Here is a 116,087-nt window from a genome sequence, read left to right on the forward strand (position 1 = left end):
ATAGAATGTGTGATGTCTTTAAACAAAAAGTTGTTAACGATATAAGCAATGCATCAAAATGTATATTATATAAACATGTTGTTGATCTTTTTTGTTTACAAGTTTACCTAAAGAAACCAATTTATGTAAAATATCGTAAATTAATTACACGCCTACGGTTGTCCTCACATGACTTAAAGGTTGAAACAGGGAGGTATGATAATTTAACACGTGATTGTCGAAAATGCATGTGAATCTTGCAACTTAAATGTAATTGAAGATGAGTTCCATGTTTTACTTTTTTGTCCATCACTTCGTAGTTTAAGAGATAAGTATATCAAAAAATACTACTCCCGAAAACCAAGTGTCTATAAAGTTATACAGTTATTATCTACCTCTAATACTAAAGAACTGTGTAATTTAGGTAAATATTTATATTATGCAAACAAGCAACGAACTCTTCATGTGAATTAACCAAATTGATTATGTACACTTTGTTTTTCTTACTGTTTATTTAATATGTAGATGTTCATATGTATAACCTATGAGACATTTGTCTCTCGAAATAAATAACTTGAACTTGAACTTGAAAACAACAAAATATAAGGAGGAACGCTGGAAGCACAGCAAAACGATCCTGTTAACTAGGAGACCGCGGAAGACGATCTCAAAGTGTAAATGACTGGTTTTCGCTTTAGGCAAAATTTTAATTGCACTGTTCAAATTACACACGGGGATTGCACTTATCTTATCAAATCAATTTTCTCTCGCGTTCTTTATCCTCTCTCATTTATCTTTTTGCACAGTCGTAAGTACATCCGCAATGTTTGCACATATCCAAATATATTACTTGAATTTTTTTCAATATTTATTAACTTAAGTATTATAGCGTAAACTAAATAAAAGAAAACATTTCTCGTTTGAAGCATGATTTTATTTTAAATGTCACCATTTACAAGCTGTGTCGCTTGTTCTAACTCTTTACGTTTTCAAGAAATAAAATGTACACGTTTTGGAAGGCGCTTTTAACCATTAAACTACAATGAAGACAGTAGTCTAAGAATTAAGGATTCAATCAATAATAAATAGAGCAGGTATGTGGTGATTCATTACAAATTACATGTCTGCGACAATCTGACTTTAGCTAGAAACGATACATACATAACTGTGTAAAAACATCACCATCATGAAAACCCTGATTGTTAAGATTGATGTCATCAACGATAACAGTATAACATAAAAGTATTGTCAACGAAAACTATGCTTAAAGTATACACTATCAGTACTGCTGTTGTTGGTTCTTAAACTTTGGGTCCGATTTGAGTTCCCAGCTGATGCCTAATCAGCGAGCATTAAATTGATCGGTATACTATCTGGTTTTTCTGAAATAGTATTTTGCAGGAACCAGACATCGGTTTTTGCTGTGTGGAATTCTGTCGCTTTGATTATGGATTTTATGACTACTCTTGTTCAATAAGGGCTTGTGAGATTCCCGAAGGATTACTCGATTCATGTTTATCAAGTGTTCATTTTGCACGAAGGAAACATACCAAAGCAAGTGTAATGTTGTCATATTGCTAAAAAAAATACTGAATGTTTATATCATGATAAAATATATTTGCAGATGATATTCGTAAATATATTAAAGATAAATTTTTTCAAAAAAGGTAGATTCAAGTTTTGAAACTGTTTATAGTATGCGTCTTAAAAATCGGTCAAAAACCGGTCGCAAATTTGTTCTTCTTACTTTAGTTTTTAAAAAATATTCTAAACAAAAATACATGTATATTGTTATATACTGTGTCAATCTTTTCTGTGAGTATGTCCAAAAAGTAGAATCAGAAATAAAGTGTCACGTGGAAGAAACTGGCCAAAACGAGACTGATTAGGGGAATAACAAAGCGAAAAGCATTAAAGATCATTCCAATCAGCTAATGACGGTATTCTACATGACTGCAAAGACGATGGGTCTTACTACTTGAAACTGTTGAATCAGGAGAATGATCACAAAAAATCGGCTCAATTGTGGTTTTATAACGAATTGTTTTTAATTGAAGCCTACTTATATTAATCAAATAATTATTTAGAAATGTGTCAAATGTTTAAAGTTTGCATGTTCTTTAAATATATCATACGAAAACACACCCTTTTAAAATTTTAAAATAAAAATACATCATCTTTCTTATAATCAGAAAATTCACAACCTTGAGGCCCATGAAATGTCAATTTTGTTTATCGAAATTGAAAGTAGGTTTTTAATTATTTTTACAACTATTACTTATCAAGTAAATTTAAATCATAGCTTACAGACATTATAATACATGTGTTGAAATACCAAAGGTTTAAGCAGTTACTCTGGTGCAGGCATTTTTTTATATAATTTATTGGCAGAATGTCTTAATTTATAAAATGCAGATGTACTAGATGAGTACACTAGTGATGCATTTAAGATCTTTGCAATATGTGATCTCTACTCCTTTTAAATACATAGAGGTACAGTATGGTTTCTTACGTGCAAACAAAAAGTCAACATTCAACTTTTATTTAATCTTTGAATTTTTTCTTAAAATAATGCATCATACCCCACTCCATACACATTTAAGGTTTTTGTCACATTGATCAGGGCATGTAAAGTCTAAACTACTATTTTATTATTCAGCAGCAGACTTTGCATAAAAAGTCACACACTTGCATTGAAATTAAAGATGTTTTCTGAAAACAGACAGGAGGAACTTTAGTATAATCTATATTTCACATAATGCCACTGTTCTGATGGAGTTTTTTTTGTAATTTTTATGGACTTATTATTGACATTGTTGCAAATATTATAAGTTTATCTTATTCAGATTATACCCCATTCATATCTATGAATGCATCTTGTTGTACATTAAACGTTTTTCCTGATCGTCTTCATGTAATTTCCTATGAATATCTGTACATTCGCATGAGACCTCATTTAGGATCTAAGTTAATACGAAATTTAAATGTGAACAATAATGGAACGTATTCTTATATTAATTAATTACAATTATAGTTCCGAGATAAAAAAAAAACTGAGACTAAATTTTCCTTCACTTTACATAAGAAATGTTAATACAATACAATTTTTTATAGCATTGTAGAAAAAGTAAAGAAAATATATCAAACTTTCTTATCTTGAGCGCAATGTTTGATACATGTATCAAAAATTGAAAAGTTTACATGCATATTAAATTTAAACTAAATGTATAGTATATGAAGAAGAGCTACATGTAGCATTGTAGAAAAAGTAAAGAAAATATATCAAACTTTCTTATCTTGAGCACCATGTTTGATATCAAAATTTGAAAAGTTTACATGCATATTAAATTTAAACTAAATGTATAGTGTATTGCAATTTTCAAAAACTGCATGGTTTGTATAATCCATCTATCGATATCCTTCCACACAAAACATCTCTATTTTTGAAAGGGTTTTGTGAGTGCTGTGCCATACTAAAAAAATTAGGTAATCAAAGATTACAGAGCACGTCGAGACGAGGCAATCATCCTAATGAGGCCAGCATAAACATATTAAACCAAGAACAAAGTTAATGATCTACATGTATATTATAGTATTGTATTCTATGACCATGATACAATCTCATATGTCAAATCACAATATTATATTATATTTTATCTATCATACAGTATAATATATGATTTATTCATATATCATTTTATACAATAGACTATTGTAAATGTGATGTGCTACAATGTTGTATTTTTAATGTTACAATATTGTTTACAATATAAGTATATATTTGATGAAACTGGTTGCTGTCCTTTAAAAGAAGGACTGCAATACGTGGACCATATACATATGTTTCCAACAAAAACGTGAAAGCCTTTCCAGATTTTCAAAGATTCCAACGACTCTAACACTACTTTGATAACTATGCAGTGACAGTTTCGTGTAAATCAATTCCATATTTTGATGCATTTTTCCTGAGATTTAAACTTTTAAACAGTCATCAGTGAAATAATTATTCAGTCATCTATTATATACAGTCACATAATTATTGAATCATACTTAAATGCTTAAAATGTTTTAATAGGGAAGTATTTTAGCCTCGCCTACTATAAAAGTAAAGTAAAAGAGGTTCGCTCCTTAGGTTTCGTGTAACCATTTTGGGTCACCTCTAGTCTGAAAATTCTGCATCACATATAAATTCTAGTATTATATCTATAGTTTACAATGCCAAAACAACTATATTGAATAAAATTGTTTTTAAAAAATTACATTTTTACAGAGTTTAGTAAGGGACTATATTTTGTGGTGTAAGGTTTTCAAGAAAGAAATGAACAATTTTCAAAACTCACTAGTTTTAGAGAACTGTTACTTTAGCTTTCTAATTTTCAGCGCAGACCAAACTTCTAGATAGTTTGTGTATTACGATATATTCATGATGATATAAAAAAAAATATTTGAACAATATTTTGATATTTCTATCGATATATTTTGGCATTTTGAGCTTATATTTCATATACATTGTAAGTTAAGAAAAAATTAACCCTGACTACTGTATAGGCATAGTACATGCACAACGCAACACTATTGTTATTATTATGCCGACTGTTGAATATACTGACGTGCTTTGCTATAGGTAGCTGTGAGTGTTGAGTTTGAGCGTTGACTAGTCCCTAAAAATAATCACCGGAAAAGCAAGCCATTTTTGGGTTGTTTTTTTTTCAAATTAATCAGTTGATTTGATTGTTTGTTTAATCAACAAGTTGTTGCACAATAAAAAATCAACAAAGGTATATGTTCTTTTCAAGAAATGAGAGACGTTTGACCTTACCGAAAAAACTCGAAATGTTTAGAAAACGAAATCTCATTGATTTTTTTCTTGTACATTCTTTATCACGCGTCATTTAACAAAGCGTTTTTGTGATTCTCATGTAGAATTTCTTTGAAAAATGATCAAGCAACTTGTTCAAAAGTTTATCATAAACTTTAACTTTAAAATTACCGTGAATAATGAAGTGTTTTTGGGAAGATTAATAATTTTAATTGCTTGATGGTAGTCGTATACATTTACGTTTTATATATAACGCTGGAATGATTTTAGCGTAGTGAGTTCGTTACCCGCTATCAAGAATTTCGTTGATAACATTTGCCGTGCTCTATTTCGACATAGTATGCTTACGATATATACATGTAAATAATCTGTATACTATGCGAAAATAGATGAATATTGAATATATAGCGACAAAATGACAGGAGACATAAATATACAATATGATTCTGTTCTGTCAGGACAATATTTTCTACATTCAAATATGCTTTAACCTTTCACAAAACATTTACATCTGTCCCAGCATATGGATAGGTCAAGCTATGTATCAGAGACTCATCTATCTTATACCACAATAATCAAATTAACCAGGTATGGTTATGAATAGGATTTATTCCATCATGCAACCATCCCCAAGACCCCAAATACAATTTAAATTGTTATAAGATCTTAAACCTTTATATGCATGCGGTAGCGGGCCATTAATGTTTTGTTCATTCATAAGCCACGTGAAATATAAAAAAACGAAAGCATTATATTGTTGGTATTTACACCTTTCTTTTTACAAATTATTTAATTGATCGTAAAAAGTAAAAGTATCAAAATCATTGTAAATGTACGTTCGATTTAATACCAAATCGACTTATATGGGAAATTGAGTCTGACATCATCATGATTATTTCGTTCAGTCCGTGATTTTTGTTAGGTTGTGTATGTTTAGACCAAACAATAAGAATTGGATCATGTTGATTTCATTTCTCTCAGTTTCTTAGAGCTGTGAATTACAATCACTTTCGTACCAAATGGGGGGAATAATACTTGATGTATGCAAGTATATAATAATCATTACAATAATTTATTATGTAACATTTCGAAATAAACACTCTTTTTAAAAAATTAAAAAAATATAATTAAACGGAAATTGAACTTTAATCTATAGGTAAGTCGACAGTTTAAACATACGTTGGATCTCTGTGAATATATGAATGTAATAATTTAACAGTTGGATAAGTGTCCCTTTTATGGAACTATTCAAGCATGTCGTAGATAACTCTATTTAACAGTGAGAAGGGTCTAAAATGTCACAAAAGGCTTACGTTTCAAAAAATTGTCGTACCTTTTAGGCAACCTTCAATATGCACAACGAAAAACTTCAACCGAGACCATACATGTTGTCTTTATCGATATTAAATATACTGTGGACAAATGGACTGAAATATGAAGATGATCAGTTTGATGAAATTGCTATGTGCTTTATAAAAAAAACCTGTCTGTTTTGCAAGTTGTATGTTACATTTTTCTCTTTAATTTCTTTTTATTTATTGAAGGTAGAGATATATATGCACAAGCGTAGTTTTATACATATAGTATATAAACCATAATATAAGAAAGATTTATTTAAAATTATAAGTATCTAGAGTTGCCGCTGAATCCAACAACCAGCAAAAAGACTGAAAAAGGAAAAAAATCACGGAAAAAGAAGAAGGCCAAAGCACGTCGGGAATCAACAGAAAAGGTGGACCAATTCCGCTCCTGTCAGAGGATGAGTGGCCAGAAACAAGCGATGGAGACAGCGTTGCAGAGGACGAAAAGTGCTGTATTTGTCATGACTGGCAGCCAAAGGAGCTTCATAACTATACAAGTGTTGTGTTTGTGAAGTGGGGCAAATGTGACTTCTGTGACCATTGGACTCACCTTCAGTATTGTACTCCTGTTCGACTGTTGAGGCGGGGAGACAATTTTAAATGTCCCCATTGTGAAAATAATTGAAAAAAAAAACAACTGAATAAAAATTCAGTCATGTTTATCACTTTCAGCAGCTGTTCAGTAGTTTTTATCTATAGTTTTCATTTTAAAAACATTATTTTAATTAAAATACCATAAACATCCTTTAAATTTAAGTCAAGTTAAACTACTTTTATATTATCCCCACTATGTGACACTACTAGGCCACCGTAGATCACGCCAATCCGGATACCGCGATACCATATAACTCTCTCGCATGAAGAGGGTAAACAGTTGTGCAACATTTCAGGCGGTTTAAATAGATAAACAAATGTATAAAAATATTAAATAATGTAGAAAGCAATGAAGATATGTAATAAGAGAATCTCAAATTTAAAATTTAATTTGAATTTACAAGTTTAATTTTCGTATCCAGTATTCATACACAATATATCAAACTTGAATCTACGTAGAAACAATTTCATCCACACCATAATCAACAATAACAAGTTAATAATACTTCAAAATATGGTTTATTTCAAGCGGTACAGCAATGTTCACAAAAATTATCCTCCAGGAAGGTAACGCTCTAGACAACCTCGATCGTCACAGCAGAAAATTTCCCCGAATTTGGTGGCCATTAACGCCATTAATTGGCAATCTGAACTCTAAAACATGAAATTACATGTCCTAGAGGTACTAAGTATCTTTTTTTACAAAACTTTAACTTACAAATAAAAATATTTTAAGGTGACTCACTCTGCTTTAGGATAGTTCTCTTATCAGTGAAATAAAACAAATTGATGCATGATAAGTATATCAGAAAAACTGGACAAATACCCACATGATTTCATGAAATTTAATTCAGTTAACATAAACAAAAGTCTCAGGCAGATTTAAACTCGCGATATGCGGTTCACAATTCCAATACTGTGCAATCATTAGATTTCGTGGTGGCTCAATTTTCGTGGAATTCGTGGGTACCTCTCATCCACGAATTAACATCCTCCACGAATTAATAAATTGGGTAATGAAGTCATATTTTATCTTTGTAGGTTTAAGAGAATACACGAAATTACGTCCCAACGAACTTGTAAAAATTAAGCAATCCACGAAAATTGGTCCCCGCGAAATTTAATGATTCCACAGTACTTGAATCATTATGCTATGATGATATTCAATTGACGGATACAAACAATTCCATAAAAACTTATGAATCGTCATCTTTGACGTAGTGTTATAAAAGCTCAAAGCCTTATAAAGTTAGCTGCCTTAATCTAGATTCAGCTGATGCTTCATAGCTTTGATCCGATGAATTTCGTTCATTGTTTGATCTTGTTCACTATAATAGTTTGTTTTACTAAAGTTTTTGTAACGTGATAAAAAAAACCAAAGTAAATGCAAGTATTTGCCGATAAGATTATTAATTTTATAGTTTTGTGATGTTCGGTTAATTACGACCAGCGTTTAAGGACGACGGACACACTTTACTTTAACAATAGTGATTTTCATGAAAAAAAATTCATGATTTAAAGTAACATAAGATACAACAAAATCAATTTAAAAAAATAACATAAACATTGAATAAGATTTTTAGTAGGGACCATTTCAAAAAATGTTCGTATAACTTTCAGTTGAACATAACGGGGAAAAACGTTCTTGGGGGAGAAAAAATAATTTTAAAACAATTCGGCAATAGACTCTTTATCCAACTTAAAATATGATACTTATATAATGATTTTGGGTAAATAGCATTTCAAAAATAACCATGTCATTGACTTTGTTTTTACGAGGGCACATGTGTGGTGTGTTATTATACTTCTTTAACTTTTCACGAGAAGCATGCACAAAATCTAAAAAAAAAAAAAAAAGGTTAAGTTTATCATTTCGAGGTTATGATACAAAACAACTATCTAAATATGTTAAAGATTTTTTTAAATGATAAAATACTTCAAACAGGGACGGTTTTAATCTAAATTCAATACGAGAAATAAAGCGGATCGGGATGTAAATGATGTGTTCACTAGCTCAAACTCTGATAACTAATCTATGCAGATTGATATAAATAACTTGATCATATACTGTAGAATTATTTCAATTCGTAGGGACCAATTTTCGTGGATTGTATGTTTTTTGCTTATTCATTGGGATGTAATTTCGTGGATACCTCAGTTTTCAGTTTCATTAAAAAGATTAACTCATTCTGAATTTCTTTTCGTTGAGGATGTAAATTCATGGGAGAGGGCTACCCAAGAAAACCACGAAAATTGAGCCACCACGAATATTGAAGACTTCACGGTATAAAACTTCACAGTAAAAAAGAAATTTGTGCATATTTTAAAATACTATCTACATTTTGCGTCATAAGCAATTTTTCTTTGAGTTTTAATGATTGTGACGTAATATTGAGAATGTGATGTTCGTAACAATCACTCTTTTTATGTGCAGAATGTATCTGCGCAAAGTAAATTAGTCAATCGTCCTTAAACTGTGTTAAATCCTAAAAACAGCGGAAATCCAACTACATGTTATATGGTTACTTTAGTTATTGGATAAGGAAACTGTTATACCCAAAGCCATTTAGTTTGGCATCAGGGCTATTGCTCATGCTGCCCCTCCCACATACACCACTATCACAAACAAGGATATACCTTAACAGTAGTAGCAAGATGAGTAAATAAACAAGTTAACAGAGATAATTACCATAATACAATGGACTGAGAACTTAAACCCTTGTTTAAATACACCTCTCACCATACACGTCTCACTGTCGGAGCAAGTCTGATTCCATACACAATTCAGATCTGTGTCACAGAATGGACAAGGTTTACCTGATGTAACAAACCGATAAAAGAGACATTCATTAGAAAATACATGTCTTTATAGCTTAAACTCTAAATTGCAAAGATACCGTTATTACACTTCAATTATGGGATGAAAAATATATATTTGTGTTAAAAGAAACAAGCTCAAGTCAGAAGCACTTTGATTCTTCAATTTGTCAACTTTAATTTACCAGACGTTTGGTAAGTTGTTGTTGTTGTAGTTGTCTTTGTTGTTAATACTGCTGTTGTTGTTGCTACAAGCACAAAACAAAGTTCTTTTAATTTGCTACAATAACAAAATAGTCTTCCTTATCTAGAGCTCAACCTTCGATCCAGTCGGAGGTTTGATTCAGGAACTTTGGAACCCACCTCCTAGCTGTGAGCGACCAGCCCACTACGAACTCAGCCTTAATGGCAAAACAAAACTCTTGCTTTCGGTTTCGATGGAACATAGCGCGCCGATATATCACGAAGCAAAACGACTATGTCATGCGCGGCCTGCACGCAAGGCTCTGCTTGTGCGATAGGTTCCGTTTATCATCGGAAGAAAGATTTTTTTGTAGGCGCACTGGACGCTTATTGCTAAGAGAGTTAGTTCCGAAAGTCGTGAGGTTATGACCCCGGCTGGGGCGGAAGTGGAACCCCAATAAAAAGAATTTCTCTGTACTTTAATCACACATTTTATATATATTTATACCAAAGATTTGAAAAGAAAATTCTGTATCCTAGCCACAACAAACATTTCTAAAAGAATTATCTTTTAAGACTTTCCTTGAGTTATTTGCCATATACCTTATGCAAATCTTGTGAATGCAGTCATGTCAGAGCCACACTTCTGAAACTTACATACCCCGCAAAATTTGTATTTGGATTAATGTGTTTCTTTTCCTCAAAACTTATCAATGTTCCATCTAGATTAAGTAAATCACCAACAAAAAACGAAAACCCACTCTGTGGGTGAAGTATGAGTCAGATTTAACTAAGGGAGCGAATACGTTAATATTTTCCTTAAAAAAAATCTGCTGTATTTTAACTATGTCTCTAAAGACAATGTAAGATCAGACAGTGTGTCTAGATTCCCTTCGCTATAAATAGCGAGCTGACAAAAAAAAATCATATAAATAAGGTTGGTTTTGGTGTAAAATTAAAATATGATCGATACTTTAAACCTCAACGTGGGTTATAGTTTGTTGGATTTCCATCCGATTTGAAAACATCCAATCGACAAAGTTATGGCACAAATTTAAGGTATTATGTGTACATCGAAATAGAATTTTCGAATAAGTTTGCCATTCAATGAAAACGTAAACGTTCTTTGAGATGAGATTGTCATGTGGTTATACCACTCAATTTCAAATTGTCTGAAAGACTGATATACAGCAGCGATTAAGTTGTATTTGACTATATACATGAAATGTTATATTCAAAATGTACAAAGAAATAATGATTGATAAATAATGCATTACCAATCGCCTTTCCACTTACACAGGAATAGCTGCGGTCGAAAATGTAAAAATTACATTTTTTCACTAATCCCAGGGGACAAAAACAATGACTGTCATCCGTGCAAACAATAAAATAAAACATAACCGTGCGCATTTTTTCATACTTAATATTTAAACTAAATAATATTTGAAAAAAAAATCAAAGAATAACAAAATTAAAATTTAATAATTGTATAATGTGAAATATGAATGTTAAAAGTTGTAATACTAGTTATCAGCTTCGTTTTACATAATAAATCTAATTAATCGAATGTGTTAGGAATATGTAAAAAAAGAAGTAGCACTTAAAGGGATAATAAGCTACAACGTTTTATCACCAAAGACACAACAACACAACCCAAAGAAACAATAACAGTTCCCCCAACAACAGCATAGCATGAGACTACCACAACACAACAAACAACGCTGGCATTAGGTAAGTAGTGGACATTGCAGAACAATACCTCCATACTCACATTTTTTTTAAATTTCATCTTTCAAATTCCTTCAACATTTTAATCGTAATAAATTTATGTTATAAAGTCTTATTTTTATACAAAAGTACGAAACAACAACAATAAATCTTGATTATCTGACACTGAATCAAATAAAAAATAATGGTTGTGTCTTTGGTGATAAAACATTGTAGCTTATTATCCCTTTAAGTGTTACTTCTTTTTTACATATTCCAAACACATTCAATTATTAGATTTAATTGTTAATTATTATGATAAACTAGGTTAAGGAAATACAATTATTTAACAGTAATAGTATAAGTAATGTGATATAATTAATCAAATGATTAATATAATCTTGATCTTTTTATTTAAAACAAAATTTATCTTTAGTTATTTTGTGATCTACTTATTTTAGACAGATAAATTTAACAGTAATAGTATAGGTAATGTGATATAATTAATCAAATGATTAATATAATCTTGATCTTTTTATTTAAAACAAAATTTATCTTTAGTTATTTTGTGATCTACTTATTTTAGACAGATAAATAAGCTTATCATTATATATATATATATATATATATATATATATATATATATATATATATATATATATATATATATATATATATATATATATATATATATATATTTGATTTCGAAATATAAATGCTTAGTTTTTAATGTCGTTATATTGATTTCATGTTGTCTTTCATATACATCACAGACATGCAAGTATAAATAATTTTTTAAAAATAAATGAGTTTTCCTGATTTACCTCGCGCTAATCCACAGACACAGGAATAGCTGCGGTCGAAATAGTTAAAATGACATTTTCCTACTAGTCCCGCAGGACAAAAGCAGTGACTGTTATCCGTACAATCTACAAATTATGCATAAATCAAATATGTCTATCAAAGTTAAGGCTTCTTTGCATTTAAATTATACGATAGTTGGAAGAGTACACTTGTTCTCAATAATAACTTTATCAATTAAAGGGGAACAGGACACTGATCACATGACTATCATTGCAACGATGCTTTGATGATCTTTGCACGTAGTTGGCAGTTCTAAAGTAGTCAAATATAAAAGCATATATAAAGATACAAATGATATTGTAGCATATGATTTGACATTGTATCAAGATATTATATTGTTTCATATGATACGATACAGTATTGTATTGTGTTATACATTATTGTATTTGATCATATACTACAATATTATAATATATACATGATACAATATAGCGTCAAATGACACAATATCATATTACTTAATACATCACAACATTGTAACATGATATAATACTTTATCACATAATATGATCTTATTTTATTAGTTACGATATTATATCATATGATATTGTACTGTATGATATTTTATCATATACATTACATAATATACTATTGTATCATCTGATACATTATATTTTGATATAACTATATTTAATCAAAAAATACAATATAATGTGATACAATGATAGAATATGTGATATAATATCATTATAAACAATATCATATGATACGATATTATAAAATATAATATCATATGATACGATTGTATATTATTATCATTAAATACAATATGTTGGCCTATGTCTATGTCCATTGCTGACCAAATTGACAAACTTTTTATCTTTAGTTCAAAGAAATGTTATCTATTGTTACAGTATCATATTGGAAACACGATTTTGTTGTTCAAAGAAAAATATGTTTGTTATTTAACACGATTTTCCTTCTTTGGAGGGGGGGGGGGTATTTTAATGGAAAAAATAAATTATACATTATACGAAAAACGTTAATTAAACTGTGATATTCAGCGAATTTTTGTATTTATCATCAAATTTTTCTGTAAAAAAATGTACAACCAATCATCATGAAATCTTTACCTTTGCAGGCTAGTGATTGCTTGGAATTAGCAATTCTGATGGACTTAAAGTGTTTTATTGCCCGGTTTTTGTTTTCATTATTAAATTAAAATATAATATGATCGCGACAAAACCGGAAACTTCCGCGTATTAACCTGCTACATTTGCAATATGACTCTAAAAGTTTGTTTGTTGTACACTGCATAGGTTACAACTACCATATTTAAACCAATGTCAGAACAATACTTTTTTAAAATCAAACTCGCTACGAACAAACAAAATTACATATTATTTACGTTTTGAAGGTTTGAAAAAAACCAAAATTTCTCTTTGATCACAGACAGGAGTCGGCGAAAAAAACACACGAGAAGAATGCAAGAATTTTTGTTTATTTCGAATATTTTGCATGATATTTAAGCTGATTGGTCATTACAGTGTCAAATAATTATATGTACTAACCAATTGTTTTAGAAAGTTAAAGACTTTTATCTATTTTCAGCAGCATAATCGGTCTCCTTTCAAAGATATAAATATACACAGTAAATAAAAACTATTTCAGCATGGGATACACAAAATGTGCATATTGGTGTGTTTAGAAAACGCAACCGTTTGGTTTCGTCCCCCCAATTGATTTGGTTTATTCAACTCGCCTATCATGCAGCGATTGTAAACAAAACTAACTTCGGAAAGATGAAGTGGAAAAATTTACACAAGTTTATTTTGATTTGCTATAACATTTGCGAAATCCTTTATCTTTTATCAATAGCGAATGTCAAAGTCGTAACACTGTCATGTTTGCTTCGACGTCGGGGAAGAATCTTTATAAGGGGTGAAATAATGCAGTACCCTTGTATATAAAGTTTGTTTGTCAACAAATTTTGTGTATCATTTTACATTGAAATATGGCTTTTAGAATATGTATAGAAAAGAAAAACAATTTATAGGCATTCTATTAAAACTCACATAAAAAGTAATCCCGATACCTATATCCAAATTATTGTACATTTTTTTTTAAAAAAATTCAAGCGCTTGTTAAATGCCATTGGTTTTTTAAGAGACTGTAGACATTTCAGATATATTTTATTACTAAAAAATGAACAAAACACTTGAGTTTTATGTTTCTTATTCCCTTCAGATTTCGAAAAGAATAGCAGTTTATATAGTGATTATCCATTGTGTTTAAAAAAAATTACCCCTTTATAGACCCTATTAAACAAAGATATTGTTGTGAAGCATATTGAAAGAATTTATATCTTGAGTTTCCTTAATCTGTAATTGGTAGTCACCAGGGATGGGGTAATGGTAATTTGTAATGGTAATTGAGCGTAATTTATTGAAAATTTTGATGTAATTGTAAGTAATGTGTAATTGACAAAATTTTCAATTACATTTAATGGTAATTTAATTAATTACTTTTAAAAAAGGCATGTTATTCCAATTACTTTTCAATTACTTTCAATTACACACTGATGTTCATATAAATATCCTACTGTTCACTACCCATTGTTCCCCACACTATCGATGGTACAAGGTCAAGTTAGGAAGAGAAGTAAATATCATTGAACTATCATCATATTCATAATACTAAATATTTTTCAAAATGAATTTTTTCAGTGATTCAATATCTAATTATAAGTTTTCCCAAATTTAATTAAGCACATGTATTTGATGATTTGCTTGATCTATTTTCTTAAAAAGAAAACTTATTTTCATTCTTATTGGAATAATTAGCGTGTCAATTGTCATAATGATTGAATAAGTCAAACAAAAATAACTGTTTAATTTACAAACAAAATCAGTTTTATCTAAATTATATAAACTATCAAGTCATGCTTTGTAATTGATAGCCTAAAATACATAGAGCTAAAATGTATGGCTTCAAATGGGTTTTAAGTTTTAGATGCCAAACATGTCCACAGAGTGTGTTCCCTTTAATTAGGTATAAAACAACAGGTTTGAATTGTGTTTTGATAACAAATATAATCTGCCCTCTACCTGATATTAACCTGTAATTATAAAGAAAAATAGTGGATATAAATGCAAAGAAGAAATTTTTTGATAACAGTTTTGCATGCAGGAAATACTTTAGTTGGCATGATGGGTGTAGGGTAGGGGATATTACTTTTAAATGTTTATTGAATATCAAGGTGGTACATGTATGGGACACCTCCATATTGTGTTTACCTGCATTTTGAAATAAACATTAAAACCACAATTATATTTTTTTCTTTCCAAAAATCGTTACCTATCAAAGAAGTTAGCAAATTCTAAAAGAGGGAAAGTATTTTGATTATGACAAAATTTTATTCAAATTATAGACATACCTCCTTCAAAGTTTATATGTTGTAGCTACCAGTACAACATGGTTTTAGTAAATTTTGATGAAAATGTAATTTGTAATTTAATTAATTACATCTGCAAAGAAATTGTAATTTAATTAATTACATTTGAAAACTCTTGTAACGGTAATGGTTATTTAATTGAAGGATTTAAGCAAGTAATTGTAATTTAATTAATTACTTTCTATTGTAATTGACCCCATCCCTGGTAGTCACCTCCTTTACTCTATCTTGACCTTAAACGGATGATATTTACTCTAAATTATTTAAAACTACAATGTGTTTATTCCTATTTATTGTTCTTGGTTCTTGTTTAAAATCAGAAAGTTTATGATAAAGTTTTGTGTATATTCGGTCCAAAAATTTTCTCGTTTATTTCCGACAAAAATGAGATCTATCGAAATTTTTTAAATGGTGGAGAAATAAGAGAATAAAGTCCAGGCAAGAAAAGCTTATGATTTACCAGGTGTTGTTAGTAGATTTGTTGGTTTAGTTGTATGTAGTGTTGTTGTTGGTGGTGATGATGCTGGTGTTGTCACTGCTGTGTTTTTAAATGAGGTGGTAGTTGCTGCTTCTGTTGAAGTTGTTGCTACAAAGTAAAATAAAACAACCATTTTAAAAGTTTGCATATTTTGTTAAATATGAACAAAACAGAAAAACAGCTACTTCTTTATTCACGAGACAACCATAACTAAAATCATTGTGTGCTTTGAACCTATTTTATTCATAGCCTAGCAGTGTAGTATAAGGATATTTTTAAACAACATACTAAAAATGTATAGTGTGGATTTCTCAGGAATCTGATTCGAGTTACATCCGTCCGATGTACAACAGAAGTGACAGTTGAAGGGATCTTCTACAGGGACGTTGCCATAGTTAGTACAGAATTCAAGGTCAGATGTTTGGACGAGCCACTTGTTCTGGCACTCTTTCTCCGTCACACATCTGAATAAGATAATTCATCACTCCTCTAGATTAGTTTTTACAGATACAAATTTAAATATTATTTTACAATGGCGTATATAGTGTCTATTCATTTTTGTTAGTTTTACCGTTTGAATATAGTAGGAAACGGCTGTCCATTGTGTATCAAGTCCGTCATACAGAAATCTTCACCTGGACCACACTGTTGAAGATTGCCGGTGTAAATGGATCGTGTGTCGCACGGTATACCGTTGTCATTGTCTCCACAGATGTGGCAACTCCTAATGCCTGTCGTTATGAGTTCATTTTAAAGTGGTTGTGTGAAGAATGCGCAATTCATATAACTAACATATTAAATGTAGATATTTTAACTATTTTGTATTGTAGGTGCCTATTGTTTTGCAGGAGACATAGAAGAGTGATATACCATGTATAAAATATAAAGTCTCTTTTTATCATAATTACCAAGTATGAGCACACCTAAAAGTATTTCATTATTTTTTATTTGATTCGGTGTCAGATAATCAAGATTTATTGTTGTTTCGTACTTTGTGTATAAAATTTAGACTTTATAACATAATTCATTATGATTAAACTGTAGAAGGAATTTAAAAGATGAAATTAAACAAATGTGTGTGTGGAGGGGGTTGATCTGCAATGTACACTACGTACCTAATGCCAGCGTTGTTTGTTGTGTTGTGGAAGCCCCATGCTGTGCTGTTGTTTGGGAAACTGTTGTTGTTTCTTTGGGTTGTGTTGTTGTGTTTTGGTAATAAAACATTGTAGCTTATTATCCCTTTAAGTGCTACTTCTTTTTTTTACATATTCCTAACACATTCGATTAATTAGATTTATTGTGTAAAACAAAGCTAATAACTAGTATCACAACTTTTATTAACTTTCATATTTCACACTATACAATTATTTAACAGTACATGTAATAGTATAGGTAATGTGATATAATTCATCTAATGATTATTTTAATCTTGATCTTTATATTTAAAACAAATGTATCTTTAGATATTTTGTGATCTACTTATTTTAGAAAGATAAATAAGTTTAATCGTATATATATGGTTGATTTCGAAAAATAAATGCTTAGTTTTTAATCTCGTTAAATTGTATTGATTTCATGTTGTCTTTCACAAACATGCAAGTATAAATAATTAAATAAATGAGTTTTCTTGATTTACCTGGTGCTAATCCACAGACACAGGAATAGCTGCGGTCGAAATAGTTAAAATGACATTTTCCTGCTAGTCCCGCAGGACAAAAGCAGTGACTGTTATCTGTACAAACTACAAAGTATGCATAAAACAGATAAGTGTATCAAAGTTAAGGCATTCTGTTTCCTAGCATTTAAATTATACGATAGTTGGAAGAGTATAGTTGTTCTCAATAATAACTTAATCAATTAAAGGGGAACAGGACACTGATCACATGACTATCATTGCAACGATGCTTTGATGATCTTTTTCACGTAGTTAACAGTTCTAAAGTAGTCATCATTACAACATGGGTTGGGGATTTAACATTTTTTTTATTTTAAGAAAAGTAAATGTACAAAATCATAAGCGGTAAATAAAATCAGATATAATATATTTTGGTAATGATCCGTTCATGTAAATTGATAAATATATAGAATGCATTACTAGTTTGATGGTTTAAACAGAATTTGTCACAAAAGGCCGTTTTTCCATGATAAGGGGTCGGGGTGATTCCTACTGTAGTATCTGTCTTGAATGCATAGAAAGTTGCCATGCAAATCTTATAAGTTATAAAGCACATGTTAAGGTTGATATCAGAATTTTTTTTAATTCATTGACGATTTCTTTTAAGTTTTGTCACATTTTGTTCAAACTTAGAATCAAAAACTTCAAAATTTGATGTGCTGATTTCACAATTATTTTGATAAAATTATGCTATTGCTATGTAAAAAGGCCAATGTTGTAAATAGTTTTGAAATTTGTTTCCGTACTTAAAATTAATAAATATAATTTGCAAATAGATTCCATTATGTGGAATAATTATTGTAGTAAATTAAAATTGTTAAAAGAAATCATAATGCCAGAAAAGTGGGATACTTCCTTTCAAAATATTTTCCTTGCAAGGTATGAAAGTAGTCATGCAAAATGATATATGTTCTAGTGGACATCCTAATTTTAATATGTTCAAAAAACTTGACAAATCATTTTACACTACAACGTCCTGTTCCCATTTTTAAAAAAAAGATGTAATGCTACATCAATTGTATTTTCATTTGCAAAAGCACACCTAAGAATTCAACATACAGTAGTTGGCCATGAATGAGTTCGCAGAATGGCGGCGGCGTAAACAAATATTGTCCGCTTGGAAAGTTGAGAGTAAAACTTTACCGTAAATCATGAACGTATCGAGTTCAATTTTATCCGAATTAATAGTTTTATAATTTTTGGATTGTTTTGTTTTATTTTCTGGATTATTCCCCTTTGGTAAACAATTTATCGTCTGCATAGAAACAATGGCTCGCCACGGGAAAGAATTGACAGAAGAACAAAAAGAAATCATTTTATCTTTATCAAATAACGGTTTTTCAAGCTATAAAATTCAGGAATTTACTAATATAAACAGCAGAACAGTTCAGAAATTTTTGAAAAGGGTGAACGAGAGAGGAACTACAGAAAACAAGCGGCGAAGTGGGGGTAAGAAAAAAACAACACCTCGAGATGAGCGAGTTTTATTTAGACGTGTGAAAGGCAACAGACGACAAACATTAAAAGATCTTACAAGTAGGTTTAATAACATAACGGGTTGTAATATATCTGAAAGAACTGTAAGAAGAAGACTATGTGACGATGGATATAGGAGGCGTGTGGTTTCAAAGCGAATTACTATCTCGCACGTAAATCGAGAGCGACGGAAACGCTTTTGTAGACAGAAATTAACATGGACTGTCCGTGAAAAATGGTCTCGAGTCATCTTTAGTGATGAGACGAAAATTATGTTGGGTAACAACAATAAAATATACGTCTGGAAGAAGCCTGACGAGCGTCTACGACCCGAGTGCTTGGGTGAATTTGGAGACAGGGAGCGCACCTGCAAGGCATCTGTTATGTTTTGGGGGTGCATATCATACCATGGCGTAGGAACCCTTTCACCAGTTGACGGCAACATGAACACTGATAAATATATTTCTATCCTTGATGATTATTTATGGCCTGTGGTCGCACAACATTTCCCGAACCGACCCTGGATCTTCCAGGAAGACAACGCCCCTTGTCATGTGTCTGCTAGGGCCAATACTTGGAAAATCACCAACAATATAAGCACATTACCATGGCCAGCCCAAAGTCCAGATCTGAACATAATTGAAAATGTCTGGAAAACCTTGAAAACTCGCATACAGCGACGAACATCTGAAATTAAAAACGCCGAAGACTTGAAACGCATAACGCTGGAAACGTGGACTGCATTGCCTCTTCACTACATTCGCAGCTTGTATGACAGCATTCCACGCAGAATTAGAAGTGTAATACGCACAAAAGGGCAGATAACTAAATACTAAACAAGAAGGTAAATGATTTATAATTTTAAGATCAAATATCGGAGTTTGATTTTTGCAGACGAAGTTTGTTTACATCGACGACGCCGCCATTTTGCGAACTCATTCATGGCCAACTACTGTAGTTGTTACTATATACACGGGGAAATATTTGCCCCGTTCGCCGTCGTCGTCGTTAGTGAGCGAAATTAGGACTGTGCTAATTCCAATATCTCAAATTATCACTTTTAAGAAGCCATGTCCTGGCAAGTTCAAAACAGTGTGATTCCGTTTGAAAGTGAGGGAAATGCAGGTCGGATATAACCAAGATACCGTAATTTGTACTAACCATCATTGTGAAACAAGATAGTTCATGAAGAATTTTAAGAAATAAAAAAAATGTGTTTTTAAAAGCAGATAGGTAGGGTATATTCCATTAGACTTTATTTCGTAACCCTGACAGAAATATATATCTTACCAGTACACTGGCAATCCGTTGAACGCTGACCAAAGCTACAGTATGGGTGTTTACCAGCCGGACAAACATGACTACTACACTCGGTGTGAGTCGTACATTTTATTAGAAGTGGATCTACTGTTGTAGGATCTACAAAATAAAAAAAAACAGGCTCAATTGAACTTCTAGAGAGTAAACTTTTTGGCGTACAGAAAATTCTTTAGAGAAAAAATATTAACAATAAACAAAATCAAACTGAAAACAATCTTAATATAAAGTATATAATCATATTCAACGATCACCTACGTCTTTGCCTTATGACATGGACTTTTGCGGCATTATGTGTTACATCGAATGTTAACCTTTACGAGACCATGCATGCCAGATTTGTGATATCTAACCTTGTTTGGTCTTTGAGGCTATGTAATTTTACCTAATTCTTATTTTTAACTAGATTATCGGCATAAAAGAAATAAATAACTCTCTACCTGACCTGTCATGATTGTGAAAGTTACAGTACAGGTCACGAGTATCCCGACACCCACCGTGTAAAAAACACGGTGGAAAACGGTCTGTGTCGCACCGTGTACACGGTGTGACACCGTGTATGTGTATTGGAAAATTCAAGAAAAGGCACCGTGTCGCACTGTGATCGCCCGTGTAACTCCGTGGCCACTGTGTTACTCCGTGGATATTGTTACCTGAGACGTTGATAGAAATAGCGTATATTAGAAATAAATAAATTATGGCTAACCAAGAGTTGAAACATATATATCCGTTTCATATTTAAAAAAAAAGAATGTCGACTTAAGTTGCACGGGCCCAGAAAATTGTCGGGGCTGTCAACGTGAAGTTAATTTTTTTGTGATCTGAAAACTCGACGTAATGGTACCTTTTAATTCATTTGTTCTTAAATAAATTGAAATAAATTCACCAAATATATTTAATAATCAATTGATTTTTTGTATATGTATTTTATATATATGTATACAATAAAATATGTTCAAATCAAATCAAATCAATTGATATATAATCAAAATTCAAATCAATTTAATTCACGATCCGATTAAAATGTCGGGAGCTTAAACGTCTTATTTTCTGTTATCTGAAAACACTTTCTGATTTATTAATTAATTTACAGCCTTACTTTAAACCAAAATGACAAATGAAAACATTTCAGATCATGTTTTTTTTTTAAAAAACATTTTGATGTGCTGTAGTAAATAACAATCCCATATTACCGGTGACTCGAATAATTTGGACCTCATCTATTTATCTAGCAATAAATAAACAAAAAAATCACTTATTTATTATAGATTATAGATAAATACATGTACAAACTCTTGTTGAATTATATTCAAGCATTGTACATGTACTAAAAATATACCCGCATTTCATAAAATAACTTTCAACTTTATTTCCGTATAGCTGGCAATGGCCTCGTGATTTTAATGAAAAAAGCACTCGCGCGATGTACAGAAGCTGATCAGATAAACAACATTGTCTTTCATCTTTGGTTCTATACACAACAGGTGTTAGTGTCTGTCTTGTTAGGTGTCACTGTAATTTACAACTAACTGTGTGTATATTTGGACGTCTGAACAGGTGTACTCGAGATGCCGTTATTCACACCTTTCCACGGACACCTGCAGGCATGTTCACGAAACTTTCCTAAGATATGACCTAAGTGTGTTCCTAAGATATGACTTAGGAAAAAAGTTAGGAACATCCTAAGATCAACTTAGGACACGTCTTAAGATGTAGCTCGACGGTTACTTAGAAACATCTTAAGTTAGGATATCCTAACCTTCTACAACCATTCTTATTTTTTCACAATTATTCATTGAGATCGAATTTGAGAGATTTGTGTAGGGATGAATCATCAAACATTTTGCCAGAGAAAATTGTACGTCTTGGTAGTTAACACAAAAGGCCTAAAACCAGTAATTTTAATGTATGCATTTTAATAATTTTACATTTACCTAAATATATATCAGTTACCAATGACAATTTAGTTTGTTTTTCTTTAAATGACCCCCCCCCCCTCCCCAAATAAAAATTAAAATAAAAAATATTACAAGCCCCCAAAAATTCAAATAACTGTTCTTTTTTTTTAAAAGAAAATATTTATCAGGACATAATTGGCTTACAAGTAGATAATTATGTAAACAAGACGTGTGTATTGTCATTTCATAATTACCATTTGAGAATCTTGTCATTCAAGTATATGTAATACATAAACACGCGATTTTCATAGAATTTGAAACGTTACATGAGGAAATACATGTACTTGTACAAACACAACCAATTTCCCTTTAATCTGCAATATATTGAATACACAAACATGTTAAATAAGAAATAAGTTGTAATATATTTCGAAAATATATAAATACAGTTCATTCAACATTACAAATGTTTTAAAGATTATTTTTTTCAGACTTAAGTGATAAAATTTAGGAATGATCATGCATGGTATATGTAACCCGATGTAAATTTACTTTTTATAGCAAAGGACATTTAAATAATTGTTATAAAAATTATTATAATCAAAACAATGAATGTAACTCATTTAGTGTACAATGTAGATAAAAAAAAATTAGTGAATAACTTTCATTCGTCAAACAGAGATAGAATTTGCAAAAAAAAAATCTGAATTTGTCAGCTCCAAGGCAGGCATGTAGCAACGGGGAAGTGGTGAGATTTTGGGGCCCCCTTGCACATCATTTTGTTAAAATGAACATACATGATAGAATAATTGAGTATGCCCCCCCCCCTCCCGGATTAGGAATTTGGCGTTTGTCGAAAATGCTGGAACTGTGGAAAATATTGCCTTATTCTACCGGTCTTAAGAAAAGGCTTCACAACATCCCGATATACACTGTACCTAAAAACGTGATTTTATAGCTTTAGGATGGTCTTAGGACAAGGTAGGTGATGTCTTAAAGTTAGGACAAAGTTATGGCGGTTCCTAAATTTAGGAGAACTTCGAGAAACAGACTTAAGAAAAAGACGTATCCTAAGATGTACTTAGGACGAACCATAGTCCTAAGATAGCTTCGTGAACATGCCTGCTGTTTGGTAACTTATCACAACCCGTCGTGTGTAGGGTCTGAATATATCTTACTTACTTCTACTTTGTTAGTTGCATGATTTTTCCTAATCTCTAACAAACAAAAAAATTGTCTGTATAGATATGTACACAAACAACTGCACGTAAGACTATCGGTGCGTGGATCCGGAGAACAATTCAGCAACTCTATAAATTTCACAAATTATTAACTTGCGATAAGAAATTATTTACCAGGTACACATACATGTATGTACAAAAAAAAACCTGATTGATGAAAAAGATGAATGAGAAAATACCGGTAACTTTTTGCAAGCATTTGGAACAAACGCAACTTTATTTACTTTATAACCAATCTAATATGTGTGATGTGAAATAGCGTCGAAATTTTAACGATAAATCGTGTACATTACAAACCTTTAGTCATTGTGTTGAAGTCGTTATTTAAGCCATGAATCAAAAAAAGATTTTACAACGCAATATTCCAACCCTCATACATGCAGCATAAGAATGAAGAAACTAAACATTTCAAACACTAAATACTTCATTGTTAAACATTTTTCTATTTTGCGGACTTAAAAAAACAATAGAACATTTTTTCCTTATCATGGAAGGAGAACGTGGTCTATCTCGCGGGCTGATTTGATTGACAGGGATAGCACGTGGACTCTGACTGCATAGATTCTATCGCAATTTTAAGGGAAAAGGGTTCAATATAATGGAAACTATAAATCTAACTTATTACACTGAATTAAAAGTAAAATGTACTTAAAGTAAACTAATACTGGTACACTCTCTCTCTCTCTCTCTCTCTCTCTCTCTCTCTCTCTCTTTCTCTCATATGACGATCATTAAACAATCAGACAGTAATCATTGCAATACTGAATAGTTTCTTGGAACACAAATAATTTCTAAACTCAAGTTGCTTATTATAAAAGATGAAATAAAAAATTATCAAGTACCGATCCACGGATTCTAAGCGAAATGAATATGTACCGTGTGGTACTACATGGACAAGTGCATCACACATATGTATAAAAGAAAGAAAATTTGAAAATATATTAAATATAAAGCTGTATAATTACATGTACAGTAAAACACGCTTATAACGAAGTCCCAGGGACGGGCAATTTAACTTCGTTATAAGCGTAATTCGTTATATCCGTCAAGTTTACAACTTGAAATAGAGTCTTGGGGAATGAAATTCACTTCGCTGTAAGCGTCAATTCATTATAAGCGTGTTCGCTATAACCGTATTTTACTGTATATTATTGAGAGAAAGTACATTTGTTTTCAACACCCGTTAGATTTGTTATCGTTGAATAGAGTATAAGTGAGAAAAGATCACAGTTATGATTCTATGCACTATTGAAACTGCCAAACTACAGTAACTACGATTACTACTAAGTTAAAAAAAAACCGTACTGAAACAAAAACTTATGGAACGTGTATTTGAATTTTAAAAAGAAAAAGAAAGTGTTAGTGTTTTAATTAATCAAACCTTTATGTGGGCGATTTCGATTTTTTTTTGTTCTTAATATCAACAAAAATCAACCGTTAAAATTGCATACGTCTGAAAATTGCGTGCCTAAAAATTTTATTTATTTATTTTTATTTCTATATCTTTTTCTTTAATTATCTTACCTACATCAATTAATATTTTATTCTTTATAAATTATATTCCTTAATTCTCTTTTTTTTTCACAAGTAAATACCGCGTGTTACACCATGTAACTGTCCGTGTTCCATCGCGTTGCACCGTGTCGCACAGTGTTTTTTCTCGTTTCGAGGCCGTAACAGAGAACAATAGATCAAAGGTACCGACACTTCCACGCTCAGCGTGGACTTTCAAACACGGTGGTCGGTGATTTTGTCGGGATACTCGTGAGCTGTAATGTAAAACGATGGTCGGTATTACAATCCCAATTCTTTCTTTCTTTTTCGTGTTTAACTTTGGCGAATAGGAAATACATCTAGTTTAACAAAACTTGAATGAATAATAATTGCATTAATTTGAAATTGTCATGTTTAATATAATTATGATCATAAATAATCGAGTTATTGAATTCCGAAACTAGAAGCTTTGTCTATTAAAATAGCTATGTTAAATTTACCTACCAGGGGTAGTTGTTGGTGCTTCAGTTGTTGTTGTTGTCGGTGTCGATGTTGTTGTTGTTGTTTCTGTCAATAAAAAGTAAAATCTACATTGAATTATCTTCTTATCGAATAAACAAATTAGCAAGACATTAAAATTGTCTCCAAAAAAAATGATTTAGATACCGGAATATTGATTTTAGAGCAAAAATTATAATCACTGCACTAGATCGGTGCTATTTTTTCTTTTTCATTCAGAGTTTATTTAAGTCTATTTAAATCTAGGAAGTAATAAACAATGCAAAAGTGATACATTACGAAAATATTGCTTAAGGTATCTAACTCCTTAAGATTTTTTAAGAAGAATATCAATGAAATCTATAGATTAATTACTATAAAATACAAAAAGGGGAGTGGGTAATAGTTCATCCGTCTAAGTAAAGGCGCATTTAATTTGACCTATTTGCACTAAAAATTTAGTTTTCGCTGTATTTACATTTGAAGCAAATTTTTGTAGCAAAGCAGATTAATTACATCTGCTGTTGTTTTAAATTATCTCAATGATCAAGTTGGATATGGTGATTAAAATAAAATTACATAAAGCCGCATATTTTTTTCATAACCCTTTTTCACTTTAATTGGCTTATATTTCAAGAGTTATAATTTGAATTGAAATTTAAAAAATATGAATGTTAAACTCCCTGTTTGTCTAGATATGTCCTCGTTATGTAAATGACATGACAACACATGGAGAAAGGGTCGTAATATAGTTCTTTTTAAAAGAGAGCCTCCAATGTAAATTTCATGCAGAATTTGGCTTAAAAAATAGATGTTTTTATATTGGTATAGTTTTACGGTAAATGTAAATCAAATTCTTTATTTTAGATTCCTACATTTAAATCAAGACCAACATAATATATTTTAAACATATCACTAGTTGAAAGTTTACGAAAATGAAAAATATACAATGAAATGTTTGGTGTTATTAAATTTTCTCAAAGTCTTTTGAACCAAAGATAGTTTTCGGCAAAACTAACCCGTTTATTAATCTAGAAATATTTTCTTTATAATCATTGCTTGATAAGAAGAGAAGTATATTTCTGTCCAAAATGAATAAATATATTTTACTTACTTTCAAAACTGAGATCATATGAGCAGTAAACTAAAAACGCGACGACTGAGATACCTTAAACCAATGGAAATACTCTGAATCAGAGGGTTTTATAGCCAACATCTTTCTCAGGATTAAATTAACTTTGTTAATAACATTTGTTTCTTAGTATGAACTTTATGTACGAATTTAAAATACTAGAAGTGTGTTGATTAAAACTACTTCGGCTATGATTGATACTTAGCCATGTACTTAATAGTAGAATTTGAAAATTATATATTTATTCTATTAATAAATTCAATTCAACATGATAACTGTAGTGGCCAAGAAATATATATTTCTGACTTCCAAATAAAACATATGGTCAAAGGGGCATTTTTATAGATGTTAATAATCACATGTTAACTAATGTTCAGATTTATATTTACAGTGCAATTGTCGTTGTTCATGAAACAAGTTACATGTACTTCCTATTGTATGTAGTAGTGTGATTTAGCAAAGAAATTCGAGGACCCAAATTCAACATGCAAATGGCTATATTTTTCTTTTTAAAAGTCCTGTGAATAAACCTGTACATAAGAAGAATTAGAAAACTTGTTTCGAATTTTATAAATTCGCGGCCAAAAGTAAAATTAGTCGTCTAATCTGTATTATCGAGGGTTATTTGACTTCTACTATATTTGTTGACATTCTTTGTTATTAAAAATAAGATCAAAACAAGTCTTATCTGTTTTAAGGTATAAAAAGGTATAAACCTGTACATAAGAAGAATTAGAAAACTTGTTTCGAATTTTATAAATTCGCGGCCAAAAGTAAAATTAGTCGTCTAATCTGTATTATCGAGGGTTATTTGACTTCTACTATATTTGTTGACATTCTTTGTTATTAAAAATAAGATCAAAACAAGTCTTATCTGTTTTAAGGTATAAAAAGATAATTAGATATCCTCTAGTAAAACATATCATTTATAAACTACGAGATTAATATTTATTATCTTTACAACAGTTAACCTCTCTAATCATGACGCTATAATTATAAGTAGTCATAGATCCTAAAACATGTGTTTTCAAAACCTAAAGTTATTCATGCATGCATTTAGATGCATGTGTTAAACGTCACCTATACAGCTGCATCTTCCATTGAAACACATAGATTTTTCGCTGGCTCTGCAATGATGATTACAATCCGAAATTTGGTGACACACGATATCTGTTGAAAAAGACAAATTCGTTTAAAGAAAACAGACCTAATTCTCTGTAGGCAGATATATCGCGCACCTAAAAGGGGTGATTGTTACGAACATTTAATTCTCAACAATACGTCATAATCACTAAAGCGCAATGAAAAGCTGTTCTACGTCATCAATGCACAGTGCATAAAAAACAATTAGTGGCTGAACCTGGTATAATTAATTAAGTATGGAATCATTATTTTTTAAAGATGTAGTCTCATAACCGTAACTGCAGCGGTGTGTGCATACAAATTGAGTATCGCGCGTTAGTGCGTCATAAAATGTTGCATGCACACGCCGCTGAAGTTATAAGACAATATCTCTCAAAAATAATTTAAAGCTATTTTTTACATTTCTGCTCACCTGAGCTGATTTCAACTAAACTGTACAAAGCATCGTTGGGTAAAGGGGATTCAGATTTATTTAAATGAATAGTCATGCCTTCTTTCAAGAGAAAATATTCAAATATCCTTGAAAATAGGTTCGTATTTTTCAAAACTCTTCACAAAAACCATTTGACCGGAAAAGTAGATTCAAGTTAAATTAAATTATGATCTCCATGGGTAGGGTGGGACAACAATGGGGGTCGAATTTTTACATAGGAATATATCTTTAAATCTTTAAAATCTTGTTTTCAGAAATCGATCGCCCAGAAAACTTGTGTGGAACCATCCTCAGGTAATGTAGATTCAAGATTGTCAAACTATGACTCTAGGGGTAGGATGGGACCACAATGGGGGGGTCTAATTTTTTACATAGGAATATAAAAAAAATTTAAACTTCCAAACAGTCAGAAAAGCTTAAACTTGTGTGGAAGCATCTTCAGGGAGGTTACGTTCAAGTTTTTAAAGCTCATGATCCCCGGGGAAGGGTGGGGCCACAACGGGGGTCGAATTTTAACATACGAATACCGGTCCATTAAAAAAATCTCACCTAGTGTAAATTCAAAGTTGTGAAACTCATGGTCCCCTGGTGAAGAGGGGGGGGGGCACAATGGGAGTCTACTTTTCAAATTGGAATACATAGAGAAAAATCTTTGAAAATCTTTTTTCTGAGAAACCGATCAACCAGAAAAGCTGACACTTGTGTGGAAGTATTCTCAGGTTAAGTATTCAATTTTTTTTCTTCAAATTATTATCTCCAGAGGTACGGTGGGCTACAAAGGAATATAAACGGAAGAATCTTTGAAAATCTTCTAAAAATAAAATTTAACTATAAAAGCTGTAACTTTAATGAAAGCCACCTCAGATAGTGTAAATTCAAATTTATCAAAAACATAATCTTCAGGGTTAGCCGTAGGGTGGGGCCACATCGGAGGGTCCAACATTACAAAGGCATATAAAGATAAAAAAAATCTTTGAAAATCATCTAAAAAAAACATTTTCCTAGAAAAGCTGTAACTTTAGTAAAAGCAACGTCAGAAAGTGTAAATGCTTGTCAAAATCATAGCTATCAGGGGCAGCCGTAGGGTTAGGCCACATAAGCGGTCTAATTTTACAAGGTAAATTAATTTAAACTACTCTCATACACTCAAATTTTATAATATATGGAATTATTATATGCAAGTATTTGACATACATGTATTGTTTATTCTTTAAAGATGCTTAGATTTGGCACCCGGATAATTTTTGGGCCCAACACGGGGACCAAAGGTTGATGTAGGTTTACATCCCACATATAAACAGTTGTTTGGAATCTTATTGGGAACTGCAATGCTAAGTGACCAATGAATCATCCAATTTCTAAAGGGATTCAATGATAAACATAAGAATATCTGGGAAAAAAACCTGAAAATATTTTTATACAGGATCTGTTCTACTACATTGTTTTGATATTTTGTATATGACTCCATAAAGTTAAACTGCGCTATGCAACATTTTTTAACATGCACAAACTTCTTTAAGGGATGTCACAGTACTGAAGTGATTAACCCAAGTTATCTATTACCATCTACCTAGATAAGTTAATGTACAAAAATTGAGCCAGTGTACAAATTTTTATTCGGATCAGCTTCAATATTCCTATCGAAAAATTAATAGAGTAAAACTGTCTATATGCTTACGTTTTAGGGTATTTTATCTGCAAAAACATTACATTTTCACAACTAGTTGTTTTGTTACATAACTTACCCTCAAGATGATGTACATGACCTTTATTCATAGACTTTACGCGTTTTTTAGTGAAAATTTGAATAAAGTAACGACACAACGCCATTTAGCATATGCTTTCAAAAGAAAACTAAATTTAAATTTAAAAAAATCTATCGCACGATATAACAATAATTAAAACTATCTCTCTGTATCTCCCTCTAATCATATTATATTATATTCGTTACTATGGTATTCTTCACAGCCAATATTTTTTTTTTACCAAAAATAATAATTCTGTGTTTATCATTTACTTGTTTGCAGGTTATATATATATATATATATATATATATATATATATATATATATATATATATATATATATATATATATATATATATATATATAATTTAGGGATGTCAAATCGGTCAATTTGTAGGACTCGGTTACTCGGACGATTTTCCGATCGAGTACCCGGGTACTCGGTTAAGTGTAAATAAATATGAACAAGTACATTGATAACTGTAAAACCTTGGTTACTTTTGTAGAAATAAAACCACATGATATAATGGGAGGTTTCCCCGTAAGTGTATTGCATAATAGTTTGTGATAAAGTAATCTCACTATGCGGTACTAATGTCTTGTTTTTTCTCTGTTTTCACATAGTTTAGATGAATTCAAGACGAACAAAAACCGTAAGTAGAAGTGAAAATGTCACAGGGCGAAAATAACCATGTATCAAGTATATATATACTAGTGGCAAAACAGGTAAACTGAAACCGATAAATCTTGCAATGATCGTAAAATGTTGCAAGATTACATGAGACACGTTGAGCAACAGTCACATGGTCGCACAACATTCGCATAAACAGCTGCAATTTATCTTACGATCTTTAAAGTCGTGCATCGCTCTTGTGAGTACATAAAACGTTATAATACGTTTGTAATAATTATTGTGTGTTGCATTGCAGAAATTTAGATCGCATTCGGTCGCGTCTGAATAGTCTGCATGTTCAGTTTTTTGGGGAGACTTGATGCAACGACAAAAAAGCATACAACGAATATGAGAGCTCGTGCAAAATGTACGATAGCTCGCGGGAAACCAAAAAATTCCGATTGCAAAGTGTTGTGCGCCAAATGTGAAAGAGGCTTTACATACCTCCACAATGGCAGCTTCCAAGTGAACAATAAAAGGGTTGATAGGCATTACAATGTTGAGAACACTCCGTATGGTTAAGACACTCTAAACAAAAAGAAAGAAAATCTGTCAAACAATGGAAATAGGGATGATATTAGATGAGCTGAACATTTTTAGTACCACTGCACAGGATTTTTAAAGAAATAAATTGATTAACCACAACTGACTTTTTGATTTAATTGATTGTTCCTAGAGTACCTTACATCATGCAAAAAAATATAAATTAGATATTACACAACACTCTAAAATGCACTTTGCAACATTTTTTAACAAGCACAAACTTCTTTAAGGGGTGCTACAGTACTGAAGTGTTTAACCCAAGTTATCTATAACCATCTACCTAGATAAGTTTATGTACAAAAATTGAGCCAGTAAACAAAGCATTTTTATTCCGATCAGCTTCAATATTCGTATCGAAAATTTAATAGAGTAAAACTGTCTATATGCTTACGTTTTAAATCATTTTATCTTTAAAAAAAAAATACATATACACTAATAGTTGTTTTGTTACTTAAATTACCCTCGAGATGATGCAAATGCCCTTTATTCATAGTATTTACGCAGTACTTTTAGTGAAAAATTGAAGAAAAGTAACGACACACCACAATTAAGCATATGATTCCAAAAGAAAACTGAATTTAAATTTAAAAAAATTTATCGCACAATATAACAATGATTAAAACTATCTCTCTGTATCTCCCTCTGATTATATACGTGACTATGGTATTCTACACAGCCAATATTTTTTGACCAAGCATATTAATTCTGTGTTTATCATTTTCTTGTTTGCAGATTATATACCCTTTCAAAAAAAAATTCATTACAAAGAAAATAAAAATTGTTTAAAAACGCTGACCAAACTATTATCTAAAAATCTCATATTAGCCAACAGCTCAACGTCTAACACATTTGTCCCTATATTCATAAAACACGTTGCATAATCGTTTGTGGTATAGTTATCTCACTATACTGTACTATGACATATTTTTACTACCCATGAACGGTTCATGAGTTCATAATACAAAACATTATATCCTTTACACATGCCCTTGAGTTGTGAGCCATAGAAAGCTTCCATTGGTCCCGATGAAGAGTCAATATAAATTTTTGGAACCTCTCTAAGTCACAATTTATAGGATTTTCCGTGTTAATTGTTTTAATATAAATTTTCTATATCTAATTTATCATATATATATATATATATATATATATATATATATATATATATATATATATATATACACCGTTAGCGCGGTGGCCGCTCACTGCTAGGAGAATGGGTTCCAGAGGTCGTGAGTTCAAGCCCCGGCCGGGGCGGAGGTGGAGCTCCAAAAAGGTGAATATCTCTGTGCTTTATGTATATCTTTATCATTCACTATGGGCAGGTATATGTCAATTTGAGAGTTATTGCAATGTTTGTGCTTATTATATGTATATATCTATGCAATGTGTATCGTCCCGATCCTCTCAAATTGTCGTTTAACTGCATTCCACCTGTATCTCAAACGACCGTGTAGTGAGCGACCAGCGCGCTAGTTTCCCTTCGTCATCGAAAGCAAGATTTTTGTCTTGCCTAGATGGCCCAGTGGTTAGCGCGGTGGCCGCTCACTGCTAGGAGAATGGGTTCCAGAGGTCGTGAGTTCAAGCCCCGGCCGGGGCGGAGGTGGAGCTCCAAAAAGGTGATTATCTCTGTGCTTTATATATATATATATATATATATATATATATATATATATATATATATATTTATATATATATATATATAATTTCTAATCCTCGTTAAAGTGTTTGGCTTATTTTAATATCAATGATTAAATTGTGATATTTTTAATATAGGTACTTCGGTAACTAAACAAATTGAATAAATCCATCAAGTAGAACACCGTATACTTTAAGCATTTAACATAAAATGTGGAAGAAGGGGTTCGAGATAGAATATGGTAAAACCCTTTTAATCCAACAAAATTAATTAAATTGATTAATAGTAAATTGGATTTGATACATGTACCTGAAAAAGCTGCCGACTTCAAAACAACTTGCTTACTTAACTTAGTTTGTCAAGCACTTCACGTTTGTGTGAGTTTTATAAATAAAATTAAATATTAGTCAATGACAATGACAAAAACCTTTATTCTCGATAAACTGTATTTATAGTGTAGAGAAAATATATACAAATTACATTGTGAAGAAGGATTAGTACATCAACCAAGAGAGCTAACTCTCTCGATAATTGTAAATATAAATTTACAAATCTTGACAAGTTGTTTCATTAAAATGATTCATCCATACTAAATCATATCATTAGGAATAATGCAGAAGACATTCAGAAATGGATCCAGGAAGATGAAATTTTAATCGTAGACCAAGGGTTAAGAGATGCGATTCCTCTTCTTCAAGATCTTGGTATCCAAGCAGAATTACCAAAGTTAATGATAAAAGGTCAAAATCAATCTTCCACGGAAGATGCGAACTCGAGTAGACTAGTGACCAAAGTAAGCAACTCTCTCTTCAATTTATTTAATTTCTGAACTAGATATGCGTTATGCATGAAATACTATTCTACTGGAATTTATATCAAAAGTTAACACATGTTGTATTAATGTATGTGCATGTATACTAGCATATACACTTTACAGGTTGATTAGTCTAAATGAAGATAATTGCTTTAATTTAAAGTTCGATGGGTAGTGGAATCAGCTAACGCTCGCATCAAGAGTTGGAAATACCTGGAAAAAGTGCTTCATTCGAACCAGATCCCTTATATTGGAGATTATGTTAGGATAATTTGTGCCATCTCCAATAGGTTTCTGCCTCCTCTATCCTCAGGTATATTACCTGGTTTTAAATATTAAGGTTTGCATAACGTAAAAGTAAATTACTGGTAATGTCACGTACACATAATTATGTGTACATGTATAAATAATATAAAAGGGACAGTTACTGTTTGTTTTTATTGTGTCTGTCTGATGGTTTTAGCTCAAGAGGATCACTCTGCAGTTGCTGCGAGAATGTTGCAGCCCAGTCACCAGGTCAACAGTCTGAGGGAGCGTTTTGAGGTAGAAGAGTTGGATGGTAGGAAATCTTCTGTGTGGATCGATGCATCAACATTACACGACTTTCCAAAGCTCACAAAACAACAACTCCGTGAAATGACATGTGATTCGTTCCAACTCAAACTTTCGAGGTGCTACATTAAGGAATATATTGAAGGAAATCATGACATTCTCATACACAGAGAGGATCATCACCTTTTTGAAAGTAAAAATAAGTAGGCATGTATCATCCAAAGCACACATCTTGTGGATCTCCATCAATGAGACAGAGGTAAATGCATGAACAGTTACTGGTAGTTAAAATTATTGATTGCTAATGTTACAGTTCATTGTTGCAAGCTGTTTAATCGTAACATCTAATTCCTGTCGTGCTTATTCAATTTCGGATAGTTCTAAAACAGGTGCACGAGTTGTTGGGGTGTGCGCACACATTGCTACAGTACTTTGGTACCTCGGATATGCAAGGCACATCCAGGACTCCAAGAACATTGGTGTAAGAAACTGGGCAGAATATGTTGAGGATGCAGCCAATGTGAAAAACACTCCATAATTATTGTAATTAATATACTTAGATCATATTTAGCTTATCGATCATGATTTTGAGTAGATAAATGCCAATAAACACCCAGTCACGTCTTGTAATTTGATACATATTTCATGACGTTACATTATAATTAATGACGTTATTTTTACAAATTTATATTAAGATACAATCTGCAAACTCTGTTATTGGAAATGTATCCGTGAAATTGAAAAAAAGAATAACAGTTCATTGAAGTCTATACTATCTATGATTTAAATTAAATCAATTTTGGAGATGAGGTCATTTTTGATAGTTAATGGCCCTAGTCCTTTGGTTGAAATTGGCCTAATGGTTTTAGTGAAGAAGTTCAAAATGTAAAAAGTTTACGGAAAGTGGAAAAATGTATTCATTTAGTTTAGTTTATTTTTATTTGCTAAAACATTTGCGAAATCTCATTTCCTTTATCTATTCGAATGCCAAACTCATAACACAATCATGTCGGCAAATTAATTCAGTACCCTTGTATATATAGTTTGTTTGTAAACAAATTTTATCATTTTTCATTGAAGTCTGGCTTATATAATATTTATAGAAAATAAAACAATTTATAGGCATTCTTTATTAAATCACATGAAAAGGAATCCCCAAACCTATATTTAAATTGACATTATTTTTAAAGAATTCAAGCGCTTGTTAATGTCATTGGTTTTTTAAAGAGACTGTAGACATTCCAGATATATTTTATTACTAAAAAATAAACAAAACTCTTGAGTTTTTTGTTCCTTATTTCCTTCATTTTGTAAAGAATAGCAGTTTATAGAATGAATATCCATTGTGTTTTAAAAAATTAACCCCTTTATAGACCCCATCAAACAAAGATATCTATACTACTATATTAAAATAATAGCCTCGAATTTTGGGTCTTTAATACCGAGAAATCGGAAGAATACTGTCTTTTGTTTTATATATTTTAAACATAATTGGTACTTGAAGATTACCATTTTTTTTTTCTCAGTTAAGCTTCGCTTATTAATAATCAACGTAAATTCCTCAAAAAATCCCGGAAATCACCTGGATTTTTTGGATTTTACAATCTTGCACTTGCGCAATACATTCACGCTAACGGGATCTTTAGTTTATGTTTTCACAATATCACATCTGCATGAATAAACTCAGAAATGATAATACAAATACGGGTGAATTTTCAGTGGACTTTTGCTTTATGTTCTGTTCATAAATATTAATGATTTCTTATGAGAGAAGGTATAAAATAACAAATATACATTCAACTAAGTACTTACTTTTTTTCTTCGTGATGGCAAAAAATATTTGATTACATGCGAAAAAGTTACATTATATTTGTTAGGAGAGTGAAGATAGAATATGTTTAATGGTAAAATGAATAATGTCCTACTGACCCAGTTTTACAAAGAAAATACGTGTACGTTGGTGAAAAAGTGTTGAATTCTTCCATTCTATGGAATAAAAATTTTAGTTGAAAGGTATTTACAGTCTCAAAATGGTTTGTTGTGATGAACTTGACTGTGATTTTCAAGGCAATTTCATTAACTCTCTCCAAAATCGTTCCGGAGCGATTCTGCAATTTTCTGCTACATTACGGGTATAAGGGAGGCATTCTAACTGTGGTGAGGGCCTTTCCCGAGACACAGTTAGATTATTCAAACTAAGGAAAGTGTAGTAAAACTAATAGCATTATTGCAGGCTTATAGCTTTGTTATGTAAATGTCAATAATAAGGAGTGTCGATTTACCTATTTCGTAAATGTCCGATATATAAGCAATGTCAACCCATGCACGCACGGGTCAAAGTCTAGTTGTTATAAAGCATATGGAAAGAATTTATATCTCGAGTTTCCTTAATTGGGAGTTGATTTTAATCAACTCTTCTATGCAGTCATTCTGGCAAACCGAAACTGAAGCAGTGTTTGGGCCTAAGCATAAATCATCACCGCTGACAAGATTTTGTTCTTGAAAATAATCGATAAATTCGATGTAATGTATCTTGAAGCATTGGTTTTTAAGAGACTTATCTATGAATACCTTGAAAATAGTCAGATTTCAAATAGTATGAACAATTTAGATATTATTTGAAGTCGTATGTATTCATACGCCAGAGTTCAGTAAAGTATCGTTCAACCATCGGCTGTCTCCGTAAATCTCCAACAAGCAAATAGTCATTCTATATTTAGAAGTTGTGTCATCAAGCTTTCACGTGATCTGATGTACACATTCTCTTGCTTGTTGGAGATTAACGGAGACAGCCGAGCATCTGGTTGAATGAGACTAGAGTTCATTACTGCTTGGATCCATACAATTTTTGGAATATTTCGATTACTTATACATAGTTTGATAGACTCAATTCCATTTCTAATCATTACACAACACGATTCATACGGAGTTTTTCTCGAAATTCTTGTCGGAAAAGTCCGAGAATTTATATTATAAAAATGTGCATAATTCAAACACAAATTATAAACTACTTGCCAAGCAAAGTAACATATCGTTGGTTTTAAAATGAATAATAATCGATAAAATCAACTCCCGTCAGTACTTCAGTTCTTTCATCTGTAATTGTAGGCACCTCTTATTTATTCGATCTTGACCTTAAACGGATGATATTTCCTCTAGATTCTTTAAAACTACAATGTGTGTATTCCTACTTATTGTTCTTTATAATGGTTCTTGTTTGAAATAACAGGAGTTATAATAAAGTTTTGTGTATATTCGGTCAAAAACTTTTCGCGTTTATTCGCGACAAAAATGAGATCTATGGAAATTATTTAAATGTTGTCGAAATAAGAGAACTGTGAACGTCCAGGCAAGACAAGCTTATGATTTACCAGGTGTTGTTAGTAGATTTGTTGTTTTCCTTGTATGTTGTGTTGTTGTTATTGGTGATGTTGCTGGTGTTGTCATTGTGGTGTTTTTAAATGATGTGGTAGTTGCTGCTTCTGTTGAAGTTGTTGCTACAAAGAAAGATTAAATGTAGAACCACCATTTAAAAAGTTTGCATATTTTCTATAATATGAACAAAACAGAAAAACAGCTACTTTTTTATTCATAAGACAACCATGACCATAATCATTTTGTGCTTTGAACCTATTTTATTTATAGCCAAGCAATGTAGTACAAGAATATTTTCAAACAACATACTAGTTATTGTCATTTTGATGAAAAATTTGAGGACATGTTTTTATATTAACAATATAGCTAAACCACGCTGCAATGTGAGCTGTTATTTAAATCAAATCGAAATTTTTCCCCGTAGAAATTTAACTGTATCTGTAAAATGGAGAACTCTTTTCAAACTTTTATTCAGCTTTTCTCTAGACAGTAGGTTATAATTCAAAAGGGTTGAGATACACGGTTATTATCGCTTTCAAAAATGGTCTGTCACATAACTTACTTTATTTTAATTTATGTTTTTGTAAAATTCGCTTTGATTAACTGATCGATATCGGCTTTTATAAAAAGTTTGTGTAAGGAATGTGTCTAGTTTAATGCGTCTTAACAATGCGAGGATGACACTTCAATGACAATACTTTTTGCACCCGCTTTTTATGATAATGAATCTTAAAGGGTGACTATTTATGGAATGTTTTCTTACATAGGAGCTGAGATACTTTTGGAACGAAACTTTGAAAATACTAAAATTCAATACCTTTTCCAAAAGATCTGTTGGGAGAAAGAATTATAGTTTCCAAGTTAAAATAAACATCGACAATACATTTACACTTCAAGGTTTGACAACAATAGTAAGGGTTATGAATAGTGCAAAGTAACTGGAACTTTATCACATTTTAAAGATAAATATTTGTTACAAATGACCTTATAAATACATTGTATAATTGGAAATTGCATTTCAATATACAATTATTTTCGTTGATGAACCAAGTAATCATACGAATTTAACAAATATTTTGCTTTATTAAAATTTTACTTCAAAAAGATGTTTTCATGATTGTGAAATTTGTAGTATTTTGTTTCATTAAGAACATATCTTTACATAAGCAGCTGCCATAAATACAATGCACAATTTCGTCGATTTGACAGTGATGACTGTGGCAGTCTGATTTTGAATGGCAAATACAGTCTGCAACTAATGTTTTTATTTGGAGAACAATTTGATATTTTCATGATCTCCAGACATAAGCATTTTTTATTTCAGTCATTGAAAGATTAACATTGCTCACTTGTTGTATTCGTACTTTTATTTATTTAGAACTTCATTTTGGTATAGTAGAGGATTTGTAAGATAACCAAACGAAATCCATATGGATTTGAAGAAGTGGGTTGATGCACTTAGAAGAAGTATGAATCTGTCGACAAAGACTAAAGTATACATTAATACATATATACATTTTTATTGTTTTCAGAGTTTGCATTTGCAAACATTCAAATACAAGCACATCATGTTACATCAAAGGCAAATTGTAGTTGTTAGTGGGATTCGTTAATGTTTTTGGTATTTTAAAGTTTGAAAGGGGTTTCATTGGTGTTTAGTAAATAAAAATGACGTCAGATATATTGGACAATTTCTTTATTTGTTTAGAGAAAATTAAAGAAACTGAAAAAAAACATTATCTGCTGTAGGCAGCATACAAGTACCTTAGAAGTTTATCCTTAAATTTCAAAAATGTTATTTTATTATATTTTTTTCAGGAAACATTGAAGCTTGATCATTGTTTATTTCGAGCTTGAGAGTAGCATTGGTGTAATAATCAATGTGGTTTGTTTGTTTTATGTTTGATACTTTTATACTCTGTAGACTAATTTGCAATATAAATTCCATTCTGGACGGGCCACATAGTTATAGCTATAATCAGTAGACCAGTTACTATGTAAGAAGATGTAGGAATGCTATACATGTATGTACTGAAGAGCACGTTTTCTTGTACCGATGACGATGACTCATTGATGTCGATGGTGGACATACATTAAATGTTCAGTCGCGATGAATTAATCTAAATTACATAATTTGAATTGATGATAAAGTTGGTAGTTTTACGTTTATGAATCTAACTTGCTTTATGTTTACTAGATTTTTTTCGAATAGTATATGATAAATGTTATCATATACATTAACTTAAGCATACTATTAATACGCTTGTTTCTCATATTTTTGTTTAATGTTAATGCATTTGATTAAGCCTTGGGGATTTAACCGGTGTGATTTATAACTAGTATAACTTTATTTATTCACCGGTCATTTGTGTTAGCACTTATGCGTTTTTGATAGCTATTTGTGGACAACTTTTATCATAATATATCCACTAAATTTTAAAAGATTCCTACATTACTATTTTTACCAGTCATGGTGATGGGACATTTTTATGATGACTGTGGTAGCAATTTACCTAAGAGCGTGATTGCTTTACGCTATGCCGAGGCTGGAGGATGACGTAAGGTGCATACTTTGCTAAGTCACTTCTAACGCAAGATCTGATTGGTGAAAAAGTCGGCTGTAAATTTTGGTACAACCTACTGAAGCTGGGTATAAATAAAATGTGACATTGCAGGCCGAAGGGTGTATAGAATACAACCCGAGACAAATCTCCGTACACCCTTGATTGAACCTGGATAACTTATATTATTCCATGTACACCCCTGCGAATGTGTTCGGAATGTTTTCTTTATCATTGCTTAATATGTAATAAAGCCAAAGGTGCTCAAGTGAAAGTGCACAAGACTTCTCCGAGATTTGCTCAGTTTTCACAAATTTCTAGCAGGAATATAAGCGTTTGAATAATATTCTCAAAATACGTAAGTACTGGTCGTTTTTCATATCAACTACTACTTTGATTTATGTTAAAGCATAAAAATCTATGAAGATATATGTCCTATTTCATCATCTAGTGGTTATTTAAACTAAACGATGGTATGCAAAACAGATTTATCGTTCGTGTTCAACCACTAAACGCGGTTGAAAATATAAACATTCGGTTGCTTAATAAAATAATAATCTATGTTTGATGCTTTTAGTTTTTGCAATTCCGTGCTTTTTAAAAAAATAAATGTTGTCTGTTTTGTATTTAAACTTCGTATATTGAGCCATTTTCAAGAAACATTCTGCAAAAAAAAGTAAACTATAGTCTGTTTCTCTATTGATGCTATTACTAGGTCAGACACGGATGGAAAATTAATCCTCAGGGGGGATCGCTACTAAGCATGTTAACTGTTGCAACAGCAAAAATAAATATATTTTCAATTTTTCACATTTATTTCTAGATTTCATTTTATCCAACAATTAATGAAGATAAAGTTTAAAATCAATAAACGTCTAGATTTTATATTTGACTACAAGTACTTAGTTTCTAGGAAATAAACTATAAACACGAAGCAGGATTTTTACTGCGAAACTGAAAGTGTCAAATAACCTCGTGATCCTAATTAAAATGACAATAACATTTGGAGGGGTGATGAAGACGCTTTTGGATCCCGATGTCCAAACGTTTGACAGTTTCAGAACTGTTCAATGATCATGGTATCATGAGCATGTATTTTTCAAAATGTTACTATATGTAAAGGAAAAAAGTTCTTTACAGCGCTCATATGTAACTTCTTAAAGACCAATTATTATTTGCTTTTGTTTAGAATCAATTTAGAACGTTGACTCACCATACGCTGCAGTAGCCTTTGTTGTTGTAGATATAAGTTCTACTAGTATAGTGAAAGAAAAAAACCGTTGAGTCTATACAATTTAGTCATATCCTTTTTTCCCTTTAATTTTTCCAAATAGCTATCATCAATGGCATTGTTAATGATAAGTTCCAAAGTGATTTGTGCATGTAGCTTGGTAAACACTGAAGTATATGATAAGATGAAGTACAATAACAAAATAATAACATGAATTGATTTTTAACTGTCAAATATTTATGCAACTGCCAAGATGGACTTTTTCTAAAGGGACATTTACAAACTGGAGGATTTTTTATTATCCTGTATGAATTTTAAAAAAAAGATGTTGGAATTTCTTATAAACCTTTATGAATTTTATTTCCTAAAGTAATTGGAGTTTTTCCAGGAAGTCAGTTTTAATAATTGATTTGTGTTACGAGAATCCAGTTTTCCTTCAAGAATTGATATTTCTGATAATTATTTAAGTAAATATTATATGTAATGAATTGTTCTAATATTTAGCGAAAAAAGCTCTAAAGAATGATTGAATGCTCATCATTTCAAAAAAAGAATTGCTCCCTATTGTATGAGACATACACTCACTTTGCAATAAACACTTTTTAAAAAAAATTACAATAGTTAAAATGAATATTTGTGAAACTTTGCTTTAGTCGGATGCAAAATGCCACCTATTCACTTGCTTATTTATCCGAAACAGTCTTTTGGATGCAGCTTATTAGAACATGTCAGATTAGTAATAAAAACATGTTCTGAGAATTAAAGGACATATCGCATGTTTTTCAATTTTCGGAATTTTTTAAATACAATCATTCTATACTCATTAAAAATCAAGTTTATTAACGTTTTCATAAAATATTCTGCCTAATTCGTGAGTTTGAAAGCGATGAAATACAAATGTCGCGATATGCATATTTTCTCTCTCGATCTACCCGCCATGATGTGTGACGTCATATGCGACCTCGAGCGGGAAGGTGCTGTTAGCCATCTTTGTAATTGGATTAGATTTAAACGACAATTAAACTAATTATCACATATTTAATTGCCGATAACGGGACATGATGGTGTTCTGTGCCTCCTGTGGGTGATTTAGCCACCGAAAATGGGGATTTGGACTGTTGTTTTTTTAAGTTTCCCTTACGAAAGTATGTTGAAATCTTGTGACAAATAGGGGTCTATCTGTCGACGAGAGAATTTATGAATAAACATTTAATTCATATATTATCAATTATATGGTACATTTTTGTAATTATAGTTTCATAAAAAAATCGTATTCATTTCTCAAAAAGAAAAAATAGAAGTTTATGCACAGGGGCCTGTGTACAAAACGCAAGTTCATCGGAGAAAAACAACGAGAGGGGACGCCATTTTGGATACCGCCTCGCTTCATTAGCTGCTTTCTTTTTTTTATTGTTAAACTATACGTTCATGTATGCATCGGTTTTGCATACATGATTTCTTCATTCATACATGTAGCTCACCTCTTCAGAAATCATAATTTTAGTACGGTAGGTGAGATTTCTGTGAGTTTTATGTTTTGTGTGAGAAGTCATGGATCGAGTTGTTGATATTGATTGTTTACGCGAGAAATAGACAAAGTTTGTTGATATACATTTATACGTAAATGGATAAAAAAAATATGGAGAAGGGATCTTACAGAAATAAACAATAATTAAGGAAAACATTCTTGCCTGCTTTTATAATCCAGTGTAATATAGAGTAAACAACCTTAGAAAGTTGTGATCAGTTACTGCCGAAGAAACAAACTTCTTGTGCACCATAGTTTTACAATAATGAACATTCTGAGTAGTTAGGAACGCCAAAAGCCAAGACTGTTGTAGATTTTAATAAATAAACACCTTTAACAGATTTATTTGAGCTACAATCCTTATAGAGTTGTGTTTACAATGTTTACACGTCGATCAATTTGATCGTCATTGGTGACTTCATCGTCGCTTTTTCGACAATATCGTCGTTTTTTATCCGTACTAGTGGCTCAAACATGTACGACTGAATGATAAGATTCTTTTAATTTAGTCAGCATGTAAAAAAAACAACTAACATGGTGAATGAAAGTCAAAATTTAAAGAAGATAGTGCTAATCCTAAAATTTGTTTACAATCAGCTGTTCGAAGAAGGTCGCATGTGACGTCACTGTACCACGTGACACGCTATCTAATTAACGAGTTTTTAAACGATCGGGGCTATAATTTAAATTGATATTATGGCTAATTACCGCTTTTATACCGTTAACAAACTGTTAGGAGTAATTATTAGATACACAAGGAAGCCAAAAAATGTAAAATGTCGTATACTTTAGAAACATGCGATATGTCCTTTAAGTATGACTCTGACTCTAAGCTAAATCTGATAATTATCATTATTAAAAAATAACACTCGCAATCATTTTAAAATTTGTGCATTTGAACGAGAGTTTCTGAGATCAACATCATATTTTTGATTGGAGTTTAACGCTGGATCGAATATTAACTAAACGTTAGGTGTAATAAACGATGGCAGAGATCGATAGCAGATATAAATGATAAACACTATGCGCCCAGGGAATACGCATGGCAAGGAATAAAAATATCTATAAAAGAATAGTGCCAGCTTAACTACTCTGATATATGCATTTTGGAAAAGGCTAAACCCTTTTAGTTTACAATTAATCGACTTTGATAAGTGTATGAAAGAAAAATATACCTTCACAGAAGCAGCTACCAAAAACACAGCGGGGTGTTTTACTAGCTTCACAACGATGATACTGACAATCTGAATTGGTTTGGCACACAATGTCTGTAACAATAAAGTGTGAATAGCTGTAGTAAGTGTGTTGAACACATGTATCTGTTTTTCGTTCATGTTTTAATTTTCTTTTTCGTCTCTTCATGTTATTTCGTCGAAGATAAGATACATTCATCAATTGAAAATCGTACGTTCCATTTATTTAGGGTGAAGATTTTTAAAATACTTTCATTGAACAGTAAAATATAGGTTAAGATTAATCGTTGAAGACTACATTTATACCTTCTGTGTCCAATTTTCAATAAACAATTGTTTGTATGACATATTAATATTTACTCGAGATAGATTTGATTTTCCGTAACATCCCATATAAACTAATACACAATTTCATATTAGAAAAACAATATAATAATTTACTTTTGTAAATAATAAATTTTAATCGTTTGTCCTTTTTAAAATCTGCAAACAAATTGCTTTAAATCTCCTATTTGGCATATATATTAATTCAAAACGAAGTAAAACAACGTCCAATGAAAACTATAAGATTTATTTAGCTAGCTGTAAATTACTTGTTATCAAGTAATAGAACATAAATGTTAAGAAAGAGTTAAATTGTGCTCATAAGTACCTATACTTTAAACATATCTTTCAAGAAACGTCACGAAGATTGATTTGTATATCTTTGTAAAACAGTTCATTGTGAGGGTGGTAAAATTATTAAAACAAATTATTAAAATCATTCTCTGGCCGATCAACCGCATCAATCAAACGTTGCTTGAATTACTTATTACAAATTTATATTTGTGATGTTCTCTCATAGGACAGTTCACTGACTGATATCAGTCGAAAAACATTGAGACGCCATGACTCATGTTTCCTATTAAAAACAAAATAATAATGAAAAAATGACAATAACAAACCGTCAACCATCTCAAAAATCCATAAAACGAAATTCAAATTCAAAGCAGAGCAACACGGACCTCACATGCCCTTGTGTATCGCATTTACTGAAAGATAAACACACCATATAAAGGTGATGAAGGTATATTGCTACATAAGTAAAGACAGTTGACTATTGAAAAATTGAAGTCATCGTGTTTATCATTAAGTTTTGTTGTTAGGTTACCATCAATGTCCATTTCCAGTAAAATATCCAAATATGAAACAGATGACGCAGACTGTGTGATATCTTTTATTTCCAGTTCACTGGGATATATCGAGTCGACGTAAGAATGGAAATAACAATTGTTTATAATAAGTATTGTAATAATACGATTTATTCTATTTATAAAAATAAATCGAATTATTATAGCGATGTTTCCGGTATTGCTGTTGTATGATCCGCACCTTTTTTTTGCGCGCGTAATGGCATACCATAGATGACGTTTTTTCTTATAGCTCTGACGTCATTACGTTCCAAGCAGTATTGATTGCGAGGTGGGTGAACTTTGTTTTGTAGATCAAAAAGCAAATATTTTGAGAATATATGGCATTTTTATACTAGTATTTGAAGCATTTTTTGTTTAGTTTGTTTATATTGTAAAAGAAAAATTAATCTGCTGTAATATTACTATTAATTTAAAAACAAAACAAAAAACAGAAAACACTGTAAATCTGTTTTCGGTTTTTAACATATGTTTTATAATTTTGAGAATGCAACCACGCAAGAAATCCCATTCCGTTAACGAAGGGACACGGGAGTCAGGAGTAAAGCGTCGATCTGTTTATTCGGGAAAGGCCAGATTACCAGGCAAAAAGAAACCCCGGACTTTAAATGCCGAAAAATCCGGAGGACCACTTCGACCACAACAACCAATGGCTACAATCACCTTTGATACGGATGGAGCCGCCACAGATCTGGAACAAGGAGTGTCATCGGTGGCAGAGCGGATGTTGCCGGAAATAAATAAAAAGATAGAAACGATTATTTCTCAGCGGCTGGACAAATCCATAGATGAGGGTACCAAAATTCCGTCTAATCCAGATTTATCTGTTTCGAACGCAGTTGTTTGTTGCGATACAATTGAACCACCTTCATGTTTATCCGGTTCACCGAGTATAATTAGTGTCTACGATGATCTAGCTTTGCACGTTCCACATTTAATTAAGCAAAAAATCATGAAAGGTGAATTCGTTGAGCTTCATACACTCCTGAATAAGCAGGCAAATTTTGACACACAAGAAAGTAGAGTTCTATTCATGAATGGGCAACTTACTTTAAAACCTACAAATGCAACCAAAATTACAAGTTAGATGCATTTTTATATATATGAGTATTTATCTGTCATCACATGTCGATCAAACCCTCAGTCTCATCAAATATATGGCCAATGTCAAATTCGGTGCTAGTCGAGTTTCTGGGGGTCTAGGCTGGAGAGAATATGACCGACAATGTCGCTTAAAAAGAGCGAAAGACAACAGTATTCCATAAGGGAAAATTGATCAAGTGTTATGGTTCCTTTATATTACCCCCAATAGCAATATTCAGTCTGTATATAAAAATACTCAGAGCAACCCAAAATTCTGTGATGAATACAACAACAAAGGTTTCTGCCGTGTTCAAAATTGTCAATATTAGCATCAATGTCTCAAGTGTCAAAACAAACATCCTGCTATTCATTGTTCTGATAAGCAAGTTGTACATCAGTTTCCAATATCCAGAGCTTTTCAAGCGCCCCAGCCAATCTCGTCAACTTTTCGTCAGTCAGGCAACAAATATCAAACAAGCTCCTTTCGTAAGAACAGGTTCAACTCCAGTTAAAGTGGACATAATGTGTCCATATTTATCAGTATATCCAAACAAATCTATAGCTGATGAATTAAAGAACGGGTTTAGATATGGGTTTTTACCTTCATTATGAGGGTACTAGAATTTCTACGACCTGCACAAATTTAGTTTTTGTTAAAGATCCCCCAAAAGTGGTTAAAGAAAAAATTTATAAGGAAATTGCTTTAGGTCGTATAGCTGGCCCTTTTAATTATGAGTCATAAGGTAATTTTTGATTATCACCTATCGGTGTTGTTGCAAAGAAGGATGGAGGATGGCGTCTGATCCATCACCTATATTATCCTTTTGATTATAGTGTTAATGATTTTATAGATACTTATAGATACAGAAGCTTGCTCTGTGCATTATACTTCTTTGACGAGGTTTTAGATATGATAGCCAAACTTGGAACAGGAGCCTTTTTATAGAAAATGGATGTTAAATCAGCATTTATGCTACCTCTCGTAACCCATCAGACCACCGGTTACTTGGTTTCAAATTTAATAATGATTAATATTACGATATGTGTCTACCAATGGGCTGTTCTATTAGTTGTGCCTTGTGGGAAAAGTTTGTACATTTTATACAGTGGGTAGCTAAAGAAAAAACTGGAATTCACACTTTGAACCATTATTTAGATGACTTTATATTCGCTGGAAGTACATTTGAAATTTAGATTTGTTGATGTATTCCTTTAAGAATACGTGCGATGAATTTTGCATCACACTAGCAGAAAAAAAACAGAAGGCTCTAAAACATTTACATTTTTGGGTATTGTAATCGATACAGATAAAATGGTTATCAGAATACCAAACGAAAAAATAATTGTTTTGGAGAATTAACTACAAGTTATTTTACGGAAAACAAAAACTACGCTTAGAGAATTACAATCATTGGTAGGCACTCTAAATTTTTGTGCAAAAGCTATTCCATCAGCAAGGGTCTTTATCAGAAGATTTTGTGATGCCATGTGTGGAATAAAACATCCTGGTCATTTTATAAGATTAACGCTGGGAATAAAATCACATTTCCGAGTGTGGTTAGATTTTTTTATACAATTTTAATGGTAGTTTAAATTTTATGGATGTCAGTTTATTATGAAATGATCAATTGCACCTCTACACTGATAGTACAGGCAATCATTAGTTGGGTTGCAGTGTATACTTTCATGGTCGATGGGGGTATTTTGGTTGGCCTCAAAGTTGGATAGAGTCAAATATTATGTTAGATATAACATTTTTAGAGTTGTTGCCGATTGTCCTTGCCTTTTTCTTATTTAAAATTCAATTTCTCGACAAAAAGATAATATTTCACACTAATAAGAAGGCTTTGGTTTCTATTTTGAATAAGAAATCATCTTAATCACTCAGAGTTATGGAATTTGTTCGACCTTTAGAATTACATTCCATAGTGAACAATATTTATTTTAAAGCTTGTCACATTGCTGGTTATAACAATGCTATTGCTGATTCAATTTCTCGCAAGCAGTGCCCCAGAATCCAATCTTCATCCGATTCCTATTCCAGAAGATTTTATAAGAATGATCTCACAGCTGAAACTAAACGCCTGACGCTCAAATCAATTGCTTTGAATACAAGAAACACTTATTCAACTAGCATTAAAGGTTTTGAGCAATTTAGATCGTCATGTGAACGGAAATTTTGGCCTCCCCCTGTTTCACACATATCAATGTTTATTGTTCGTCTGTCGCTAAAAGGATTAGCGCACGCTACAATTTCATCATATATTTCAGGAATTGGTTCCAAATGCAAGTTAATGGGGGTATCTGACAACATACAAAATTTTTTGATAAGAAAATTATTAGAGGGAATCAAAAGGTCAAATCATTCAAAGATTGCAGCCTCCCTATTACAAAACACATTCTTGAGAAACTTGTAAAAACAAAATCTTTAGTATGTTCGTCGAATTTTGAGGCTATTCTTTTTTCAACGGCATTTCAGTCGCTTATCATGCTTTTTGAAAGTTGGGGAATTTACTTAAAGTCCAAACCAAACCAATCAAGTTATTGCCTTCGGTCATTTAAAATTTGTAACAAATCGAAACTCCACGGTAGATTACATAGAGCTTATAATTCCTTTTTTCTAAAACGGATCAAACTGGAAAAGGGGAATCTGTTATTTTGGAACCAACAAAAAATTATGTATGTCCTGTATTGTGGTTGAAAAAAATATACACTGTAGCTATGAGACCAAAGATAGGTGGTCTGTTATTTGTGCAATTAGATGGCAATCCTCTCACAAGGTTCCAGTTTTGTTCAGTATTAAACAAGTCGCTTGAAGTTGCTGGTTTTCCAAAATTTCTTTACAAATCTCATTCCTTCTATATTTGGGCGGCGTCAGACAGTTTTTCGTACGGTCGTTCAGAATTGGAAATTAAAAAGCAAGGTAGATGAAGTTCCATTGCCTTTAAAAGCTACATTAGGATTAAGTAACTTTTGTTTTATATATAGATCTATTAATATAAAATTTTTATTTATATAGGTAGTGAAAAGGTTGTTTGGATTGTTGGTTCCTCGCTAATTAAATGGGCGTTCTACTTCGCAAAGAACTCCATAGATGGTGTTAATTTGGGATTAAGACGAAGAAATTACAGGGTTTTTTGGCAAAGAAAAGGAGGCATGAAATGGTTTGACCTTATTCCAAAAATTTGGCTTTTTGTCAAGGTATGAATCCCTACCTGATATTTTGATTATCCATTGCAATGATGCAGGGAAAATTCCGTTATTGCAGCTACGGTCCTATATGCAATCAACCCTTGAAAGGTTAAAGCAAATGCTCCCTAAAACTACTATTGGTTGGTCAAATATGTTGCCAAGAATGTCATGGCGTTTTAGTTCAGATTCAAAATCCCAGAACATATCTGCAGTCAGACTCAATAACTTTATAACTTTATGAATCACTTAGTGACAGTCAATGGTGGGTTCTTTCTAAAATACCCAGAGATTACTTGGTCCTCTAAAGAAATGTTTTGTAGTGATGGAGTTCATCTGTCGATTCTAGGCAATTGTGTATTTCTTTTCAATTTACAGAGGGCATTACCAAGAGTGTGCTTTTATGAAAAATGGTCATTTTAGCTCGAGTTTCAAGGTGTGGCCACGAGACGCCTGTTATTAGATATATATTTTGTGTATTATGTAGGTCGTGGCCACAATCGCCAAATCGCAAAATAAAAATATTAAATGAATTATTCTGTTTGTCTTCATTGTCTATATTAATAAACAATGCGTTACCTCGACAAAAAGATCGATTTACACTTTTTTAAAAGAAATTATGTGTTACGTTTTTTGTTTTTGTTTTTTTTGTTTTGTTTTGTTTGTTTTTTGTTTTCTGTTTTTTGGGGGTTTTTTTCAGTTTCTGTTTTTGTTTTTGTTTTTTTTGTTTTTTGGTTTTTTTTTTGGTTTTTTTTTGTTTTTTGTTTTTTTTTTTTTTTTGTTTTTTTTTGTTGATAGGAAATATGTGTTGCTCATTGTTATTGACAAACAAACCTTTGCAGTGGCAGATTCCAAGTGAACAAACGGGTGTCTCCACACTACTACAGGAATGATACCGACAGTCTGAATCGGAGTTACATTCAACATCTGTAGGAAAGACGTGGTATAAAACACTTAACCTAAACAATTGTGAAGACATTTTATAATACTAGTACCAAAACTACATCAAAGAAAAAAGTCAGTTCAAAAATACAAATACGTTTAATAACACATATAGTCATAACAAAATCATCCTTTTATTGCATTTAAACCTAATATTCTGTTTGGAAATGGAACAAATTAATTTAATCCATAAACAAAGAAATCAAGAGCTAAACTTGAAAACAAAATTTACGTTACTTTGCTTATCCAGTAATTACTTGATTTCCTTGAGAATACCGATACATTTCGTTCCAATAATTTCATCTTTATCTCTATGCGTCCATTATTAATGAAGACAAGGATTATGAAGATACACTAAAGCAATATATAGTTTATGATATTTCATGTAATTTTAATGTAACAACCGCTTATTACCTTCATTAAATGTAAAATCAATATCTAAACTGTCGCATGGCTAAATATTATATGTCTTACTTGGATTTATTTTTTAAAATTAGATTATGATTTATTCGTGAAAAGATTTTTAATTTTTGATAAATCAAGAATATGAAGATTTGTCTGTTGTTGTTTCGTCTGGGCGCTTTTTAATGTTTTTGATAGCTTAACTGTTTTTCTGGTAGTACCTATTAATCAAGTCAAACCGTACACCTGAAGTGATTTTCCAAGTTAGAGAATAAACAACAATCATTCTCTTTTGAAATTTGTCGTATATAATACTCAAATGATATCGATGACCACCAAGGCAAAGTTAACTAATTTTTTAATGTCAAGATCTAGTAAACGATTCCAGAGTGTCTTTTTGGTGCTAGAACCATCATGACGTCATAATTGATCTGAAGAATTTTTTTCCCGTAATTTAGGGCTTTGAAAAAATTATGTAGAAAATTAAACAATTTCTTGACATTCTATGTTAAATCATGGGAAAAGTAATCCCGGTACCTATATTCAATTTGAAATTGTTTTAAAGAGAAGGTCAAGAGCTTGTTTAATTCCGTTTTATGGGAGACTGTAGGCATTCTAGTAATATTTTATTTGTCCAAAATGGACAAAACTCCTAGATTTATTCTTATATTCCTTCATATTTCATTGAAAATGACAGTTTAAAACATGATTTTTCATTATGTTTACCAAAAACTTTAGCCCCGGTACACCCTGTCAAACAAAGCTTTTGTTATGAAGCATCATCGTAAGAAGGACTGCGAACGATAGCATTGTCTAGCCTCCTAACTAAAAGTCATTTTTTAATAATTGTCTAATTAAATTTATTTTTTTTATCATAATGTAAACATTAATGTATATTTTCATTAAATATAAATGATCTGTTGAAACAAAGAGAGATAACTATGTATTTTGGGTTAAAATGGCTCATTTCATAATGGAAATTAACGGAAAACGGATTTCGTTAAAAAATCTCTCCCCCCACCCCCGTGAAACGAAAATTCCTTTTGAGGGGTTTTATATATTGTTTTTTAGCATATTTGTACCAAAGGGTTTGTTGTTTCACAAAGGGGAACATATGTCCACAGACCAAAATACATTAAAAAAAATTTACTATGTAACGTTTCAAAATATAAATAACAAATATAAATTAAATGAAAATTTACTTTAATATCAAACGTGGTTATTAAATTTTTGTGCACATATAGGCCGCTAAATAATATTTTCCTCACTCATAGAGACCGATTTCAATGAATTTTTTTTAAGACCCCGTGTAAGCAAAACTTTTGTTTAAAAATTAATAATTTGATTACAAATTTTATTTTGATATAAATTGATTAGAATCTGATTATACTTTCTAGAAGAAAACTTAGTTTTTGAATATCTTACAGAAATTCCGAAATATCTGGATGTAAAATGTAGGCGGGAAACGGGCGTTAGCGTTAGCAGTTCTTTATATCTTAAATTTTATAAAGCTGTAGGCACTTTTCATTTACTATATCTTGGCCTTAACGTTTAACGATTTTTAATTTATTGTTGTCAGTATACAATAAGCATCCAAAAATTGTTGTGCTCGTACGTAAACTATATATGTTTTGAAAAATACTTATCGAAAATATCAAAAATTCGACTGATCTAGATCACTAGTTATTTCTCTTTTGGCATTCCTGTATATACTTGGCAATACACAACAGCAGAGGGGACAAGAAAGAATTAAAAAAAACATTCCGGAAAGACTGAGTTTTAAGTAAATAGAAATATCATGAACTTGTTGAATTATTGCAGTTTTCAAAAATCTTAGATCGTCATGTAAAATTAATCATTTTTTTTTAAATTAACATTAACTTAAATATAAAATAAATGTCTAAACTGTTATATGGCAAAATGTTTTGTATATAACTTGGAATTTTCAATCGATTTATTAAAAAATAGCTTTTGATTAAGTCGCTAAAAATGATCAATTTTAATAAATTATACTGTTTCAAAAAAAAATGAACTGTTGTTTTTCTGGGCGGTATTGTAAGGCTGTGATAGCTCTACAATGTTTTATCCTTTACACTATGATAGTGTTAATCTAAAATCTGTCTGTATATTTTATTACGTATAGATATACAGATTTAGTTATGAATTCAATAAACGACATTTGCTCTTATGAAGCTAACATAGTTTACGACCTATGTGTGACATTTGTTTTCACAAACAAAAAGTGTAGATTAAACCTTTTTGGTTTATCTCTCATGATAAGGAGAACAATTATAGTTTTTCCACTATTGAGTACTGCAATGTTATGAAAACAACGGAATGCACAACCATTCATAATTTATAGTATAGCCGCCATAATAATAAAGGTGCATTCAAATTATTTAGCAGGAAAACAATGAGTAGTAGTCCAAAACGGGGATAATTATATTTTTGGGGTAACTCAAGATATGGGGAAAACCTTTTCGTCGATTTTGAGTGTGAATGCTTGGTAAAGATTCATTTTGAAAATTACTATAAAATTCATATTTGGTCAATGTTTGCAGTTCCATGAAATAGGTGAAAAGTTAAAGTTAGAGTCACATGGATAAAACATGAGTCATAAATGTTGGAAAGACAAGAATAAGGATGAAATATTCAAATAATCTTTTTAATTAACATAGGTGCATGTTTCACACTTCGAACAATGGATAATTGTCGATACAAAATGATTTGGTACACACCATTGATTGGTAATTAACCATTGCCACATCTTAGGTTATTACCAATCATTGCAAATTTTAACCGACATAATTAGGGTCTTCCGTTTTCAACGGAAGACCCTCTTGTTTTTCTTCGGATTCTTTTTAGGGTCTTCCGTCTTCAGCGGAAGACCCTTCTATTATTCTATTGTTTCTTTTTCACTTTTCTTATTATTAGGGTCTTCCGTTTCCAACGGAAGACCCTCTTGTTTTTCTTCGGTTTCTTTTTATTATTTTTTTATTTTTTATTTTTTTTCTGACTCCTTCTCGGCTTTATATCTCAAAAAGTTTTCATCCGATTTCAATGAAATTTTCAGAGCTTTTGTAAAGTTACCGTGCCTCAAAGATGTTAAAGTTTCAGCATTTAAGTCACTTCCGTTCAAATTTGGCGGCCATTTTTAAATTTAAAAAAAGTGATTTTGTCCGGAAGAAATCTCCCTTAACTTTAAAGATATCGCTTTGAAATTTTTACTGATGATAGATGTATCAATTCTATAATGTACTGGGGGGTTTAAAATTTTGTTCATCAATTTTGCTCAAAACTGGAAGCAGTTCCAATTTTTGGAAATTTTCATTTTTTGGAACAAAATAAGTCAATACTATAGTCTTTTAGAACTTGCCATGGTGAATTCAAATCTGAAATCCGTTTGAAAATCAAACAATGCATTACAGAGATATCAGGGTTTGAAAATTGATTTTTCCGGAAATTTTGATTCCGCGTCCTTGGTTTAAAAAATAGCGTAATGTTAAAAGTAAAATAAATTCGTACCAAAAATAATTGTTAAGTCGTGCTTAAAAACATTCGGATTTTTTTGTTAAGTCGTTCTTGAAATCAAAAATGTTTTTGTTAAATCGTACTTAATATCATTCGGGTTTGTTAAGTCGTACCAGGAATAATTCGATTTTTTTTTTCATCTTTTTATTTTAGTTACTCTTGTTGTTGGTTTAAGAGCTCTGCTTTTTACAGGAACTTCCAGCTTTACTTCCGACATTAACGGAAGACCCACTCGTTGCTTTGCAACGAGCTTTGCTCTAGTTCTTATTCTTTTTTTTTCTTCTTACCGATTTTGTGCAGGCGATTTCTCGGAGATGGCTTGCTCGATTTCAGTCAAATTTTCAGGGATGGTGCTTTGTCAACTGAAGTTTGCACCGCCAGAACAGTTTTTTAAAATTTACTTCCGGTCGGAAGTTATCGTCATTAAACGATTTTTTAAAAGTCAAATTTGTCTGCGATGTTTCTCAAAAACGACTGAAAATATAGAGCGGAAATTTTTAGAGATGATAGATTTACCGTTTTTCTGGTGCACTATTGTCTATCAAATGTCCGCCGTCACTTCCGGTCTTCTCTGGAAGGAATTTTAAAAAATTGAATTTTTCGACTTTTTTATTTTCTAATATTTTTTTTTGAAATTTTTACACCTTATAGAGACCCTCTTACTGTTTTAGAATATGTAATTTGTTTTAAAATCGATCAAGGCATTCTTTAGAAATTAAGCGTCAAAGTACTGAAGCGAGAGTCCGAGTAGCTCAGTCGATATTGTCGTGGACATGGCCCAGGCGACCCGGGTTCAAGCCCCGAGTGCCGCAAATTTTGTTTCTCTTTTTTTCGCTTAGATCTACGATTTTATGTTTGAATTGATAATTTTAATCTAATCTATTCAAAAATCGTACGGAAGACCCACTCGTTGCTCGCAACGAGATCGAATCTAGTTCATTATTATTATTCTTCCTCTGACTTTTTTGGTGGCTTATATCTCATAAACTATTCAACTGATTTCCACGAAATTTCCAGGACTTATAGAACATTACCGGAGCTACATATCATTAAATTTTTAATTGATGACGTCACTTCCGGTTTCAGATATTGACAATTTTATAAATTTTTAAGGGTCATTTTGTCCACGCATCTCCTCCGAAACTAATCAAGACAGAAGCTTGAAATTTTCAGGGATTGTAGATGAATGTCTGTAGATGTACCCTAATGCTTCCATTAATGAAAATTGCTCAAGGCATTGAAGCTCGCCCGAACCTGAAAATTAGAACCAAAATTTTCCACAAAATTTTAGAACATTTTCTGGAATAACTTTTGATGTACACATATTTTGTTAAAACATGTAATGCAAAAGATGATCATATTTGCAAGACCTATAACGTGATATCAAGAAAAAGGGGCTGGCCCCTCATATAAGGGACCAAAAGGGCTCTAAAGTCTTTTTGCAATAACTCTTTACTGAAAAATAATGTGTTATCAATTATAGAACCAAAAATGTTCAATGTACATCTGTTTATCTAACCAGTACCATGCCGAAGTCATATGTTACGTAATTAGGGTTTTCAAGGGGCCAGAAGTTCAAAACTTTGATCTCTAGTATATAGAAAGGGAGAAATATTTTGATAAGCATTATAGAACAAAATATGCTTAGAATAATGTTCCTAAAAATATGCTACCTTAATAATTTTTGTTGGTGGCCCCAGTAAGGATTTTAAGGGTTGGCCCCTAAAACACATTTGTTTAGATATCTTTAGAACGGTCAACAATTTCTGAACACTTGTTGGCAAAATGTGTTTAAATTTACAAGACCTTTTATTTGATATCAAGGAATAAGGGCTGGCCCCCCAAATAAGGGGCCAAGAGGGCTCTAAAGTCTTTCTATAATAACCCTTTACTGAAAAAAAAATTGTTATCAATTATAGAACCTAAAATGTTCATTGTACATCTGTTTATCTATACCGTACAATACCTAAGTCATATGATACGTAATTAGGGGTTTCAAGGGACCAGATGTCTAAAAATTTGGTCATTAATATCTAGAAAAGGAGAAATATTTTAAAAAGCCTTGTAGGAGAAAAGTTGTTCAAAATAATGTTATTAACGATATGGGATCTAAAAATATTTTTTGGTGGCCCTGGTAGGGAGTTTAAGGGTCGGCCCCTAAAACACAGTTGTTCGGGTATCTCTAGAACAGTTAACAATTCGTGAATACTTGTTGAACAAAATATGAATATATTTACAAGACCTTTCGTTTGATATCAAGAAAAAGGGGCTGACCCCTCAAATTAGGGGCCAAAATGGCTACAAAGTCTTTTCATTATAACCTATTTTTTAGCGATAATTTGTTATTAATCATTAAAGCAGAAATTAAGAGCTTAGTATTTTTAATTCAAAACTGAAATCCGTTAAAAAATCGGATGATGCAATACAGAGAAATAGGGGTTTAAAAATAGATTTTTCCGGAAATTTTGATTCCACATTCTTGGTTATGATAATAGTTTTATGTTCAGAGTTTAATTAACTTTAGCCTAAAATTATTCGATAATTGTTAAGTACTTTTGCATATTCGGATTTGTATTTGCTTAGTCGTTCTTGAAATCGATAAGGTTTGTTAATTCGTTCTTGAAATCATTCGGATTTTGTTAAGTCGTACCAAGAAATATACGATTTTTTATCTTTTACTTTTATTCACTCTTTAGTTCGTCTTAGAACTCTGCTTCCTACAGGAACTTCTAGCTTTACTCTCGACATTTACGGAAGACCCACTCGTTGCTTTGCAACGAGCTTTGCTCTAGTTATGGTTATTATGCTTTTGATACTTATAACTATAGAGGAAATACCCTAGTGAGTAACCAGGCTAAGACTTTAACATCTGTCTTAAATAATAAGCTATTAGATTGGTACTCTGCTAATGATGTTATATTAACGCACAATTTGGATATAAACCAGGGTTTGGTACTGTAGATGCCATATTCGCACTACACGGAATGATTTCACATAACATTAATAAGGGTAAAAAGTTATATTGTTGCTTTATAGCTTATAAAAAAGCTTTTGACAGTGTCGACAGAAACAAAATGTTTTAAAAACTTGCTACAAGCGGAGTCACGGGAAAATTTCTTTCTGTTATTCGTAAACTCTAAAGTGATGTTAAATCAGGTGTGAAGTTCAAATCAAATTTCTATGAGTTCTTCCACAAGGGGAGTAATGCAGGGTGAGATACTTTCTCTATTCTTATTTTCCTTATACATTAACGACATCGAATCTGATCTCCTTAATAGTGTATGTGAACCAACTCAGTTTTAAGAATCTCATTGTTTCTTTTGATGTACGCAGACGACACTGTTTTACTGTCTGAGTCTAAGGAGGGTCTTCAAAATACCTTAGATAATTTGCATGTTTACAGTGAAAGTTGGAATATTGATGTAAATGTGACTAAAACAAAAGTTGTTGTATTCCGAAAAGGATCAAAACTACCTAACAGTTAAAGAATAAAACATGCTGAAAATATTTACAGGTTGATGTTCACTACCAGGTTCAAATTTAATGACTTATACAAGATTGCTGTTGCACTTGTACTTCTCAAAGTAAGGTTGGTCCCGTAACATTTACACGCTAATGGCGGGGTTGACAATCTCTGTTATTTATGTCTCTGATTTTCGGAGTATGATTCTTAATGAAAGGAACGGTTGTATCGTAACTCGTGTAGGTGATGCACGGGTTTACACAAAAAAGTAGTAAGTGGCGAACGGATTTATTTTTACCTATTATTTTTGCACGAATCGCAAATGAAGAAAATCGTGTCAGATAAGTTGGTCTTAAAAATCAAAATGGCGACCGTGTCAAATCTTTTTATTGTCAAAGTTCTTGGAATCTTATTGTAAAAAAATATTTCTAACGTAAGGTGCCTGTGTTTGTTATCGGTATAGAAATGTTCACTTTGTTACTTCAGCAGTTTTAGAGTTTTCTGGGTTTTCATAAAACTTTTATTACGGATAGCGTCCGACTTGTGGATTTTCCCTTGGATGACAAAATCGAATAAGTCTTATTTAAAATTATCTACTTTAATATAGTTGTTTTATTTTCCCGGTTAGTGATAATTTTTAAAAATTTTCCTTGGGGTCTTATTTTACATAATAAACCGTTGTGTTAATTTTCTACAATTATGAAGGCCGGGATTGAGTAAAATTTAGACAAAGTATCAGACAATTGCGAAAAAGCCGAATTAACATAGATTGTAACAACTAATTCAAACTCATTAATTTTGGACGCATATTCGAGGATATCCAGGACAATTACGAATTAAAACTTTCAAGACCCCATCTTTTTGTACTCTCAGTACTTTGATTTAATCATGACCTTGAGTGTTAATGGTAAATTTAATCTAACACAGAAGATACTGGCTCAACAAGGTAGCAAATGTATATATATTCGGTGTACTTGAAACATGTAAAGAAAACTTTTTGAATATTGAATCCAAACTAAAAGTGTTTGATACATATGTCGCCAGTGTTCTTAATTACGGTGCCGAGGTGTGGAGTTTTCATACAGGAAAGGACGTTGAACGCGTCCATACCCGATTTTGTAAACTAATACTAAGAGTGTTCAGTTCCACGCCCAATTTTATGATATATACGGAACTGGGTCGTTTGCCCCTAATTATTTTTAGAAAGTTAAAAATACTGAAATAGTGGATGAAAATTTTAAATACGCAAAATTGTATATTTAAAACCATATATGTATTCCACCCAATATGAAAATTCTTGGATTTTTATGGTAAAAGATTTAGTGTGCTCTGCTGGTTTTAGCACTGATTAGTATGCACACAATGTTCCAAATCAAAGAAAACTGTTTTTATATATTAAGCAATGACCATGTGATGTCTTTTTTCAGGAAGGAGACGCTTTCTTTGTGTGTTCCTCTAAATGTTACGTATACAAATATTTGTACGACCCTTTTGGTCTCCAGTATTATCTTAAAAAATGTATAACGGAAAATTTTCACTATTTGACAAAATATAGATTGTCTGCACATAGACTAGCAATAGAACAAAGTCGGTATAATCAACTGTACGCTCGCGTCGCATTTGTAGATTTTGTACTCTTGATACGATTGAAGATGAATATCACTTCATTCTAGAATGTCCAAGGTACAATCATTTACGGTGTACATGTATTAATATCAAAAATCATTACTGGTCAAAACCTTCTTGCTTCAAGCTTGTTCAAATGATGAGTTCGAAAAAGAGAAAGCCACAGAGTATAGAAATATTTGCTTTAGTTAATATGCATATTATCGTCCTAATGTGATAATTTAAGATCAATTCTATGTAAGAATCAAAATTCGGTGGCCACGCATAGTCACGGATTTTCATTATACTTTACAATTCAATAGACTTTGATGAGTAAAACAGGAGTAAAAAGTTGCTATGTGGTCCCGTTGCCATGGTAACAAAGGGTTAAGATGTAAAAATGGTATTTTAATGCTTATTTGAGAACACATTGTAAGTAATGTGCACAACTTTGGGCCTCTAAAGTAGAATATATTACTAAACAAAATTGTTATTTTTCAAGAAAAAGAAAAATATTTATGGAGAAACACAAATAATTAACGTGTTTCCATGGTTACTAAAGAGAAATTTTAAAATATAATTTATTCATTTAATTTGAACTAATAATGCAAATCTTGAACTTTTTGGTATATGCTATTATGGTAGTGTAATTAAGAATTTATAAACAAAAACTAAGAACCGTTGCTATGGTAACAGGCTAAAATATAAGGTATATTCTAATACTTAGAGGCATATTTGAATGCTTATTATTCGTATAAAAAGTATAGATAACTTATATCAATGGGTGAGAAAATATCAAGTATGTCCTGAACTAGAAAGCAGCTTGAAAAATTTCTGGCATTTGCTAAAAAATTTTGCTGTTGCTATGGATTTTCAAAAAGTAAGACTTTCTGTGTGACTTTCTACGCAGCTTAAATTTCCTAGGAACAACACTTCTGTGTTAAGTTACAAAGATTTTTGTGGTATACAATAACAATTTAGGCATAATTCTACAAGTTCCAAAAAAAAATTGCTAAAAATTTATTAAATCAGGAATTACTGCATATCAAAATCATCTTCAATTTTTCATTTTTTTGATATTGATATTGATATTGCATGGACATTGATAAGGATATAAAAAATAAATAATTTACCATTTCAGCTTTTAAATAAATACAAGAGTCCAATTTCAAAAATTTCTAACGGTTCCCATGGTACTATTTCAAAAGTATTGATTTCTCAATCAGTTTTCTTCTATGAAATAAGAAATGACAATAGAACAAAATTGTAACCAATGCAACGGTTACTCCCAGCACCCAACTGTTAGTGTCATTTTGCGTTTCACACCTAGGTGTGTCCATGTATGAAATATAAAGAAAATCAGTTACTATGCGTGACCTTTCATAAGTCATTGATTCTTACATAGAATTGATCTTTAGTATTTTAAAATACATATATGTACATTTTTATTTTATATTTTTTATGTAATTATTACATTGTACATTTGTGGTAAAATCTCATTATGACAGATGTGTCTGTGTACTGCAAAAAATTTGTTCACAATGATTATGTATTTAGATGTATTTATACAATGCCTATAAACCATGTGGTTTTGAGCTAATAAAATATAAACTATACTTATAGTATAATCACTTAGCAATGAAACTGGTATTGGTGTGTACCAAATTATTTGGTATCGGCAATAATCCATTGTTCGAGGAGTGAAATATGTACTTATGTTGATGTTAAAGGGGCATGGTCACGATTTTTGTCAAAAATTATTTTTCCGATTCTATTGTTTACAGTGCTTCAATGAGGCATTTTTAACATGCAAACAAAAACAGGGCACGAGCCTTGTTTACAAAGTAAAGAATTGTGAGCTCAGTATCTTGCTTATAACTCAACGATTGAATCTCCGATTCCATTTGATCATTTGAAATGCATTTCTAAAGCATTATAAATAATAAAAACAGAAAAATAGAATTTGACCAAAATCGTGACCATGCCCCTTTAAAATTTATTTTGATGTTACATCCTTGTTGAACAAAACAAAAGCTACATTTATATGAAATGAAATATTGAAATATAGTAAGCAAACAAATAGAAAAGCATGGAAACGATGCTTCTGATTAAAATAAGATATTAATGAATTATAAGCTTTGCAATATATATTTGAGTATAGATTAATAAAAAAACAATAACTGGACATTGAACAGAAAATAACAAAGCATCTGCCTCTAAGAACGACAATTCATAACTTATTACACATACATTGATTGATATGTACTTCGAATCTTCGCTCAAGACAAATGAACAATGAAATTTTTATTTTTAAAAAATCAGAACTTTCTTTCCTGAATTCTTAATAATTATGAGACACAGAAGCTTACTCCCAACTTTTTGTGAAACAACATTGAAAAATATTGAACGATTGTTTCATTTGCTTATCCAAACGATATGTTAACTTGAAAATGACCAAATCTTATAAATGTTTTCAGCTTAAAATTGGGATTTGAATACTTTTCCTTTCAGTCAACTGTTTTTGATAAATGTAAAATTGTTGGAGATAATTATTCATTTTACAATCACTATTACCAGAATAAGCTACTGAGACAATTGTCCTTTTTAGATTAAAAAAATGTAATCCTGAACTAATGATAGCTTACGCAACAGAATTGTAGAAATACATATAGATTCACAAAGAGTTTCATCATCGTGTGATACATGTACTACATTGTACGTATATGTTGTAAACCTTTCTTCCTCGCCATTGGATTAGCAAACTAATAACTGTGCAGACCGTAAATAAAAAAAATATCCGTCAAATTATAGCAAGTGGAAAAATGAGCCTCTGATATTTACTTTACATGAAGTAGAAAATTAAATTTTAAACTTTTACCTAACCTTACATTTTTTATTATCATATAATTTATATCCATTTCATTTTTTAACTCGCCTTGCAGTTAATTGGTGGTTTCGAACAAAGTAGTTCACAATTTATAACCAAATTTAAAAAAGTTTTTTCAGACACTCTCTATCTAAATGGTTTTTGCAGAGCTTTTACTAATATAAAACCATGAAATTGGTAAAATCTAAAGTCTACAGTGCTAGCGGAAGCGGAAAATAGAAACCCTTGCAGTATCATTCTTTACATGTCATTTTGAGAGAAAAAACAGACCTCTACAATTGCATCCTCCATTATTACAATAAGGCGCTTGTCCGGTACCACAAGAACGAGAATGGCAATCATTTTCAGAGTGGCATACTGAATCTGTCAAACATGAAGTTGTTGTCAGCCATTTATGTTGGCCACATGAAAACAGTTTATATGTATAGTCATTACAGGGTTAAACATTATTCAGTATTCATGATTTTAAAAGCTATAATTAATTTCTTTTTGGCAATATAATTTGCCTTAAATTTTACCAAAAAAACGTAAAATATGTCATCGTTTCAAAGTAGTTTAAAATTAACTGAAACTTTTTACATGCCATATCATTGAAATATACCTCTACAATAACAGATTCCATGAGAACACTGAGGCGTTTGTCCGTTACCACAGGGATGAGACAGACAGTCTAAATCAGAGTGGCATCCTAAATCTGTCAAACAATAATTTTGATGTGGCTTTTACGTGTGCCACGTGAAAACAGTTTACATGTATAGTAATTACACAATTTAACATTATCAAGCATTCTAGATTAATTTCTCTATTACAATATCAGTTGCCCTTCATTTTACAAACAAAAAACCGTAAAAGATGTCATCGTTTCAGAGTAGTTCAAAAATGAAACTTTTTTTACATGTCATAATATTGAAATATACCTCTACAATAACAGATTCCAAGAGCACAGTGAGGCGTTTCTCCGATACCACAGCGATGATGACCACAATCATGATTAGAGCTGCATCCTAAAACTGTTTAAAAGAAGTTAATAGAAATATTGTTGACAAGTTTTATGTTTTAGAATGTGTGAAGAACCTGCATGTCAATTGATATTTTGAATCTTCACCATTTCTTTGATTAAGTATACCCGGTTACCATATTTTTTTAGTTTTTAATGGCGGAATTGTAAAACTACAACATTTTTTTTTTCAGTAAAGCATTATATGCGATTATAAATAGTTGTTATAAAAACTTTAAGGCACAATGAACATTATAGAAAATCAAGATTCGGAGATTTGATAATCAAAATTAAATATCTTCATTAAACAATCAAATCACATTCTTGCCATCATTCTCAGAAATTAACATCGAGTTCTGTTAGTGATTATCGTTGTACATTGCGTGCATACCATATAAACTAAAAGCTGTAGTCTTGACATTATTTTTCAAAAATGTAAAATGATATTGCACATATATGTATGTGGTTATAAACAAAATGAAAAAGATTTTTTTAAATCTATAAGAAATGTTGACATTAGATTATTAATTGCAATCCGTACTTCGTTCAGCAAACTTCTAATGCGGAATTAATTTTAAGTCAATGGCTTAAAAGACGCAGATCAGATTGCTCCACCCAATGAATTGTTAAAATTATTGTGTGTTTTTGTGTCAAATATATCTTTTAAAAGTGCGAATAATAATATTAACTAATTAGTAATTGAAAAGACCAAAATTAAAGCTTTCTTTTTTAGAACAATCAAAGGGCAAGGTCTTTTATGATTGTTCTATTGTTGCCAATTTAAAAGTGCGAATAATAATATTAACTAATTAGTAATTGAAAAGACCAAAATTAGAGCTTGCTTCTTTAGAACAATCAAAGGGCAACGTTTTTTATGATTAAAGTTGAGTTACTTTCCTTATTAAGTTTTAATCTTTGTCATACAACTCAAAAAGTGGTCCTTTTTTGAGTCTATGTATTTGACATGAAATTACAAGTCTATCGTATATAATATTTATATAGAGATGCTTTACTGATACACTACATTTTCATTAATTTATTTATTAAACTCATTTGGTCATTTAATTGTGCACTACAAATATCCGTCATCTGTGTACTACTATGCCATCCCATTGACTGTGTTACTTGTTCCTTTTTGTTTACTTATTGTTTTGAAGCTGCATGTTTGATTGTTTCCGATGACACTATGTAAAGTGACGACAATACAACAACTTTTTTGGATGATGGTAGCAGAACCTTTATTAGGAGTAATTTGTGTTATTTTTGGTTTTGTCCCCTTCTAAAAGTTTTGTTGGCACTCATTTAAGGATTATTCCCTAATGATAAAAGTCTTACCCTCCTATATATCCATGCCCTTGACAACAAAAATATTATGTAAGACTGTACATAAATACATGCATGCATCCACCCATCCATCCATATATACATAAATACATTCATCATCCATCCATACATACATACATGTTCCAAAACTTAAATTTTCGTAATTATTTTGATTATTTTAAATGATAATTTGTGTGGTCGCTGAGCTTTTTAAATTTAAAGAGGACAAAAACAATTTTCTTCTAAGACTTTGATCCTCCGCCAGACTGACCTCTCCATCCTGGTCCTTCCAAAATGAGAATACACATTCCTATAATAATAGTCAGAAAAGAAAATTGTTTGATTAGGGTGTAACAGGAATGCTATATGATTTTCAATTTTTTAATTAAAAGATATACACATCTTTTAACAAGCAAGACACCCGATGGCGAAGCGGTCACCTGAGTTTAGTACAGTGTTAAAGATGATAAATAAAATGATTCATCGAAATGTGTTTAAAAAATTATTATGTATTGCCATGTCTTTAACCGGTCAAACTACCGTGATAACAAAATAGTTGTAATATTGCCAGGTACAGTGCAGAAACCGCACTATCTGACGAATATATCACAAATCGCAAAACCTGTATCCTTTGAGTTATGTATATCACTATCGTAGAAAAGACATATATGCTATTTATATTATCCCCCTGCCTCCAAACATAGGACTTCTTCTTAGTACTTATCTTAAATGCTACAAAAGAAATGTTTTCATTACGAGAGTTGTTCGGAAATATTGAGATATCTACTCTTTCTCCTTTGGGAAAAATATAAACAAAAATAGAATACGGAACTATGGGTAATGGCTGCAACGTAATCAAAGCTTGTGGGGGTAATAAAGAAAAACTAAGGGACGATCGCTGGCAGTCGTGACTTATTACTGTATAATGAAAATGACCCCGGACTGGTACTTCTAACAATGTAAAAGTATTTATTAATGTGACAATATTTAAATTGTCATGGTCACGATTTTCTTTCAAAAACTATTTTTCCGCATTTAATGTTTTATAATGCTTCAAAAAGGCATTCTTAATAGGCAACCAAAATTTGACGGTCTTTCGTTGAGTTATATGCAAGTTACAGAGTTTACAATTTAGTGTTATGTAAACAAAGTTTTTGTTTACATTTTGAACTTTGAAGTGAAAATTTCTGTTTTATACCTATAATGAATGTGTTATACGTTAAGATCTGTTTATTTATGCATATGCTTAAAATAAATAAGAAGATAGACAAATCAGCTTGATAAAGATTTTTTACTGGTATATTGAACCTATGTAAACAAAGACTGGGCACGACCCTTGTTACATGACAAAGAATTGTGAGCTCTGTATCGTACTACTAGCTCTATGACGGACTGTCAAATTTCATATGTATAATAAAACAGAAAATAGAATTGGACCAAAATCGTAATCATGCCCCTTTAAATACCAAATGCACAATCCACAAGTCAAATGTTACGTCACTGGATTCATATTGATACCCAGGCAAACTTCTAAGACAGGAAAACATTCATAAAGAATTAAAAAAAGAATAAGGGCATTATAATTTTACAATAATATGACCCTGATATGTTGAACCCCTTTCCTATTTTCAATTCAGATTGAGGAAGGTGTTCAATATCTTGCGGCCATGATATTTGAACCCCCTCAGGCCGGCCTCTACAATGAGAATTGGAAATAAGAGATTGGTTCAGTATTTCGACGACATATAATTTAAACCCTCTCTTCAATTGAAAATGCAAATAGGAGGGGGGATCAATATATCGCGCAATATTATTTTAAACCCCTATAGAAATAGGAGGGGGTTCCGTATATTGCTTTCATTATACTTTGAAACCTCATTTCTCACTGGAATTGGAAATAAAAAGGGGTATCAATATATTGCATCCATAATATTTTGAACCCCGTCTCCAATAGCAATCAAAATCATGGAGGAGGTGGGCAATTTTTTCCAGCATTGATATTTTGAACCCCCTCTCAAATGGAAATGAATATCAGAGGGGGGTCAATATTTAGCCATCACAATATTTACTTAAATTAGAGAAATTGTGGCCATCATTTTTGAACCCCCGTTTCAAAAACAGGTGAGTTTAATACTTCGCGGCCATAATATTTCTAATCCCCTCTCCTATAGCAATATTTATTAGGAGAGGGGTTCAATATATCGTGGTCATAATTTTTAGAACCCCCTCTCCAATAGCAATGAAAATCAGAAAAAGGTTCAACATTTCGAGCCCAAAATATTTAAAAGGCCCAATTGGAATTGGAAATAGGATGAGGTAAGTTATATCGAGGCCAGAATATCTTAACTCACTCTCCTTAAACAGAAAAAACGAAGTGGGTTTAATATATCGTGGCCATCATATTTTGAACCCCCTATCCCCTGAAATGGAAAATCAAAAGCTGGTCAATATACCGCGGCAACAAAAATGTTCACCGTCTTTCCAAAGTGAATTGATTATAAGAGGGGTTTAATAGTTTGCGGTCATGATATGTTGAATCCCCTTCTTATAGCAATGAAAATCAGGGGAGTTAGGTGGTACCGCGGTCATAATATTTTTAGAACCCTCTTTTTTTTATTAAGAATGGGAAATCACAAGGGGTGAGGTTCAATATTTCGCTGCAATAATATTTAAACTCATGTTCAATATTTTAAAGAGTGTTGATATTTTGCAGCAAAATGTTAAATTCGGGTTTAGAATATCGCATTCCGGAATAGATGGCGTGACGTCAAAATAATTGATGTTTTTGGTTTTCAATACGAAAGAGTTTTAAATTATGTAAGACTATATATATATATATATATATATATATATATATATATCTATATATATATACATACATATATATATATATATATATATATATATATATATATATATATATATATATATATATATATATATATATATATATATATATATATATATATATATATATATATATATATATATATATATATATATATATATATAGATATAGATATAGATAAAAATTAAATAAGAAAACACGAAAAACGTTCAATATAGCTTAAGCGCTTTCATTTTAAAATCTTCAGAAGCTATATATATATAGTTTATCTTCACAACGGTATATAACCAAGTGTAATCATTTAATCCACTTCACTAGTTTAATCACCCCACTTCCACCTTTTTTGTAGCCTTCGTATAAATTTATCGATTTTTTTTAAATTAAGGAATAAAAGTGTTATTTGGATGTCAAAAAAGTATCTTTGAAATCGATGAAAGAGAATATCAGAGCGAAATAATTATTCAATGATACGCTTTCTCTTTTTATCCGGAGAAAATGACAGGAATTAAATAATTATTACGGAGATTTACTGTTGGAAATTATCTTTTTAATGATATTAACCACTTCCTTTTAAGGCCGTTTTTGTGATGCAAAATTACTGTATATACTTAATTTTAGCATTCAACCTTACAAGATAGGATGTTGCGAAAGAGAAATCTTTAGAACTTCTTTCGAAATTTTTTTTTTAAATCTTAAGTATTGATAAAAATCAAACAATTTAGAATTTATGGTGCATATTTGACTTTGGACACAAGACAGAACACATACTCATTTGTGGAATGAAGTGTAGTTTTGAACAGATGTTTAAGTGCTCTATTTCGGCAACTTAAACCAAACTTCAATTGAAATATTAATGAGACTGTTTGTACATAAAGTTAAAGCAAATCGACGACCCAATATTGTAATGGATTGCACTGTGATATTTTTAGAAATATAAAATAAAAATATGAAAATTTCTACATGCAGACTTTGGCATGCTTGCAATTTTTACAATAATTGACAAACCACTTGGATGCTCTAACTATTATTCGAAAAATAAGAGTGTCATTTGAGTAAGCTATTCTGAATCTTAATAACTTACGTTTGCAAGAAAGGATGCAATAACTTATATCTACCTGCTATGGAAACCAGGGAAAATACTGAATTTCTCATTGTCTTTAACTCCAAACTTATCTCGTTAAATCTGACGACAAATATGATTGTATGCATGGTTATATAAGATCCACTGATAAGATATTAAATGTCTGCATATATTGTCTGATCTTGTTGTAATAGTTTTACCAAAATCTTGACGAAGAATTGCCATGTTTCTTTATTTGTTTTAAAACATTCATATACGGAAATCACCATTCCATAAAAATGAGTCCTTCAATATGAACATGTACTGCTAAAACGGCCTGCGAGTTTAGGTTCGGCTACGAAAGCAAATTTGTTCCAATGTATAGACCAATGTCCTTTTACAGATTACTTCCTATATATATTATTATACTGATTGTATACCTTTATACCATCAGAAAATGTGGGTTACATTTAAATAATCCTTCGGTTTTATATTGATATTCTCATTGAATTATAAAAGTTGAACATTGAAATATTTTCTATTTTACTATGTTTTGGCAAATCAAAAACAAACCTGTGTACATTCTGTTAACTGATTATTCTATATTTATATTAACTGATAAGTTTACTTTCTTTACGATCGATGTTATGCGGGTTGCATAAACAAACCATCATTCGGTTGACGAAACCAAACGGTTCTTTTTTCCAGATCAATTGTACATATATTAGAGGTGTGCATATTGCTAGGATTTTGATTTCTGATTATTTATGAAATAATACCAGCTTTTGTGGTAGGCCTATTCGCGGCGCTTCCCGATTTTATGTATACAAATAAAATCCAAGCTATCTACACTAATCAGGATGTGTCATATTTATTCACTCTTGTTTTATAAATATAAAAAGCATGGTAGATTTTCTATAATTCATTGTTTAAAAATGGTCCGCTTTCACATGAAATTAATGGTTTAAGAGCTCCGTAATTCTTTTAGTCGTTTATCGCATATTTTACACAGAAGTTGCAGATTGAGGAATGATTTCTATTACGAACAGGTGTTAAGCGCCGTTCTAAATTTGGCTGAATCGATTATAAGCTTAGATGTTGAAGAACCGATCGGGAGACGGAGAGGGTTACAAACCAATATAACCGATGTGTTTCAAACAAAACTTTCTGTTGATGTGACAGTTTTAAATAAATCTAAGATGGCGGAGATGTGTACCATGTATACTATAGGTATAAGGTAGAGTGTGTATATATATATATATATATATATATATATATATATATATATATATATATATATATATATATATATATATATATATATATATATATATTTATATTATGAGAAAATAAATATATCGTTGGGTGCTTCTTCAAAATCTCTAAATTTAAACTGCATTTGTTATTTATATGTATCAGAGAGTATTTTCACAATGAATTTGACAGCACGATTAAAAATTTTTTTTAAATTATTAAAGTTGTTTATATTCATATGTTAAAAGCAAAAATAAAGGGTAAATTGCTAAAATATCGCATGTTACAAATAGAAAAATGGACTTTAACTTTATTATTTTTGAGTGCGAGATTTTAATGCGGTTAATATGTATGAAAGTAAATGATATTCAATTTATTATTACCGTTTTAGACTCATAAAATTGTACAATATTTGAGCCTAAATAACATCATCTTAATAATTTTGTTAAACATTTAAAATGGTAAGCATATAAAGTATGCCACAATATTTAGATCTAGTAAATGATTTCTGAATGGTTTTCTGTGCTATATTTATCGTCATTTTTATGAAGCCTTTCTCCGCAGTTGCATTTTTTATCCAGGTAGCCATGTTCAATTTATTCTAATTTAAAAATAAACAAACAAAAAAACGAGAGAGGTCTAAAGCATTATTAATGCCGTTTTAGGGAGTTTTCATAGATTTGCAACAATTACATGCATATCTATTACTGATTTTGTTTTATAGTCCATCAAAAATGGCTGTTCAAAATTACATTTGCTTTATTTGCCTATACAACAAATCTTGATTCATGTTGTTTTACTAAGTTGTTTTGTTAATTATCATTTTTAAAACTTATAAACACGGAGACTCATTCAATTTATAATACCGTGACCTATTTAAGCGAATGCAGAAAGTAAATCGGTGAATCGTTATTAAGATATTGAATATGACATACTTACTTACTGCCCGTGACCCCTTTGGCGTATAATGGCAGTAACGAGGGTTCTCTGTGCCAGTATGTCACTGAAAAGATCTTGGAGTGTGTCCCAATATTGAATTTTAAATGTTCCTATCTTTGTTTAAGTTTATTATTTTATCTACAACATACATTTCGCACAAATAGGCAAGTCTTTACATTATTATTAATTTGCTTAAAAAGGCTTCATGAAAGGGCCAAATTGAAATTAAAAAATCTTTTGTGATGAATAGCCCTGTCCAAAAATGTAGTGCAATGTACCTTAATTTAAAATATTTCGAAATTTTCTTTACAAAACTGAAATTTATAATCAGAAATAATATTTTTGATTTTCAAGGAAGAAATTTCAAGGTTAATCTTTAAGTATACGTTTAAGTATATTTGCTAAATATATAGAATATATAGTAACTAAATCACATCTGGAAACCATAGATTTTATGGGGATTTTCAAAACGTTTTCCATCATAAAATGTAATACTGTGAATATTTTGTGACATTTATGCATGTCCACATGTAACGATAGCAGATAACCTTGCAGTTGTTAGGACGTTTAAAAATAGATTTATGGAATGAGTATCATGCTAACTTAGATAAGACAAATACTAAATTTCACTTGTCTTAGAATGAGTTTACTAGATTATTGCCATTCATATTCATATCCATGTGTATTTATAAAACGATGTTTAACTATTTTAAAGTTACATACAATAATTGCGAAAAAGATAGATCAAACAAACACTTTTCCCATTCTTTTGAAGTGTAGCTGATGTATATATCTACACGACATTTCAATTTTTTTTTGTTCTTTACAGATAAAATTGATATGGCGGCGTTCCGCCAACTTTTAACACCTGTATATGACCAAGACACTAATATTATCAATTGAACAATTTTGGTTAAAAATAAACTTTTTATTTTTGTTAAAAATCACATTAGTGACGAAATTCGTCTCACCGAAAATAAGACTATTTTATTCGTTTCATGATATTAAAAAAGTTTATATCACACTCCATATAAAGTAAGGCTCAGGATTTAATGTATAGTGTGGATTTTTCAGGAATCTGATTCGAGTTACATCCGTCCGATGTACAACAGAAGTGACAGCTGTAGTGACCTTCTACAAGGACGTTGCCATAGTTAGTGCAGTGTTCAAGGTCAGATGTTTGGTGGAGCCACTTGTTCCGGCACTCTTCCTCCCTTACACACCTGAATTGAATAATTAATCCCTCCTCTAGTTTAGTTTTTACAGAAACAAGTTTAATTATTATTGAACAATGGCTTATATAGTGTCAATTCATTTTTGTTGCTTTTACCGTTTGAATATTGTAGGAAACGGCTGCCCATTGTGTATCAAGTCCGTCATACAGAAATCTTCACCTGGACCACACTGTTGAAGATTGCCGGTGTAAATGGATTGTGTGTCGCACGGTATACCGTTGTCATTGTCTCCACAGATGTGACAACTCCTAATGCCTGTCGTTATGGTCTCGTTTTAGTGAGGTTGTGTGGCGAAAAGAGCACTTTACATAACTAACACACTTAATATATTAAAGTTTATTTTAAAAAATTTGTATTGTGAACGCCTGTTATCTTGCAGGAGACATAGAAAGGTGATATATCATGTATATGAATTCAAATGTCATTGTGTCATAGTATTAAAGTGTGAGCAAAGCTAATAAAAATCACATTGATATTTTTATTCAGCTTTAGATAATCATAGATAATCAAGATTTATTGTTGTTTCGTACCTTGTTTATGAAATTAAGACTTTATATATGTAACATTAATCTATTACGATTAACTATTAAATGAGTTTGAAAGAAAGAGTTTGGAATGTAAAACAATTGAGTGTGAAGGGGGGGGGGTGGTGTTCTGCGATGTACACAATGTACCTAATGCCAGCGTTGTTTGTTGTGTTGTGGTAGTCTCATGCTGTGCTGTTGTTGGGGGAACTGTTGTTGTGTCTTTGGGTTGTGTTGTTGTGTCTTTAATGATAAAACATTGTAGAGCTTATTATCACTTTAAGTTCTATTTTCATTTTACATATTCCAAACACATTAATTAGATTGATTCTGTAAAATGAAGCTGATTACTTGTAATACAACTTTTAGTAACATGTATACTTCACATTATACAATTATAAAACATTAATAGTATAGGCCGGTGATGTGAAATTATTTTTTAATGATTTGTTTAATCACAGTCTTTCATTTAAAACAAGATTTATCTTTAGACAGTTTGCGAGCGTCTTATCTAGAGAAAGATAGATACGGTTATCCTTCTATTTTGATTTCAAAAAGGAAATGCTTCGTTTTTAATCTCGTTATATTGATTTCATGTTGTCTTTCACATACATGTACATCACAAACATGAAAGTATAAATAATTAATAATTGAGTTTTCTTAATTTACCTGGTGCAATTCCATAAACACAGGAATAGGTGCGGTCGAAATAGTTAAAATGACATTTTCCTACTAGTCCCGCAGGAGAAGGGCAATGACTGTCATCTGTACATACTACAAAGTATGCATAAAATAGATATTTGTATCAAAGTTAAGGCATTCTGCTTCTTAGCATTAAAATGATACGATAGTTGAAAGAGTAAACTTGTTCTCACTTATACCTTTATCGATTAAAGATAAAGATGTAATGCTTTATAAAATATATCTTCATTTGCAAGAGCACACCAAAGAATTCAAATATAGTTGTTACTGCATGCAGGGAAATATTCGCCCCTTTTGCCGTTCCGTCGCCAGTGTGCGAATTAAAGACTCTGCAAATTCAAATGTCTCAAATTATCGCTTTTAAGAAAATATGTCCTGACAACTTCAAGACAAGGTGACGCGGTTTGAAAGTGAGGGAAATGCAGGGCGGAAATAACCAGGATACCGGAATTTGTTGTAACCATCATTGTGAAATAAGATAGTTTTTTAAGAATTTTAAGATATATAAAAAAAATTGCGTTTTTAAAAGCAGACAAGTAGAGTTTAATCCATTAGACTTTATTTTTTAACTCTGAGAGAAATATATATCTTACCAGTACACTGGCAATCCGTTGAACGCTGACCAATGCTACAGTATGGGTGTTGACCAGCCGGACAAACATGACTATTACATTCGGTGTGATTCAAACATTTTATTAGAAGCTGTGAATCTACTGTGGTAGGATCTACAAAATAAAAGAAAAACAGGTTTATTTGAACTTTAGGGAAGTGTAAGCATTTCGTGGCACAAAAAATTCTTTAGATAAAGAAAATTAATATAAAACAAATTCGACAGAAAAGAATCTTAGAATAAAGTAGTATAATCATAAGTTATCAAAGTCTTAACACATTATGTTTTAGTTTTTCTCACCTATATAGCCTTGCTTGGTCTTTAAAGCTATGTAATTTTACATGATTTCAATTTTAAACCAAATTATTGGCATAACAAAAATAAATACATGCAGCTTTATACCACACCTGTCATGTTTGGAAAAGTTAAACAATGGTATTATTATCATACTTTTGTTTTTTCTTGTTTAATTTTGCCTAATAGGATATTTATACAACTTATTTGATAAAACTTGAATAATGCTTGCATTTTATATGATCAGAAATAATTGAGTTTATAAATTCCGAAACTAGACGCTTTGCCGTTTCGCCTATTTAAAAAGCTACGTTCCATCTACAAACCTTGTGTTGTTGTCGGTGCTTTAACTGTTGTTGATGTCGGTGCTTCAGTTGTTTTTGTTGTTGTCGGTGCTTCAGTTGTTGTTGGTGGTGGTGGTGCTTTAGTTGTAGTAGTCATTGTTGTAGTTGTTTCTGTCAATAAAAATTTCGATAGACACTGAATTATCTTCTATCGAATAAAAAGATAGAGAAATGTCGAAATATACAGTACCGATCAGACCGAACCTAACACTACAGTAAACCCCAACTAAATCCCGGGTTTACTCTTGGGTTTTACTTGGGGTTTACTCTGGGTTTACTTTTTGAATATTTGGGTCCACTCACAATTTACTTTGGGTTTGCTCGGGGTTTACTTTGGGTTTACTTGAAAATTGTTTTTGAGGTCATCTGTACGCACTTAAGTGTGAAACAGAGCCATCTTTTATCTTACCATCCTACTGCCTGTTATTCATGCCTCTTGTATATTCGGAGTACACAGTGTTAGCGTCTGCTTTTAGGGGTATACTTCCAAACAGGTTTACTCTCTGTGTCCACTTTGGGTTTACTTTGGGTTTACTCTGGGGTACTCCGGGTCCACTCTAGTAAACCCGGAGTAAACGCAGAGTAAACCCAGAAAGTAAACCCGAGGTTTAGTTGGGATTTACTTTCTGTTAGGTTGGGTCTGATCGGTACTGTACTAGGCACTCCAAAACTTAGTGAAAGCAACGAAAATTTTACATTTGAGTGATGTAAATTATCCCTATAATTACTGCGATGTTCCGAAAACATATAATAAGTCCAGAGGGGCTAGAGATCGAGCAAAAATCCGCCAAAGTATTCCTTTTGGTTTATTGTATGCTTTTAATACTCCTCAGTGAGTTTACATCAACTTCCGTTAATTTCCATTAGTTGGCTAATAACTAGTACATTTTAACACGGTGCGTTTACTCGACATGGTGCGTCACAAAGATGAAGTCAGACGAACGAGATAAAAAAATTAATCATTTTCCAACTTAGATTTTATTGAAAATCGTTTGAGAAATATGAGTACTTGGTTAAAACATAGAGTGAACTGGGGAAATCCTGTTAATGTTTCAAACATATCACTAGTTGAATGTTTGTCGGAATGGGAAATATACTTCAAAAGTTTCATATGTTTTGGCCTATTAGGCTTAAATACTTTTTATCAAATATGATGTTTATCATAATTAAGAAATTTTTTGCCGATTTGAGAAAATATTTCACTGTGTAGTAAGCCACCTTAACTTTGCATAATGTAACTCGTTTTTACCACGCCTGGAACATGACATAAGTTTTGGTAAGGGTATTCGATTTGATACTCGCAATTCCGACTTATCTTTTGTTTGAAAATGCATAAACGGGCTTCTTAAAACTAGATAACAATCTTTGACTGAACAAATATTATTTGGGCATGATAATATAAATATCCCTTCGATAAAAATAAAGTGTAAGCTGAAACATAAAAAAGTGCTTGAAGAAAAGTAAAATATGCAAATCGAAAAAAAAACATGGTTGTAAAGTGTGTAAAATGGTGTTATGTACAGACTTGAAATATCTATTTTAAAATACGGAAACTATCTGCAACACTATCTATTATACTATTGTAAAAAATCCATTTAGTACGTCGACTCACCATACGCTGCCGTTACCGTTGTTGTTGTCGGTATAATTGCTACAGTTGATAACAAGTTTAAGTTTATACGATCGAATCTTTTTATTTTTCTTTTATTTGCACCAAATAGCTATAAACATATATGTATGTATTTAGTTAAAAAGTGATTTTGTAGTTTGATGAAACACTGAATTACATGATAAAATATATTAGAATAAGAATATAATAAAACAAAATAATTTTTCACTGCCAAATAGATATATCAGTGCCAAGGTGGGATTTTTCAAACAGAAATTTTACAAATTGTAAGATTTCTTAAAATCCTTTATGCATTGCATTTGCTAAAGAATTGGAGTTTTTCCAGGAAATTAACTTTAAAAGCAACGTTTTGTTTTTTTCGTACGGTATTTCAATATTCCTTCGAGATTGAATTTTCTTAATCATTATCTATACTACTATATTAAAATAATAGACTCGAATTTTTAGTCTTTAATACCGAGAAATCGGAAGAATACTGTCTTTTGTTTTATATATTTTAAACATCATTGGTACTTGAAGATTACCAATTTGTTTTTATTTTTTCTCAGTTAAGCTTCGCTTATAAATAATCAGCGAAAATTCCTCAAAAAATCCCGGAAATCACCTGAATTTTTTGAATTTTACAATCTTGCGCTTGCGCAATACATTCACGCTAACGGGATCTTTGTTTGTTTCCATAATATCACATCTGCATGAATAAACTCAGAAATGATAATACAGATACGGGTAAATTTTCATTGGACTTTTGCTATATATTCTGTTCATATATATTTATTTTAATGATTTCTTATGAGAGAAAGTATAAAATAACAAATATACTTTTCAACTAAGTTCTTACTTTTGTCTTCGTGATGACAAAAATGGTTGATTACATGCAAAAAAGTAACATTATATTTGTTAGGAGAGTGAAGATAGAATATGTTTTATCGTAAAAATGAATAATGTCCTACGGACCCAGTTTTACAAAGAAAATACGTGCACGTTGGTGAAAAGGTGTTGAATTATTACATTCTCTGGATTAAATTTTTTAGTTGAAAGGTATTTGCAGTCACAAAAAGGTTTGTTGTGATGAATTTGACTATCATTTTCAAGGCAACTTCATTAATTTTCTCCAAAATCGTTCCGGAGCGATTCTGCAATTTTCTGCTACATTACGGGTATAAGGGATGCATTATAACTAGCTGTGGTGAGGGCCTTTCCCGAGACACAGTTAGATTATTCAAATTAAGGAAAGTGTAGTGAAATTAATAGCATTATTGTAGGCCTTTAGCTTTGTTATGTAAATGTCAATAATAAGGTTTGTCGATGTACCTATTTCGTATATGTCCGATATGCAATGTGAACCCGTGCACGCACGGGTCAAAGTCTAGTTTAAATAATTATTATTACCTGTAATAAATTGTTCTTATATTTAGTGAAAAAAATATTCTAAAGAACGTTCGAATGCTTATTATTTCAAAGGTGAATTTCTCACATGTAGTATGAGTAATATTTAAATTAAACTGGCTACAAATTAAACTTAGTTGACATTCACAAAAATGTTGCTAGGATCCATCTAAAAATCTGGATGAAGAATAAAAAGAAATAGAAGAATAAGAAGAACTAGAGCAAAGCTCGTTGCAAAACAACTAGTGGGTCTTCCGTTAAGCTCGAAAATAAAGGTAGAAGTCTCTTGAAAAGGAGTTTATAAACCAATAAACATAAGTAACTAAAACAAAAAAAAAAATCGAATTATTCTTGGTACGAATCATCAAAAACTTTATCAATTTCAGGAAGGACTTAGCAAAATCCAAATGTGGTACGACTTAACAATTTTCAAATTATTTTAGGTACGAGTTTATTACACTTTTTTCTTAACCAAGAATGAGGAATCAATATTTCCGGGAAAAAATCAATTTTTAACGAGGCCGAGTACAGAACGAGTACGCACGCTTTCGCGCAGCGTTTTATTTGTATTGTGACGTCATCTTTTTGCTTTGTTGACGCCATGGCGTGATAGTTTCAACTGCAGATATTCAGCGAAAGAACAAGTGCACTTAAGCTATAGAGAATGGGCCCTTTTTCAGTGCCGTTTATATGTAGAAAATATCATCAAATTGCTTTTTTCTCATAATAGTTAAGCACTCATGGATACTTCTGATTTATATGCACGCTTAAATTTACTAAAATTAGAATACAATTTAAAAAATTGAGGATTTTTAAATGCCTATAAATAATCTAAATCCGGAAAAATCGAACCGAACCTACTTGAATTGTGTCTATTTAAATCAGAGGGAGGAGACATTTAAATCAACATTGCTCTGTTGGTGGATCGATTGGCGCGTTTGCTGAATTATACTTTATGCATTATTTTACGTCTGAAAAAAAAAATCGAATGAAGCTTTGAAGTTGCATATTACCATAGTGACAAACAAATATTCCTGACCATACAAAGACGAAGGAAAGCGATCTAAAACGTGTCAATGTTTTACAGTGAGCACATTTGACAAACGTTTACCTGGATAGAAACCACGTGATTGTTTGAAATAATTTATTCCATGCGTGAGTTCAAACATGGGTCATGCAGGTAATAATTTTCGCTTGCTATAGGAAAAACCTTGAAATTTTCATAAGTTTTTCTTTTTTTAGGTACCAGCCTAACCGAGTACAAACTTTTTACTTTCACAGGAGTTTACTAAATGTATAATGCGTATATTGTCTTTTCCACAAGTTTGTACTCGGTTAGGCTGACAGTAAACAAAGGCTTTAAAATGAATGCCTGTCCTCGATTTACTATACAAAATCACGAATGTCTACTGACCCCTACTATGTTTTAAAGCTTCGTGCTTTTCAAAAACAATAATTTCAGCGCTAAAACTTGTTAATTCTTATGGAATAGATATCAATAGATAATGTTAAGGAAAAAAATGTGCTTAATTTGATTCTTCATTTTTTCACTTTTCACCGGGGCCCATAAGTGCACTCGCCCTTCGTTGAAAATAGCTCCTTGATGCCTAAAATTGATATTATATTGTGAAATAAACATAAATGTCTCGAAGTATAAGTTATATTTGGGCTCGGGTCGAAAACGTGAAGAAAGTTCAGCAAGCCTAGCCCTCTGTCACGTTTTCTTAACCCGCCTAAATATAGCTTAATTCATATTATTCAAGACAGTAACCATATATTTTATATTAATGACCCTTAATATGTGATGTTATATATTTATTTATTACTTAAATATGTCTGAATAAAGATCATCATTTCCACCTTTGTCAAATAAAAAATAGCCATTACCTGACAAATCTGGGAAATTGGGCATACAAAAAACAACTTTGATAAGACCCCTGGAACAAACCAGGAGGTAAAAGGTTTTTTTATTTGACCATTTGATGCCTTTTAGCGATAATTTTAATATGTAGAACAGAAAAAGAAATTCCTAGGGCAGAAGTTTTTTTTTTTAAATTGCAAAATTGATACATTTCAGGCAAAATCCCATAGGGTCCTATGTTAAAAATTTTAAAACGGATTTCAGTATTAAATTAAGCTTAATAAGCTCCTATTTTTGCTTTGACGAATAATTACTTATTATCGCTCAAAACAGTAATAATAAAAAGACTGGCCCCTAATTTGAGGGATCAGCCCCATTTTTGATATTAAATGAAAGGTCTTGCAAATATAAACATATTTTGTTCAACAAGTGTTCGCGAATTGTCAACCGTTCTAGAGATATTCAAACAAATTTGTTTTGATGGCTGACCCTTCAACTCCTTACCAAGGCAACCAACAAAAAGGTTTTAGGTATCATATAGTTAAGAACATTATTCTGAGCAACTTTTGTTCTAAAATGCTTTTCAAAATATTTCTACTTTCCTAGATATTGATGACCAAAGTGGTCTTTTGGCCCGAAATAACCCTAATTACGTAACATATGACCTATATATGGTAATGTATAGATAATCAGCTGCGCTTCTATAATCAATGGCAAATAATTGTTCAGTAAAGAGTTATTATACAAAGACTTTCGAACCCTTTTGGTGTCAGCCTTTTTTCATGATATCAACTAAAAGGTCTTGTTAATATAAACCAATTTGTTCAACAAGTGTTAAAGAATTGTTGACCGTTCTTCAGATATCAGAACAAATGTGTTTTAGGGGCCGACCTTTAAACTCTTTATATACTGGGGCCACCAAGTTTTGGACTTCATGCCCCTTAAACCCCCTAATGACGTAATATATGATTTAAGAATGGTATTATGAAGATAAACAGCAGTACAATGAAAAATTTTTAAATTTATAAATTGGTCAATATCTATAACCGGAAGTTACGTCATTACTTTAAAGTTTAATCTGTAGCGACTATAAAGCTCAATAAATCCTGAAAGTTTGGTGCTAAATAGTCAAATATTTCTGGGAAATAACGCTCCAAAAAAGTCAGAAAAAGAAAAAAAAACATAATAAAAAAAGAGAATCGTAGAATAACAATAGTCTTCCGATGGAAACGGAAGATCCTCATAAAAAGAACAAGAAAATCGACAAAAACAATATGTCTCCCATTTGAAAGGGGAGACATAAAATGATCATTATCACTATCATACAAATCAAATAACGGTTACAATCATCAAATGTTCGTTTTTGCATGAAACTTATTAAAAACGAAAATTTCGGGAAAATATGTCATAGGAAAGGTCAAAGTAAACGATAAGGACACCAGTAAGGTGAGATATTGATGGCATATATACATGACAAACACTGTGCGTCCCAGCAATATGCATGCCGGGGTAAAAATTGAGTATAATTAAAATTTAGCTCCCACTCAACTTCCCTGATCACGTATTCGTCAAAAGGATTAACCATTTTAGCTCATAATTTGTTTACTGTAATAAATAAACAAAAGAAAAATATACCTTTACAGAAGCAGCTACCAAAAACACAGTATGGTGTTTCATTGGTATCACAATGTTGGTACTGACAATCTAAATGGATTTCGCACACTATGTCTGTAAAAATTTTATAACAGAAAATTTTTTTAATAATTTACTTCGGTAAATAATATATTTTAATCGTTTTTCTTTTTAAAATACGCTGACATATTGTTTCAAATTTCCTACTTTGCATATAAACTAATTTTTAAAGAAAAGTACGATTAAGTAAAATGACAATAATAGGAATTATTTCGCTAGGAGTGAAATTTATTCCTTGTAAATAAATGTTTAGTCATAAATATTCGAAAACAAGGCCAATGGTGCTCATAAGTTGTATAAGTCATAATTTGTACAAAATCTTGAACGGTATGTCGCACAGATTGTACCTTTTCGAAAAAGTCATTGTGATGTTGAAGTACGTGAAAGATTAAAATAACTAATTAAATTTCCTTTCGGCTGATCAAACCACATCATTTAAATAGTACTTAAACTACTCATAATGAATCATATTTGTATTGTCCTCTAATATCAATCCAAACTCAATTGAGACGTCTTGAGGCATGCTTTTCGTATTTTAGAAAAAAAACAAGAAGAAGGCTCTAGCTCGACAAATATGGATTTACTTTTTTCTGAAATTGCATTCCACATTATCTTCTGCATTTGTTCAAGAAAAAATATGTAATTTGTAATAAGGGAAAAGCAAACCTTTACAATGACAGCTTCCAGATGAACAATAAGGCGTTTCTGTACTTCTACACGAGTGATGTTGACAGTCTGAATCGGAGTTACATTCCAAATCTGTAGGGAAAATGTCATTTGAGAAAATAAATATAAACAGTTGTACAAAAAATTTACAATACAAGAACTTGTTCTCAAACTCTACCTCATTAATAAGGAATAAGGAAACATTCTTTGAGTATTACTTTATCGCTTCAGAATTAAATACACAACCAAAACAAAAAGTCTACGGGGATTTTACATTTCATACGACACGGAAAATATCCGGATAATAAATGTGCGAGCAGTCCAAAAATTTTCCAAATTGATGAAAGACGTCAGATTTCCCATTATAAATCTTCATAAAAACGTATTTTCGTTTCTGTGAATTTTGCTGGTATAAAGATTGGGCGTGTGAAAGGCGAAATCCTAGAAGTTTGCCATATATTGATTTCAATTGGGGGTTTTTTTTTAATTATGGGTACATTTACTCTCTTTAATTATTTGTACTTTAAGGTTTTAATACACCATATAATAAACCAGTAATTGTATAAATCTGCATACCATTTATTTTTAAAAAGTCATTAAATTAGGAATAAGGAATCATTCTTTGAGTATTATGAGGTGATAATTTCGGTCGGGGCGTGGTCAAATCCAATGAAGCCCGAAGGGCTTTATAATAGATTTGACCACGCTCCGACCGAAATTACCCGACAACTGATGATATTCAAGAAAAGAATGATTCCTTATTACTTATATTTATATTATTTCCAATATATACCCTTTAATCGAAATTAGTTTAAAACCCCTAATTTTATTATGTAGCACATGCTTCATGTATGTATTACTACGCGGCGCAGCCAACACCGTTTTTTTGGTTATGCTGTAAGACACGCCCATTTTGTGTAACTCATGTTCTATGAAGTAATCGTGTTTTAGGGCTCGTGAAAATGTAAATTTTAAATTAAGCACATTGGATCCTTTAGAAACATACTTGTAATGATACAAACACCTTAAATTTTATATTTGAATCACATTATTATTTTTTCCTTCAAAAGGATCAACGTTTATATCATCATTTGATATATCTATCATTTTCAAATATGCCTTGCAGTCGGTTGGTGGTTTCGAACAAAAGATTACTGCCTCCAGTAAATTGACAGTTATATCAAAATCCTGTTTTATGCTGCATGTGCCTTGTCTTTAATGAATGTTCCCAAAGAATTACTCTTTCATCGACCATAAAACAATCACACTGAAGTTATCTATCTTAACTGTTTAGTAAGGGTGCACTTGTACTGTTTACAAGAAATCCCGATAAACTTTTACTAGCTCCGTCCCATATTTGAGAGCATTTGAAACACATAAACGCATCTAGGTACATTTTTCTCTTTCAACTGGTCAATGTATTTGATCATAATTTATACTTATGCAAAAGGAGAAAAAATGTACTTTACCTGATTCATTTTAACTTGTTAAAAATAGTTAAGTCTACTTGGTCTTCATTATTATAAACTGGTATTTTTGTCCTAATGTGAACCCATTTAACTTTTCATTGTTATTTTTTGTGCCATGCGTGTTATGTAATATATAGTTCGGTACGCGTGTTCGATTTGACTCCTCACGCTATCCTTCATTTATCTGCATACGTAGTTTGCAAGATGTGTTTTAACGAAGACTATATATAAACGTTGTTTTTTCTCAGCCTTGAGGATTTTAGCGATAAATATCGACACTTGATATGCAAATGAATCGTGTCCTATCTATTTTATTTCTTTTTGTGCATGTCGTCAATCGTACTCAGGACCGGTGTAAAGCAGAATAATGACCCCCCATAGAATAATTACCGGGGGTTATTTTTCGACGTAGAATAAAGACCCCAGCTCATTATTCGACTTAGGAAGAATGACCTTTTTTCCTGAAAAATAAGTGTCATTTAAATAAGACTGGGCACAATCTACGTAAAGAAAAGTAACCTCTGTAGAATAATGTCCCCCATATGAATCTTATTTTATCAGTATCATTTCTAGTTATTTGTGAAAACGTCTTTACAATATTTTAATTTTTATTGTAGTAGACAAAAAGGAACAACAACTATAATTCATATTCATAAACTTAAAGTGAGAAAAGGTGTAAATTTTAAAAGAAACAAGTGCTTTTGTTACAACGAGATGCTGACGTTTTGCACTTGGATATAGTACTTATCGTAACGATTTACGTGTACATGCATCTGATCATTATAAGTGAAAACACATTAAAAATAATATTTTGAAATACAAGTCACTTTATAACAAATGTTGTTAATTTTCGATAAAATAGTAGACTCAATATTATTTATAAATAATACTTGCATTGACGATTATAATTTTTCCCTACTATTACCTTTTGGGTATACAAGTGCAGCACCCAGAATTAATGATTAACCCAAAAAGTTATTCTTTTAGTAGTAATTATTACTCGAATAATCAATCTATCAAATCTTAAGCTCTAAAATACCTTGTTCGCAGTCAAAACATTTTTTTCCGTTTCTCTAAAAAATACGTAAAAAAATTTATATAAAATTATTTGTAGAGCATAAATGTAATTGATAGCATTTATTATCAAAAAATTAACAATATTCACTCAGACATATTTTATGTTCTTGACAGTCGCAGCCAGATAACCAATATTACTTACAGTTTAAGCACACCCTTTACAACACACACCATAGCATGTCATTGCATTTAAATATCATACCATAGCATTAGAACCCCACACATAACATACAATCTCATAGATTTTCATTTGTTATATCATATAGCATAGCATAGCATAGCATAAATCATGATTTAAACTTGATTTGAAATGCTTTCATTCTAAAGAATAAATGTTCACATTGCATATCAGTGGTAAACATTGCCTTCTTATCTTTTCACTTTGAAATGTCTGAAACACTTCTGTATATTGAGACGCTGTCGTAGTATATAATAGTATAGCATACCATATCATTGAGCTCTTTATTTCAATTTCTTATAGCATGCAAATTTCGAAGCAATGCATTACAACCTCATATCAATGAAATCACACACCATAGAATAGAATAATAAAAGATATGTACGACGTGACCATACATAAAACCTGATATTGACCTCTGTTTAGTGAAATTATATTTCAAAAAAAATTCTTTGTCTATCCATCAAATAAAATATGTGTGTGTCAACGAACCTTGAATTTAAATATTAAGAGGCTTAAATGGTTGTGGCCATTTTTAGACTATTTAAATCTTCTTTAAAAAGATATCTGCATAAAGATATAGTAAACTGATCAATATAAAGCTAAAATTGAAGTGAACTACGTGTAAATGTTTTTTATATCTCATCAACACTATTAAAATAATCTTTTTGTTTATTAGATATTTTATATATTTTACTACAGCCAGGTATTCTTCGCACAATTGCTCTGAATAAAATATAGTTTTTATGCCTGATCAGCAAATACACAATACAACAAGTTCATTATTCTATGTAGAATTAATTGCACTGATAATTAGTTTTAAACAAAAAAATGTATCAATCATGTAAAACTCCGAGCTAATGACTTCAATTATGATTGATCAATTACTTTCATCTTTTTTAATTATCAAATTCTTTGTATTTTTGTTAAGAGAATATTATAATTTGTCATCTAAAAGGGCAAGTGATACATGTGACTGAAGTATAAACCCTTGCAGTATTATACATGTCTATAATTTAAAAGGTTTTTTCTTGTTGTCATAACATAAATTATACGTTATATATGTTTAAAGTGATATTGTTTCAGAGTTGTTCAAAAATGTACCATGACAGATCTCATTACATGCCTTAGCATTGAAACACACCGCACCTCTACAATGGCATCCTCCATTATCACAATGATGCGTTTGGCCGTTATAACAGTGATGATAATAACAATCTGAATCGGAGTAGCATCCTGAATCTGTTCAAAAGAATGTCATCTTTAAAAAAATCATTTGTGGGTTTTTTTCTGTAATGTGTGTGCTTTTTAATTATTGTGGTTGACATAAATTAGATATTATCTGTGTTAAAAATGTTATCATTTCAGAGTTTTGCAAAATTGTAACGTAACGAGATATCTTTATTACATGTTTGAGTCTTGAAACACACCTTTACAATGACATCCTCCATTATCACAATAAGGCGTTTGATCGTTATTACATTGATGATAATGACAATCCGAATCGAAATGGCATCCTGAATCAAAAGAAGTTGAGATAGCGTTTAATGTTGATACATATCAAAGTCTACTTTTGTAGTAATTTTACGATTTACCATTCCATACTGAAAATTTAATGGATTATCATTAATTTTTCTTCAACAAAAATTATACATATTATTCGTTAAAAACATTATCATTTCAGAGTAGTTTAAAAGAGTTTTACCATGACGAGATCCCTTTATTACATGTCTAAGTATTGAAACACACCTCTACAATGACATCCTTCGTTATAACAATGCGCTTGGCCATTATCACAATGGTGATTATGACAATCTGAATCGGAATGGCATCTTGAATCTGTTCGAAAGAAGGTAACCTTATAATAATTGACAATGTTTTTATGTTTTTGAAAGTGTGAAGATTCTGCATAAAAATTATTATTTGCATGTACAACACGTCTTTAATTTAATTTACCTACTTACTTGTTTAGATTAAAATGTTTAATGGACAACTTAAATAAAAGCCACAAAAAATACCTTGTTTTCAGTTTAAATTATTGTTTTTAGTCATTAAGATTTCTTAGTTTGAAAGTTTGATTAGATAGATTAACTAATTGATTGCTGAAAAGACAAAAATTAAAGCGTGCGTTTCTGTTTAACAATCAAAGTTAATTTACTTTCCTCTTTAAATTTCAATCTTTGTTCCGAAATTCAAAATGTGTTAAGGGTTTTATTTTGGAGTCTTGATTAACACATTTAACTTACAAGATTGATAAACATCTTGCCTAACAAATTGCCCAATTTAAGTCATTTAAACTCTTCAATATTATCAATCTTACATTTCAAATACTCTGAAAATTTTAGCTTCACCCATGTTTACTTACAATGTTTCGGTGTTGTTCAATTTTAAATGTTTTCTTACACAACACAACAATGTGAAGTCAATATCTAAAATGCAACTGCTCTTAAAGAATTTCAAAGGGCAACAACTCCAAATATTTTTAGAACTTACGGCACGCGGTTTCTGTATTAAATAATATAAGATGTCGAAATGAGTAAGCTAGCGTCGGCCATTGACGGACATATTGCCTATTATTCATTCTCACCAAACTAAATAGAAATATATAAGACAGTCACGTTCTATGGTTAAACAAATGAAAGAATGACATTTCAGTCCAAGGGAAAACAAGAAACTATATGGCATTTTATTTGTTTGATGAACTCATTTGATTTTTTATTTGTGCACTGCAGATATATTTTTTATAAAAAAAAAAGGTAAAGATAGGGGTTTATAGCCTTGCTCGCAAAGTAATTTGCCTCGCACGACTTCTATATATTACTAACTGGCGAGAACAGTGCAATCCTCAGCATCCTCAACTCCCGGGGAGCATACAAGCAGAGCTGCCAAATAAAGGCGCTAATGCTTTTCATTCATACATAACGATTGAAGGATAACAATATTTGCCCCTAGGGTAAAGTAATGCATTGTGTTATTGGTGTTGGTTTTGTGCCTTTCTAGTGGGGAAATATTTGGTACCGTTTTATGAAGTTTTTTGGCACTTTATATATACTAGTTTGTGTTCTTATGATAACAGTCTGACCGTCCTTTATACCAATAGTCAATCTATTTAGGAGTCTCGGGGAGAATGCTTCAAACACCCCATTTTCCTTTATTTTTATAATGAAAGGTCAACGTACGAGTAAACTATGCATCAAATATAAATTAAATTGACCGGGTAGTTTATCTGTTAACCGCCTTTTAAACTTTTGTCGTATCTCTGTATCACCCCTGCCATTTTATAAAGAATGATTTATAAAGAATGATTGAAAAGGTTGATGAGTTTTTTAATTTTAAAAAGGGCAGAGAAAAAAACTTTTCTAAGCCTGTTGTTAGAACATCTTCGGTAAATACGACTTCATTTTTACAATACTTTATTTGTAATGTTTCATGCTGGTCGAATATAAATTAAAAATATTTATCTAATTTGCAACCTCATGCGATTACTACGATTACAGTGAAAATAATTTTAGTGAGATTTAAAAAATTAAATCAAAATATAAACCAATATTACTGGTGTTAAGAAGTTATTCTAGTAGTTGCAGCATTGATTGGTCAATACACAAACATTGTTTATTAATGTTAAGGCACATGAACGTCGTGAAAAGTGTTTGTTAACCATTGTAAAAATCTTATGTAATTCATTATTTTTCAGTTTTTCATGACCGAGGTTATTGTAGACACAATATTTTAGCTAATAAAACGTGTCATTTTCAAACAAAGAACTGTTTACTATTTTTAAAAATCAATTGTTATAGATGGACAACATACTGACATAATTTGACCAAATTACTTTGATTTGTATTAATTTCTCCGTCATGTCCTCCGTAATTTCCTCCGTTATGATGATATCTTCGTTCTCCTTCCAAAATAGAAATACACATTCCTATATTGATAAAGAAAAACTTTTTGGTTAGAATGTTACGTAAATGATATAGGAATTTCACTTTTTACTGATTGTTATACACAACTTTTAGCAAGCAACAGACCCTGTGGTAAATCGGTCACTTGAGTATACTTCAACGTTATAGATGATTAATAGAAGTATATACTTAAATGTTTTAAACAATTATCAATTGCTATTTTTTTTACTGGTCAAAATCGCTGGACTTAAAAGTTGTACGATATTATTGGCAGGTATAAACCGATCAGCTGACGAATATATTCCAAATCTTAAACCCCTAACCCTATACATATACATATCATTGAAAAGCACCTCTGTTTATCATATTAATGTCTTAAGTTTATCTGCAAGATGTCATTGATTAAAAAATATTTTATTGACATAAATGTTATCTACTAGTATTTTTAACCATCAAATGTATGACTAGTTCTCTAAAAAAAAGCTTCAAAAGACATTTTGTCAGGATTGGCATATTGTTTAAGAAAAACGTTTATAAATCTACGACCGTTTTACGACATAGAACAAATGGCAGAGAAAAACAGATAGCAATATGTCAACCTAGTGGCTGGGATGAGCTAATTTGACTTTTATTTCAAGTTTTCTTATGTTTCACAAACTTTACCATAGTCTGTTCCAAAATATTCTCGATTTACATTTTGATTAATTACTCGATATTAATAAATAACCCATTGTTCAAATGATGTCTATTGAAAAGTATGTATAATTTCCAAGATTTATCCGTTGAAACGTCCTTTTAGCTTATCACGTTTCAATACACGGCTAAAAAATGTTATGTCTATGCAGCAGACCAGGATGATGACGTTTAAAAATTTGCGCGAGGTATTTCGAGTGACTTCCAAATGAAGAAAAGATGTTAACATACCCCAAAGCTCCGCAAGAAATCGGTTACGTTCCTGTGAATTTTTTCTGAGTGAAAAATGATAATGGGTCAATGAAGATATCCTAGAAATTTTCCCTTTCATCTATTTCAGTCGCACTTCTTTCACAGCCAGGAACGTGTAATTTTATTTTTAAAATCGACCAAATCTACTGCATAAATATATTGGGACAGACTTTGAAAAAAAAACCTTCACGGATTACCAGTTAAATCTACTGGTGAGGTCTCAATATCAAAATAATCACAACTTAATTAATTATTCCCTACATGTTGAATTAACAGTACTTCAAGTATTTTATGCAAACAAGAATGTTTTAATATATATGTAATTTTTATCAAAAGATTAAACTCTTATTATTAATACTTGACTTTGTATTTTATTTAACATTCTTTGTTTCAAAATAAAAGTGTTTTGTGTAAACCTAGGGCATTTTTATTATAGTATGATTATAGTTTGTCCCAAGTTAACGTCTTCTTCACTTTATTACGAATTTTATCTAAAATACACATAACTGTCAAAGAAATATAATTGAAATCGATTAAAGAGGAACAATCTTAGATTTCTACAATGACAGACATCTCTTTTCACCCACGGCGAAAGAAAATGACAGTCAAGAACGAAAACAAATTCCTTATAGAGATTTACAATGGGAGATTGTTTCCCCCAATTATACAATGTTATGAACCGCTAATTTTTTTATGTCGTTTGCAATCCAAAGTTTCTACATGTATAGACTTTTTTATTTTAAAGCATTTAACCTGAGAAGATAGAGATGACGTTTCCAAAGATAATTATTTGGAATTATTACATTGTTTAAAAAACCTTTTTTTCACTTCGACGTATTGATGAAAAAGGAAATATTTTAGAAATAACGCTGCATAAATATCTTGGGACAGAGAACAGAACACACCTATGACTCATTTGAGGAATACAGTGTAATTTTGAACAAAATTTTAACTGTACTATACCGCTTCCAATGAACTATTAATAAGGCCTTTGGTAAGATAAACTTTGAAAGAGTTTGATTGCAAATTCACGACCTGGTCTGTGATTAGCAAACCCAGATATTGTAAAGAATTGCACTGTGGAATTAATAAGATATAAAATTTCTACATGGCACACATGATGACTGCAATCTTTAGAATAACTGACAAACTACTTAGCTACTCTGTTATTAGAACAATTACCTGCATTGTGTCGCCCAATAAAACTTTTCTGAGTTTTACCAACTTACTTTTCAAAAAAAGAATACTATAAGTTGTATTTACCTGCAAAGAGAACCAGGAACAGCACAGAATGTCCCATTGTCTTACTTAGCAATACCTATTCAGATCCGATAATTGAATGCATAGTTATATAGGATCCACTGGTATGTCTGAATATATTGTCTTATCGTGGCGTAAAATCTGGTCAAACAATAGTACTGTTTATATTAGGTTTTAAACCAAAATCATCATTCCTTGAAATTCACTCCAGATAGGTTTGTACTGATACATTTAATTAGGCCTGCAAGTTTAGGTTCGGCTACGAACGGTAATTTGTATCAATGAATCGACTGATTCCAATTTACAGATCACTTCCTATATTATAATACTGAATGAATGGCTTTATACCATACGAAACTTGGTTTCTAAATTATATAATCCTCCTGTTCATACTGTTATTTTCGTTGATTTGTACAAATTGAACAATGAAACAATTTTACTATACTACTTAGAAACATTTTTTATTTTAATAATTAGTTATGATGTTGCAGAAATAGCCAAAAAAAGTTACAACATGTCAAACATAATAAAGGGTAATTGTTGCGATTTTAATTTGATTAAATTTGTCACTCTTAAAAAAGCCAGTGGAAACGCCTTCAAAACTTAAGAATAATACGATTTTTATCTGATTTAGGATGTGGAGCAGTTTTCGGCACTCATGGGGCATACTTTCGATGGTCTGGCCATTGAATGGAATCCGATAATTTTTTACATTTTTTACATAATATTTTTGGAGCTGGTTCCTATAACTATGGATTTTTCAAATTAGGTAAGTGATTTGTCTGGAAAACGGGTAATAATTCATACTGATACTTGTAATGAAACCTTAGTTTCAATTTTCAATTTTTATTCCTACAAGTTCAAAAGAGTCATGTGTTTGCTAGGACGATTAATTTTATACGTTTTTGTTCCTCAATATTCAGTGTAAAGCTACCACATAGCAGGGGTATATAGTGTAAAGCTAACCACATAGCAGGGGTATATAATGTTAAAGCAGATTCTTAATCACAAAAAAGTTCAATCCCGTCATATTTCAAGCTGAAATCAAACCCCTTGTATTTCCTACAATTATACTTCAACCATTGCGACCAAACTCTACAATTACAAACACACTTTACAAGGCCTTAATATCTAACATTTGAAAGATAATCCTCCAACGTGTTCATGTTTTTCTTCACCCAAAAACTATAGTCCTGGACTCGTCATTATTAATGATGTTAATATAGTAAACAACGAAGACCTAAGATCACTGATTATGAAAGAACCTTAATTTAGGGAACCAAGATCCTTCACATGGCGTCGTAATTTCATACTTATCATGAATTGTGTTTAAGATTACGCCAAGCGATGGGCCAAATTTGACAAAGAAGACCTTGACACCTTGTCAGAGTGGATTAAAAGCATCATATTCATATCAAAACCTCATGTTGAATGATTAAGAGACCACATGTTAGAAAAGAACTAGAAAGATTGCACGATCAGTATTTACTGGTCCCTGCTGACAAGGCATGTAATTACATGGTCTTTGTTTGTATGACATATCATATTCATTGCATTTTAAAAGAACTTTGTATCATTTTTACATTTTGTAATCTTACTTTCACCCATAGCAACCTTTCATAGCAGGAAATACTTCAAAATCATAAATCAGTTATGGATATCTTTAATATCCCCAATAAACAAAATGATTTTGTTTTACCATATTTGTATTGGATTCCAAAATACTACAAAAATCCTTACAAACAAAGATAGATAGCAGGTTCCAGTAAATGTTCTACCAAGCCTCTTTCTTTACTCCTAACTAAACTTCTTACAGAAGTGAAGGAGAAACTTCAAGAGTTCTGTACAACAATATACTCCAGAAGCGGTGTGAATCAGATGCGGATACCTACAACTCTAAAATGAAAAATGAAACTTTTATATCACAAATTTTTAACAAAATCAATAACATCAAAACGTACAATTTTCAACGCTTTATACAACCATTTCCAATGACAAATAAAAATCTAGGTTTTTTTATATCATTGACATTTGTTTCTTTATTTAAAAAAAATTTTTCTTACCTTGTCATTGGAAATCTAAAAATATATTTTGTGAAAAACTATTCTGTTTGCACAAGTACTCTTAAGATGATATAAAAAAGATCCTTGAATTTCTGATAGACAACATCTATGCAGACAAGGTCTTCCAACAATCTTACTTTTATATTCTTATTAAGCAAAATTTATTCAAAAGCTTGTGCAAGAAAAGAATAAAGCTTTTGCTGTAGCATTCAACTCCACATTTATATATACATGTATTGATGGTGTTCTATCCATTAACATCTGTTACTTTCACTCTTTTGTTAACTCAATATATCCCAGTGAGCTTTAGATAAAAGATACCATAGATTCCGAAACATCTGTGTCATATTTGGATATTTAACTAGAAAAAGACATTGATGGTAACCTAACGACAAAACTATACGATAAACGTGATGATTTTAATTTTTCCATCGTCAACTTCCCTTACTTATTTAGCAATATACTTTCTTTACCTTCTTATGAGGTTTACGTCTCTCAGCTTATTCGCTATGCAAGAGCATGCTCTACATACAAACAATTTATTAAACGAGGTATGCTACTTACGAACAGGTTGTTGGAAGAAGAATATCAAGAACCTCGATTATAATCATTTTTACACAAGTTCTATGGTCGATATAATAACATTGTCAGCAAGTATAATGTTTCATTTGGGGCACTGCCATCTGATGTTTTTTATAAGTGTTAGATCATTATTGATACACTGGACTGACTACAGTTTTTTCCGTTTTTCATGATCTTGATAATGAGCACACGGCGGGTGCGATCGGTCGGCAGGGGATACTTACTCCTCCGAGGCACCTGATCCCACCTCCAATGTAATGAAGGTCCGTGTTTGCTTAAGGTTTGTATTTTGACCATCGCAAACAAACTCAATCATCAACTTTCCGTATTTTTCTATTTCTATTATGACATTTTCCCGATTTTGACAATAACCTCGAGCATGATATGCGAAATAGTGACAATGAGCACACGGCGGGTGCGATTGGTCGGCAGAGGATGCTTCTCTTCCTAGGTACCTAATCTCACCTTTGTCTTTTTTAGAGGTCCGTGTTGCTCTAATTTAAAAATCGATTTTTGAGATGGTTGACAGTTTGTTATTGTAATTTTTCATTCTCGACAGCAATTGAATCGATCCAGGGCCAGTTTTCCAAAAGCAAACAGCCAGCCATCAGCAATTCCTGCATTAAATTCCATATGATCCGTACATACAGCTTACTAGTATATCCCAGAAACTTATGCGTTGTCAAATAATACCTCTAAACTCTACCATACTGTAGTAAATGCAATTCCCAAAATTTTACCAAAATTAAAAGCTTTAAAACTTATACAACCATCCCCCACGATATATGAAAGTTCAGGAATTTAAAAATGGATTACGTAAATTTACTTACTTTGTCATATCGGTCATTTGTAAAACTATGAAACAATTAACTTTTATATGCCCTAACTACTTTTATTGACCTTATGATGCCGATATTGATTTTTTATGAGAACATCAGTGATAAACATTTTGAAATATGGTGTCTTGTATTGTCTTTTAGCATTTTTTAATATTTTATCATTGCATGCAATACAGTTATTTTCAAGAAAAACTAAAAGAAAATACCTGTCAGGACAAATTTTTTCTAAATTTGTCTTTCATTGAAATATTTTTGGTAGTACTATAATATCTAAAATTAAGATTTTATTTGTTAGTCAACATAATTTTGCACATTTTCTATCGGTTTTTTCTCACTTTTCATTAAGATAATCCTATGGTACACGCTACAAAAATTTTAAAAAATGCTTAAAACGAAAATAGACCCCATGTCTCAATCATTGACCTCATAAAAATTCTATGTCAGCAGGTCAATATACTTAGTTTAATACTATAAATAGTTTAGTATTATCATCATTCAGTTTTTTGTGAAATTGAATCGAACTGGAATATTTATGACAATTGTGAATGAAAACTTACTGCATTGTTTATATTTAGTGTCACTGCCATTCATAAACTGTATTTCATTTTAAAAAGAGTTTTGCAATTTGTATTATTTTCACAAATAAAAAATTTCAATCATAACGATAAAGTTTTAGTTATTTTTCTTAAATTTTCAAAAAAACAATTGAATGGCTATTAACATAAAAAGTTGGTCGTTGACCTACATTTTTTAAATGTGAAAAATAACACTAGTACTACAATGAAAGGTCTATAGCACCCAATAGATCCTTTTTATTATCATCAGTGGAAATTTAGTAACTTAGTAAAGTAATCCGTAACACATACAGGATGAAGTGGAATACGACCCCATTTAATGAAAATAAATGAAAAATGAAAAATTTACCTCACTGTCCTCATAATCTTTTTTAAAATTCCAAAAGTCCAATTGGTATTCACCATTATAAACATGGTTTTTTTTCACCTGGGGTACACTCGCTTTAACTTTCATAATGTTACTCGTCATGTGACGTAGATTTGGGTAAGCGTGTTCGACGTGATTTTATATGCCATTTACATTCATTTATGACAGTACATTATTTGTATATTGTGTCATCAACGTTTTCTATTTCTGGTCGCTAGGTTTTCCATCGACTGGTTAAAATTTGGTGATAAATACAGTTACGTTAGGGAAACGAGTCTTGTCTGATCTGTTAAATTTCTTTAAAAAAATATTTTCTTTTGAACCAAGATTTGCCCATTCTTTTAATTTTGTTATCTGCGACAGGGTCACAAACCAGAACAAAATAAACTGTTACAGGGTGTGCAAAATCATCGATAATATGCACCAATCATTACACTAAACGCCGATTCAAGCTATCGAGGATTTATCATATTTATTCACTCTTATTTTATTATTATCAAAAGCAGGGTAGAATCTCTATAATTCATAAATAAATTAATAAAAAGGGCCCGCTATCGTTTGCTTAGGGATGTCATCCTCTATATTTAATCAGATAAAATAAATGGATTTCTTTGAATAATGTAAACTTCTGTCCTTCCTTTAGCCATTTATCGCATATCGAAGGCAAAAGATTCAGATTGAGGAGTGATTTTTATTACCGACAGGTGTTAAGCACCGGTTTTGTCGATTCGATCGTAAGCTTAAATGTTGAGGGATCGATCGGGAGACGGAGGGGGTCGCAAACTAATTAAACCGTTGATTTAAAAAAAAAAAAAACAAACTCTCGGTTAATGTGACAGTTTTTATTAAATCTAAAATGGCGGAGATGTGTAAAATGTGTACTTTATTTAAAAAGTCGAGTGTATATTTTTTATGAGAAAATGTAAATAACGGTTGTTGATTGTGTTAAAAACTCAAAATTTTAACTGCTTGTTTTTGCATATATTCATCGCAGAGTATTTTCATGGTGAATTTGACGGCACGATAGAAACCCTTTAAAATTGTTAATAATTGTTTATATTCATATATTTGATTAAAAATATAGGGTAAAATAACTAAAATGCTGCATATTACGAATAAAAAAATAATTTCAGTTGACTTTAAACGTTTTTGTTTTTGAGTGCAAGATTTTAATGCGGTATGGGTCACATTGAATTATTGTGTATGACATTAAGTTAATTGTTTATAACCGTTTACACCCATAAAAATGTACAATAGTAACCACATAATTTTAATCGTTTTGTAAATCATTTAAAAAGGAATAGGGGGTTGCAGTTTAAAATTTATTTGTCAATGAATTTTTTTGCTTTTTTAACACATTTACATTAAGATGTCCACTACAACATATATTATTTTCATGACCACTTTCTTACCTTCCAAGAGAGATATTTTGTTAAGAAGTATCCCCTTTTTCTAGCAATATGAATTTTTTTAACAAAGCAATATCATAATTCTATCAAAATAATGCTGAAATCAGCACTTCAAATTTTGAAGAGTTTGATTCTTAATTTGATCAAAATGTAACGGCACATAAAAAGTTTTCATTGACATTTTTTTTATTAAAAATTCATATACCAACCATAGCATGTGCTTTATAACTTGTGATATTTTCATGGCAACTTTCTTGGCATTTAAATGAGATACTATAATAGAAATTACCCCTACTCCTTATTCTGGAATTATCACTTTTTGTGACAAGTTCTGTTTGGAACCATAAAAAAGTAATGCATTATTAAGAATTATCAATTAACATGAACAGATCATTATCAGAATACATATCTGATTATATGAACCGCTTATGATTTTAGATCTTTCAAATCCTGTATGTTGTCATTATGAATAAATGGCATCATAGCAATATGAAATACAATCAATTATGTTGTCATAATGGAATTAGCATAACAAAACATCATTGCAATGAAAGTTAAGTGACATGTGTCTTGTTTCTTCTTTTAAAATGGTAATCTTCATAATGTTTATGAAATATGTCGTAATATTTCTTAGTCGGTTTTAAGGTCAGGATCAAGTAGAACATTTCTGAGTAGATTTTATGTGCTAGATTCATCGTCATTTCATAATTTGTATATAATGTTTCTCCGCAGTTTTATCCAGAAAGCCATGTTCAATTTTTTCTAGTCTAAACAAAAAACGAGAGGGGTCAAGAGCATACTAGTAATAAATGCTGTTTTAAGAAGTTTTCATAGATTTGCAACAAACTATATTAATTTTTTATTTTATTTCATATATTTTATCAAAAATGGCTGCTTAAAATCACATTTACTATTTTGCCTATGCAACTAGTTTTGATTCACCTTGGTTTACTAAGTTGTTTTACCAAGTACATGTATTATTTTGAAAAAATACTTTAAATTTCATAAACATGTAGGCTCCTACTATTTATTCTATTTTGACCTTTTTAAGCAAATGCAAATATTGCAATATTGAATAAATTTAAACATCTAACAGTAAATCGGTGAACTGATATTGAGAATTGTAAGATATTGAATATTACTTACTGTCCGTGACGTATTTGGCGTATAGAGCATTAACAAGGGCTCTCCGTGTCAGTCTGTCACTGAATAGATTTTGAAGTGTGTCCCAATATTGAATATTGAATAATCATATCTTTGTTGAAGTTTATCATTTTATCTAAAACATATATTTTGTAAAAATAGAAAAGTCTTTACATTATGTGTTTAAAAGGGCTTGATGACAGGGCCAAAATAAAATAATAAAAATAATCTCTTGAGATGCATAGCCCTTTTCAAACATGTAGAGAAATATACCTAATTTTAAAATATTTGGATTTTTTTTTTTACAAAACTATAGTTTATAGACAAAAATGACATTTATTTTTATTTTCAAGGAAGAAATCCCAAGGTTGATCTTTGAGTGTACGTTTAATTTCTATTTGCTATATATATAGAATCTATAGTAACTTAATTACATCTTGAAATCCTAAATTTTATGGGGGTTTCAAGAATTTTCTCATTATGAAAAGGTAATGCTGTGAACATTTTATGATATTTATGCCCGTCCACATTTAACGATAACAAATAACCTTGCAATTGCTAGGACGTTTAAAAATAGATTTATGGAATGAGTATCATACATGCTAACTTAGATAAGACAAATACTATATTTCAGTTGTCTTGCAATGAGTTTTCTTGATTATTGCTATTAATATTCATATCCATATATTTACATTCACTGTATATTCCCCCTTATGTTTGCATTGGAAATCTGCGACGTTCGATTTACTATGAATACATTTTGCTAATTCATGCGCCATGAGCACAAAAATAAACATCTTCACGTGTTTTGAGTATATCTATCTTTGTGATATTTAATGTAACTTTTAATCTTACATAACCAATTTGATTTGCACTTTTGAAAAAAACAATAATTAATATATATCTAATCCTACATTAAAAAAAAAGATTTATCTGCACAAAGTTACTTGCACAATATTTTTTGTCACGGGAGCTTACTAAATAACATGTAAATATAGCAGTTCCAGCTATGTTTCATATCCCTGACTAAGAGCGTAAATAATGGCGTTATAGCAGCGATACACAAACTTTCATACAAAAAGACATCAGTATGAAAATATAAATATAAGCAATGACAGCTTATTTTTGGATGTCGTCGGTCCTATGACACACCAAGCGGTGCAGACAACTTATCATAAGTATCTTCATAAAATAAAGTTTTACTGTTTTAAAGTTACTTTTAAAAATTGCTAAAACAAATAGATCAAACAAAAGAAAAAAGGTAAGGATTTAAAGTCTTGTGCGCAAAGTACATTGCCTCACACGTCTTCCACATATTACCCCCTGGCGAGACCCGAACAATCCATAGCATCCTCAACTTACTGGGGAGCATACAAGCAGAGCTGCCAAATTACGGCACTAATGCTTTACATTCACATAGCCAGCTCGTCTCATGTGCCAGGTACCCATTTTAACCCCTGGATGGAGAGAGTGCACTATTAGAGTAAAGTAACTTGCCCAAGGTTACCGCGAGAGCGACAGACCAGCCTCGAACCCGGGACTACCGTGTCCAAACCAGTCGACGCTATCAAATGCGCCAACACCTTTAAACAAACACTTTTTCTATTCGTTTGAAGTGTAGCTTATGTATATCGATATATATCGTATACTTAAAGAAAATATACCCTTTTTTGCCCTGTGCGATATAAACCGATAATTCGCCTACGGGTGTGATATAAACCCTAGGGGTGTGACATAAGATTATATTTCACCCCTCTCCGGCAATCTTTGGATGTTATTTTACACCCCTTTCCTTTATTCATCGGCTATTGTGACGTAGAATTCGGTATGCGTCGTTCAATTCCGATCTCCGAATATGACGTCAAAAAGTTACGTCGACGTCAACCTGATATACAAACAGCTGGCACAAAAATGTTATTGAAGTTTATCAGAGATGGAATGTATAGACACGGAGCGATTTATTAACAATAATCATTCATCACATGATGTTTTTTTTATTTTTTCTTTAATATTTTCTATAAGTATATGATATAAAAATCTTAACATGGCAATCTTTATATTGCATCCTATATCAGCCCTCGGTCGCGGTATATCAGCCCGAGAGCCTGACGGCTCTCGGGCTGATATACCGCGACCTCTGGCTGATAAAGGATGCAATATAAAAATCGCCATGTAATTATCTATATATATCGATATTTCATTTGTTTTTGTTCTTTACAGATAATATTGAAATTTCGGCGTTTCGCCAACTTTTGACAACCTGTATTTGACCAATACACTAATATTACCAATTGAACCATTTTAGTGAAAGGTTAACTTTTTATTTTGACTAAAAATTATATTAGTGACCAAGTCGTCTCACCGGAAATGAAGACTATTTTATTCGTATTATGATATTAAGGAGACCTAGACCCAATTTTGGATAAAAATAAATTTTTTAATTTTTATGTATAAAATGGTTTATTTGTGCAACTTGAATGATTCACCAACGTTTGAAAGTTAGGAGTCTTGTTACATTCAAGATGCAGAGGTAAGAAGCAATTGTTATGTAAATAAAGCTCGAGTCTTATATTTGTTTACAAATACTGTACAGTAAAGAAATTATCATTTTTTGACAAAATAATTTCTGACAAACAAGATAACCTGATTCAATGTGTTTCTAAATAATTATCAATAACAAAAAACAATATTAGATTGAAACTTATACCAATACCACACATATGTTAAAAATAACAGGATTCGAGCTTTGTTTACAAAACAAAACATTCTAACCTCTTTATCTTTCCTCTTTCTAAAATTTGAAAAAATTCAGCTCAAATCGTGTCCAAGTTGACATTACACTCCATATACTGTTAAGTTCAGGCTTTAACGTATAGTGTGGATTTCTCAGGAATCTGATTCGAGTTACATCCGTCCGATGTACAACAGAAGTGACAGCTGTAGTGACCTTCTACAAGGACGTTGCCATAGTTAGTACAGTGTTCAAGGTCAGATGTTTGGTGGAGCCACTTGTTCCGGCACTCTTCCTCCGTCACACATCTGAATAAGATAATTAATCACTCCTCTAGTTTAGTTTTTACAGAAACAAGTTTAAATTTTATTGAACAATGGCGTATATAGTGTCTATTCATTTTTGTTGCTTTTACCGTTTGAATATTGTAGGAAACGGCTGCCCATTGTGTATCAAGTCCGTCATACAGAAATCTTCACCTGGACCACACTGTTGAAGATTGCCGGTGTATATGGATCGTGTGTCGCACGGTATACCGTTGTCATTGTCTCCACAGATGTGACAACTCCTAATGCCTGTCGATAAGGCTTCAATTTAGTGTGATTGTGTGAAGAATGCGCAATTTATATAACTAACATATTAAATGAAGCTTTTTTGACTATTTTGTATTGTGGGCGCCTGTTGTTTTCCAGGAGACAACGAAGAGTGATATACCATGTATAAAAATTTAAGCCTCATTTTTTCATAATTATCAAGTATGAGCATACCTTAAAAAAAATTCATAAATTGTTTTTTATTTGATTCAGTGTCAGATAATCAAGATTTATTGTTGTTTCATACTTTGTGCATAAAATTAAGACTTTATAACATAAATTCATTACGATTAAACTGTTGAAGGAATTTGAAAAATGAAATTTAAAAAATATGAGCGTGGAGGGGTTATTCTACAATGTACACTACGTACCTAATGACGACGTTGTTTGTTGTGTTGAGGTAGCCTCATGCTGTGCTGTTGTTGGGGGAACTGTTGTTGTTTCTTTGGGTTGTGTTGTTGTGTCTTACGTGATAAAATAGTGTAGCTTATTATCACTTTAACTGCTACTTCTTTTTTACATCTTCCAAACACATTCAATTAGATTGATGATGTAAAACGAAGCTGATAACTAGTATTACAACTTTTATTAACATCTATATTACATATTATACAATTATAAAACATTATTAGTATACGCAATGTGATATAATTTTTCTAATGCTTTATTCAATCATGATCTTTTTATTTCAAACAAAATTAATCTTTAAATATTTTGCGATCATCTGATTTTCAGAAAAATAAGCTTATCCTTTTATATATATGTTTGATTTCGAAAAAGAAATTCTTAGTTTTCAATCTCGTTATATTGATTTTATGTTGTCTTTCACATATATCACATACATGCAAGTATAAGTAATTGATAATTGAGTTTTCTTGATTTACCTGATGCAATTCCACAAACACAGGAATAGCTGCGGTCGAAATAGTTAAAATGACATTTTCCTACTAGTCCCGCGGGACAAAAGCAATGACTGTCATCTGTACAAACTACAAAGTATGCATACAACAGATAAGTGTATCAAAGTTAAGGCATTATGCCTCCAGACCGGCGCGCCGTTAGTAGGCGAATTTAGGATAGTGAAAATTCAAATGCCTCAAATTATCGCTTGTTAGAAAAAAATTCCTTGCAACTTCAAGACAAGGTGATGCCGTTTGAAAGTGAGGGAAATGCAGGGCGGAAATAACCAGGATACCGTAACTTATACTTATCATCATTTAGAAATAAGATGGTTCATGAAGAATTTAATAAAATATAAACAAAATTATGTTTGTAAAAGCTGACAAGTGGAGTCTAATCCATTAGACTTTATTTCGTAACTCTGACAGGAATATATATCTCACCGGTACACTGGCAATCCGATGAACGCTGACTAAAGCTACAGTATGGGTGTTTACCAGCCGGACAAACATGACTACTACACCCGGTGTGATTCGAACATTTTATTAGAAGTTGTGCATCTACTGTAGTAGGATCTACAAAATAGAGAGAAACAGCCTCAATTGAGCTTTTAAAGTAATTCTCACATGTTTAACATTCGCCAACAACTAATGACATACAGATTTGCGGCATTATGTGTTCTATCAAATCTTAATCTTTACGAGACTATGCACGAGAGAATTATGATATAGTGTACAGTATACCGATGATTATTCGTTCATCCTAAATAAAAGTATCACGTGATTTACCTGTGTATAAAGGAGAAATACTAGTTTAATAAACAAAGATGGTCGCTTACGATTCGGACATCAAACATGTTTCAATATTTGTTAATATAAAAGTTAAGGGTAAGAATTTCCTGGATTGAATAATAGTGAGATTGAATTAAAACAGCCAGAAGTCAAATCCATGCAAAATAATGTGGGGAAATCTGCAAAAAATAAGCATAAAAAGATTTATCTAAAAACGAAAGACATGTATGGAAAAATGGGCCACATGCAAACTAATTTATAACTATCGAAAAATGGGACTTCATAATGAAAACAGAAGTTTACAATGATTTTTTTAATAATCCTTCGGAGTACATGGGCTTTAAAAATGTTCAGTAGGTTATCTGTAGGTAATTTGTGGTGAAATTATTCTATGAATTAATATTGTTTTTTTTTATTTAATTAAAAATCATCAAAATTAATATAATTTGAATTTCTAATCAGGAAACTAGTTATTGTGTTAAAGATTGTTATGAAAGAGTGAAGAAATAGAAAAAAATAAACTTTTGAAGTTACAAAAAATAAAATTAATTTGAAAGTTGAGCCGAACCGAAAATTTTACGTTTCGACCCGACTCGAAAGCTTTTGGAACCGTGACGGCCTTAATATATAACCTTGTTTGGAATTTGTGGCTATGTAATTTTACCCGATTTCGATTTTGAACTAAATACTGGCATACAAGAAATAAATACAAGTAGCTTTATACCAGACCTGTCATGTTTGTAAAAGTTAAACAATGGTATTACAATCTCATTTCTGACTTTTTCTAATCTTTAATTTGAGCAAATAGGATTAGTACATTTTGTTTAATAAAACTTGATTGAATAATGCTTGCATTAATTCAAGTGTGTCATGTTTTATATGATCAGAAATAACTGAGTCTTTAAATTCCGAAACTAAACGGTTTGCCTATTTAAATCGCCATGTTTATTCTGCCTACCAGGGGTTGTTGTCGGTGCTTCAGTTGTTGTTGTTGTTGTTGTTGTCGGTGTCGTTGTTGGTGTTGTTAGTGTCGTTGTTGGTGTTGTTGGAGACGTTGTTGTTGTTGTCGTCGTTGTAGTTATTGAATAATCTTATTATCGAATAACAAAATAGCAAGATGTCGAAATGTACTAGATACTCGCAAAAGTTATCGAAAGCAACGAATGCTTACATTTTAGTGACGTAAATTCTCTATGTTCCGGAAAAAATAATAAGACTAGAGAGCCTGGAAAGAGCAAAAAATCCGCGAAAAGATTCCTCTTGGTTTATCGTATGCTTTTGATTCTTCTCAATGATTGCGTGGAGAGTTTCTATCAGCTTCCGTTACTTTCCATGAGTTGGCGAGTACATAGTACATTTCGACACGATGCGGCACACAGATGCAGTCAGACGAAAGAGGTGAATAATTTGATTATTTTCAAACTTTGATCTCGTCAACAATTGTTGGAGAAATTGAAGAACTTGTTTCAAACATAGAGTGAACCATGGACCCCCTGTAAATCTAAGATGGCAAATGTCGTTCTTAGAGGATTACAAATTTGGCTTTAAAAAAATCAGTATTTTTCTTTATATTTGCATAACTCACACTGAAAGTAAATAAAATCCGTTATTATATATTTCTACATTTATATTAGGGTCACCAAAATATGTTTCAAACATACTACTAGTTGAAAGTTTGTGGAAATGAAAAAATATACACCTAATTGTTTGGTGTTAATATATTTTCATAGTGCATGATGTTTAACATTTTTCTCAGAAAACTTTCCGCATAAAAATGTAATTTCTGGCGAAACTTACTTGTATAAATATAGTATAAATAATCTATGATTATTTTTCTTTATAAATATTGTTTATTAATAGAATAATTATCTTCAAATGATTAAATACATGTATATTTATACAAATGTACTTACTTTAAAGAATATGATCATGTGTGTAATGAACCAAATGAAAATCCTTAGGAAGTTTTTTTTTCATTTTCTCCTGTTTATGTTCCATGCATAACAAAATACTATGGTTTACATTTTTAGCATTCTAAAACAAATGAATCCATTTACTATCATTTTATCCAAATTTAAAAACAGAAAAACGTTTTCTGAAAAATTAGAAACTATGTTAATTTATCATATACTGTATTTAAAACATGTATGTAAAACCTTCGATAGTGTATGATAAAGAAAGATAACATTTGCTGATTGAAGCAATTTGTTACAAACGTAAACAAAAAAGTGCTTTTCTGAACTAAAAAGCAGCGCTTCACTACGTTTTGTAACATGATTTGACATTGTATATAACTATATATTATTTGCATATACATTTTATATTTTGATTTTATGCTGCGGTGGTAAAATTTGAGGTTTTTTTAATCACTATGTCTAATTTCTTCATATAATGATTACACACATCATCAATTTTGGATAAATCTAGCAGCGCTTCATCACTAAAACTTTGTTTTATTTGAATCTCTTGGTATTGACTTTGATGAAAATCAATACGAATTTAAAAAAAAAATATATGGTAAAATTAATAGCAGAGGGATATTACACATTACCTATACAACTACATCTTCCACGTGTACACATATGTGTTTCGCCGGCTCTGCAATGATGAATACATTGGGACTCGTGTTGACAGTCGACATCTGTTGAAAAAGATTAATTCTTTTAAGGACGACCGACCTAATTTCCTTTGCGCAGATATATCGCGCACCTAAAAGGAGTGATGGTTACGAACATCAAATTATCAACATTACGTCACAGTCATACATCAATACACAGTTCATATAGTACAAGTATTAGTTTACCAAAAAGCTTGCCTGACTCAACAAAATTATTCAATGAAAGCATGCATGTATCGATTAGGCTATCTTGAAAATGAATTTTAATTTTCTCTGCTGATCATAAATTTATAAACGGAACGTGCAAATTTAAGACGAAATGTCAGTCTTTTCTTCGATCTAAAACATGTACACATATAGCACTTGAAATTCATTTATTTTATTAAGTCAAATTTTTAGGAATGTACACATATCATATAAGTGCATGGCGTCAGGCAACAGGTAGTGGCTGAACTTGGTATACTTTTAAAATTAAACATTGAATGTTTATTTTTTGAAAAATGTAATTTCATCATTTTAGCGGTGTGTGCATACAAATTGAATAACGTGCGTTAGTAAATTATGAAAATTTGTATACACACATCGCTGCAGTTATGAGACAATATTTTTTTAAAAATAATGTTTCATTGCTTACACGGGGGCTGTTTGGAAATTATTGAGACATTTACTCCTTTGGGAAAAAAGATAAAACATTAAAATTTCACCCAGAAAATAAACCAGGATACTTTTTATTAACGGGAAAATCCTGGTGAGCAAACACATTTGCCTACATTCATTGACCCGGAGCAACCACAAATTCATCGGAACATCATTTCAACATTTCTACTTGCTCCTGTGTTTAAAACACCATACATACGAACGAAAAACAATAACTATTTTTCATTTTTCATCTGTTCATTTCATATCAAATTCGCAACAGTTAGACATTCTGTCCATTCGGAATTTTTTTTTTTTTTTTTAGAAAAAATCAAGTTTATTCTTCCCAAGAATCAACTTTCTGTGAAACGTCTGTTACATTTATTCTGTATTTACTTTAGTACTGTTGAAATCAATTTTCTTGTAGAAAGTATTTGATATTTAGTCCCCCTGTTTTAATTCTAGTTTTAAAAAATCAGTAGATAAACCCAAATTAACTAAAGCTTTTGATCATTTTCCGTCGTATACTTTTTAAGTAATTTTAGTTATTAACTAACTGTAATATCAGGATTTAAAGTAATAACATTAAACATCGTTTTTGTAATTTCCAATACACAGTATGTTGTTGCATAACCCGTATTTATAACCCTTGAAGATAAGATAGTCGCAAGTTAATATCCACAAGGTTAATTTATGCAATAAAAATGTCTGTAGATTAGATATCTATCATTCTTTTGCCAGTGAGGTTAATTTACACGATTGTGAACTCAGAAGACTAGGCACTTTCAACTCTCTTTATGAGGAATAGGCGAAGTTACCGATCAACACCATGATCACAAAAAAACTTTTAGGGTCGGAGGGTAAGAGATAGGGTCGGTCGGGCGTCAGGAAACAGGAATAAATTTTTTTTGGCTTTATTGACAATACGCGTGGGGAATATTTACACTAATTACGCGGTAAGCTAAAAACCATGTAATATACCTCCGCACGATTATAAAATAATTAAAACTTTAGAGTGGTAAATCACGCAACCGTCTATTTAAATACCCTTGTGTATTGTTTGACAACAGAAAACGCGTATTTTACTACCAGTGTAAATAATCAATAATACAGTTTTAACTATATTGCTGAGAGTTAAAGCTGCTTGGTCCGATTTTTTTGTTATCACAGTATCAAAATTTTTTCTATACAAATCATTTATTTTAGAAAGTTATGGACTTTCTCCTATTTACACCAGCAGAATCAGTCTCCTTTCAAAGTTAGAAATATTCAAAGTAAATAAAAATAAATTTGTTTTGGGCAAACGAAAAAAACAAACCAAAATGCATCACGGGAATGTTTAGAAAATGAAACCGCTTGGTTTCGTCCCCCAAATGATTGGGGTTATTCAACCCACATGCTATGCATCGATTGTAAAGAAAGCAGACTTCAGAAATATTAGCGAACAAAACGTACACATGTTTATTTGTAATTTGTCTGATAATTTCTACCTTTATTTAAAGCGATGTCAAATTCGTAATACCACCATATATAATATATCAAGTAAAGTAAAACACCACTGAAGTAAACTATAAAAGATCAGCGACGTACTGTACCGATCAGACCCACCCTAACAGAAAGTAAACCCCAACTAAACCCTGGGTTTACTTTCTGTGTTTACTCTGGGTTTACTTCGGGTTTACTAAAGTGGACCCACAGTTAACCCAAAGTGGACACAAATAGTAAACCCAGTTAGAAGTATACTCCTAAAAACAGACACTAACTGTGTATTCGGAGTATACAAGTGGCAGAAATTACAGGCAGTAGGATGGTAAGATAAAAGACGGGTCTGCTTCACACTTCAATGCGTACTGTTGACCATAAAAGCAATATCCAAGTAAACCCAAAGTAAACCCCGAGTGGACCCAAATTTTCAAAAAGTAAACCCGGGGTTTAGTAAAGTTTTCTCTGGTGTTAGATTGGATCTGATCGGTACTGTACATCTGAATATTATGTTCTTTTGTTAATGCTGTTTGTTAATTTTTTAAACGTTGACATTTGGGTATTGTAGTAAGAATGATTGGGCTCTCTTGACATAAAAGACATAAACAATGAACAGTTTCTAATACCTTCACTTTAGCCACGTTGTTATTTTCATTGGTTAAGCAACTATACGAGATAGGTAATCAATATATAATATACTGTTCTTCAAAATAGTTCCTATTAAGTCTGTAAATCATCTTTACTGTATTGTTATATAACATACCTCCACAATGGCAGCTTCCAAGTGAACAATAAAAGGATTGATTGGCATTACAATGGAGAGAACAGTCGATATGGTTAAGACACGTTGAACCTTGTGGCACTGAAAAAGAAACTGTACTGCATGTGTTTGTTATGTATGAAAAAAATTACCTTTATGAAGAAATTGCAGCTTGCATATATACACAACAACCTCTAATAGAGTCGGTTTAATGCTATCAATATTATTTTAGGTAAGACACCATCAAATGGTAACAAGAAGGTAATAAATTTTATTATGTTGCAAACAGTATATTTTTTCTTGCTTGCTCTGAAGTAGAATTACAAATTTGTGTAGCCTTTTATGTCATTTAAGAATGAAATATTACATTGAAAGATGTGTAGCAATACACCATTTAAAATTGTCAATTCTTGAAATGCATGACAATAACAAACTCTCAACCATCTCAAAAATCCATAAAACGAAATACAAATAACACACGGACCTCTAAAAGATAGAGTTTAGATCAGGTGCCTATGTTAGGGGGAGTGACCATCCTCTGCTGACCGGTCACACCCGACGTGTGCTCTTGGTCGTACTCGAAAAAAAACCCGGTAAGTCCGTAGACAATTGGGTGATCAATTATATTCTAACAGTTGGTATGAAAAACGTCAGTCAGCATGCGACCAAGCGGAAGATTGTATTTGCTGAAAAGGTCGTTGTATCGACCATAGAACTTACATACATAAAGATGACTTTTCAAACGAGACTGTTGATAGCCCTGTTTTATCAACTTATTTGTCAGTAGCTTGCCTCGCCTTAAAAACTGTTTATACGAAGAGCATACCCTTGTGTATCGAATTAACTCAAAGACAATAACAACATATGCAGGTTATGAAGGTATATTGCAACATAAGTAAAGGAAACTGACAACATAAAAACTGTCATCGCTTTTATCATAAAGTTTTGTTGTAAGGTTACCATCAATGTCCATTTCCAGTAAAATATCTAAAAAGCAACTTCAGAGTTCTTGTGTGTGCAATCAGAATGGTTTATAACAAAATAATTTTTTAGATTTCCAATGACAAGGTTAGTATTTTTACGACTTCCATTTTGATTGAAAAAACAACTGTCGATGATATCAAAAAGCCTAGATTTTAATTTGTCGTGGGGAAGTTGTATAAAGCGTTGAAAAATCGTAAGTTTTGATGTTATTGATTCTGGGAAGATTTTGGGACTTCAAAGTTTCTAATAATTCTTTAGAGTTTTTTATTATCCACATCTGATTCACACCGCTTCTGAAGTATATTGTTGTACAATACTCTTGAAGTTTCTCCTTCACTACTGTAAGAATTTTAGTAAGGAGTAAAGAGAGAGGTTTGGTAGAACATTTACTGGAACGTGCTATATATCTCTCATTGTAAGGACTTTTGTGAAGCTTTGGAATCCAGTACAAATAAGGTAAATCAAATTCATTACGTTTATTGGGGATATTAAAGATATCCAAACCCGATTTATGATGTAGAAATATTTCCTGCTGGGAGATTTAAGACTAATTCACCGCCGATGCAAAGTGTTTGTGTTGCAATTTCCCGTTTTTGTTAATGAACTTACCTATAGCTACACATTGGCAGTGTCCATCAGTGGAACAATACGGCGACTGGTTGCTACCACAGTAATGCCAACATTGGGAATGTTCAATACATTCTAAATATGTTAAAGGAAAATAAGCTGTATCTTATGAAATCATATTTTGATGTACAAACACACTTAAATGTCCATTCAGTGTGTAATTATTAAGATTCAATCACTTAATCAAATTAAATAGTACTATCAGATAGTTATACTATACTTGAAACTAATTCTCCGCCGATACAATGTTTTGTTGCAATTTCCAGTCTAAATGAACTCACCCCTACACTGGCATTGTCTTTGAGAACAAAACGGCTTCTGGTGGTTACTACAGTGATGACAATCTGAATGTTGGTGGCATTCTGAATTTGTTGAAAAAAATGCCATTTAAAGCAAAATAAGCTGTACTTTTTAAATCACAATTTGCTATACAATCATTTACAAATGACAATACAATATAAACTTTAAATATGAACTAAAGGAAAAAATTAGATAACATAGGAAATATATTTTTCTATACATGAAAATATCGTTAAAAATCGTCGGAGAAATCATAGCGTGACCCGAGGCCCCTGTAAATCCAAGTTGGCGAGTGTCGTCCCTTTAGAGGGCTTTCAAATGCAAAATTCTTGCATAATTAAGCTTGAAAATAAAATTAAGACTTTTTCTTTACATTTGCATAATTTACGCTGAAAATAAATCAAATTCGTTATTTTAGATTTCTACATTTATATTAGGGTCACCAACATATGTTTCAAACATATCACTAGTTGAAAGTTTCTGGGAATGAAAAATATACAACGAAATATTTGGTGTTGATAAGTTTTAAAATGTCACAAGATGTTCATCATTTTCCTCAGAAAACCTGTTTTTGCCGTTATGAGACTATATGTTTCAAAACATAATGATTAAATGCTTATATTTACATTTTAGCTCACCTGAGCTGAAAGCTCAAGTAAGCTTTTCTGATCACTCTTTGTCCGGCTTCCGTCTTTCTGTCTGTCTGTCTGTCTGTCAGTAAAAGTTTTACATTTTCAACTTCTTCTCCAGAACTATTGGGACGATTTCAAAAACTTGGCAAAAAGCACTGTAAGGTAAAGGGGATTAATATTTGTAGAATGAAGTGCCGCGCCCTCTTTCAAGGGAAGATAATTAAAAATCATTGAACATATGTTGATATTTTTCAAAAATCTTCCTCTCAAGAACCATTTGGCCAGAAAAGCTGAAACTTGTGCAAAAGCATCCTTCTACTGTAGGGTAGTGTCAAATTCATTCAAGTCATGATCTCTGGCAGTAGGGTGGGGCCACAATGGTGGGTCTTATTTTACATTGGAATATGTAGAGAAAAAATCTTTAAAAATCTTCTAAAAACATTTTCCTAGGAAAGCTGTAACTTTAGTGAAAGCAACCTCAGACAGTGAAGTGTAGTAGTTTATCATACTTGTATGTTAAATAACTGAAACTGATTGGTTTAGACGCAGTTTATATTCCGTTCTATTGCCCTCAGCGTTAGCGACACATTTGGCAACGGGTAAAACAACGAATTGTTACTTGAGCGTAATTATAAGCGTACGGTTTGCCGTGGAATTCACGTCAGTTGATGACACCTCCAGAAAACCATTGTTAACCTTTCAATTATTACCCTTCGAAACAGGCACTACTTATATAATAGAAAGATATAAACAAGGTATTTAAAGTCATATTAAAGTTTTTAAAAAATTCAATGTTGCATTTGATCAAACTGATGATTTTCCTTCTTACACTTCTGCTTGAAGTACATTTTTATGCATGCCAAAGACAAACGCACGTGGCGTTTTTACGAAACAGGAATAGGGCAACATAAAATATACTTTTATCTCGTAATTACAAGAAAAGATCTCGTTATTACGAGTTAATTATCTCGTTATTACGGGAAAGATCTCGTAATACCGAGATCTTTTGTCGTAATTACGAAATTTTTTCTCGTAATAACAACTTAATTATCTCGAAATTACGAGAAAAGATCTCGTTATTACGATATAATTATCTCATACTCGTAATAACGGGAAAAGATCTTGTTATAACGAGTTAATTATCTTGTTATTACGAGAAAAGATCTCGTTATTACGAGTTACATGTAATTATCCCTTAATTACGAAAAAAGATCTCATTATTACGAGAAAAGATCGATCAATTTAAAATGGCGCGTTTCATTGTTCTATTTTCTTGTGTAAAGTGTATGAACTACTGCAGTGTCTTTTATTTTACACATTCTTAGCATTATCATCCTTTGAAAGCATACACAAAATTTGATATAAAATCGGACAAAGCAGTTTTAAAGAAATTTCAGGAGCAAAGCAGGTTGATGAATAAAATTGAACTATTTATTAAAATGAAGGATACATGTAATTTGTGTTCAGATTCCAAAATGTTAATATACAAAATCAATTATTTTCAATATACATGTAGGTTGTTTATGAAAATATAAAACACAATTAAATCAATCCTGTATATCCATGATTAAAACTGTATAATCATTTAAGTCATCTGTAGCAAAGATAATTTGGTTTTTACGACTAGGAATACCCTGTATTAACTTCAGAGTGGGATTACAATACTTCAGATGAAAAGTAGAATGAAGTTTACACTTATTCATATGAGATAAAATGTGAAATCCAATCAGTTTATGTAAAAATTAATGAATAATGACCTTTGTTTTTTAAAACTTATAATAAAGAGACAGTACAGCTGAAAACATATGTGTGAATAACTTTAGATTTACCTATTGTATCGTTAGGAAATAAGAAATAATGTTGATTGTAATAGTTGACATACATGAAAATCCCTTCCACATACTTAATTAACGTAATTATGAGCTTCCGGATATTTAAGGGTCGTACAAACCGGAATAATCTTATATCGTTTATTTGTACCACGTGGACATTGTACATTTATCAACTCCTACGATAAACACGAAAAATACATGCTTACAAAATAATAATTGTTATTTTAAAAACTTTGAACAATTATTACCAGAGAGAAGTAGAAAAGACATATTTTTATCAACAAACATGTACAGGAGAATCTTCGCGAGTCCTGCATGTGTTTTGTTTTACAGTAAATACGCATGCGTAATAGTATAGAAGGCTGACCCCGTAACACGTTGCAATGTAAATATGTGATAGGGTATACGCAATTATTAATTTAAATGAAATAATTTATTTCATGCATGGAGAGCTTTTCTGAAAGTTTATACATTCGTGAGTAGTACAAAAATACCGAACCCGATTGGACAATTTTTTTAGAAGATGCGCCGTACTGTCTCTTTAATAAGAATTGAATTATCGTTTCTGGAAGGAAAAAGATAGACTGAAAGAGTGATCCAGTCAGCTTGGAGATCTTTTCAGAAATCTTTTCTCGTAAATACGAGATTTTTTCTCGAAAAAACGAGATAAATAACTCGTTATAACGAGGTCTTTTCTCGTAATTACAAGATAAAAATATTTTCTATGTGGCCCTCTTCGTCTTTCGTACATATACCCACTACCTATTTTTTTATAATATGAAAAATACATAACGTCTAGTGACAGTGGTTGGAATTACGAGAATCTTAGTGATCACACCCTTCGCTCTTGTTCTCACATTTTAGCCACTTTTACACTTTTACAATTTGTGCACGAGCACTTTGCGATCGGAATTTTAACTCTTCGCATTAGCTATCGCATACGTTGCATAAGCTCTCGTATTTATTGCATGCACTTTTTGGTTGCATCAAATCTCCTCAAAATAGTGGACATGCACACTATTCAGATCATGATTCAAATAATGCGCTCCAAATTATTGCAATGCAACGCACGAACAACTTTTTTTTAATCCCAAAAGCGATGCCCGATTTTTAAAGATCGTAAGATAAATTGCAGCTGCGTTTATGTTGTGCGACCATGAAACTGTTGCTAAACCTGTCTCATGTAATCTTGTAGCGTTTTACTATTATTTCTAGACTTTCTAGACTTATCGGTTTCAGATGCCATGCTTTGCCGTCACTAGTAATACTGGATACAGGGTTATTTTCGCCCTGTAATATTTTTGCATCTATTTACGGTGTTGGTTCGTTTTGAATGCGCCCCACCAAAGTTGTGGTAAAAAGAATATATAATGAGAGACATTGGAATACGGAAAAAAGCCGGGGGCGAACAGTTCCTTTGTAAGCAAATCTGTTTCAGGCCACAATTTACCTTGATTTTGGCTTATGCTTTTGCCATCTTCGTGTGCGATATCTTTCTTGCATTGAATTATTTCAACTGAAGGGCGTCGAAAACAGGCGAAATGTATATCCCTTCTGAATTGCACGAGCATTTGTTCGGTGAAGCGCATAATTGGACGAGCGCTGCTCATCTTATCGCATTTGCGCACGTTCAATCGTCCGATCATCTGGTCATTCGTGCGATCCTATCACATTATCTTACAACACTCGTTTTTATTGTACAACAGTCACATATAGACGGAAGAATAATCGCAAGATTATTTGCGTTTATAAACTCTAAAACGTGCAAGTTTCGCACGAGTACTTATTCATATGCGTTTATTTTGGCAACAGTTAAAGCCCCTTTCACAATTGGCGCACGAGCAGAAGCAAACAAATATTCGTGCGACCGAAAAAATTAGATATAAATCGTCAATTGTTACCGAAATAATCGCATATGAAAAAAAGTATTCGTACGAATTTCGCACGATCTAAGCAAGCGTTGTGCGATGTAAACGCATTAAATCTTGCAATATATCTTGCGTCTGTATGCGACTGTTGTACAATGAAAGCAACTGTTGAAAGATAATACGATAGGAACGCGCGAGAGACTAGGTGATTGGACGATTGAACGTGCGCCAATGTGAGTGGACGTGCGATTATGCGTTCAATGGTACGAACGATTGTGCGAGTCAGAGAGGGTATATACAGCGCCCATATTCAGTAGACATAGTTGAAAGCGAGCAAAGATGCCGCCCAAGAAGATACAGATATGCAGCAGCATTTATTACTTTACCTCAATATGATTATTTTATTATATCTGATTGGTCTAGAAAGTCACGTGACAGGGCGATGTCATAGGAATGAAAAAGCCGATATGAGCATAGTTACGATGTAGACAAATATGGTTAAATCAAAAATATTTAATCATTATGATTCTCTTTATATCTCAGAACCAACTTAACTATCTATGAAAGAAAGTGAGACAGTTACATGGGAAATCAAACAATCACGACGTTAATATTGCGACTGTTGAAAAGTTAAACATTATTAAAATCAACGCATTTTGTGTAATCATATGTTGCTTGGTATAATAAAACGTTTATTGCATTAATGTTCAGGGAATATATGAAGATTTATTCCCCAGAAAAAACAAATTTCTCTCGGGCGAAGCCCTCGGGAAGTATGATTTTTCTTCAGGGAATAAATCTTCATACATGTATTTCCCTCACCATCATGCAATAATTGTATATTGTAAATTTTAATCTGAAACAGAGATACTTATACAGGTTATATATACTAGTAGCAAAGAATGGCATGTTGAGGCTGATAATTCGTGCAATGATAGTAAAACGTTATAAGATTACATGAGACATGTTGAGCAACAGTCTCACGGTCGCAAAACAGACGCATAAACACCAGCGATTTATCTTACGATCTTTATAAATCGTGTATCACTCTTGCGAGTATACAAAACGTTGTAAAACGTTCGTACTAATGTTTGTGCGTTGCACTGCGATAATTTGGATCGCGTTCGGTTGCGTCTGAATAGTGTGCATGTCCACCATTCAGAGGAGACTTGATGCGACCAGTAAAACGTATGCAACGAATGCGAGAGCTCGTGAAACGTAAGCGAAGGCTCGTGCGAAGCCCAAAAATTTCGATCGCAAAGTGGTGTAAAGTGGTCGTGCGCCAATTGTGAAAGGGGCTTAAAGAACCATATCTATTTTCTCGGTAGCACGAATAATTTGTCGCGTCTTCTCGTGCGCAAATTGTAAAAGGGGCTTTACAGTCATCATTAATTAGTTAAAATCACTAGTACCTTGATTACACCCTCCGCGCTTATCACTACCACATTCTCTTTTTGAATTAATCCCAAACCCTCCTTCTTTGTGTCCTGACGTAATACTTTCAGACATCG

General features: G+C 31.5%; 2 protein-coding genes and 2 long non-coding RNA genes across 4 annotated transcripts; all 4 read right to left on the minus strand.

The window, feature by feature from the left end:
* Positions 1-7,270: 7,270 nt before the first annotated feature.
* LOC136275492 (uncharacterized) lies at positions 7,271-9,820 on the minus strand. The gene is made up of 3 exons (XR_010714073.1): positions 9,756-9,820; positions 9,443-9,570; positions 7,271-7,407 (listed from the first exon to the last, which is right to left on the minus strand). It is a non-coding gene; the product is annotated as an uncharacterized lncRNA (long non-coding RNA).
* A 6,347-nt stretch (positions 9,821-16,167) lies between these two features.
* LOC136269734 (protein let-653-like) lies at positions 16,168-74,885 on the minus strand. The gene is made up of 7 exons (XM_066085262.1): positions 74,762-74,885; positions 74,125-74,256; positions 73,499-73,603; positions 72,980-73,072; positions 16,768-16,927; positions 16,485-16,660; positions 16,168-16,304 (listed from the first exon to the last, which is right to left on the minus strand). The coding sequence occupies exons 1-7, from the start codon at positions 74,874-74,876 to the stop codon at positions 16,168-16,170; spliced, it is 918 nt and encodes a 305-aa protein (XP_065941334.1). The 5' UTR covers positions 74,877-74,885.
* A 1,506-nt stretch (positions 74,886-76,391) lies between these two features.
* Positions 76,392-86,258, minus strand: LOC136275287 (uncharacterized). The gene is made up of 5 exons (XR_010713842.1): positions 86,169-86,258; positions 85,888-85,980; positions 82,015-82,107; positions 81,292-81,384; positions 76,392-76,430 (listed from the first exon to the last, which is right to left on the minus strand). It is a non-coding gene; the product is annotated as an uncharacterized lncRNA (long non-coding RNA).
* A 14,111-nt stretch (positions 86,259-100,369) lies between these two features.
* On the minus strand, positions 100,370-102,719 carry LOC105344862 (uncharacterized). Its single transcript, XM_066085263.1, has 6 exons — positions 102,707-102,719; positions 102,491-102,622; positions 102,032-102,136; positions 101,519-101,611; positions 100,970-101,129; positions 100,370-100,862 (listed from the first exon to the last, which is right to left on the minus strand). The coding sequence occupies exons 1-6, from the start codon at positions 102,717-102,719 to the stop codon at positions 100,682-100,684; spliced, it is 684 nt and encodes a 227-aa protein (XP_065941335.1). The 3' UTR covers positions 100,370-100,681.
* Positions 102,720-116,087: the final 13,368 nt, after the last annotated feature.

The sequence above is a fragment of the Magallana gigas genome, chromosome 5 (assembly GCF_963853765.1).
Source record: "Magallana gigas chromosome 5, xbMagGiga1.1, whole genome shotgun sequence".
Taxonomy (NCBI): Eukaryota; Metazoa; Mollusca; class Bivalvia; order Ostreida; family Ostreidae; genus Magallana; species Magallana gigas.

Excerpts from the sequence above, each read along its gene's own strand:
- LOC105344862 (XM_066085263.1), bottom strand. Across the intron at positions 102,137-102,490 it reads ATCGGATTGCCAGTGTACCG|TTTGTACAGATGACAGTCAT; the intron begins GTGAGATATATA and ends CATACTTTGTAG. Across the intron at positions 101,130-101,518 it reads ACAAACAACGTCGTCATTAG|GCATTAGGAGTTGTCACATC; the intron begins GTACGTAGTGTA and ends CCTTATCGACAG.
- LOC136269734 (XM_066085262.1), bottom strand. The coding sequence starts at position 74,876 with ATGACTACTACAACTAAAGCACCACCACCACCAACAACAACTGAAGCA. Across the intron at positions 74,257-74,761 it reads AGCACCGACAACAACACAAG|ATCCTACCACAGTAGATTCA; the intron begins GTTTGTAGATGG and ends TTTATTTTGTAG. Across the intron at positions 16,305-16,484 it reads ATCCACACTATACATTTTTA|CAACAACTTCAACAGAAGCA; the intron begins GTATGTTGTTTA and ends TTTACTTTGTAG.